This window comes from Odocoileus virginianus, chromosome 22 (genome assembly GCF_023699985.2).
Source record: "Odocoileus virginianus isolate 20LAN1187 ecotype Illinois chromosome 22, Ovbor_1.2, whole genome shotgun sequence".
In the NCBI taxonomy this organism is placed as follows: Eukaryota; Metazoa; Chordata; class Mammalia; order Artiodactyla; family Cervidae; genus Odocoileus; species Odocoileus virginianus.
This window is the reverse complement of record NC_069695.1, coordinates 52,019,711-52,162,708: the sequence shown is the minus strand read 5'-3', so window position 1 is coordinate 52,162,708 and position 142,998 is coordinate 52,019,711. Positions and strand designations below refer to the sequence as shown.

General features: G+C 44.9%; 4 protein-coding genes across 9 annotated transcripts in view; 3 read left to right on the top strand and 1 right to left on the bottom strand.

The window, feature by feature from the left end:
• The window catches only part of DIPK1C (divergent protein kinase domain 1C), a 17,891-nt gene extending 10,738 nt beyond the window's left edge, over nt 1-7,153 (top strand). The window contains exons 3-4 of the mRNA XM_020877033.2: nt 2,586-2,750; nt 6,513-7,153. Coding sequence (XP_020732692.2) covers nt 2,586-2,750; nt 6,513-6,815 — 468 coding nt within the window. The 3' untranslated portion in view covers nt 6,816-7,153. The remainder of the gene's footprint in view (nt 1-2,585; nt 2,751-6,512) is intronic.
• A 16,478-nt stretch (nt 7,154-23,631) lies between these two features.
• Nucleotides 23,632-35,364, top strand: LOC139030425 (basic salivary proline-rich protein 1-like). Its single transcript, XM_070453036.1, has 3 exons — nt 23,632-24,223; nt 24,455-24,576; nt 35,107-35,364. The coding sequence occupies exons 1-3, from the start codon at nt 23,632-23,634 to the stop codon at nt 35,362-35,364; spliced, it is 972 nt and encodes a 323-aa protein (XP_070309137.1).
• A 10,713-nt stretch (nt 35,365-46,077) lies between these two features.
• On the bottom strand, nt 46,078-85,817 carry C22H18orf63 (chromosome 22 C18orf63 homolog). Of its 5 annotated transcripts, XM_020877039.2 has the most exons (15): nt 76,277-76,630; nt 75,046-75,138; nt 73,350-73,518; nt 71,046-71,124; nt 66,760-66,816; nt 64,705-64,816; nt 63,949-63,990; nt 62,237-62,313; nt 59,499-59,608; nt 58,495-58,591; nt 58,296-58,381; nt 57,211-57,394; nt 50,389-51,402; nt 50,112-50,198; nt 46,078-48,845 (listed from the first exon to the last, which is right to left on the bottom strand). In XM_020877039.2, the coding sequence occupies exons 3-14, from the start codon at nt 73,481-73,483 to the stop codon at nt 50,145-50,147; spliced, it is 2,046 nt and encodes a 681-aa protein (XP_020732698.2). In that variant the 5' UTR covers nt 73,484-73,518; nt 75,046-75,138; nt 76,277-76,630; the 3' UTR covers nt 46,078-48,845; nt 50,112-50,144. The 5 variants fall into 5 exon arrangements, with proteins under 5 accessions (XP_020732698.2, XP_070309072.1, XP_020732704.2 ...); XM_070452971.1 differs by lacking the exon at nt 76,277-76,630 and adding an exon at nt 82,622-85,817 and having other exon boundaries at nt 73,350-75,138; XM_020877045.2 differs by lacking the exons at nt 75,046-75,138; nt 76,277-76,630 and adding an exon at nt 82,622-85,817.
• Nucleotides 85,818-86,017: 200 nt separating this feature from the next.
• On the top strand, nt 86,018-125,201 carry CYB5A (cytochrome b5 type A). 2 transcript variants are annotated; one of them, XM_020877028.2, is made up of 5 exons: nt 86,018-86,263; nt 115,935-116,063; nt 118,134-118,163; nt 121,671-121,705; nt 123,535-123,792. In XM_020877028.2, the coding sequence occupies exons 1-5, from the start codon at nt 86,135-86,137 to the stop codon at nt 123,614-123,616; spliced, it is 405 nt and encodes a 134-aa protein (XP_020732687.1). In that variant the 5' UTR covers nt 86,018-86,134; the 3' UTR covers nt 123,617-123,792. The 2 variants fall into 2 exon arrangements, with proteins under 2 accessions (XP_020732687.1, XP_070309070.1); XM_070452969.1 differs by lacking the exon at nt 121,671-121,705 and having other exon boundaries at nt 123,535-125,201.
• The last annotated feature ends 17,797 nt before the right edge of the window (nt 125,202-142,998 follow it).

The window sequence follows — 142,998 nt, the reverse complement described above, 5'->3', positions numbered from 1 at the left end:
GACACCGGTTTCCAGCCGCCCACACTGTATGACCACAGGCCACGTCTCTAGTTCTTTCTTCTGGAGAGGTTCTAGTCCGTTCCCTTCCCTGGGTAAGACTTTTTCTAGAGGAACAGATGAATCTTTGCTGCTTTACACAAGAGAACATTTGTCCACTGATGGACACGTCAGCCTCCATGTTGCGCTTCGACTGGCAGGTGAATTTTATGTCCCACTCCAGGCTGTGCAAAGTTTAGTCACCAAGTCCTGTCCGACTGTGGACTGTAGCCCACCAGGCTCCTCTGTGCATGGGATTTCCCAGGCAAGAATAGTGGAGTAGGTTGCCATGCTGTCCGCCAGGGCATCTTCCCAAGCCAGGAATCGAACCCGAGTCTCCTGCATTGGCAGGCAGATTCTTTACTGCTGAGCCGCCAGGGACGCCCTGACTCCAGGCAGTGCAGATGTGCAAAGAATTAACCAAGGTGCAGAAGCAGCAGGAGGACTCAGACCCCAGTGGTGGGATGTGGCCATCTGAGTTTGGAAGCCAAGCCCTCAAGGCAATCACGGATACACTCAGTGTGAGAACTAATGAGCTTGGGGACCAGCAGATGGGCCCCCCTTTGGGCCATGTTGCAGTGTTGCCCAGGTGGATGGGGGCATGTCTCCCAGGTAACCTGTGAGAGTTGATGACCCGCAGTCATTCACTTTTTTCAGGTCTTCCCTTGCAGGTCTTGAGAATTTGTCCAGTGGTTTCAAATGAACTAGGAATCCCTCTTTACTTCTTGTTCCCAAACTGCCGCCAGAAAGCACGCTTTTCAAACAGATTTCCTACTCTAGAGGCACAGTCTTAAGTAGAGAAGGAAATAATTCTCACCAGTTCTTTCCAGTCTGATGCTAGGATGGAGTATGATGATGATGCAAGTTAGGTAATTTTGTGCAGGAAGAACTTTACAATTCATTCTGATGTGATCTAAGAAGCCTCGTGCAGGTTTTTCTGCTCATTTTGTTACTGTTCTTATTGTAGGTGCATAGAGTTATGCTTCCAGTAGCTATAATCCATTCTACGGACTATACTAAAAATTGAAAAATAAATCTGGCTCTTGTTGGGAGATGAGAAGGGAACAATCAGAGCTGGAAGGTCCTGGAGGAAGCTGGAGAGATGACCAGGGATTATCAAAAGAGAGAAGGGTCTCGCAGCTCCAAAAATAAATTATGAAAGACAGTAGACTCATTATTGGTAAAGAATCTGCCTGCAATGCAGGACACCTGGGTTCGGTCCCTGGGTCAGGCAGATCTCCTGGAGAAGGAAGTGACATCCCACTCTAGTACTCTTGCCTGGAGACTTCCATGGACAGAGGAGCCTAGAGGGATGCAGTCCATGAGGTTGCAGACTTGGACACGACTTAGTGACTAAACCACCACTGATGTATTTTTAGTGTGTTAACCAGGATAAATAATGAAATAAGCTATTCTTTTGGCTAAATAGAGATAGAGAAAATCAATTTAAATGGTAATTTCTGTTTGCAGTCCCTGAATTAGTAATTAGGCAAAGCTCTCAAATAGGGAAAAGTTCCCTGTTCATTTCTTCCCTTATTCTCCACATATCTTGAAATAAATTATTTTCCCTCCTGTGTTTTACTGAATAATCCCCACAAAACTTTACTGCCTTCTGGCATCAATCTTGAAGAAAGAAGAGAAACAACAAGCTGGGAATGTACCTCCTGACTTTGCATAGATTTGAGGAGAAAATGAACCCTTTTTTGAGATGCTACCAAAGGGAGAAAGCTGGTGTGTTGAGGCTGACCTGTGAAGGCTTGTGAAATGCCACAGACTCCGTCAACTCATCCAGCCTTCTAATAGCTCTTTAATACCTTGAAGCTATACATTACCTGATTTGGGCAGAGTCCAGGTTTTCTCAGGTTTGAGCTCATCTTTTTTTTTTCCCCCTAATTCAGGTGGTGGAGGAAAATCTGCATAATTTAGACGCTCTTCTTTTTTTCTGGTTTTGAAGCCTCTTTGGGTTGAAGCCAGGAAGTTAAATCTGAAATTCCAGGGGGTCATCACATTTTCATGCTGATAGTGGGACTTAGTTTTTGATGCTGTTGCATCTGGGTCCATAAGTATTGATCCTAATTCGACAACTTTGGCCCTGCCACTTGCCCCTGTCAGTTGGAAACCAGTCAGCTCAAGGAACAGGCCATAAATAGACGAGGTACACGTTGTCCACCTCATTCTCCCCATCACACCCTCGCCCTGCCCCTTGAATGTAGTTTTCTTTTGTTGCTTATATTCATAGGAATAAATGACCTGTGTCTCATAGCTTTTATATTCCTGAGCCTTGAATGTCAGAAGCCAAGTGGTAAAGCAGTGGAGGGGGCGTCAGTTCATTTGTAAGAAGTTTCAGAGATTCACCGTTAAAATCTGAGAAAACATTCAGCGGTGAAGAGCGATCCTGGTTGCACGTTCCCGACCCCCAGTGACCAGAGCGGTCCTCTTGCCGTTAAAGCCGTGCATCCCGGTCTGTGTCCCTGGCCTGGCCCAGCCCTCCTCGCCGCGGCCGGGGTCCTGTGCCCCGTCCTGAGAGCCGCGTGCTGTTTCTATTGCAGGTGGTGGCTATTGATGTGGACATGGCTTTTTTTGAACCTAAAATGAGGGAAATTCTCGAGCAAAACTGCACGAGGGATGAAGACTGCAATTTCTTTGATTGTTTTTCGAAGTGTGATCTGAGAGTGCACAGGTGCGGGGCCCAGAGAGCCAACAGTAACCTGCAGGTGAGCGGGCCGTCCTCTCCGGGGGCCTGTCCTCTCTGGGGGATCCTGTCCTCTCTGGGGGGACCCTGTCCTCTCTGGGGGCCTGTCCTCTCTGGGGGTCCCTGTCCTCTCTGGGGGGCCCTGTCCTCTCTGGAGGATCCTGTCCTCTCTGGGGGGGCCCTGTCTTCTCTAGGGGATCCTGTCCTCTCGAGGGGGGCCCTGTTCTCTCTGGGGGATCCTGTCCTTTCTGGGGGATCCTGTCCTATCTGGGGGGCCCTGCCCTTTTGGGGGGGGGCCTGTCCTCTCTGGGGGAATTCTGTCCTCTCTGGAGGGGACCCTGTCCTCTCTGGGGGGGGAGGCACCGTGTTCTCTTGGGGGGACCTGTCCTCTCTGGGGGGCCCTGTCCTCTCTGGGGAATCCTGTCCTCTCTGGGGGAACTCTGTCCTCTCTGGAGGGGACCCTGTCCTCTGTGGGGGGGACCCTGTCCTCTCTGGGGGAGGGGATGGTGTTCTCTCCGGGGGGCCCTGTCCTTTCTGGGGTGAATCCTGTCCTCTCTGGGGGAACTCTGTCCTCTCTGGAGGGGACCCTGTCCTCTCAAGGGGACCCTGTCCTCTGTGGGGGGAACCCTGTCCTCTCTGGGGGAGGAGACCCTGTCCTCTCTGGGGGAGGAACCCTGTGTCTCTGGGGGAGGGAACCCTGTCCTCTCTGGGGGGCCCTGTCCTCTCTGGGGAATCCTGTCCTCTCTGAGGGAACTCTGTCCTCTCTGGAGGGGACCCTGTCACCTCAGGGGGAGGAGACTCTGTCCTCTCCGGAGGGGGCACCATGTTCTCTTGGGGGGACCCTGTCCTCTCTGGGGCAGGGGACCGTGTTCTCTTGGGGGGACCCTGTCCTCTCTGGGGGGCCCTGTCCTCTCTGGGGAGCCCTGTCCTCTCTGGGGGAGGGAACCCTGCCCTCTCTGGGGGAGGGACCCCGTCCTCTCTGGGGGAGGGAACCCTGCCCTCTCTGGGGGAGGGACCCTGTCCTCTCCGGAGAGCCCTGTCCTCTCCGAGGGAGGGCCCTTGTCTGAGGGGCCCTGCCCCCTTACCATGGCTCCTGCTGACGCACCTGGAGGCGGTCGCCGTCTCCCCACCACCAGGGCTCTGTGCGCCCAGTGAGGGCAGGGATGGGGGTGGGGATCGTTCATTCTTTGTCTACCTGGGAGAGGGGCTGTGGGCCAAGTGACCCCAGGGCGCTAATGGATGGTGCCCCCATCACGGCCATTACTGGGTCCCCCACAAACATGGGGGTGTCTGTTCTCTCTGGGCCCAATTTCTATATCTACACACACACACGCACACACACAATGAGCACTTTTTTATATCAAACTAAATTCCAGATGGCTCAAATACTTGCACCTAGAAAATGAGATCCTAAATATTCCAGAAAAAACTAGGAGAATTGAAGATACCCTAAAGTTTGGAAGACCTATCTAAGCACAGAACAAAGCTCAGAGGCTATAAGAGGAAAAACTGACACATTTAACCATTTAAAAAATCCCTTTTGCAAAAGCAAAACAAAATTACAAAAAATTTGAGTATATTTAAAAGTTAAATGAGAAAACTGGCAAACTATCTGCAACTGCTCTCACAGATGAGGCTAGAGGACAGAGGTGGCCTTTACCCCCAGCTGCTGAGATTCAGTGTCCCCCAGGATCATCCTTGGCCCACCAGACATTCTCCACTGTGGTTACCCCACATCCCAGGATCAGTCTAGTGACTGGTCAGAGGGGGCAGGGGGAGATGCAAAACCCAGCCCCCTTAACCTGTATAAGGAACAGCTCTATAGTGCATCCCACCACCAGAAGTTCACCTTATCCCTCAGTTCCATGGAAAGATGGTTCCTGAGAACCCTCAATAAATCCCTGCATGTGAACCTCCGTCTTACAGTCTGCTCTGGAGGAAACCAACCTAAGCAAGGGGCCAGTGTCCTTAATATATAAGGAGCATTTACAAATCAATATGAAAAGGCCAACAACCTAACAGAAATGTGGGCAAAGTCTATCAATTTGACCGGTCACTGGAAAGGAAGAACAAATACTTTCAACCTGACTGATCAGAAGAGTGATACAAATCAGATCATTTTTCAATTGACAAAAATGAAAGACAACACACATTGTTGAGGGTGTTCTTCGTGTACATTGCTGTGAGAGTGTAACTTGGTACAACTTTTATGGCATCAATCTGGTAATATCTACCAGAACAAAAATGTGTATACCCTTTGGCCCAGAAATTTCATTTCCAGAAGTTTAGTCATGTTCAAAATGAAAATGACATATCTGCAAGATATGCATTTTTCATAATAGCAAAAGTTAGTGAGCAACCTAAATTTCCATCAGTAGAGAACAAGCTAAATAAATTATGATATGCATTTGAGGTACAGTCATTAAAACAAATGGAATAGCTTTATAGTGATTTGCAAGGTCTCTCTGATATTTGGTTAAATGAAAGTTATAGAACAGTGTGTGTAATATACTCCTATCCATGTAAAGTAAAAGAAAAAGGAAATGCATGAAAAAATAACCCTCCAGAAGGACATTCAAGGGAGTGGGTGCCTCTCTGAGCTAAGAGCTGAGTGTCTGGTTTTTAGGAGTTGGATGGAGCTTAAGATTAAAGCCTATTTGGGGGAACATTTTCAATGTTTGCACGTGAAAATGCATTATCAATTCAAAAGAGAAATAAGATCATTTGTTTTTAAATAGAACCCTCATCCTTGCAGAGATTAGGAAATGAAAGTCAAAATTATTTGTCTCCCATAAAACAACAGATCTATAAAATTGAGGCATTTGTTAAATGAGTCCAATATAAAGTGTGATGTAGAAAAATAGAGCAGAATATTAATTATGTATGAATTGTGCTCCATCCAACAGCGAGAAAATCAGGAAGGCTGTAAAACAGCAGAACAGAATGCTTAAATTGAGAATTTAAAGAGGTCTTCAGCCCCGTAAATTTCATACCTAAGGAGAATTAAAGACTGTGAGAGAGAGGCTTCATTTTTACTTCTCCTAAAATAAAGCATCTTAAAGGCTCCTTGGGCTTCCTGGGTCGGGACGATCCCCTGGAGAAGGGACAGGCTACCCACTCCAGTATTCCTGGGCTTCCCCGGTGGCTCAGATGGTAAAGAATCTGCTTACAGTGTGGGAAACCTGGGTTTGATCCCTGGGCTGGGAAGATCCCCTGGAAGAGGGCATGGCAACCTACTCCAGTATTCTTGCCTGGAGAATCCCACGGACTGAGGAGCCTGACAGGCTCCAGCCCAAGGGATGGAAAAGAGTCCAGACATGACCGAGTGACTAAGCACAGCACAGCACACAAAGGCTCCTTAGAAGAAGGAGCCTCTCCCTTCCAATATGCCTTTTTCTCAGGGAGCCGAAAGTGCTATCACATTCACATGCCCCTTGTCATGTGTGTCCCGTGGCCTTGGGGACCACCTGCCAGGTGGTGATGACTGTCACTGACCAACCTCGAATGAAAAAGCGAGGCCTGTGATTGCAGGGCTGGCAGCCTAGGGCCGCCTGGGGCCTACTCCTTACACGGCGGTTCCCGGCTGTGACTTCCTGCTGCAAGCTCCTCCATGGTCTCTGAGCGTCACCTGGAGCTTCCCCCTCGACATCTCTGCCCCTGCGGGGCATGCTTCTGGTCTCCAGTGGTGCTGAGCGGGTGGGGTTCTGGGAGAGGTTCCTGGGGAAGGACAGGTGCTGGAGGCAACCCCCCCATGCCCTGAGCTGACCGTCCCCCTCTCCCCCAGGTGGTCTGCGACAAGATCTTCCGCCACTGGTTCTCCTCGCCCCGTGGTAGCTCCGCGATGTCGGGCCCGCTGCGGGGGCAGCTGCAGGCAGCGGTGCAGGAGTGCGCGGCCCCCAGCGCCCAGGGCACGCCCCGCATGCTCGGGAGGCTGCGAAGCCTGCTCCAGGCCGCGCTGCGGGAGCTGCAGGACGGCGAGGAGCTGCACCCCTGGACGAGGAGCCGTCCTCGCGGGGACACTCACCTTGGGACCCCGGGTGCTGCCCAGAAGGCCCCAGCCGGCCTCGGCCATCACCCGCTCGAGTGACACGAGGGACGGGTCTGGCGCCAGGGTCTGCCCTGTGCGGGAGCAGGAGTGTCCACGGGGCCCTGCAGACTCCCAGTGCCACAGCGTGCACAGGAGTGTGTGCATGCATGTGCACAGGGTGTGCAAGTGTGCACGAGCACGTGGCCGTGAGAGCTGTGCAGGTGTGTGGACGTGTGTGAGCAGGTGAGTGTGAGCGAGTGTGAGCAGATGAGTGCCTGGGGTGTGTGCTCCTCCAGGCGGGGAAGGCGCTGTCTCTGGCAGGTCCTGGAGCCTTGGGCCTCCTGAGCAGAGTCACCTTTGTTTTGGAATTGAAAACATTAAAAAACACAAGTCTGGGAGCTGTAGTCTGTACTCTGAGCGTGTGGAAGCACAGGTTATTGTACTTTTCATTGTGAGAAATGCATGGCTTTCCTGGATGAAAATCGGGAGCACCTCTCACCTCAGTCCGTCCTCCCTCAGAGCAGGGCCTGCAGGCTCGGTGTGCTCGGGGGCAGGAGGCCAGGTGGTGGGTGCCCGCCGTCTCTGCCGCCCCAGTGGGGACCAGGCCGCAGACCGAACATCGGCATCTGTGGGCAGAATTGCTTCTGGTGGCTCCCGACCACCGTGCTCTGCTGCAGGAGACCAAATGGGAGGAACCGCATGCCAGCCTCTCCCTGGTCGGGCAGCTGAAGCCAGGCCAGACGTCTGTCCATCCTGGGGAGACATAGACATCCTAGCCCACGTATGGGGACCGTGAGAGCTCAGCAGACAACCACAGGCCACCCTGAAGATTGATCCAGAAAGACGCCAAGAGAGGATAAGGGATTCTGTTGAAGATTTACAAATAGAAGACTAATTAATTTGAAGTTTTAAAAGGTCATTGTTGTTTAGTTGCTAAGTCGTGTCGACTCTTTTGTGACCCTGTGGACTGTAACCAGCCAGGCTTCTCTGTCCATGGGATTTTCCAGGTGAGAATACTGGAGTAGGTAGCCAGGGGATCTTCCCGACCCAGGGATCGAACCCGTGTCTTCTGCATTGGCAGGTGGATTCTTTAGCACTGACCCACCAGGGAAGCCCCATACTCCCATAAAAGTGTTTTTGAAAAAGAAACTAAGTTGGAATATTTGGGCTGACTTGACTTCTTTGTGGGCTTCCCAGTGGCACTAGATGTAAAGAACCTGCCTGCTAATGCAGGAGACATAAGAGATGCAGATTGTATCCCTGGGTCGGGGAGATCCCCTGGAGGAGGGCATGACAGTCCACTCCAGTATTCTTGCCTGGAGAATCCCATGGACAGAGGGATTATGGGCTGCTGTCCATGGGGTCACAACAGAGGCAGAAACTGAGTGAATTGGCACGCACAGCTGCTTTGCCCTTTGTTTTCTCCAACAGAGACTGGAGAGGAGAAGAATGGTATGCACCATCCTTATCAAGCAAGAGTCATTACAAATGGTCAATCCCAATTTTCACAATGTATTAACGCAAAAAGCACACAAGTAAAGCATTTACTGAATCATTTATGAAAAGTGAAAGTGGCTCAGTCGTGTCCGACTCTTTGTGACCCCATGGACTTCTCCAGGCCAGAATACTGGAGTGGGTAGCCTTTCCCTTCTCCAGGGGATCTTCCCAACCCAGGGATTGAATCCAGGTCTCCTGCATTGCAGGTGGATTCTTTACCAGCTGAGCCACAAGGGAAACCCAAGAATACTGGAGTGGGTAGCCTATCCCTTCTCCAGGGGACCGTCCCGACCCAGGAATCGAACCAGGGTCTCCTGCATTGCAGGCGGATTCTTTACCAGCTGAGCCATTAAGGAAGCCCCCATTTACGGAAAGGGATATACTTCCTGGAAATCACAGCTGCCTTGGCAACTGCCAGGTGGTTGGTCAGCACATTTCTGGAGAACAAGGAAACACAGCACATTTTGGAGAACTTTCTGGAGAAAAGCACCTTGAGAAACACTCCACTCTTTATTTTTATGTTGTTCCAAAGCAGCTTGTCATCTGGATAGGTTTTCACAAGAAGGGTGAATTTTCTCTTAACCACTTAAATTATTTTCTGTCTTTGGTCCCAGTTTTATTTTACTGCTGTATGTCAGAACATACAGATTGACCTGGCGTTTGAATGATAGTAAGTATGCGCTTATTGGAAGGCTCCTGAACTTGGAGCCAGAAGCCTGGGGCTAAGGTTCTGGTTCTCATGCTAGCTAATTGTGTAACTTTAGATGAGGCAATTGCCTCTGCTTCAGTTTTCTCACCTGCAAAATGTGATGTAAATGTTCCTTGGGAATCGAACGAGCTGAGTAGTCCAGAGAATTAATGTGCAGATGCAAATGTTCCCCTCTAAAATACGTGTGTTTTAATCCACTTAGCCATTTAAGTCAATCCCCTTCTGGCTCATGTTACTGAAGGGGGCTCCTCAAAGAGCAAGGACACAGCAGAAGGGGGAGGGGGCTGGTGGGGTCTCTGGAATGGCCCTGGGTGGGGCTGGCTGGAGCAGAGCTGGGAAAGGCTCATGAATATTCCATGATCGGCGCAGAAAACTTTTCTACTTATCACTAATTTTTGAACTCCCCAAAGTCAGGTTTTCCCTCATCTTTTCATTTTAGAACTGTAGAACCCTTTCTCTTGTGTCAAGAGTAAGGCTTGGCTCATAGAAGATATGCTGAAAAGTGCAGTGGTTCCAAGTATGATTCAATCTTTATTAAAACTTCTACAAAAGGCACTTGTACTGTAGCTAACAGGGCTTCCCAGGTGGCTCAGAGGTAAAGAATCCACCTGCAAAGCAGGAGACACAGGTTCAGTCCTTGGGTCGGGGAGATCCCGTGGAGGAGGGCGCGGCAACCCACTCCAGTATTATTGCCTGGAGAATCCCCATGGACAGAGGAGCCTGGTGGGCTACCGTCCATGGGATCCCAGAGAGTTGGAGACAACTAAGCGACTAAGCAACAACAAAAAGCTGTAGCTGATGTGGAGAACTGACCCTGACAATCCTGGAGGGAAGAATGCTACTTGCACCCAGTCAGGCACAAAGCGGGGGTCTCAGTCACAAACGGAGCTGGCAGAGACGTCGGAAGCGTTGCCATCATGGCAGCTCCCTCTGAATAAGACTGGTTGACAGAAAACGGTGGAGCAGGGGTCCTCCGTGGGGCGTCCCAGAAGCATCTGGAAGCACCTTTGAAGTGGGAAGGTCCCAGGTGTGGAGCCAGAGTCTCTGGGGCTGAGACCACTCCAAGAGCTGGAGGACAGCGTCTGCATCTGCACTAGGGAAGGCCTCTTACCGCCTGGCTCCCGGGGCCTTGGCTGGGTGTGAGGCCTCCAGCTGGTGTTTGCTCAAGCAAGCTCCTCTGAGCTGCAGGGCATTGAGTCGGTTTGTCCGTAAAGGATCACCTTTGCGTAAGAATGGCTGCCCGAGCGCTTCTGCATAGTAGACACGGAAGGACTTCTGTCCTCCCAACTCCTATTCCTGACGTCAGAGTCAGCCGTCATCAGCCCGTTTATCAGACTTCCGACCGGTGCTCCAGGGGTGTGTCTGCCCTGACCCTTCAGCCCCCAGTCTTAGCAGGGAAAGTGCCGCTCTGCCCCCATTTCGCTGGGAACTGCTCCCTCCTGCGGCTCCTTGCTGCTCCATCTCACAGCCCTAGGAGAACACCCTTGGCAGGAATGCCCAGGGCAAGAACAGAAGACATGCAGGCACCCACTGGGTGTGTGATTGCTAAGTGAGAACGGTGCCCCCGACCCCATTGGGACTGTTCTGACTCATTCACTCCTCTCGCTCCGCCTTTGCTGCCAAAGCTTGAAAGAAATCTCTGGTCTGGGGCAGAGTCCAGAGTCCACTTACCAGGTGTCACATTGAAAACACGTCTTAAGAAACTGCAGGACCATTTTCAGCGGCTCTGGAGGCCTTCCCTGGAGGCTCTTGCCCCTCTTCTCAGCAGGAGTGCTCTCTCTTCCTCGCATTTCTGAAGACTACAGGCCTCTGGACCTGGTTTCCCAGAGGCGATGATGAGATGGACCCCCATCCCCTCTCACCTGTTTCTCTTCTGAGCAGGGCACCCCTGTGGGTGTTCTGGAACTATCTGCCTAGCTGGAGGGGACCTGACTGGCTCGATCCTCACCTTCCTTCCAACCATGTCTTCTAGGCACCGCACGCCATTTCGGAGCCTGGAAAGAGCAGGCGAGGCTCCGTTATTTTGTTCCACTTCTTATCAGTCATCACACTGCTTCCCCGAGCCGGAGGCAGAGTATCATCCCCAAGCCTCTTTTCTCCAGACTCTCAGCACTTCAAACCCACTACTTTCCTTCTCCCTAATCACTTTTCCTTTCATCCTATCCAGCGTCTGACCAGCCTTTGAAGGCAGGGAGATGAAACTGGAGAGGTCTAACCAGGAGTCGTGTCCCTCTGAGAAAGCTACAAAATGAATGAGTGCTTTTGTTTTATTTTATTTTTTTTTGAATGAGTGCTTTTAATCCGCGCTTTGACTTACTGTTAAAAGCTTCCTGTTTAACCTCTTCTCCTGCCACATCTTTAATTTTCCTCTTTCCTCTGAAAGTATTTGGCTGAACCCTCTGCAAACTGGGGGATTCCCAGGTGGCTCAGTGGTAAAGGGTCCACCTGCCAATGCTGGAGATGCAGGGGACGTGGGTTCAATCCCTGGGTTGGGAAGGTCTCTTGGAGGAGGAAATGGCCACCCACCCCGGTATTCTTGCCTGAAAGACAAGTAGCCTGGTGGGCTACTGTCCATGGAGTGGGTAACAAAGAGTTGGACACGGCTGAGCGACTGAGCACGCACCTCTGCAAGCTGGGGCCCCAGGCCCCGTGGCTTCTCTGCTGTGCAGAAGCCAGGGTTGACCTGGGGGCTGCCCAGTGAGGAGCGGCCGGGTCCCCTGGGGGGCAGCACCCCCACCCCCAAGCACAGCTTCACAGAATCAGGGCATCCGTAGCAGCGGAGGCGCTGAGGGGCCTCTGATCCCTTTTTCTTGCCAGGCGTCCTGCTCCAAGGGTGTTAACATTGAGGGCTTTGAGTTCTAAGAAGGCAAACTATGATGCTTTTATAAGTGGTTCTGATTTATCGCATTTCTTTCATGCACGTTTTGTGGAGTTCTGAGCACCTGGGGCCTCACCTCGTAGTCACACGGTTTCCTGCAAAGGGGTGGATTTCTCCAGCAACACTCGGGACAGAAAGAGGCGCGGAGCAGGCAGGGACCTGTAGCTTGCACGTGACGGGTCACGTCAGGGCACCCCGTGGCGTTTTTCACTTGTGGTAAATACAATAGATATGAATAATTGACCATTTTCTGGAGTATAGTTCGGGGGCTTTATGCATCCTGACGGGGCTGTATGACCATCTCGTGATCCGTTTCTGGTCTGCATGTCTGCACACCTAGACCAGAGCCTGCTCTGGGGCCGCCAGGCCGCTGGGCCCCTGGCTGGGGTGGGGGTGCCGGCCACACGGCGGTGCTCTGGTACCCTCCCGATCAGCCACCCCAGAGCAGGCTCCCGCGCGGTGCCAGGGCTCTGTGAACCCGGGTCTGTTTAATTCTCACCACAACGCTGAGGCTGGAACGAACTCATGTTAGAGATGAGAAAGCAACATGTGAGGTCAGATCTGATTTCTGCCCAAGGCAGAACACCCTGGTCTCTTGACCTTCAGCTCCACTGGACCAAGATTAAAAACGCTCCATCAGAATCCACCTACACGTCCTGTGTGGGGCCGACGGTGGCCACGATTCTAGGACTTCAGAGAACTGCAGGCGCCCCTGAGCTGGACCGTGAGTCAATGCTTCTCCCAGGGGCCTCTCTGGCAGGGGGCCCTCTCTCTGCAGCTCCGGGATCTTTGGGGTGCACAGGATGCTAGGGGGACTGCTGATGAACCCAAACTCCAAGGAGGTCTAGGATGCACGTTGGGTGACCATGAGGCTGTGCTGGGAGGGCGGGGCTGGCCAAGAGTGAAGACCCTGAAGCAGGCCGTACGTGGCTGGGGTCTGTGTCTGCAGGAGGCAGGACTGTGTCCGACCCCGCTGAATCACGCCCGTTTCATCCCGATTGCTCTGCCAAGTTCTCTGCATCTCAGTCCCAGCAGCACAGGTTCTTAGGAAGGATCTGTCACAGGAGGACAGTGCTGCCACTGTTTCAGCGCTAACTGCAAGTCTGTTCAGTGAACACCTCACGGGGCCTACGCCATTTAATCCTCTCGATTCTAACAGGGAGGGATGACTAATGCGCACATAACGCAGAGCTGCAGCCCAGGGCGGAGAAAGGCCAAGAGCTTGTCTGGACTCACGCGGTTCATATACGCTGAGGTTGGTGCCTGGGCCCAGTGTTGTTCAGCTCCAAAGCTCTCGGACTGAGCAGCAGTCGTTCACCACGGGGTTCGGCCTTCTCATCGGAAAATGGAGGGATCACAGGCCTGAGTGTGACAGGCAGGGGTGAGGCCTGGGGACTCCCCCGGAGGGCTGCCTGCTCTCCCAGAGTTAGGGGCCCGGAGGGAACCCAGGGGAGGGGTCGCTGCAGTGACGGAGCCCGAGTCCTCTCCCGCGGAGGCTGGGTTCTCGGGCCTCCCCGTGCTGTTTGCAGGCTGAGGTTCCCGTGTGGCTGCCGCCACAGCCCCTCTCACCAGCGGCTCCAGTGGCCTCCGGCCCTGCCACCTGGTCAGGAGTGGGATCACGAAGGACAGGACTCAGTTAGGTGCCCGGATCTGGGTGCAAGGTCAGGAAGACGGAACTGCGGCCTGGGAGCTCAGAGTGCAGGATGGAGCACTCAGCCCGGGACAGAGCACACGGCCCAACGCAGAGCACATGGCCCCAGACAGAGCACATGGTCCCGGGACAGAACACACAGAACCGGACAGAGCACACGGCCCAACGCAGAGCACACGGCCCCAGACAGAGCACACGGTCCCGGGACAGAACACACGGCCCCGGACAGAGCACACGGCCCAACGCAGAGCACACGGCCCCAGACAGAGCACACGGTCCCAGACAGAGCACACAGAACCGGACAGAGCACATGGCCCAACGCAGAGCACACGGCCCCAGACAGAGCACACGGTCCCAGACAGAGCACACGGAACCGGACAGAGCACACGGCCCAACGCAGAGCACACGGCCCCAGACAGAGCACACGGTCCCAGACAGAGCACACGGTCCCGGGACAGAACACACGGAACCGGACAGAGCACACGGCCCAACGCAGAGCACACGGCCCCGGACAGAGCACACGGTCCCGGACAGAGCACACGGCCCAACGCAGAGCACATGGCCCCAGACAGAGCACACGGTCCCGGACAGAGCACATGGCCCCAGACAGAGCACACGGTCCCGGGACAGAACACACGGAACCGGACAGAGCACACGGCCCAATGCAGAGCACACGGCCCCGGACAGAGCACATGGCCCCAGACAGAGCACACGGTCCCGGGACAGAACACACGGAACCGGACAGAGCACACGGCCCAACGCAGAGCACACGGCCCCAGACAGAACACATGGCCCCACGCAGAGCACACGGCTGCATGCAGAGCTCACGGCCCCACGCGGAACACATGGCCCCACATGGAGCACATGGCCCCACACGGAGCACAAGGCCCCACGCGGAACACACGGCCCCACATGGAGCACACGGCCCCGGACAGAACACATGGCCCCGTATAGAACACATAGCCCCATATGAATCACCTTCCTGCCAACCGCCATCCGGGAGAGACACTTTGACAGATCCTTACATGACAACGACAAGCGGCAGAACGGTCTGTATATTACACCCCAGTTGCTTTTCACTTAAGAAAAATTGAAATGTAATTGGCACAAAACAGTGGGCACGTTAAGGTACACCACGTGTTGATTCGATGCTTGTGTGTACTGCGTTATGGTCGCCACCATAGTGCTAGCTAACACTTCCATCATGTTACATAGTTACCATTTCTTTTTTCATGGTGGGAACAGTTAATATCTAGTCTCTTACCAAGCAAATTCTGCTAAAGAAAAAAAAGCACCTCTACGTACATGTGGGTATACATGTATATTTGAATATATGTGTGTGTGTGTGTGTGTGTGTGTGTGTACAAATGTATCTATCTAAAACTCTGAAAATATACACACAAAACTACGGCTTGTGATGATCTCCAACAGAGGGCAGGAAGGATAGATATTCCCTTCTTCGGGCTTCTCCGGTGGTCCAGCGGCTGAGACCCCCGAACTCCCAATATCTATACATGTGTATACATGCCCACTTCTTGGGCTTCCCTGACGGCTCAGTGGTAAAGAATCCACCCGCCAATGCAGAAGACATAGGAGATGCGGGTTCTGTCCCTGAGTCAGGAAGATCCTCTGGAGAAGGAAATGGCTACCCACTCCAATATTCTTGCCTGGGAAATCCCATGGACAGAGGAGCCTGACAGGGCTCACAAAGGGGTCCATGGGGTCACAAAGACTCAGACACAACTTAATATGCATGCATTCACTTATTAAATTATACCCTTCTGCATTATTTCTGACTTCGGGATAATAATCATTTTTGATAGTTAAAAATTAATAACATATATGTCAAGGTTTTCAACATTTTCCAAGAGTCAGTTTTCAAAGTTTCCCAGGGCAGCTTATTTTGAACTGTTACATTTAATAAGATTATGGGCCAAGGCCTTGGAAAAAAATACAAGTCTATAAAAATCAAGGTTATTTTTGCTCCTATCCCTAGTACAGAATAGTTCTGTGAGTTAGGATGCAAAGCAGTTCTGTTCTCACACTCAAAATATGAGCTCCCTGTCTTTGAATAACATGGTGGGGGGGGGGTGTGGATATGTGTTTTCACACAAGGGGTTTGATTTCATGCTTTCTGAAACTTAGCATTTATATTTATGAATACGATCCCACATAAACACAGCATCTATGCTGGGCTAGGTTTGTAGTTTGAGAGAAAACTGCATCATTTGAAAGGCTCATTCTTCAAATGCTTTAAAATTCAAGGCATTGTATATACTCAAATATTTTGACTGGATGAAATTTGACTTTACTTCTGATATTGCCTTTTTAAAAAAAATTGTTCTGTGATTTTCTGAAGTAATTAACCTGTTTTATTTTGTGGGGACAAGTAGACTACACACCTAAATAGGTTGTTATTTGTTATTTAGTTGCTCAGTCAAGTCTGACTCCACGTCCCCATGGACAGTAGCTCACCAGCCTCTTCTGTTCATGGGATTCTTCAGGCAAGAATACTGGAGTGGGTGGCCATTTCCTTCTCTATGTGATCTTCCTGACCCAGGGATCGAACCCACGTCTCCAGCACTGGCAGGCAGATTCTTTACCACTGAGCCACCAGGGAAGTCTCATAACTAAATACAAGTAGAGGTAAATGATACGCCTTTAAAACCCCTCTCTCTCTACAAAGATGGGACGAGTTTTCGATTGCTGCTACAACATAATCGATCAAGGACACTGGTGTCATGAAGCCTTTCCTTAAAATTTTCAAGACACAGGGAGAAAAAAAATCAGGGCAGACAAAGAAATCAGGCTTGTAAAACTTTGAAGGTAATTCACCGAAAGAATCTTTGGGGCCTTTGATATATTATTTTGCTTTGGCTCCGTGATGATTTTCCTGCTTAAAGATTCTCAAGAAACTATAATTTACTTCCGAACACAGAGGCTGTACCACGGTGATCTCTGGAAGGCTCTTTGGACCGAGGAAGTGATGACTCAGCGCATCTGCGGGGGTCCAGGGTTAGCTGGTGAGCAGGATCTGCTGGAAACAGCACCAGACATCTGTGTCTTGGCCACGCCTTTTTCTTGGATCCGTCTCTGTGACTCTGTTTTCCAAAGCTTCCTAGAACTGGAAACTTCCCACAGGGTGACCCTTCGGGGAGGGGCTCACGGAGGACAGGAAGGTCCCATGGTGACTTGGAAAGCTCATGGTGTGGTAGGTGAAGAGGCCAGCGGTGCAACGAGTTTCTGATTGCTGCTTCAATATACTTGATCAAGGACACCGGGGTTGTGAAGCCTTTCCTTAAAATTTTCAAGACACAGACCGGCCAGCAAGGGCCTCAGAAGACAGCTGTTCCTGCTGCTACTTCTCAGGGTCCGCGTGGGCTTGAAGCAAATTCTGACGCACATTTTCCTGGGGACGCGGAGGCCTGAGCCCCCTGATGAAGCCGTCAGTGCAGCCGTCTCCTCCCCAGCTTGACGAAGGCTCCTCTTCAGCTGAGTCTGAAGATTCACATGGGAGGCCCCTTTTCAACTAACAAGCCGCCAGAAGGCTGAGGCACCTGCTCCAAGGAAATAGCTGGAATGTGTTAGGTTTGGAGAGAGAAAGTATTATCTTAACCATTCGTTGGTCCATAGGACCATGTCCAACCACCCATCATCTCTATCTGTCTATCATCTGTCTATTTATCTATCATACTTACAATAGTATTTCCTTAAAAATATTAATAGCTTGTGCAGAAGTTGAAAGTGTTAGGTGAATGGTGCTATTGCAGCGAAAGAAAATTCACAGAGGCGCTGAGAGTGTAAGTGACAGATCAGCAGGGAACGGACCCTCTCCCGGCCAGGTGCCAAGTGCTTGCACACGCGCCGGCGGAGCCTTTGAGCCAGTGTGCTCACGGAGCACTTGGTGTTCCTGAGAGGAGGGGCCGGGAAGGTCAGGGGGCGGGAATGAGGTCCTCCCTGACCCCCTCCCCAGCTTGGAAGTTTTCTTTTAAAATGCAGACCCTGCTCCTTGCAGAAGTGCAGGAACGAATCACACTTCCTTTCAGTTTCCCACCTCACTCCCCTCCTGCCCAGCTGAAGAGCATGGCCCAGCCCCTGCGTCCTTGTAAGAAATGGGCTCATTTCTCCAGCCCAAGGAAGCATCATCTGAAAGGTGTGGGGCGGGAGTGGCGGTGAGTGAAGCACATTAGAACAAGATGCAATTACAGCCTCCCAATGGCATCACGACCTTGCAAACTGTGGGGTTCTTGGGAAAACGCTTGTGTTCCTATACTTGGTTTTGACTCTGGCTCTTCACTGAGGCTGCACTTGGGTGCGTGCGTGTGTGCGTGTGTGTGTGTGTGTGCATGTGCGTGTGTCCGTGTGTGTGTATGTTGTCCCAGCTGGCACCAGCTTGCTGTCTGGGAGGGAAGGATGAGGAGACTAGAGGGGTCCCTATGGGGGCCATGGCATCCTGCCTGATCTAACGCCCTCAGGCACATTCTGAAGGCAAACTCAGCAGGGGGCCAGGTACCCCTGGGCTGGGGACTGGCTCTGCGAGCCAGGGGAGAAGCGGTGTGACGGTCCTCACCTGCCTGGTTTCTCTTCCCTCTGGACCTGTGGAGGGGATGCCACCTTGTGCTGTTAAAAACCTCCTACTCTGACCGTGTCATTCCCTTGAGCTGTTCTAAATACTTCAGGATAATCTTCCTCAATTTCGCAGGTGGTGGTATGGAGAAGGGGCGCTGGGCAGAGAGGCAGGTGAGCGGGCAAGCTTTGTCCTCTGCTTTGCCTGGGAGGGAAGTGTGGGTGCCCCCAAATCCAGGAGGGGAGTTCTGGGGAGACAGGCAGGGGCACTGCAGAAGGAATAACTGCGGGCACCCCCAGAGAAATAGCTGAACTTCATACCAGTGGAAACACTCGAGTCCTTTCTGGTTCACTAACAAAGGACCCTAGGGCCTCCCTGGTAGCTCAGATGGTAAAGAATCAGCCTGCAATGCAGGAGACCTGGGTTCCATCCCTGAGTTGGGAAGATCCCCTGGAGGAGGGCATGGCAACCCACTCCAGTGTTCTTGCCTGGAAAATGCCATGGACAGAGGAGCCAGGTGGGCTACAGTCCATGGTGTCATAAAGAGTTGGATACGACCGAGTGACTAACAATTTCACTTTTCAAGAAGAGACCCCAGTAAGTCAATTAGCGACTGTAAATAACTTATAATTGCTGAGCAAATCGCTCACATGGCTGGCAAAGTAGTCTACTTGAAATTATGGGGAGGGAAAGAAATGTCCACGCACAGTTGGCAGAACAATCATGAAGGGACTGCTGCCAAACGGAGCTAGTTTCTGGACATGGTGACAAGCTTAGTGGACCAAGAAAGGGCAGCGAAGTAGAGTATCTTTCTTCTTTGAGCTTTTAGAGCCTCTCCATAAAACCAGTGCGTTTTATACCCATGGATTACAATTCTATTGGCTTCTGGTTTTTTTTTTTCCCCCCAGTGAAATCGTACACCAAACAGTTGTTAATATCTCCAGGTCAAGTCAGGAGGAAGTATTGATCCAGAGGAAGCACTTTTCTCAATTGCTCCAAGGTTTGGAAATTGAAATTGACATTAAGGTTTCTGAGTCCTTGGAGGAAATAAAGGGGAATCAATAAGAGAAGACTGGGTGAGGCCTAAAAAAAGAAAAGTGTTTTAGAAAAACTAAAACAGTAAATGAAAAACGGTGATGACAGACATCTGAGCAGGCAAAGAGGAGAGTGCCTTAGAGGAAGACCATGAAAACCAAAGCCCTTCCTGGGTGCCTGCTGTAGCCTGACCCATTCTTAAGGAGGGTAGCCAAGTCTCTGCCAGGCACACACGGGTGCTTTGCACGCATGTTGGCTCTACCCGGAAGGCTTCCTGACCGAGATCCCTAAGTCACAGGTAGAACCCAGCACTGCCAAAGTGCTTCCTCCACCCTCAAACAGAGGATGCCTGAACCTGTTACAGCAAAATTCCGGGGTGAGAGGAGGTAGATCGGGATTCTCCCTGGGCCTTGAGGGAATTCTGCTGTTCATGCAGGTTTCTAGAGTGGATGGCCTGCGAGCCGTGAGGTGGAAGAGACCCTCCCCACACGATTCCGATGGGCCCCCTGACTCCTTGCTGGCTCAACTAATTCCCATTCAGCCATCTTCCGAAATCTCGCTAACGATCTCATCATTTTTCTGCTTTAAAATATGCATTGCCTCTAGAAAAAGTTCAAGTGCTGGCTGGGGTAACATGGGTTACCGTGGGCTGCTGGAGCTGGTCTGCACTGAACTGAATCACGCAAGCTCTGCACTAAGTCATGCTATCAAAAAAAAAAAAAAACTTTATTTCTTGGAGCAGTTTTAGGTTCACAGCAAAACTGAGCAGAAAGGACAGAGCGTTCCCACAAAAGCACAGTCTCTGCCACTATCAACATCCCCCCACCATCCTCATAACCAAAGTCCACAGTTCACACTGGCGTCTACTTTATGGGCTTTGACGAATGCACAAAGACACACATCCACTATTACAGCATCACACGGGGGAGTTTCACTGCCCCAGAAATCCTCTGTGGAGAGCAGAAGAACAAATCTCTACTTGTTCACTAAGGAAGAAGGGGAACTTGTGGGGGGGACACGGGCAAAAGCCGTAAGTTTGATGGGTGGATTGGGGTCAGGGCTGGGCTGGAAGATGGTCAAAGAATAAAAAGATGGCTTGGGGTTCCTCATCCTTGAAAGGAGAAATCAGACACCACGGGGGACTTTCAGTATGGTGAGTGACTGGATGGGATGATCGGATGTGGACTAAGGGGCGGGGATTTGTGTGTGTTTCCTTCACTTTTATATTACTGGTTCCTGGCACTTAAGTGAAAGTGCTAGTTGCTCAGTCATGTCTGTCTTTTCATGACTCCATGGGTTGTAGCCCACCAGGCTCCACTGTTCATGGGATTTCCTAGGCAAGAATACTGGAGTGGGTAGACATGCCCTCCTCTGGGAGATCTTTCCCAACCAGGGATTGAACCCGGGTCTCCTGCATTGCATTATGCACCACGGAAGCCCTCTGGCACATAACAGGTGCTCAATAAACGTCTTGGCTGAATGAGCTAGACAAATTACAGAAGAGAGAGCTTCGCTGAGCGTGAAGGGTTTCCCTGCCTGGCCATCACCAGTTCTGGCTCTCATCGTGGGACCCTGCCTCTGGAGGTGGTCATATTTGAAGGAGGGTGTGATTCAACACCCATCTCCTGAGTGCTGGAAGGGCAAGGTGTCCTGCAGTGACTAAACGGTTTCTTAAATATTACCTGACCCGGGGAAGCTGCAGGCACACACTTAGCTATAAACAGAGTGAGGCAATGCTCTCAGAAGAAGGAATATTGGCAAGCTCACAGCAGTGCTTTTCCAAGCTGGCCGAGCCCAAGACTCTCCAAGACAGCAAATGTTCAGGCTTCATCCCAAACCTCTAAGTCAGACACTCTAAGGGCGACACGGGAACCCTCCCCTGACTTTTTAAAAAAGCTTCCCTGTGTGATTCTGATGATCAGCTAGGTTGCTGTGCCAAATGTTGGTGCAGAAAAACCACCCAGTGTCATGCCTTTACAAACTGACTGGTCTTTCAGAGTGGTCTCACTGCAGTCCTTTGAGGAGGCTGAGGGCCAGCCTCATGCCAGTGAGCTGAGGCAGGGTCAGTTCAGTCAGGACACCCCTGACAAAACTGCCCTTCATTCTGCAGAATGCTCCGCAATCAGCAGGGGAGTCCCCACTCCAAGGACGCGCCTCTACAGAAACAAAAGCTGCATTTCTGGGAGAGGAGACTGTCAAGGCCTTGCTGTCACACTGAGTTTACTGGGTGTTGCTTTCATAACCGAGGAAATAAGGTAACAGGGTACAGAGTGTCACAGGTTCAGGTCTGTGAAAGCCTTCCTTCACAAGAGGGTTGAGTAAGCATCCAGCATTTGTTCCTCGCATGGCATGTCATGTGACATTGAAACAGACAACACTTTGTACCAAAAGACCCTGGGTAGCTTACTGCCATCGTGGGCCCGGAGACTACAGAGAATAGGAGGTGTGTGCAGAGCTTTGAACAAGGAGTCTCCAGGAGGCACCAAAATAAGTGCCTATTAGGGACTTGCTTTGTGGGTCAGCCGGTAAATAATCCACCTGCAATGCAGGAGACCTGGGTTCAATCCCCGGGTTGGGAATATCCCCTGGAGAAGGGAAATGCAACCCACTCCAGTATTCTGGCCTGGAGAATTCCATGGACTGTATAGTTCATGGGGTTGCAAAGAGTCAGACACACGACTGAGCGACTTTCACATCGCTTGAACTATCACAGTGTGTGCTAAGTCACTTCAGTCATTTTGTCCGACTCTCTGTGACCCCATGGACTGGAGCCCACCAGGCTCTTCTATCCATGAAATTCTCCAGGCCAGAATACTGGAGTGAGTAGCCTTTCCCTTCTCTAGGGGATCTTCCCAACCCAGGGATCAAACCCAGGTCTCCTGAATTGTGGCGGATTCTTAAGCGTCTGAGCCAGCAGGGAAGCCCAAGAATACTGGAGTGGGTAAGCCTATCCTTTCTCCAGGAGATCTTCCTGTCTCAGGGATTGAACCCGCCTCTCATGAGTCTCCTGCATTGGCAGGCAGGTTCTTTGCCACTAGCTCCACCTGGGACACTATCATATAACACACCTATGCTTGTATCTTGCGTCTGCTGTGACACATCTCCACAAATCCAGTGGCTTATAGCAACCAAAGCTGATTCCCTTACAGTTCTGGAGGCCAGAAGTGCAGAACCGGTTTCCCAGGGCTGTATGCACAGTGTGAACAGGCCCGGCTCTCCTGAGCCCCTGGGGCAGCCATATCCTCACTTCGTCCAGCTCTGCCCCGAGCTCCAGGCCACGTCCCCCCTCCCACACCCTGCGATCATCACCTCCTTCTCTTCCGGAGTCTGATAGCCTTCTGCGTTCCTCTTAGGGAGGCACTTAGTATTATTTAGGGCCACCAGGTAAGCCAAGATAAGCTCTCCATCGAAAGGTCCTTAATGTGGTCACATCCGCGAAGTGCCTTTTGTCACCTAAGGAGGTATTCGCAGGTTTCAGGAAAGAGGATGTGGATGTCTCGGGGAGGTCACTGGTCAGCGCTGTGCAACACCGGCCTGAGCGAAGACCCAAAGGCAGGCACGGAGCAGATTCACTGCCTCCCTAAATGTAGCCACAGTCAGCCGCACAGCGAGAGGCACACCTTGCTGGATGAGAAGGAGAATTACGGAGCTGAGGGAGGCCTGGCTGGGGCATGCAGAAACAGGGGCTGCCGGGCTCTGTGGGAGTTGAGTGGGGTCCAGACCCGGGTCTGAGAAGGCCCAGCCCAGGGGAGGCAGCGGGGAGGAGAAGGGCAGAGCAAAGGCCTCGCTTATACAGGGATGTGTCCAAGGGGCCTGCTCTGCTCGGGACGGCCGTGAACCTTTTGGGTCACATGGTTATCAGTGGGTTTCCCTGAGGCTCAGTGAGTAAAGAATCCGCCTGCAATGCAGGAGATGTGGCTTCGACCCCTGAGTCAGGAAGATCCCTTGGAAGAGGAAATGGCAACCCACTCCAGTATTCCTGCCTGGAAAATCCCACAGACAGAGGATCCTGTGGGGGCTACAGTCCATGGCGTCGAAAAGAGTCTAACATGACTGAGCGACTAAGCGCGCACTCACACACACACTCACCATCACTGCTTCAACCTGCTCTGAAGATCGTTTGTGGCCTGAGCTATCAGGTTCCCGAAAGGAAGTACTCGATTTTCACTTGGTTTATTTTGTCCTTTTAACCTAAAGCCACACTGCTCTGAGAAAATTTCTCCGTATGTGAAGCAAGAGTTCAGTAAGGCAAACACCAGGAGAGGGGGTGGTTTCTGAGCCTTGCAGCTGTGACTGTTGAAATAGAGACCGACAGCTTACACATCACTGGGAGCCTGTCCACAAGTCTTCCTGGGGAGGTCGCAGCGAGGGGAGCATTTTTAAAAAGTGCCTCAACACTGTGCATAGCAGGTCACGGAACTCAAACAACTGTATTTTAAAAAGAGACATTCTTTTCCTTAAAGCCATACGTGAAAAATACTGTTTTTGTCTTGGACACCAAATAAAGTCTTTTAGGATGAAGACTCCTTCGAGCTGCTAATGCTTGGAACCGACTTGGACGTGGGTGTCCGTGCCCCCGGCCCCGAGTGTGTGGGAACGGGCTCTTCTCCGCAGAGGCTCCCAAAAGGCCCGTGGGCTGTGGGGCCGGCCTGGGGTGCAGAGGAGAAGCCGGGAGGGTATCGCCAGGTCGGCCCCGGGGAGCAGGGCGCGGCCTCGGGGCGCCCTCTGAGTCTGCGCCCTCAGGGAGGAGGCTGGGGCGGGCCGCGGGGCGGAGGTTCCCGGCTCCTGCCCTCCCGCCTCGCAGGCAGCGCGCCCGCGTGCGGCTGGCGCCCCGAAGCCCCGCACCCAGGCCGCTGTCGGCCAGAGAGCCGCCCTGGGGCTGGACACCAACAGCCACAGGGGAGCGAGGCCTGGGGCCCGGCCCTCGTCCAAGCCAAACGCCCGACACGGGGGAAAGCGGACCCGGGGCCGCGGGGTCGGGAGGAGCGGAGCCACGAGGCTGCTCGGGGCCGCCGAGAGGCTGCCGGGGCTCGGGCTCCATCCGCCTCGAAAGGACCTCGGTCAGTGCCAGCCCCTCCGCTGCTGCCCGGAGCGCCGGTTGTATTGCCGAGGAATCTAACCCGAAAGGCTTGTGAGTGGTTCACAAGACCACATCTGCTTGGAAGAAGCAAAAGGAACAGACATTTTGCCAGGAACACACCCCGCAAGCCCCCAGGGCCTGAGCTCTGTAGCATTTCAAATGTTGTTGGTGGGCCCTGGTTCCCAGGCCTGCCGCGTCCATGGGCTTAACCTCCGACGACTTCAGCATCGACCTGACCTCCTCCTGAGAGATGAACCAGCCCCCATCCCCGAGGCCTCGCAGTTTCCGAGGCCTCGCAGTTTCCGAGGCCTCAGGGGCTCTGTGGGCGCCGCAGCCAGGAGCCCCGCCAGCCCGAGGGCAGCAAAGGCCACAAGGACCCTCACCTTGACCGTGGGGGCCTGCCGGTGACCTTGGGCCACCTCTCCCCTTTTTACGGGAAAACTGTGCCTGGAAGCGACTTCCGTCAAGATTTCTATACCGCCCTGCCCCCCGCCCCCCGCGCAACCAGCCAGGGATTGCCTGGTAGCTCAGCTGGTAAAGAATCCACCTGCAATGCAGGAGACCTGGGTTTGATCCCTGGGTGGGGAAGATATCCTGGAGGAGGGAACAGCTACCCACTCCAGTATTCTGGCCTGGAGAATTCCACAGACAGAGGAGCCTGGCAGGCTACAGTCCATGGGGTTGAAAAGAGTCAGAGACGACTGAGCGACTCATACTTACTCCCTCGTTCCCAGAGCAGCTACACCCCTGTGACTGTAAGACAGAGGGCTGACGGGCTCTCAATCTCTGGAAACTGGGGTGTCTACTTCCTTCCAGGGCTCTTCCTTCCCGTCTGTCCCAGCGCTCGGATCAGGGTGACAGGGAAGGCTGATTCTAGTGCAGAGATCTTTGGCTCAATGAGCGGAAGAAAATGTTCGATGTTTCAGTGGTTGTGGACAGGTTTCTAGAGTAAGCCCCAGGCCTGCCCATGAGCAATGCTCAGGATAGATCGGTCAGCACGTTACGTGTCTTCATCCATTCCGGCTAATGTAGCAGATTTCTATTGACTGGCAGGGTGCGTGTGAAGGGTTATAAACAGCAGACATTTATTTCTCATGGTTCTGGAAGTTCACAGTCCCAGCATATCTGGGGTCTGCTGAGCACCCTCCTGCTGGTTCTTGGGTGGTGTCCTCTGACTGTCCGCGTGAGGTGGAGGGGGATGGGAGCTCTCTGGAGTCTCTGATGAGGAGCTAATCTCACCTGCGAGGGCTCCAGCCTCATGACCTGTGTGTGTGTGCGTGTGTGTATGTGTGTGTATGTGTGTGCGTGCTCAGTCACGGCCAACTCTTTTCGACCCCATGGACTGTAGCCCACCAGGCTCCTCTGTCCACGGGATTCTCCAGGCAAGAACACTGGAGTGGGTTTGCCATTTCCTTCTCCAGGGGATCTTCCAACCCAGGGATCAAACCCACATCTCTTGCGTTGGCCGGCATGGATTCTTTACAACGACTGCCACCTGGGAAGCCCTCATGCCCTCTCACCTTCCAAAGGCCCTACCTCCTCACCCCACCACCTTGAAGGTGAGGTGTCAACGTGTGAATTTTCAGGGGACCTCAGACCTCAGTATCCTCTTTCAAACAGCCATCCTGGAAGCCTCTGTCCACGTGCATCTTGCAGGAAGGGGAGGCTTCCTAAGACAAGAGCCACGACAGCGTCTACCACCTTCCTCTCGCATTGCCAAGGTCAAGGACCCTGGAGGGGAGAGGAGGGCTGGAGGCCAGGGCGCCGGAGGCCGATGGTGAAGGTGCTTCGTGGAGCCGCACGAGGCTCAGCTGGCATGGGAGGACGTGGGGGAGGACCCCACCTGCTCCCACAAAGGCGATCCCTGATCCAAGCTCAGACCCATTGCGCTGAGCTCTGCGTGTGGCCGAGAGAAAGTGCTGTCCCTGGACCCAGTGGCCCTGGGCATCCAAAGCCCGCAGGACAGTAATGCTTGGGGCTCCTCCGCCTGAACGACAGGCACCTCCTGCTTTGCGGACCCTGGAGCCGGGAGCTGACCTGTCTCATTGGACTGGCGCTAATTGGGCATCAGTGTTGTCACCCGAGCCCCCAAGTCAGCACATACAATGAGCTTCTCTCTTCGGGGGTGAGGGTGGCAGGTAATCAGAATCAGTTGCTGGAAAACATTAAAAAAGGCTCCCAGCCCATCCCTATCCCGCTTTCTCTTCTCTTTCTTCTCCTCCTCATTCTATTCCTCGCGGCTCCCTGGTGAGGTCGTGGGGGCAGGCTGGGGCCCTACCAGCCCCAGGGCTCCTTCATCCTGACCTTGGGGGGCACCAGGCTGTACCCACGATGCGGTCTGCCGCTCCCTGAACTGGATACCCTGCACACAGGCCAGGCCACCCGCTAAGAGCTGCTCAGAGCGATTTGGGTCATCAGTTAGATCAAAGAGGCATTATAGTCCAGTGAATGGCCGGCTCTGAATAGATGTGAAAACAGCTTTTGCTAGAGTCCCAGAGTCCCAGAATCCAGGGGTGGCAAAGGACCTAAAACAAAACCTTCCAGTACTGTAGGACCCCTCAGCCCAGCCAACTGCTGGAATTCCATCTGGCAGCATCCCAGCAGGTGTTCAGTCAATATCCCAGCTCTTTTAATGCCCGGGAGCTCATTACCATCCTAAAAGGCTCATTTGGTCATTTTAATTGGTATAAAAATTTCTCATATGAGTCAAAGTCAGTCTCCATTTAGCTTCTGCCCATTAACCTCATTTGACCACGGAGACTGCAGAATACATTTTTTTCCTCCTCTACACTCATTTGTTTGGCAAACATTTGAGAAGTTTCCAGAGAGCAGTAGGGGAAAAAAGGGGCTCGGACAAACCTCAGATAGAATTCTCAGATGAAATTTGCTGATTTCTGGCTGAGTGGCCTTGGGCAAGTGATTTAATCTCACTGGGTCCCAGTCTCTGCCTTGTTAAGTGGGGGTTAAAAACACACTGAGCAGTGAAGAATTGATGCTTTTGAATTGTGCTGGAGAAGACTCTTGAGAGTCCATTGGACAACAAGGAGATCAAACCAATCAATTCTAAAGGAAATCAACCCTGAATATTCATTGAAAGGACTGATGCTAAAGCTCCAATACTTTGGCCACCTGATGTAAAGAGCCAGCTAGTTGGAAAAGACTCTGATGCTGGGAAAGAATGAGGAAGAAGGAGAAGCGGGCAACAGAGGATGAGATGGTTGGATGGCATCACCGACTCGATGGAAACTTATGTGGCTCACCAGGCTCCTCTGTCCACGGAAGTTTGCAGACAAGAATACTGGAGTGGGTTGCCATTTCCTTCTCCAGGGTATCTTCCCAACCCAGGGATCAAATCCACATCTCCTGCATTGGCAGGCAGATTCTTTACCACTGAACCACCTGGGAAGCCCTTGCAAATCACACAAATTCATAAAAATCCTCTTTAAAATATTCTTTCTCCAAGATCCTTTTTCCTGTAGCAGCTGTTTCACTCCTGCTCTTCCTCTCCTTATCTCCTTATCCCTTATCCCTTATCTCCTCTTTTCTCCCTCTTATCTCCTCTTAAGCTTGGCCAACCATTCTTTTCTCCCACTCTGCCTCAAAGTTTTGTCAACCTGCATGCTCTGGCTCGGCCAGAGCAAGACAAGACCATCCAGTCCATCACTGTAGGGCCCCACGTCATTTTTCCACATTTCAGATCTTAGTTTTTGGCTTACATCTCCAGTTGCACCACTTCCCACCCCTCCCCACTGGCAGGATTCTAGAGGGCACAGAGCCCCACCTGCCCCTGTGGTCCCCGTTGCCCAGGCATCGGGCGGCTCGTGGCATGAATGCTTGAGGAGTTCAGCTCAGTAACACCTGGTCCTCTTCCCTGTGGCCGCACTTCTATGGCAGCCGCTGATCTCTTTGCCACGTAAAGAAACTGGCTGAACCAAGGTTATGTTCCGAGCCACCGGGAGTTCCTCATTCCTCTTGACCTGCACTTGGGGGGTCGTATATTCCCTCCTTTTGGTCTCCTTTTAGTAGGAAGCAGGACAGGGAGGACCAACTGCAAATGGTTGGTAAGCTACCAATTTTGAAGCAAATGTATGTCAGGGCTTCGTGTGTTTCTGTGGGCTTTGCTCCCTGCTTTCGCTGGCTTTATCCCAAGCCTCTTGGGCAGTGGTTTTTGGCTCATTCAGTGAATGGCTTTAAATAAACTTCTTCTGTCCCGAGCGCTTAATTTAGTGCTTGTCTGCATGTTGTATTCAGAGTACTCCTGGAAAGTGTCCCTTGTTAATGAATCTTTCTGTCCCTCAGCCGGCACCCTCCTTGTGGGTGCTGTGCAGCCTGTTCACCTAGGCTGATGGAGAATCCTAAGTGGTTCTCCCCTGGGGGAACTGTTTCTCAGAGTCCATTTCCTGGGGTGTTGGGGGATGATCTGAAAAATACAGTACTAGGATATCCACAATATTTAATCCCTCCTGATTAGCATAATTTTCTAATTAGAAAATTAGAGATATCAAGGAAACATTTCATGCAAAGATGGGCTCAATAAAGGACAGAAATGGTATGGACCTAACAGAAGCAGAAGATATTAAGAAGAGGTGGCAAGAATACACAGAAGAACACTACAAAAAAGATTTTCATGACCCAGATAATCATGATGGTGTGATCACTCACCTAGAGCCAGACATCCTGGATTATGAAGTCAAATGGGCCTTAGAAAGCATCACTATGAACAAAGCTAGTGGAGGTGATGGTATTCCAGTTAAGCTATTTCAAATCCTGAAAGATTATGCTGTGAAAGTGCTGCATTCAATATGCCAGCAAATTTGGAAAACTCAGCAGTTGCCACAGGACTGGGAAAGGTCAGTTTTCATTCCAATCCCAAAGAAAGGCAATGCCAAAGAATGCTCAAACTACCACACAGTTGCACTCATCTCACACGCTAGTAAAGTAATGCTCAAAAGTCTCCAAGCCAGGCTTCAGCAATACATGAACCATGAACTTCCAGATGTTCAAGCTGGTTTTAGAAAAGGCAGAGGAACCAGAGATCAAATTGCCAATATCTGCTGGATCATCAAAAAAGCAAGAGAGTTCCAAAAAAACATCTATTTCTGCTTTATTGACTATGCCAAAGCCTTTGACTGTGTGGATCCCAATAAACTGTAGAAAATTCTGAAAGAGATGGGAATACCAGACCACCTGACCTGCCTCTTGAGAAACCTGTATGCAGGTCAGGAAACAACAATTAGAACTGGACATGGAACAACAGTCTGGTTCCCAATAGGAAAAGGAGTACGTCAATGCTGTATATTGTCACCCTGCTTATTTAACTTATATGCAGAGTACATCATGAGAAATGCTGGGCTGGAGGAAGCACAAGCTGGAATCAAGATTGCTGGGAGAAATATCAATAACCTCAGATATGCAGATGACACCACCCTTATGGCACAAAGTGAAGAAGAACTAAAGAGTCTCTTGATGAAAGTAAAAGAGGAGAGTGAAAAAGTTGGCTTAAAGCTCAACCTTCAGAAATCTAAGATCATGGCATCTGGTCCCATCACTTCATGGCAAATAGATGGAGAAACAGTGGCAGACTTTATTTTTCTGGGCTCCAAAATCACTGCAGATGGTGACTGCAGCCATGAAACTAAAAGACACTTGCTCCTTGGAAGGAAAGTTATGACCAACCTAGACAGCATATTAAAAAGCTGAGACATTAGTTTGCCAACAAAGGTCCGTCTAGTCAAGGCTATGGTTTTTTCCAGTAGTCATGTATGGATGCGAAAGTTGGACTATAAAGAAAGCTGAGTGCTGAAGAATTGATGCTTTTGAACTGTGGTGTTGGAGAAGACTCTTGAGAGTCCTTTGGACTGCAAGGAGATCCAACCAGTCCATCCTAAAGGAGATCAGTCATGAGTGTTCATTGGAAGGACTGATGTTGAAGCTGAAACTCCAATACTTTGGCCACCTGATGGGAAGAGCTGACTCATTGGAAAAAACCCTGATGCTGGGAAAGACTGAAGGCAGGAAGAGAAGGGGATGACAGAGAATGAGATGGTTGGATGGCATCACCTACTCGATGGACATGAGTTTGAGTAAACTCTGGGTCTTGGAGATGGACAGGGAGGCCTGGCATGCTGCGGTTCATGGGGTCGCAGAGAGTAGGACACGACTGAGCGACTGAACTGAACTGAACTGAACTGATTAGCATAAGGCCTTTTAAGTTTCTAAAATTTTTTGGTCAACAATGGAGGCAAAGGAGCCACCTACATGTTTTGGGGGTGAAGAACCCCTTGGGCAGGGCTGCTTGCCCCACAGTTGGAAACCCAGGGTGGTGCCCCCTAGCCTGCGTGGGAACAGACTCCTCTGTCCAGGCCCTGACCAGGGCTAGGTGTGGAGTACCCGGCTGCTTGGGGTTTCCTAGTTCCCTTTCCCTCTGATCAGTTTCTTGTTGCCTCTGTAGCAAATCGCTACCCACTTATTCTGTGAAGCAACACGTATTAGCCATCTGACAGCTCTGGAGAAGTCTGAAATGGGTCCTGTGGGCTACATCAAGGTGTCGGCAGGATCAGGTTCCTTTTAGAGGCTCTGGGAGCCCTGCTCTTTCCAGCCCTGTATTACTTGGCTCCTTCTTCATCTTCAAAGCCAGAAACATAACCATCCTGACGCCTCCTTCTCTGACTCCCCTGTCTCCCTCTTGCCCTTAGAACAACCCTTGTGATTACACTGGATCCACCCGAATATTCCGAGATGATACCCCACTCTTAAGATCCTTAACTTAATCATGCCTGCAAAGCACTTTATGGCGCATAAGGTGACATAAGTCCCTGGTGGCTCAGATGGTAAAGAATCCACCTGCAATGCGGGAGACCTGGGTTCAGCCCCCAGGGCGGGAAGATCCCCTGGAGAAAGGCATGGCAAACCATTCCCGTATTCTTGCCTGGAGAATCCCATGGACAGAGGAACCTGACGGGCTACAGTCCTTGGGGTCACACAGAGTCGGACACGACTGAGCAGCTTACACACACACAAGGTGACATGCAGGTGGCTCAGCGATTAAGACTCCACTTGCTGATAGAGGAGACACAGGAGACCCGGGTTTGACCCCTGGGTCAGGTAGATCCCCTGGAGAAGGAAATGGCAACCCATTCCAGTACTCTTGCCTGGAGAATCCCATGCACAGAGGATTCTGGCGGGCTATAGTCTATGTAGTTGCAGAATCGGACATAATTGAGCACACATACACACACACGCATGCACGTGTACAATGTGCCACACTCAGAGTCTCTGTGAACTGGGTCGGTGCATCTTGCCAGGCCTCCCTTCCAGCCCCGCCCTGTGCAGTTTGGGACCCTGAGGTAAGGCCTGTGCTGGTCCTTCTCATTCCCACCTTTCTCGCCCTCGAGTCCGGCACAGGCGGCACCGCCTCCACCGGCTGGATGCTCGCTGAGTGTTAACTGATGGTCTGATACAAGGCTTCTCTTGGACATTGACTTTGCTCCACAGGAGGATGACAGCCCTGTCTTCAGAGGGCCCATCCCTCTCCCTCCACCTCCTTTGGTTTTTCTCTTATTAACAACTTCTTTATTCTTTATTATCAACTTCTACCTCATTTTCATATTTTTTGAATGCATGAAAAGCCTCCAGGAATTAGCGGAGGAAAGAGAGGAGAAAGACCACTAATGCCGAGGCAATGTTTCTTTTATTCTCTAAACACAGCTGTGAGTAGAGTCAGGAGGGAATTTTGGAACAAGTCGGGCAGCCTGGAACTGAGTTTTTGTAAGCACAGAAACGTGCTAGAACTTCACATCGTTTCTGCATCATTTTCCTCTGTTAGATGTGGCGTTTTAATATCCTTCTGCTCTTTCCTTAAAACAATAACAGCCCTTACATAATCTGGTGGCTGGACAGACAAGATAAGCTCAGCAGTTGTTTCGGAAGTGTGAATTTTATGATTAGGAAGCAGAAAAGGAACACGTTGCTCTGGAAACTCGAGACTCTCAACAGGAATAGATGGGCACGCTTCCATTTTCAAGGTGACCATGCCAAAGCCTAGGAATTTTCTTTAAAACCAGAACCCAAAGTAATTCATAGTGTCTCTCTCTCTCTCTCTCTCTCTCTGTTTAACCTTAAAAGCTTTTTCTTCCCCTTTCCCTTGAATTGTTTGACTTCTATCAGTTTCAATACACTAAACAGAAAAGATGGGGGTGGGGTGGGGGTGCGGATGGCCTTTGGGTCCCCAGACCCAATTCCAGGATGCATTTGCAGGCTTCCTCATACCAGTACACCATTCTCAGATGCCAGCTGATGAATTCAACTCAACTCTGAGGCCCTCTACCCCGAGACAGACTCCAATTGCACAGGCTAAGGCCTCAGCCCCAGAAGGCAGCCTCCACATCAGATACCAAACTCAAGTCCAGGTTGTTACCTGCACTTCTGACCCACCAGCTATAAATCAGAGGTTCCCACCGCCCCCAGTGCAGGTTCCATTCATGTGCTAGAATGGCTCCCAGAACTTGGGACACCTGTTTCTCACTAGACCATCGATTTACTTGTTGTTTAGTTGCTACACAACAATGCACAGGCATGAAATTAAAAGACGCTTGCTCCTTGAAAGAAATCTATGACCTACTTAGACAGCATATTAAAAAGCAGAGGCATTACTTTACTGACAAAGGTCCATCTAGTCAAAGCCATGGTTTTTCCAAGAGTCATGTATGGATGTGAGAGTTGGACTGTAAAGAAAGCTGAGCAGTAAAGAATTGATGCTTTCGAACTGTGGTGTTGGAGAAGATTCTTAAGAGTCCCTTGGACTGCAAGGAGGTCCAATCAGTCCATTCTAAAGGAAATCAGTCCTGAATATTCATTGGAAGGACTGATGCTGAAGCTGAAGCTCCAGTACTTTGGGCACCTAATGTGAAGAACTGACTCATTCGAAAAGATACTGATGCTAGGAAAGATTGAAGGCTGGAGAAGGGGACAATGGAGGATGAGATGGTTGGATGGCATCAATGGACATGAGTTTGAGCAAGTTCTGGGAGTTGGAGATGGACAGGGAGGCCTGGCGTGCTGCAGCCCATGGGGTTGCAAAGAGTTGGACATGACTGAGTGACTGAACTGAACCCTACACAGGCATGATGGCTTACATCACTGGCCACTGGTGGTTGATTCAACAACCAGCACCCTCCCTTCCCGGAAATCAGGGGGTGGGATTGAGGGTTCCATTCTCTAATCACATGGTTCTCATGGGAACCAGCCCCTACCCCTGCGTGGGATTCCCTGATGTGTTTTCAGGAACTGAAGACAAGAGACCATGTATTATCTCATTGCCCTCATTGCTTAGGGAACTGCAAGGGCTTGGGAAGCTGTGAGTCAGGAACTGTGGCCGAGTGACCAAGTATACATGTCTCATGCTATTTCTCATCTGAATGGCCAAATATGCTTTTCCAGGGATCAAACCTGCGTTTCTTGTGTCTCCTGCATTGCAGGTCTTTACCACCACCTGGGAAGCCCAAATTTTTGCTATAAAGCACAATATTGCCAGCAGGCACTGTAGCACGCACTATGATTCAAATACAGTGCTTGTCAACTTGTCAACAGAAGCGTGAGTGAAGAGTAAAGGCAGGTGTAGATGCTTTTACAAGCACATGAGGTGACCTGAGGAAGGTGTGCCAGCCCCGTGGTTCTCAGAGGAGCATCACCTGGGAGCTTGTGGGAGATGCAGGTTCCCAGCCCAGAGTAGTACATTCGAGAATCGTCCTCCTCTGGGACAGTCAGGAGTCTAGTCTGCAGGAACCGTTGTTGTCTCTAGGTCCAGCTTCCACTGTCTGAGTTGAGACGTTCACCGGCAGGATCCCTCTCCCAGCCTCCATAACCCCTGCAGGTACATGCAGTTCCACAATTAGCGATGCAGTCCTTTTGTTATTCAGTCGCCCAGTCGCGTCCGACTCTTTGCGACCCCATGGACTGCAGCACTTTAAGGCTAGGCATTACTGCCCCCATTTTAAAAGAGGACACTGAGAAACACTTTTACCTATACTGGGTTCTTTCTGTGGCTGCCAGGGCCTCCTCAGACCCAGGGCTATTTTGACTGTACAACCGAAGAGAGTCACAGCTCCTGCAAGGACATCTTGTGTCATTTCAAAGACTCAGGCCCTCTGAATTATTTTAATGTCATAGAATGAGATGAAAAAGTATGAGGAGGTTGGGATTGACCACGTCAGAAAACTAACACAAGTACTCTGCATTTTCTGCATGCAAACATCTCCCTGGGTGAGGGGTTTCCTTCCTCTACTGCTCACAGAGCAGAGAGTGGCCTCTGGATTCCAGGTTTATACCCAGCTTTGGGCTAAGGAAGTGTCCCCTACATTTTACACAAAGAGGCGAACCTGGACTGAAAACCTGGAGAGTTCTAATCTCCGTCATCTGTAAAAGTTACCCAGGTTAACTTTTCTGGAGTGGAGCTACCTTCTCAGGGGAGAGGTGCTGAGAAATACATATTTGAAAAGTATTTAAAAGTGCTTTTTGCAATTGCAAGGCGCTTTAAGTCTTGAATGGTTGCTAATCACTGTTTTTCCCAGGCTCCTAATTTCTCCAGGTGCCAGAGACCTGTGAGATTAAATGAAAGCTTAGTAAATACCTTGAGTGCTGCATTTGTAATGTGGATAATTAACTGTGGTATTTCAAGTTGGGAAATCTGAGGCCGTAAAACATAAACTGGAATCCTCCGTGCTGCCCCCTGCTCTCCCTTTGGAGCTCTTATTTATAAGAGACGGAAGTAGCAGCGTTTCTTGAGAATATGCCCGGAGGTCTGGAGCTGGGCAAACGCTTGCAAGCCTGAGAAATAAGACGATGTCGCGGGTTACGGTCTTGAAGCATGTCTCATCCCTTCGTGTCTCGCGGTGTTGCGCTCTGCCCCTTGTGCTTTCTGGCATGCCCCTGGCGAGCCCCAGCTGGTCCAGGAGCAAGGGCATGATGCTCGTGTGAGCTGTGTGCTCGAGCAGCCCCCAGTGCAAGCTGAACGGCAGTACGAAGAAGCCAAGTGCCAGGAGCCTCAGGGAGGGGCGAGAAGCCCCCATCCGGCGGCTGAGAGCCCCGGGGCGGACAGCAAGCCGGAGGCGATGCCTCCGAGTTCCCCCTGCCCCGCCGTCCACCCGCAAAAACCCCAGTGCTGTCTGCCGTCTCCGGGTCTCATTAATGCATGAGCATCTTTTCACGTGTTTGTTAGCCGTCTGTTTGTCTTCCTTGGAGAAATGTCTGTTTAGGTCTTTTCCCTGCTTTTTGATTGGGTTGTTTGTCTTCCTGGTATTGAGTTGTATGAGCTGCTTGTATATTTTGGAAATTAATCCTTTGTCAGTTGTTTCATTTGGTATTATTTTCTCCCATTCCGGGGGTTGTCTTTTCACCTTGCTTATAGTTTCCTTTGCTGCACAAAAGCCTTTAAGTTTAATCAGGTCCCACTTGTTTACTTTTGTTTTTATTTCCTTCAATAAAAAATAAATTAAAAAAATAATGCATGAGGAATAATGCTTGAAAACACACAATGGTAAAGTTTCAAGGTGAATAAAACTGAGTAAAAACTAAGCCCTATAAAAAAGTCCATAAAATATGGGCATTTCATCAATATGAAAAGTGAAAGTGAGAGCCGCTTAGTCGTGTCCGACTCTTTGCAATCCCATGGACTGTGGCCCGCCAGGCTCCTCTGTCCCTGGGATTCTCCAGGTAAGAACACTGGAGTGGGTGGCCTTTCCCTTCTCCCGGGCATCCTCCCAACCCAGGTGACTGAACCTGGCTCTCCTGCACTGCAGGCAGATTCTTTACCCTCTGGCCCACCAGGGAAGCCCTTCATCAATAGGCCAGTCCTCGTTTCCCCTCTTCTTTTAGCTTGGCGTCTTTGGGATGGCCGTGTCCAAGTTCAAGGTGGACACGAAACAGAACAGAACAGCTGTTCTCTGTGGGCGGTGAGCGGCGCTGATGACCGGAGGGCGCTGACATCCACCGGCCCTGCCAGTCCCCGCCCCCTTCTCCACGTGCTCGGGAGGCCCAGCTGACAGTGCTCCACATCCAGGACAGTGTGTGTGAGTTCCTGAAGTTATGAGAACCAGCAGCCTCTGATCTTAAGCTCCACGTGACGAGGAAAGTGCAATGTTCTCAGCTTGGATTAGGAACGTCCTCGCTTGGGGCCTGGCAGGGAGAGCCCAGTGGGGGCCAGGCCTGGGGAGGAGTAAGTGTCGTCGGGGGCAGAGGCAGCCACTGTGAGGCCAAGAGGGCTGTGGGTGTCGCACTGCCTGGGGTCACTCCCTGCGTCCCACCTCCCCTCCCTGTAGGTCCGGGTGCTCCGCGCACCCGAGAGGTTAGAAAGGTTCACACAGTCAATCCGTTCGCAATTCCTATTACAGGATAGGGTGGAGATAAATAAATGCAAAATGTTCATGGAAGAACTCATAACTCTTTTGAAGAAGGGTGTTGTATTAGTCAACACTCTCCAGTGAAATAAAACCCATCGGGTATATGTACTTCTCCTGTTAAACACACACGCACACACACACATATGGAGATTTATTATGAGGAACTGCATCATGAAATTTTGTAGCCTGTGATCTGACTCCTGGGCTGTAGCCCGCCAGGCTCCCCTGTCCACGGGATTCTCCAGGCAGGAACACTAGAGTGGGTGGCCATTTCCTTCTCCAGGTGATCTTCCCCAACCATGGATCAAACATGGGTCTCCTACATTGCAGGCAGATTCCTTACCGCCTGAGCCCCCCAGGAAGCCATGAGCAGCTGGCAACCGCGGGGCCAGCAGCTTACGGACCGTGACAGACAGTCATCTGGAGAGACGCTGAGTTGTGGCCCTGGCTCCCCAGCCTGTAGGAAGTGGAGGTTTCCACTAGAGAGACTAGAGGAATGCATGACATCTCCTTTCGTTAGGCTGTGGTTAAGTCAGGACTTTGGAACTCAAACTAGAGCCTGGAGGAGGAATAAAAGTCAAATGTGAGGGTGATGGCGAGAGTGGGGCTTGGTGCGCCAACAGAGGCACAGTATGACCTCAGAGGTGGGGTGGAGGCGCGGACCATTTCCAGTTAAGCTGTGCGGAGAGATACACTTTTATGTACCCCAAGAAGAAATAACCATCAAAAGAGAATTGAAAGAGCCCTCAAGTTGTTCTATTTAAAGTTGATGCAGGCCGCCACATGACTCCGTAACTCACTTCATAGCTCCTTCTGTAGCCCACTTCCTCTTTCAAAGCACAAAATTCTGAATGATGGAAAAAAAAAAAATGTCCCTTGTTTGCTTCCCTTTAAATATCACTGGATTCCTCAGAATTTGTGACTTTAAGGACTTAAAATAATTCAAACTACCTCTGCCACAGTGTCTTCACCCACTTTCATCAGCTGCTCCTTTGTTAATTTACAAGGCAGAGACCTGGACAAGAATATCTATGATCCAACTCAAGGGACTTCATCTTCTGCAACAAGAGAACTGACCAGTGTCTTAAAACTTAACTAGAATTCCAATGTTGTGAGAACTAAGTTGAATAAATTCTTAGCTGAACTTCCCAGACACTGTTACAATTATGAAAGGGAGAAGGTAGTGGGGTTAGGACTTGGCATTAGATATCAGTAGGCACCCACATGAGTTTGGAGGCTATTTTTATGTTCTAACCACTTATGGAAAACAAGGCAGAATCTGTAATTCCCAATTCATGATACTCTTCCTCACTGAACAAGAGCAATAAAACACAATGACTGTGCGTGAGACTAGATTTGTAAAGAGAGATGAATGGAGAGAGAACAGAAAAATGCAACGATTTCCTCCCTCATAAGAGATGAGAGTTTGAATTTGTCCTTGAGGCTGAACATCTTTTTCTTCTGGGAAGCCACCGCAATGCAGAAAGACCCTCTTCTGGGAAAGGAGATATTTGAAGCCATGTGGCTCTGGCTCCAACCCCTCTGCATAGTAATATGAAGGCTGTAATTATTGTGGCCAGTCACATTTCTGCAGATGGTGATCCTTTAGAGTCATTTTCTTTCCCAAATATGGATTTACACTGCAACGTGTTGTTCAGCTGCTAAGTCATGTCATACTCTGTGTGAGCCCATGAACTACAGCACGCCAGGCTTCCCTGTCCTTCAGTTTCCCAGAGTTTGCTCAATCTCATGTCCATTGTGTCAATAATGCCATCCAACCGTCTCATCCTGTCATCCCCTTCTCCTCCTGCCTTCAGTCTTTCCCAGCATCAGGGTCTTTCCCAGTGAGTCAGTTCTTCGCATCAGGTGGCCAAAGTATTGGAGCTTCAGTTCAACGACAGTCCTTCCGATGAATATTCAGGGTTGATTTCCTTTAGGATTGACTGGTTGGATCTCCTTGCTGTCCAAGGGACTCTCAAGAGTCTTCTCTAGCTCAAGAGTCTTTGAACTTTCACCACAGTTCAAAAGCATCAATTCTTCCCTGCTCAAATTTCTTTATGGTTCAACTCTCACATCCATGCCAATATTTTATTATTTGTTTTCGTGAAGTTGCTATATTGTTCCTCAAAGGCAGTGTTGAGAAAAGTCCCCAGATTGTAGGAAATCTAAGCAGGTCTGACCTTCACTTCTCTGCTTGGAGGAGAGGCCAATGGGAAAGAAAGAGAAAGAAGAAGTCTGGACGGCAAGGCCGGATAAGAAGGGGAAAGAATCAACTGGACTTGGGGTGGCCCATATATACGCCATACACGGGCTGTAACAAGTCTTGTATCAGACAAGTCTCAGTAAGTTTAAAATAAATGACCACAGTAGACTTCCTAGAAAGCAAAAACAGAAAAAAAAAACATCTGGAAAAGTCATAAATATTTGGAAAGTAATCAAGCTTCTAAGGAGAAATTTAGAAAAACTCAATTTATACTGAATTGAGATGAAAGCACACATTAAAATTATGAGATGTGCTTAAAGCATTGCCTAGAGGGACATTTATAAATGCTAAAAATGCTTGTGTTGGAAAAGAGAAAGCTCTAACACCAGTGTTCTAAGTCAGTTCAGTCTCTGCATCATGCGACCACAGCCTCTTCACAGAAGCCTCGTATCCAGCCTGTGTTCCTCTAACCCTAAATCCCCCATCCCTTCTGTCCAGCAGCATCTCTCACTGCTCCTTCCTCCTTGCCTCCTTCTAGCCTCACAGACCTTCTCTAGTTAGACTTACCATGCCTTTCTCTGGTCTTCTCACACACAGGTTTTCCTCTGTCTAGACCGCTCGTTCTGGGCTTCCCGGGTGGAGCTAGCAGTAAAAAACCCATCTGCCAGTGCAGGAAGTGTAAGAGACGAGGGTTCAGTCCCTGGGTTGGGAAGATCCCCTGGAGGAGGGCATGGCAACCGACTCCAGTATTCTTGCCTGGAGAATCCCATGGACAGAGGAGCCTGGTGGGCTATGGTCCATGGGGTCACAAAGAGTCAGACATGAGTGAAACAATTTAGCAGCCATGCAGACCACTCTTTTACCTCCAGGGCACACTACGAATTCTCACCCACAGAAATATCCTTAAAAGTCTCTTCTTTCTGGAAGACTTGCTGCTGCTCTAGATAGCTTCCATAATAGCTCATTGTATAGGGTCAGCCAAAAATTCGTTCAGTTTTTTCTGTATACTGTTGCAGAAAGAACTCTTAGGCTAACCCAACACCTCTTTTCTGGCAGCATTTAACATCTCTTCGCGGCCTGATTGCCTCTCTTCCCTGCTGGATATGGGGAGGATTGACTGGGTCTTTTAAATCTGATATATATCTGGCGCATAGCACAGTTCCTGGCAGATGTGTGTTGTGTTTTTAGCTGCTAAGTTGTGTCTAACTCTTGCGAGCCCATGGACTGTAGCCTGTCAGGCTCCTCTGTCCATGGGATTCTCCAGGCAGCAATACTGGAGTGGGTTGCCATTTCCTTCTCCAGGGTCCTGGCACATAGTAGGTACTTTCTAAATATTTGACAAATGAATGAATGAAAGCCTATTTTTAGTGGGAATATGACCACTAAGTTTTTGGTTACAGTCAACGAGGTCAGGGTTTTGGGGTTACAGCTTGCAGGCAACATTGGTTATTTCCCAGCACCCACTTGCTGCTGCAGCTTGACAAGGGCCCTGAATTCTGTTTGGGGATTCACATGGTTCCCAGGAAGCGTATACTTACCGTGGCTCCAGTAGTTACTTAAATATTCACCTTTGAGAAAGCTCATCAGCTCTTGTGGTTTTAACTGCTTGAAACTGCAGTTTCTCAATTCTGTTAGTGGGGCTCCCTCTGAGGCTCCAGGGCCCTCCCATTTCCTTGTCTTCCCTCAGTGAGAGCTGGTGTGTGATGTTGTCCAGCAGTACCCCTCTCATGCTTCCCTGGGAGGAGGGTTTGGGAGGGTCTGGAGAGTCGCCCCGTGCCCTCGGAAGAGCAAAAGCAGACACTCGGCACACATCCGAGGGAAGCATGCCTGATGTCGTGAAGAAGATGAAACAGATAAGAATAAAAGAGGAAAACCAAGGGGAATTAACCTAAACAGTGTCACTCCCGTGATAATTTTGTATATGTAACGCAAAAGAAAATGGCTGTTTGGCCAAGAGAAAAAAAAGGTGTCTTGCTCCGTCTAATTGTTTAAAGAAATCATTATCAGGGTGTAGCTGATGCACAACGTTGCGTTAGTTTCAGGTTACAGTAAAGTGAGATCAGCTATGGAAGTGAAAGTTGCTCAGTCGTGTCCAGCTCTTTGCAACTATGCAGTCCATAGGATTCTCCAGGCCAGAATACTGGCATGGGGAGCCTTTCCCTTCTCCAGGGGATCTTCCCAACCCAGGGGTCGAATCCAGGTCTCCCGCATTGCAGGCGGATTCTTTACCATCTGAGCCACCAGGGAAGCCACACGTATCCCCTCCTTTTCGGATTTCCCGTCCACACGGGCTGTTACAGACAACCGAGGAGAGTTCCCCGTGCCGCTTCTCTGGGGGCAGGAAAGGTGTGAGGTCAGGCAGAGACACTGAAGACGTTCTGAGAGGGACTTCCCCAGTGGTCTGGTGTCTGAGACACCGTACCCCCAATGTAGGGGGCCTGGGCTCAATTCCTGGTTGGAGAACTAGACCCCACATGACGCAACTAAGAGTTTGCATGCCACAAGTAAAGCTCCTCCGTGCTAGAGCTAAAAACTAGGACCTGAGTGCTGCAACAAAGATGGAAGATTCCACATGTTGCAACTAAGAGCCAGTGCAGCCAAAGAAATAAGTAAATGAATATTAAAGAGGAGAAGCCACATGCACACCCACGGCTGATTCATGTCAATGTATGGCAAAAACCACTACAATATTGTAAAGTAATTAGCCTCTAATTAAAATTAATTAATTTTTTAAAAAGAGATGCTTCTGAGGTACTGAACCTCCCATGTATGCTTTATAAACTCTTTTGAATCCATGATATCTTTCACAATGAGGAGATTTTTTAAAGAGCAAGATGGGACTAGAAAGCAACAATTATCTCATCCTCGTCATTATAATGGTAACGTGAACAACGTTTACTCTGTACCTCAGTCCTCACTGTTCTGTGAAGGACTCGGACTCCTGGGCCATGATCTCTTTCTGGTCTAGTGTTCTGTCATTCAGCAAAGAGCAGGCAGGTTTGAAGGAAACTTGAAGGGACATTTGGTCTATTTCTATACGTCCCAGAAGATTTGCCAGTTAATTAAAGCCAGTCCAGGCAAAAGTGACCCAGTTTGACTTGGAAATTCCACTCTCCCCTTCTCCAGGAAGAGATTACACAGCCTTGTTATGTAATCAACTTTAAATGTCTGAAAATGCTTCCTTCTGAGTTACCCAGATGTTCTATGCTTTGTGGTCTCTCAAAACAGTGAGATGATGCATTCGAAGTTGGAAAGCTTCGGGAGGCTGAGTCTAAGGGGAGCTGCCTGTTGGAAACGTCACGGTCCCCAACATCCAGAGGAAGCCGCCTACCCATTCCTCCAGCACCGCAAGGTGGAGATGCGACCTGGGAGACGCACGTGCAGAGAGGGAGCAGCAAGGACTGCTGGGCTGATGCTCTTCTTGGCCAAACAAAATCTTTGTCACGTTGGCAGTACAATTACAACTCGGTGATCTCTTAAAGGAAAACCCGCCTGTTGTGTGTTAACGTTCCTATATGCGACGGAAACTCAAAACCATATGTTTCAATATAAATATTTTCTGATCAGGTAGAGCAAGCATTCTGGTGCTCATAGCCCCCAGATTTGAACCGCACTTGAAATCAGGTTAACTAGAGCTAAATTTAATCATTGTGCAACTGGATTGGGTGTATACAACCTGGGGTATTGAATGTCCTACTTTATGTTGTTTTTATTCTCAATTTCGTTTAGTTATTTCCTCAGGGACTGCAGAGCAATAGTAGGCAGCAAAGTAATGAAATGTGGTAAATCTGGTTAAAGAGAAATATGACTAAAAATACTTTCCTTTGTTTCATCTCAGCAGCCCCATATATAGCGTGGCTTTCTTTAGTTTATGAAGTATTAAAACTTTCTTTCTTAGGAGAGAAAAGGCAGGCTTGGATTTATTGCTCTGGGAAACATAGCTTGCTTAATGTTATAATATCTAAGAGTTCTTTGTTTCATAGCTATGCCGTAAAAGTCTAGGTCATAATCATTAACTGCCTTTTATGTGTGTGTGGGGGGGCGTGTGTGCACATGCGCATGTGTGTGCGTGCATGCACGTGTGTGCGCGCTCATGTGCTCAGTCCCGTCTGACTGTAGCCCGCCAGGCCCCTCTGTCCATGGGAATTTCCAGGCAAGAATTCTGGAGCGGGCTGCTGTTTCCTTCTCCATAACAGTGTGTAGGGACCCATTAGAAGGACATGATACTGCTCTGAAGAGTGTCTGAAGTGTTAGTGTCTGCAGAGCTAATAATGTTAGCAAGCGTGTATACACATAGTTGGTTTCTTATCCAGTAACTTTGTCAGGATGAACCTCTAGACACTGAATTGCTGGGTGGAGAAGCATGAAGCAGGGCATCACCCTGGGCAGGACGAGCTGAGCCTCACAGGGCTGCCTGTGAACCCCACACCTCAGGTGGTATTGCCACTGCCCTTTGCCCTTGCTGCTCGCCCCCAAAGGCACCTCACTCTGCTTTCAAGCTGCTGTTATATTCTGGGAGCCCTGGGCACCCACCATCCTTCAGAGAACTGTCAGAATGCAACCATTATTAACTACAGCCCCATTTTACCATCTTACAGCCCCAAAAGTAAGACCTTTCTAGCTTCTACGCTGTGTGAGGGTTTTCTGGTTTTTGGTATTATTTTTCTCAAAATAACACACACACATACCCCATGAAATATAACCTACACATCAAAAAGTGCATAAACATATAGATAGAGTTTAATAGACAATTATAAAGTCAATGCTTGCATAAAATAATATCACCCAGGGCAAGAAATGAAATGGAAATAACCACTGTTCCAAAAGGACTTCCCTACCATCTACCTGCCCAGGTTACATTCCCTCTTCTCCCTTGGGAGGCACCACTGTACTGGATTTTTAAACAATTTCTTTGTTTTCCTTTATAATTTCTATAATTTTATTTTCCTTTTTAATTTTCATCCCCGAGGGCTTCCCTGGTGGCTCAGTGGTAAGAATCTGCCTGCCATGCAGGGGATGCAGGATACTTGGGTTCGCTCCCTGAGTCAGGAATATCCCCTGGAGGAGGGCAAGGTAACCCACTCCAGTGTCCTTGCCTGGAGAATCCAATGCACAGAGAAGGCTGGCAGGCTACAGTCCATGGGGTTGCAGAGTCAGACACGACTAACTTAGCACACATGCACGAATTCATCCTTAAACAACACAGTTGAATTTGTCCTCTCTTTGGACTACCCGTAAATGGAAGCTCTTTTGTTATCTTGCTTCTATATGTTTGTAAAATTCCTAACAGTCATTTAGATTGTGTTTGAGCTATTATGAACAGGGATAGTATGAAATCTTACATGTATCGGTGCCTTTCTGGACTCTGTTCCAGTGGTTTGTTAATCTGCATACCAATACCATATTGTTTTAATTATTACAGCTTTGTATAAATCTTGCTATCTGGAGAGCAAGTTCTCCCTTATCTTTTTTCCTCTAAGAGTCTTTGTTTATTCTTGACTTTTACATTCCTATATCAATTTTATAAGAAGCTTATCAAGTTCTAAAACAAATATGTTGAAATTTGGATCGAAACCTCTTTCGATTTTTCCATCATTGAATTCTAATCTATGAACGTGACATAGTTCTCCATTTACTTGGATAGTATTCTTTAATATAATTCAATAAAGTTCCATTTCTTCCTAAAGGTTTTGGTATTTCCGATAGTTTTATGTGTCTGATACTATCTTAAGCTAAGTTTTGGCTTGAGGTTTCTTGGATCACCTTGGTGATACATGTTGGGGCAGAAATCCACCGGGGGGCCCTCCCTGGGGGAAGAGCTCGTGGAGCTGGTTACTGAGGGCTTCCCTTGACTGTGGGCACAGCCTTCAGGGGCCCAGCAAAGCAAAGCGCACGTGCCGCAGGGCGTGCGCTCCTCCTAGAGGAGCTCTGTCTCTGCGGGCTCTGGACTTCTGCATTTGTCTCCCCTCACTCTTCAATGTTATGAAAACACAGCTCCATTTCAAGTGTGGATTATCACATATCTTGGGAGCAAAAGTGATTTTGAATTCTCTGTTTACCTTTCTGGCTTTTTTCTTAGTTTTTTTTTTTTTTTTTTTTTTACTGTAATTCCTTATGTCATTTTGGTTCTTGGATGTTTCTATGAAATTTAAGAAAATTCGTCCAGCATTTTTAGTTGCTTTCCATGAGAGTGTTAGCTTGAACAACCTAGCATGCCATTATCAAAAACAGGAACTCCAAAAAGGTAGCTAGTTTTCAAATTCTGATCCAGACCAGAACAAGCATTTACCAAGCTGAGAACCAAAGGGAAATGAGGGCAGTGAGGCTGTATTTTCTTCATAAAAGTCCCATATTTCTTTCTTTTTGGTAGTAATGGTAAGGGGCAGAGCTAGAACTGGATTTGGAAAAGGCAATTTATATAAAATCCTTACTCTTAGAAATAAAACCTTATAATGATTTAAATAGCATGTTTTAAAAATTCCATTATGTTATTCATCTTAGCTAAACGATTATACTGACATATGTTCCCTCTATGTGCAGACCCAGGATTTTATTTTAAAAGCCGCTTAACTCATGTTCTTCAGAGATTTAAATATTTTATTCCAAACTATTTTAATGGTGAGATAAGTAGATATTTAATGAACCACAAAGCCAATTATTTTTTTCCCAAATTTCTCCTTGAATATGATGGCAGGTTTCTATTTTATAAAGGAATATATATATATTTTTCCTACATTTGTCACCTTCTAAAACATGATATAAATTGTTATCTTTACCGTTTGTCTTTCTGCCAGTGTTCACTGGTATATCCCAAGCATCTGCGATAGCTCTTGGAACACAGCAAAGACTAAATAAATGTCTGTTGAATGAAAGAATGTGAGACTTTGGGCTTCCTAGTGGCTCAGGGGTAAAGAATCCACTTGACAACGCAGAAGAAATGAGTTTGATCCCTGATCTGGGAAGAACCCACATACCACGGAGCAACTAAGCCCGTGGGCCACAACTGCTGAGCCTGTGCTCGTGAGCCCCGGAGCTGCCAGGCTGAGCCCACACGCCCCGGGGCGGGTGCTCCACACCGAGGAGCCCCGCAACGAGAAGCCCACATTTTGCAGTAGAGAGGAGTTCCCCACTCTGCAGCGAGAGAAAAGCCACATGCCAGCCAAGACCCAGCACAGCTGGATAAATAAATAAATGAAATTATATTAGAAAAAGGCATGTGCAACTTTGAGAACAAGGCTTTTGTTAAGGGGTGAGAACCTAAAATTGTTTACATGGAGCCAGCAGTAAATGCATGTGAAGAAATGGAATCACAGAGGTAAGAGAATTTATTATTTATCCAAGCCTTTCCAGTCCTACTTACAGTCACTCTGACATAGGGAAATACATCTATTTGAAAAACATTTCTTTCATTAAAAATAAACCACTATGACACCATGTAGGATACAACATAAGTATTTTAACCATCAACAAATAAAGACCATGACATCTTTAAGCACTTATCAATACTGACCATTCTTAAGTATCAGCAAATACTCAATATATTGTCAGTTTCAGCATAGCAGCAGATGATGTGAAATTTGAAAAACAGCAAACTGTTTAGTAAACTGGCTAGTCAGATAAAAGTTAATCATTGACTAACTCATATTTCTTACTTACTTGCTATGTAAGCAATAAATAAAATATAAATAAAATGAGATATAAAAATTATAGTAATATATAATAAAATACAAATAAAATAGTGACATAGTAAGCAAAATTGTGAAATTTAAAATATAAAGTGTGGAAAAAAATTTTAAATGTCTGTGAAGGTGAGTTTTAACATTAATTTCAGCATACTTCGTTTTTAAATGCAATGGCTGATCTTTTCAGATTCTGCATTTAGGCAAACAAAATCATTTATTTATGGTTTTAAAGTTGTAATGGTACTAAAGAAAAATGATTTGGGGGCAGAGTTAGGGGTATCCCACAATGCATATAGATAACCAAAAATTTAAACAAGAAAATAAGTAAGTTTCCCTTAATTAGACTTGGAATTATTCTGGCTTTCAAAATTATAATCTTTAAAATGAAACAAAAACTTCATTGATTTCTCCACTGAATTTGAACACAATGTGGCCTGAATATGGACTAGTAAATTATCAATCAATTTATCTTTATAGTAAATCATATATACATACACATATATGTATATGCATTTATATGTTATATATGTATATATATATTTGGTAAATTTTCATTTAGATATTATAAATATTACAAGATGAAAAATAAACCTATTCTATACCAGAAAACAGACTGATCCTAACATAAGCAGGCTTTTGCCATGTAGGCTAATATTTATCTAAAGAAATACTTTCCTATAAATTCTAAGTTTTAGACACTAACGGAATGAAGGAAGGGCTATCAAGATTTTGTATATAATGAACAGGAGGATACAATACACTACTTGATCAAGTGGATTTATCTTTTTAAATTATTTTGCTAAGTCTAATAGTAAACTAAGTTTTAACTCCTGAGGCATGATAACAGAACAGTAACAGGAAGGCAGTCTAGAGATACATGGAACAGGAGGAACACTGGTTTCAGGAATGAGTATGTGTTGTGGATGACTGATCAAGTCATCAAATATTTATCCTTATTAACAGTACTTTCATAAATATTTTCACCATAGCTCACAAAGTGACATACTGTTTTTTACTGCAGTCTACTAGTTGTCCATCATACTAGTTTTAGAATGAGAAAGACATATTCAAAACAGGGTTTAAAGCAGATGTACTTCCCTATGAAAATGGTAAAATAATTATAAAATAGAGATAACTCTGGAAAATAGAAATTTTTAGAGCAAAGGTATACAGTAAACTAACAAGGTACAATTTCAAGAGCAATAATTATATTTACAGTTTTGAAATAAAATTTGTGTTCATTTTTGCCCATAATAGCAATGGTTTAGTGAAGTAGTAAAAGCAGCAAGTCATACTAAAAAAATCTAAGTTCAACTTCTATTTGACTCTCTACTAGCTCTTTTTTAATGAAGGATTATTTCAGTGGGACATCAATAAGGATTTTTGGTTTCTTTAAATACCTTACCACAACAATTATATCACATTTTGTAAATTAAATATCTAAAATGTTTGAAAGCCAGAATAATACTTGTTAGAACAGAAGCTCCATTTCAGTTTCCCTCTTTTTAAATATTAGACCAAATGTCATTGTTGACATTTGCTTCGATATATTTATACTTCTACATCTTGGCCAGGAACCCAGAATGGAATGGGACTGCTGGACACTAAACTACCCATTCAATTGCAGTCTTATCACTGCAAGACTGAACGAATAAAATCTCCCTCCAGTATGCTGATTATATGATTGAAGGTTCTAGTTCTTCTGTGAAATCGATTTTATTTTTATGGAGGGCTTCCTGTTAGTTTGCTTATTAAACTAAAATGAAATTTAGTGATTCAACAAAGATATGGTAGACCTTCAAAATGTAATGTATATAAACACATTCTTTTCTTTTTCTTTAAAAATATTCTATGCTTTATCTGTAAGAGAAAACATATTTAGGGTAAAACAAATGATGGGCTGAATTCGCTTTAAATTAGTATAGTAAAAAAGTGTGTCAATGATAAACAGATGAAACAGAGTGGCAAAATATTAACAATTCTTGAAGCAGGGTGATAGGTACTCAGAGGTTTTTTATACTATTATCTATATGTTCTGTGGTTGAAAATTTTAATAGTAAAAATAAAGAATCCAAGCAAGTTTCAATAATAAAAATAGTAAAGGTAAAATAAAGACATTTCCAATGAACTACTGTATAAATGGACATTTTGCAAAGATCTGTACTAGACTAATTATGTAATGTGTGTTGTTATAGTGAAAAGTTGGGAACAACTTAAATGTCAATCATTAGGAACAGTCAAACACAGTAACAATGTATTTGATAGCAATGGAATAGTATCCAACGATGAAAAAGCCTGTCAGTGAAAAAAGAGTTTCCACAGCAGCATATAGAGCCTGATTCCTTGTTCACAGGAGTGTGTGCATGTCCATCCATTGTTCAGAGTGGTTATCTCTACAAAGAGGAATTGCAGGTGGTTCATTACTTTTAACCTTTTCCTGGGCCTGTTTTGTATTATTCAAAAATTTTACAGGCATATATATTAATTTTATATTTGGGGGATATTGTTTTCTATAACGATATCCTATGATTTTTCTCATCATGTTATTCTTCCGAGCTGATGGAATTATTTTTTTAATTGTTAAAAATTGTGTTAGGTCTTATGTGATTCAAAGAGGGCTTCCCAGGTGACTCTAGTGATAAAGAACCTGTCTGCCAATGCAGGAAACTCAAGAGATGTGAGTTTGATCCCTGGGTTGGGAAGATTCCCTTGAGAAAGAAATGGCAACCTACTCCAGTATTCCTGCCTGGGAAATTCCATGGACAGAGCATGGAGGGCTATATTCCATGGAGTCACAAAAGAGGTGGATAGAACTAAGAGACTAAATAACAAAAAATTCAAAGTGGCAAAGTGCTATACTTCTAAAACAATATGAAACTCAGAGTAGATTTCATTATCTTAAACAATGGAAATAAAAATAAATGAAAATAGACTTAATTATCTTTTGGTTAATTCAAATCAGGCCAAAATTCTATTAATTATGGAAAGAAATAGTATTTGGAAGAGAAAATAAGAAAATGCTTTCTAATTTGTTCATAATAAACTTGAACTGAAAATATTCCAACAATTCTATGCAGAAAAATATTCGTGTATATTTTAGTAACATGTCTGTTCTTAAACGGATGGCAGGACAAAATAAAATGCTTTTTCCAGATGCATGGTTTTGTGATTTCAGAGCTGTGGACTAGCATTTTCAGCTAAATCTCAGGTTTAACTCTAGTTAGCACTGTAAAATTCTTTGGAGTAAACTTGAACTTAATGATTAACTTTGGAAACATCATTTGAGGTTAGTTATCTCGGGTGAGAGTCCAAAAAGCAGGTGTTCTAATGGGTGTGAAATCTCACATCTTCAGGCAGTCTGTTGCTGCAGTACCCTCCTCTGAGTCTGCCGAGACCCCAGAACACAGTGGGTGGGAGCCAGCGATGGGACCCCTCTACCTCACCCCTTTTTAGGGACCTCTTACAACACACCACAGCTGCTGTGCACAGTCCTTCGTCAAGGGCTGTACTTTCCCCACCATTTACTATTTCCTAGATTTTAAGGCTTCAAGGATTAAAGGTAGCTCCTTGGGTACATGAGATTGGGGACCCCTAATCTTGGTGATTCCAAATGTGGGTGATGTCACAAAAAACGACTCAGAAGATATCAGTGAAGTTACCTGCTGGATATTTCCTTCTTTCACATCCATGTCCTAAGCTTTAGGAATGAGAGACTTCTTGGGTTTTGATTCGTCCAAGTGATATATCTGTAACCAGATTGAAGAATTACATTTTATTATAAATTAATTGTGTATACTTTCAGGTGTGTTAGATACTCTGATTCTCAGTGTGTTTCTAGAAGATCTTTGGCAAATCATTTTTATCTTTATTTAGGGGGTTTAAAAGTGTATCACGTGATGAGTGGTCCCAGATTAAAATTGCGTTTTGGTTTTTTACCTGCTTCCTAGAAGCACGGGATTGTCCACAAAGGACAGTATTGGAGCGAGGCTTCTTTGATGTTTTTGGAGAGTCCTGACATAACTTCTTTTTAGACCTGGGGGCTGTTCTGCTGACTGTTAATCGGTGGTCAGTTACATCCGATTCTTTAGTTTGGCCAACTGACTGCGGCTCTGGCGGTTGGGAATCTTCCGGATCTGTGTCTGATTCAAAAATACGTGGCTGGCTTTTCACTTTTAGTGACTCATGGCTTTTCCCTAAAATCTGTGTTATATATTTGCTTGTCAAATTCTCTTTTCCATTCACTTGGGAGCCAACAGCACTTTTTATTACACCTAAATTGCCAGCTGGCATCTGAAATACTGAACTATTAGACAGTTGTTTACTTTCACTTGAACTCATGATCAATGATCTTCCACTAGAAAGTGGATTTTTTGTCATATTTCCATAGGACTCAGTGTTTTTTTCTTGCCGAGATCTACAAGTCTTGAGATTTAGATTTTTAGCCTTCATTTGAATGCTATGATTACGTTGTTTAGTAGTTGGATCTAAATTCGGTTTATCATCCTGGATCTCACTAGATTTAAGGGAAAACAACTTAGATTCTGTATCAACACGTTTTCTTCTCAGGTTCTCAGGTGGTAAGATACTTCTGTTCATCTGTAATGGTCGACTTTTGAAAACTGGTATGAATTTAGGGGCAATATTACGTTGGGGGCTAAAGCTTGTGTCTTGAACTCGAGCACTTCCTCTGTTGGGCACGGGGGCTCCCAGTACTAGTGCGGCCTGGTCCGACAGCAGTTTCTTGCTGCTCTGCACAGACTCCGGTTGGAGGCGCAGAGCGCAGGACCCCGCGGGCTTCGGCCGGCTGGCCGAGGGCGCCCCCTTGTGGCCCGCAGCTGCTGAGCACGGCGGGAAGCTCGGAGCCCGGGAGGGTCCTGGGGAAGAGGCTGGAGCTGGAGCGGACCTGAACCTCTGTTCAGCCGTTAGATTGGGAAGCTTGACTTTGTTTTCCTGAAAGGATAAACATTAGAAAATGTGAAACTGTCCTTAAAGGAAAAGAAATAATTTATAAAATATCAAGATAAGAATAAAAAGTAACACTACAGTGTATAGAACAGCTAAAGGAAAACAAAAAACAAATGGGCCTTATTGAGGACACGTGTGTTTATGACTTTTATCCTACTTTCAATACTATCCATACAAGTTAATGTTTTCAGATGACATTATGTTCTAAACTGTAGTAAATGAGCTGTAAAACCCATACACTTAGCTACTACCGTTGTATTTCAAACGTGCTCATGCGTCTTTCTCTCTTCTCTCCGTGTTTTTCCCTTTGAGCTTCCCAAAGATCATTTATCAGTATTTGTCACCAAAAACAAAAAAAGAGGACAATGTAGTGCTCTTATCTTTTAGTGTGCATGTTCACTCTCCTTAAGTAAATACTAGACTCTTTGAGGGTAGGAAAACCATGAGTTACTTACTCTTACATCCTTCACATTCTTAAATCCTCCACACAGCTACTAACAAAACACTCAAAGAAATTAAAGTAATGGAAGAGGCATTTACACTGGGCCTTTCAGAGTAAGGGCAATATTGACTATAGGGCACCGACTGTCTTAATCCTTTTGTCTTCTCATTGCCTACTAGAGTGCTGGTACCCGGAAGCGTTTTGGAAACATTTGTCAAACTGACTTGTCAGATGTATCAAGGAGAAACAAGTGTTCATAGTCTTCTTAAACAAATTGTGGTAAAAAAATATAAAACGTCAAATAATACCATTTTAACCATTTTTAAGCATACAATTCAGTGGCATTAAGTATATTCCCCACTGTACTTCTGCTGTGTAAGCATCACTACTATCTATTTATAAAACTTTATGCCAAACAGGAACTTTGGAGGCTTTAAGCAATAATTCCGTTTCCTTCTCTTAGCACGCCTTCTAGAGCCTAGAAATCTAAAATGAACATTTTCTCCTTTGCAGCTAGGATTCAGGATGTGATTTAAGATCAACCAATCAGATGCACTCATAGAATATTTGGAAGAAAGAAGTGAGGTAAAGTCATGCCTCTGTAGTTTCTGCTGAAAGGTCTACTTATGGATGACTTTGGAATTTTGGTGGCAGAGTTAGCAGAAGTCCAAGTGTCCACTCACCAGCTTTGTAGATGTCTGGAAACAGAGCTTAGGACAGTCACTTTCCTGGTGTAGATCACATTAGGTAAACATACCACATGCGCTTTACCACACACCACACACCTCACCCTAGGAGGCTTTCCTCTGTACACAGGTGCTACCGCGGGGAGAATGATTTCTAAATTTGCATAAATTCTATCTCAAAAAGATGCTTTGTCAGAAGTGACTAAATCATCTTAAAGTGCCTAGACTGAATATTTTCTATTTGACGAAAATATGGTTCAAGAATTAAGTTGAAAGCAATTACAGAAAATCCAAGAACATTTTTAGACTCTTGGTTTTTATAAACTGTAATAACTGTTAAACAGCATCCATACTACTTGAGATACAAAAAGAAAAACTCAATCTAGGCAGATTTATATAAGAATAGGTTACTTGTATTCTGATATAAAACTCATCTAGAATATGTATCTGAAACGTTTACATTCATGTCCAGTTTTGTCTTCAGGAATATACCTAAATATACCTGAATATTTTCCAGGAATATACCTCTGATGGAAATAATTTCCAGGGGCTTTTTTTTGCCCCCAAGCCTGTCAATATATTATTTATGCATTCTTTCAATTTCTAAAATATAGTAAATAGCCCAAAGGGGGAACCTCTAGGTTTATATTAAAAAAATCTTTAAAGGCTACAAAAAGGGCTTATGTAAACAGCAGATGAAATCATAAATAATTCACAGAACTTAAAATACATAAATTGTCGACAAACCGAAGCTCTGTGAAATAACCTGAGAGAAAGCATGTGCTTTACCACATCATGACCTCTGTTCTGCCAGGCGTCCCTGTGGCTTAGGTGGCTTTTAATTTCTAGAACCGCACACAATTCATGTAACTTTGTACATTAATGTAAAATTACAGAGGGAAACCAAAAGCTTTAACTTATATTTAAATAGATATCAAATAGAGGCCCAGAATTAAGAAAATATTTAAATAAAGCTTGAAGACTAACCAAAATGATGGATCATATGTGCTTTAGCTATTAAAATTTGGTTCTGTGCCTTGCACCACCCGAATGTTTCTTTAATTAAAGTTGAACCAGGATTCAGTTAAGCTCAGATTTAGCTAGAGGTTTGTGGGAAATATGGGTCTTGAAAGAAAGTGTTAAGTTTCAAAGTGTTAAGTGACAACAGGGGAACCATCAATCAAATGCAAAATATGGAACATTTTCCAGGGTAAATGATCCATTTTTCCCAGCAAATAACTGGCACAAATAAAAGGGAAAGGAGTTTGGATGTTACATAATAAAAGAGATCTAAAAGATATAACAACCAAACTAAGTGAACCTTGCTTGGATTCTGATTTAAACAAAACCTTTAAAATAAATCTTTGAGATAGATAGGGAATTAGAGTATGAACTAGGCTCAGATGGTAATAAATCTGCCTGCAATGCAGGAGACCCGGTTTCAATCCCTGAGTGGGGAAGATCCCATGGAGAAAGGAACAGCTACCCACTCCAGTATTCTTGCCTGGAGAATCCCACGACAGAGGAGTCCATGGGGTTGCAAAGAGTTGGACATGACTGAGCAACTAAACACACACACAGAGTAATTACTGTTAAATAATTTTTTAAAAAGCTCTTATCAGAAAAAGACACATATTAGTACTAAAGTCTTTACAGATTAAATAATAGTACATCCTGGATTTGTTTTAAAATATCACAGTTTACCCTGCATTCCAAAAATATGTCAAGAAGTAACCGGATGGTAGGCATACAAGAGTTCATTATACTATAGTAACTTCTTTTATGTATCTTGGAGAACTCTCATAATTTTTTTTAAAAACTAATTGGGCTAGGCACTTCTGCTAATTTATGAAACCCTTTTTTAAGTCAGTTGAGTTTTTTCAAGCAGTTTGATCCATTTAGTTTTCATTTTTTTACTTTATTCTTTTTTAGTACTGCATGACTCTCAGAGCTAACAAGGTGGTAGCAATAACAGAAACTAACATTTACTGAAGGTTTAAATACAAGCATCTGTTCCAAGGAGGATTATCTAATCTAAAAATAAAACCCACAAAACCCTGTGTAGTCTGGTTCTGGGAAGGAAACAGTGATATGCTGCACAGAGCTCCTTCCAGAAAGGGGGATCCCTGCTGCTGGGTGCTATCAGCAAACCTCCTTTGGCAGTCAGCCCCTGCAGAGATGGCCTCGGTTATGGATGGCCATCTCACCCAAGAATTTGCCTGTCTCGAGGTGGCCCAAATCTAACAACAGATTGGAAGGAGGCACAAAGCCCTGCTATTTTGGCCAATGCAGAACCACCGTGATTGGCCATTTTAGTACCTGCTTTGGTTTTGACTTCTCCCTTCACCCAATCTTCCTTCCCTGCCCCTCACGGGTGTTGATTCCAAGGGTAGTTCTCAACAATCATCACACACACTGGACTCTGTTTCAGAGCAGGCCTCCTGAAGAGCCCAATTTGTGATGAGCACTAGCATTACCACTACTGCGGTGCCCCATTTCACAGCTGGGGGAACGGAGGCACAGAGAGGTCAAATAACTTGTCCAAGATTATACACAGGCTTCCCTTGTGGTTCAGCTGGTAAAGAATCCACCTACAATGTGGGAGACCTAGATTCGACCCCTGGGTTGGGAAGATCCTTTGGAGAAGGGAAAGGTTACCCACTTAAGTATTCTGGCCTAGAGAATTCCATGGACTGTATAGGTCATGGGGTCACAAAGAGTTAGATATGACCGAGCAACTTTCACTTTCAAGATTAAATAAGTAATAAGGAGTTCAAACCCAGGCAGCCTGTCTCCAGAGCCTGAGATCTTAACCACAAATGTAAACTTTCCAATTTTAGAACTAAAAATCTGATTCTTCAGGTTTCAGTTTTAATTTTACAATGTATTGAACTGTGTGGCTTTGGTTGAATTACTTGAATGCTGTGAGCTTCAGTTTCCCTTTCTGCAAAATTGAGGAAACAATTTTTTACCCCAAGAGTCTATTTTGGTAATTAAATAAGAAGGCATACAGAAGGTGCTCAATAAAACTGGGTAGAAGAAATTCTTATCGTCAGTGTTCCAATTGTCAGAGGCAATATAAAGACCAGAAATCCCATATAAGTGTTATTTTACATTTGAGAAGCAAATTTTCACAAATACATTGTCTGCATTCACCATTTCCAAAACAGACATGGGCTAGAAATATTAGGTAGTCAATAAATATATAAACATATTTGATAAAAGTGCATGATGTAATGACACGTCTTCTAAATTCTTCAGATTTAGACTTGGCCAACAACTAAACTTTAAAATGTTATGTCTGGTCAAAATTTTAAGATTCATAAAGTTCAAAAAGACATCAGCTGGTATTCATCCACCCACATGCCCTTCCAGCAAAATGGCCTTACCCATAGTACCTGATTATCTTGGCTGTCATGTTTTTATAGCATTTATATGAGGTGTTGACCCTTAACCCAAGGACACTAGACCCCCATGCTGGCTAGTGACAGATGATGTGATCTGGCTTGAAAACATAAAGCAAAAAATGTCATGAGGCATAGTGTTGGAGCCATAGCAAGTCAACATACATGAAAGCCTAAGTCATTTGCGCAGTGGAGGCTACAATAAAACAAGGCGCTAGTACGTCAAGAAAGGAGACTCAGCAATATTCCAGTAATCCATATTATATCTCAAACTGCTCAAGTTATTCAAACCTTTGTCTTTCCTTCTGATGAAAACATATTATATCTGTCATTTAAAAGAAAGATTCTGTTGAAAAATTTAAATTAAATTTCCCTTTGTTCTTCCAAAGCTTCCCTTTTGATTTTGTTGCCTTTTGACAAAGAAATTGTATCCTATTGCGTGTGAAGATAGGTCATCTTACTTTCTTCATTAGTACTGCCTAAACTGCTACTTATTATTTTTTTATAAATAAGATTTCACTTAGCATTATCATCTTACAATAAAAATGTTCTCAAGTTAATTCAATTTCTATCAATTATTCAAAGCCTTTCTCAAAAGAACTTCAAAGAAAACTTGGATTTTAATGAGGCTGCTGCTGCTGCTAAGTCACTTCAGTCATGTCCAACTCTGTGCGACCCCATAGACGGCAGCCCACCAGGTTCCCCCGTCCCTGGGATTCTCCAGGCAAGAACATTGGAGTGGGTTGCCATTTCCTTCTCCAGTGCATGAAAGTGAAAAGTAAAAGTGAAGTCGCTCAGATGTGTCCGACTCTTAGTGACCTCATGGACTGCAGCCTACCAGGCTCCTCTGTCCATGGGATTTTCCAGGCAAGAATACTGGAGTAGGGTGCCACTGCCTTCTCCTTGTATGAGGCAGGTGTTGCCAAATTATCTTATAAGATCATTTATTCTTTGATTCTTTGAAAAAACACATAATGAACATATATTAAGTACCAGGAACTTAGGATATGTTCTCTGCCTTCTAAGAAGTCACATTACATTAGTTAGAAGAAATAGACCAACAACTACCATAATACCAAGGTAAATACAATAATAATAGGAACGACAGTACAGAAAAACAAAGAATATCAGGGAAACACTGAACAGAGGGAAGAGACCCAGCACAGTGGGTTAGGCTGTCCATCGCTGACGGCAACGATCCGAGCAACACACGTGCAGAGCGTGTCTCAGAGAACTCGGTAGGACATGGAAAACTACTCACCTGCAAATGCAGTGGGGTTAGTTCTTGTGTGTAGTAGCACGGTTTAGTTGTCATCTTTATGGGAAATCCACATATATGGGGCAGTTTAGATTTTAAATCTGAAAGAAAGCTTTTCAACACACCTTCCGTATCTACCCTTGGAAAGAACTGTATGGGTTGACTTCTGATGCAACTGAGAGGGTACCTGAACATTGTTAAAGAACAATGGAGTATTTTTTTGCAGATAGGAGACAGCATTTTTTTTTAACTGATGTAAAAAGGTCTTAAAATTGTAACTGCCAAAAAGACACAAATAACTAAATCCTAACTACTTTAAATTTTAACTTTCACAATAAAAACAACTCACAGTAGTACCCTTATTACTATATGGCTCTTGCCACAGACTGGCAAACTAAGCTATCCAAAAAATGATTTATAGAAAAGACATTATGATCTTCATAGATTATAAATGTAAATATTCACAGTAGACAATAAACAGGTTGCATTTCCAAGAACAGTAAAAATTCAGCACAGAGAAACACCACATATGAATTGCATTCAAACTCTGAATGTGGTTCTTTGAGCAAAGCAGTTAACTTTTTCAGATATAAAACATTCTGAAGACTTGGAATAATGTCTTGGCATTTATGAAGGGGAATAATTGATAGCTGTTAACTTCAACTTTATATTAAGATTTGGGTTAGGAAATATAGAATACAGAAAGAGAACACTAGGCTCCTCCCTCTTCCTTTTAGAGACCAGCTGGTCAGAATACAAAGAAACAAATATGATGAAACCAGTGTTAATTAACATGGGAGAGTTTCACCTGAGTACTTGTGCTCTGTGTGTAGATTTTTTAAAATAACATCAAGAAAAATATTATCTCAAATCAATGAGGTGCATTAAGTGCTATTTAAATCCTCTAAACTTTGCCTGTGAAATTATTCTCCAAAAAAGAAATTTTCATTGACATTCTTTCAATTCCACCCTTTCAATATGCCACCGGAGGGAGCCCTTGGCTAAGGAGAATCCTATACAATTATTTTGTTCCTTTCTACTAGGAGTCATGGATCCTAGGGTGGACAGAGAGCATCTGTAAAGGATACGTGAAGATCCTTTCTCCTATCATTTTGAAGTAGACGCTACAGTATATTTTAATAGTTCCAAGGTCTTCTGGAAGCTTATAGCCGTACTAAAAATTAAGAACAAAGTTGAAATTCTTTTGAGTGAAAGCTTAACTAAAGGTTAAATTACAAGAAGCAAAATTAAATAGCTACTAATGTAATATATATTTCTATTCCTTACCAGGCCATCCCAGTGCATCTGGAAATCTTCATATGAGTGGAAGGGACAGTCAGGGGGTATGGAGTGAAGAATACTTATCACTCGTCCCATTTTCATACTATGAAAAATACAGTTGGTAAAATATTATGAGCCAGTGCTTAGACAGGGAGCTTCCCAGGTGGCACTATAGTGTAAAGAAACCGCCTGCCAATCCAAGAGATATAAGGGAACTGGTTTCAATCCCTGGGTTGGTCAACTATGTGATTTGGAAAGCATTCAAAAACTTCAGCAACTATCAACATATAAGTAATAAGCTACTCATTTGCTCCCAGTTCTAAATTAACATTGTATTAAATTCTTAATTAAGAACTATTAGGAAAAACAAAGTTGAACTGATGCAAACAATATGCCAGTTACAAACACAAAACTATGACTAATACAGTGTTGCCACACAGAGGTAGGCCTGGTAATTTTAGACTTCAGGGAAAAGTTTGTTAAGAGTTGAATGAATCGGAAGCAAATCTATGTTCCCTATCTACCTCTTCTCTGCTTCAATGACCAAGTTATAATGCAGATTCCACTACTTAAAAGTTCTTCCTAATCTGGTTAAAATTTCATGCTAATAGTCATATTTATGTTAGTAACAAGTCATATTTTTCCCTTGAAGATAGTGCAAACTTATAACTGAGCTCAAATCAAATGACAATGAATCATTAATTATATGTACACATTTATAAGGTTTTATTGATATTATATATAGTTGTAATTTCATAATGAGATATCTAGAAATTTTACTGTTTTAAAATGAGGTCTAATAAAGATACAAATGTATAATAAAATTATTTTAGTAATTTGATGGCTTCTGCAAGTATGACAATATTGTTTCAATATCTTTTTAAAGTTATAATTCAGTTTCCAAAATTCACAATAATGGTTTATACTTTGCACATAATAATGTTGAAGCAAAATAGGAGAAAACTACTATATCCCAAACCCACCTCAGATAATACAAACTGAAATCTCACCTTGGCAGAACGTAGCACCAGTTGCTTAAAATGGACTGTTCCTCAATAACAGCACGCTGGTTAGTTTCAAAATTCTTTATAATACTCGGAGAAATATCAAATTCTCTTAGCTTTTGATAGAAATAAGAATTTAATGCATAAGTCCCCCAAAGAATTTGGCAAACAAAAGGAAACATTTAAAAACACAGATTTCATTAAAATAAAAAAAAGAAAGATTTATCGCACATACACCATCAGTTAAGAAACAGTTTCAAAGCCTGTCACGTTGAATCATGTATAACCACTTTACACAAGGTAATCAGTGTTTCAGCTCACCCCTTCTCCTCCTCTACACAGTTTATCAAATATTTCATACTTTCCCACTTATTGTCCAAAGCCAAACTCCTATTTTGTACTCATTTGAACTGGCTTTCAGTTTCTTTAATTATGTTAAGTGGGAGTTGAATCTCGGCCCAAAGGAAGATATTTACATTCTGTCAGAATAGCTTCTTAATTAAATTTTAAACAAATTTTTTAAAGTAGAGGACGAGGATGTGTTAGGAAGTTATACCTTCCTCTGGTCTTCTAAAAGCAAGAGGACAGAACCAACAACTGTACTCTCTTTTTGTATCCCTTCTCCAAGATCTGGAATGCTTTTTTCTTTGGTGCTCAGGTGCCCTGTCTATGGCAACTACTTGCCACTTACAGTTTCCTCACTCTGCCACTTACAGTTTCCACACTTACAGTGGGCCATTTTCTTACAGTGAGGCAGAGGTTGGAGAGATCTCAAGTGAGGTGCAAAATAAAATATTAAAGGGTGAAGGACACTGTGTTTAGAGAGAACGTTTCACATCCCTCGCTCTTATTCATTCATCTTCGGGGAAACAACATTCTAACTCTACTGCCTGCTGCTTCTCAATGAACTCCAGCTGACCCAGCCAATTTTCCAATTCCTGGACAAGCCATCAGCATTATAACAAGGCCCTCGCTTAAAGCACTGCCCCCACACTGATTTATCTGCATTCTGCCAATACAAACCTTACAGGCCTAGATCTAGACCCCTTTCCTCCACATTCAATGACTAATCCTGCTCTGAATTTCCATTGTGTTTCTGAGATTAATGGAGATACTATAAATATATGTGGTGAGGCATAGTGTGGAGGTTTTAGTGGGTGAAAGATCACAGCAGGTTTGGAGCCTTAGGGAGGTTCCTTGTCAGTACAAGATATTCACATTATGCCACTGGCTCTGTGACAGAGAAGAACCAACCTGAAATATATGTGATAGCCCATTCTCAAGCCCTGTCTCCCAGGCCTGACCTTGAAAGGTGTAACACTTTTCATTCATATAGAGACAAAAAGCTGTGGAAACTCTGTCTTGCTGGAGGTTTATAGGAAGAGCATGACTTGACCGACATGGACAGCTGCAAGAACAAAGGATTCAGGCACCAAGAAGTTTGTAACAACCAGCCACACCCGCTACCTCTTTAGTATAAAAGCAGCCTGAACTGGAACTTGGTAAGATGGCTCTTTGGAACACTAGTCCACCATCCTCTCCGTCTGCTGACAGGTCTTTGCCCAAACACCTCGTGTTTCAATCTACTGGCCTGCCATGCAGCGAGCAATAAGAGCGTGGACTCAGTAGCAACTCCAATTACTTACACTCAGGTCAGCTTTCCTACTGGCTTACATAACTGTTGAGGGCCAGAACATAGATCCCATTCATTTTTGACTTGTCTACTGCCTTAACATAACAAGTAATCAAACAATGAATGAATGGAGAAATGAGTGGAGCGGCATTTGAGCTGGTCCCTGAAGAACAAGCAGAGTGCATGGCACATCAAGGGGCACATCAAGGGGCACGCTAAGCAAAGAAGAGTCTTCAGTCCTGTGCCTGGGCTTCCTCAGTGCGGCCACTGTGGGTCATCTGGGCCGGAAGACTCTTGGTGGGGATGGAGTGGAGGTGCTCTGGTGTGCTCTAGAAGACTCAGCAGCATCCTGGCCTCTACCCACTTAACACCGTAGCAACACACCCTCCCATCGAGTGATAGCCCAGTTTCCTCCAGAAGTCACAGATGTCTCACGGGGAAGAAACCACTCATTTCACCCTCCACCCCTCTCTGTTGAGAACCACTGTCACAGAAGAAGGAAAATAACAGTCACTGAGTTATCATTAATGTGAAAGTTTCTATACTGGGTGCTATGAGAATAAGCAAAATAGAAGATAGATCCTTTTACTAAGAAGGCAAAAAGTGTTAAGCGTTAAAAAAAAAGATGAAAAAAACTATAATAATGCCAATGTGGGTTTATTATTAATATATTCAGTATGAGCTGAAATAGCACTTTTAATATTTGGAGGTGAAAGAAAAGGCAAAGAGCAGGTGCTGAGGCAACGCAGCACTGTGGAGTCTTGAATGCTACCTAAAGAGATTTTTGAGCAAAGGAATAACATAATCAGATCTGTGTTAAATGGACAGAATGATGTTTTCTTTGGTAAACAGATTTAAGACAATATCAATATGTCAAGTATTTAATGATATGGATTTTGATAATAAATTTCTCATCACTCTTATTAAAAATTAAAACCTCCTAGCATATCAGTAATTATAATTTATTATATTAATTAATTTATATTAATTTATATTATATTTATATTAATATATTATTGATTATATTAATATATTATATTAATATATTATATTAATTATATAGTAATAAAAATACATTAATTATATATTAAGAAATAAAAATATGTGGTACCTGAGGTGGTGGCAGTCTGATTGTATGAGCTTCTATGCTTAGACAAACTTGAGTTGCTGTTACATTGATATCTAACTCTGAAAATAAAATTATTAACCATGAACTTTCTGGAATTATTACTCCAGCTTAACAAATTAAGTATTTGAGTAACATAAGAAGTTAACTCAATTTATTCAAGTTAGAAATTCAGTTAAGAATTGATTTTTTTCACACATGGTAAAATTCAAATAGTCACCTTATATGGTGAATATATTTATATTTTTTGATGGTCTACAGATGAGACATCTAAAAGAAGACAAACCCTCAGAACAGTACATATGTGGGTATAATGTGTAGGACACAGTTACAATGAGAAAAATGAGACATCCCACAATTGACAGGAAAACTTAGCAGACATCTCCTAGAAGCCTGACATTTATTATATGTGAAAAATGAAGACTCTTCTTAAATCAGAATTGGTACCATCCCATGTTTTTGACTTACTAACAAATGTCCTCAAATATACTGGCAGATATATTTCAAATCTTTCAGAGCCCAAGGCATCTATCTTGCTTTCTCATAATCAAAATATTGAAGGCAAAAGGAGAATAGGGCTGCAGAGCATGAGATGGTTAGATAGCATCATCGACTAATGGACATGAACCAGCAAACTCCGGGAGATAGCGAAGGACAGGGAAGGCTGGTGTGCTGCAGTCCACAGGGTCTCAAAGAGTCGGACCTGACTTAGTGACTCCACAACAACTTCTAAGTCAGATAGTGCTACCTGAAATAAAGCATGTGGGGGTTTCTGGTGTACTGGTAATGTCCATTTCTTGATCTGAGAACTGGTTCTAAGCATATTTTAGTTTGTGAAAATCCAACGAGCTATATATCTACAGCTTGTAAGTTTTGCTGCAGAATATTACATTCAGTAAAACTAAAAGAAAAAATTCTAACACATGAGTGAGGAGTGTTGCTGTCCTAAACTGTTCTCTTTACCCTCCAACAGCTTGGTCTCCTGATGTGTTTGGGGACAGGCAAAGAAGTCATTCATCCAGAGCAGGAGCACAGTGACTGCTGCTGCCCACCTTACACACAAACCCAGAGCAAGAGGGGCACGGGCCTCAGCCGGAAGCCAGCTCAGATAGAACAGTCCATGGATGACATGTAGATTTAAGCCTACGGTCAAATGCTGGTAAAACCACCATGACTGACAATGTCTACTTGGCTTAGGATTTCCATCTATCTGCCATCTCTGGACTACTGATAGGAATGTGTCTATCTGCAACAGAACCATGCACATCAACAAAAGAGTTAGATTAGACCAATCTGTGTCTCTTTAGGCAATCTTTTTTTAAAAACAAGAATCATGTACTCATAAAAAAACCCAAAGCTTTTACTTACAACAGTACTAAAGAATTCTTATAATATGGTTCTAGAGACTATACATTATAAATACCTGCAAAATTAAACGGTTTTAGTTATAATTTTAACTAGAGAAATTAAAAATGTAGCTTTTATATCAATTAAAAGTGAATTTTTTTCTCATGAAGTAGAATATATATTTTTGAATCAGAAGTGGTTTCCTGAGTGAAACTGTGATTATAACAGTATCTTGATTAACTTTTGATACAACCTAATCATCAAGATTTTAACAACCCAACAATCTATAACACTTTTTAAGCAACTATTTTATTAATGTTTTATCTATTAACTTTTATATTTTTACTTACCAACAGCACTTTGCTTTCCCATCTGAGAAAGAAATTCTCTTCCTTAAAAAATTCATAGAATACACCATATTATTAAAAATCATAAATCATGCTTAATATAACTTCCTTATGCAAAGTTATCAAAGCTGCAGAAAATGCTTTACAATGCAGTTTTATACAAATGAATATCTGATGATAGTTCAGAGAAAAAAATACAACACTCAAAAATATCTCTTATATTAAAAAGACAGAAATACTCAATTCTTCCTGCACACATTTTTTTCTGGTATAAAATAGTTAGAAAACAGATCACAACACAAAAATTCAGAATAGACTTTTGGTTCCAACAACACTAATAATTTGTGTTCATTTTATTATAGTGCTCCATAACTTATATTTATTCCTTTTTAAACATCAAGTATTCTATAATAAAACCACTTTCTTCCATAGAAACACTAGGAAATCTCCTCTGGATATAATCACAAAGGAAGGAGAGGACACTTTTGTTGATGGGGGCTTGCTTAAGAATGTTTGGTTGGGGCTACGCTTTAAAAACCATTCCCTGTGGATACATGTATAATATATGTATGGCTGAATATTTTTGCTGTTCACCTTGACCTATCACAACATTGTTAATCAGCTATGCCCTAATACAAAATAAAAAGATTTTTTTGAAAAAAATTCCCCAAAACAATATATCTTGAAATTAAAAACAGACGTACATAATAGAAGTAATCTGGTTCAGAAAGCCCTAAGGATTGAAAGAGATAAAGTCACCTTGTACCAAGAGATGGCCAGCTTTATTCCAGGCTGGAGCAAGTCTAGCTGTGAGTGAATATGAAAGGCAGTTTTGAAGAATTATAGGAACTACTTGTTGTGGAGCCTCCACCTAAAAATATTAAAGCACAAAATATGGGCAAGTTCACAGTAATTGTTATGCTATACTATAAACTCAGAGAAAATGTCTGTGTGCTTAGATCACCTCCCAACAAAACTGGGCTATTCTGGAGAGAAGTTACAGCCATCACTCTAGCTAATCCTATCTGGTTCTGAAGTTAAAGAAGTGTTAAAATATATTCACTTTGATACTATGACTGTAATGGCCAAATTCTACCAGTTTATCCTGCCCCAATAAGCCTAAATCTTTGGAGCTCATGGGCTAGAATCTTACACTTTACTTTGTACTCTGCTCTGCACAGAGGAAGCCTCCCCAAACTACACTGTGACATGTTTCATTACTGTTCACTCTAGTCCAATATCAGAAAAGTTAAATGTTTACAAGGGGGGCACACATGGAACCAGCAGTATGCATGTGTTTGCACTAGATACAATGCAACAAGTATCTCCACTTGCACACAATTTTCAAAGGTCAGAATATTCACTTAGGACCAATGGGATCCAGACACATTGTCCCACCTGAAATAACTAAAACACTGGGTAAGTTAAATGAAACAATGTTTCACAAGACACAGGCCACCAAGGAACAAAAAAAGACAAACCCCTAGGAGTTGGGAAACTCATGAGACCGCAGCATATTAATTAAAGAGGCTTTCCAGGCTGCAGTGCAGGGAAGGGGAATCCTGGAAGAGGCAGCCAGCTCCCTGGGTTGAAGGGACAGAACTGAGAGTCCAGGGAAGCCACGGGAGTTACAGTTTGGAGGGCAAAGTATTGAGAGAAGAGAGCTTCACAGAGAGAAAACTCTGAGATGAGCAGAGTCCCTCCTTGAGTATTCAGTTGCATATGGAATAGCATACTCATATGAGGAAACACTCAGGGCTGTTTGCTATACAAACATTCTTGCAAATGCAGCCCAGAGAAAACACTGCCAGGGCCTTAGTTAGCAAGACAAAAGTGAGACAGCCAAGAACTGTCACCCAATAAATAAAGAGGAGGAAAATATTTTTCTATGTTAAGATTCCCAAGGGCAAGAAGTTTATCAGGTTCCCAGCTTTATCTCCAGAAACAAGCAAAGTGCTCAGTATTATCATAGATGTTCAATGACTATCTGCTGTGATTATTACTCATGTACAAAGTATCCAGATAAAGACAAATTGAGCATAATCGTGAAGGCTCAACACAGGTGAGAAGAACACTGCTTTCCCACAGATGGTAAATGATGGCTAAAATCAGCTTTCAGGTTATTCAAATATTTCTCAGGGAACTGCAAAGCATCTCTGGGTATTATTGAGACTTCATCATTCTCCTATAACTTAAAGCATTTCATCTTGAAGATGACCGAAAACCTCATCATTCCACACTCCACTAGATCTAGGAACAGAGGCCAACAATGATGCCTGGATAGGCTGCTAGAATAACCAAGGATACGGTGCCTCAGACACCCATGCAGAGACATGATGGGAGCTCTAGTAAAGTCTCAACAGCCTGAGTACTGAGACATGATAGGTGCTCTACTTCAAGTATTCATTTCTTTTTTCTTTGCTAAGATCCAGACACTCATCACCATTGAGAATAAATTCTGTATTTTTTTTTGTTCCCTTACTTATGAGCTATATGATTGTGGACAATTTTTTCACCTCTCTGGGTTTCAGTTTATCTGTAAACATGGGATATTCACTTCTTGGAAAACAGAGATGACAAATGAAATTATGTCACATAAAATGCCTGCAAGAAAGTACCCAATAAAATTAAGCCTCTTCCCCCCTTCTCTATTAAATGTGCACAAAAAAATTGTCCTGAGAGAAAATATTAGTTTTTTCACATGCATAGAAACAACTTACGAGAAAGGTATTCTAATTTTTGTTTACTGACAAAATAAGCTGAATATACAAAATCAATACAACAACATCTGGAATTATCCTTTTAAAAACTTACCTTAGCTCTGTATTTTTCCACATAGGCATGAAGTTTTCCAGCTTTATAAAATGTCATCTATTTAAAAAATCCATATTTATAAAAATGACTTAAATATATTATTAAACAATGCACTACATAAAGAATTTAAACATTTATACAGCAGAACACAGCAGAGGACCATCATCCTAACAGTTTCCATGCTCTGGAGAAAGAAGCAAGTGATAATCATTCTCTTCCTGAAATACTGGGTTGACCAAAAACCTCCTTTGGCTTTTAAGCAAAAATAAAAGACCCATTTTTCATTTTCACCAAGAACTTTATTGAACAATGTATTCATCATTTTGTTCTGCTACCTTCTGCCATTTTCCAGTTAACTTCATAATTCCATCCTCCAAAAACTTTTTATCTTTTTGAGCAAAGAACTATTCCAGGTACCTTTTACAGTCTTCCAGGAAATTGACATTTTTTTCCATTAAGAGAATTTTGTAAACAAAAGGAAATCTTAAAGTCCAGTTTCTGGTGAGTATGGCAGACGAGTCAGAATTTCCCAGACAAGCTGTAGCAGCTTTTGCCTGGACATCAAAGGAACATGCGATCTTGTATTATCCTGATGAAGAATATGCCTTTCCTGTTGACTAATTTCAGACACTTTTTGTCAAGTGCTGCTTTTAGTTAGTCTAACTGGGAGCAGCTTATTGGAATGAATCGTTTGGTTTTCTGGAAGGGGCTCATAATGGAGAACTCCCTTCCAATCCCCCCCATATACACATCACCTTCTTTGAATAAAGACCAGGCTTAGTTGTGGTTGGTGGTGGTTCATTTCATTTGTTCCACAGTCTTTTCAATCCCACCTTATTTTAGAGTATCCATTTTTCATCACTCATAACAATTTGTTTTAAAAATGGAAGCTTTTTTTATGTTTAAGTAGAGAATTGCATGTAGAAATATGGTCAAGGTTTTTCTTGCTTAACTTATGTGGAACATAAACACCAAAGTGATTAACATAACCAAGCCGGTGCAACTGATTTTCAATGCTTGATTTGGAAATTTTGAGTATGTCAGCTATCTCCTATGTGATATAATGTTGATTGTTCTCAATTAATGTCTTGATTCGATCACTATCAACTTCAAACTGGTAACACTGAAGAAGCTGAAGTTGAACAGTTCTATGAAGACCTACAAGACCTTCTAGAACCTAATACCCAAAAAGGATGCCCTTTTCACTATAGGGGGCTGGAATGCAAAAGTAGGAAGTCAAGAAACACCTGGTGTAACAGGCAAATTTGGCCTTAGAGTACAGAATGAAGCAAGGCAAAGGCTAATTGAGTTCTGCCAAGAGAACACACTGGTCATAGCAAACACTCTCTTTCAACAACACAAGAGAAGACTCTATACATGGACATCACCAGATGGTCAACACCAAAATCAGATTGATTATATTCTTTGCAGCCAAAGATGGAGAAGCTCTATACAGCAAAAACAAGACTGGGAGCTGACTGGCTCGGATCATGAACTCCCTATTGCCAAATTCAGACTGAAATTCAAGAAAGTGGAGAAAACCACTAGACCATTAAAGTATGATCTAAATCAAATCCCTTATGACTATACAGTGGAAGTGAGAAATAGATTTAAGGGACTAGATCTGATAGACAGAGTGCCTGATAAACTATGGATGGAGGTTCACGACATTGTACAGGAGACAAGAATCAAGACCATCCCCAAGAAAAAGAAATGAAAAAAGCAAAATGGCTGTCTGAGGAGGCCTTACAAATAGCTGTGAAAAGAAGAGAAGTGAAAAGCAAAGAAGAAAAGGAAAGATATTCCCATTTGAATGCAGAGTTCCAAAGAAAAGCAAGGAGAGATAAGAAAGCCTTCCTCAGCAATCAATGCAAAGAAATAGAGGAAGACAACAGAATGGGAAAGACTAGAGATCTCTTCAAGAAAATTAGAGATACCAAGGAAACATTTCATGCAAAAATGGGCTCAATAAAGGACAGAAATGGTAGGGACCTAACGGAAGCAGAAGATATTAAGAAGAGGTGGCAAGAATACACAGAAGAACTGTACAAAAAAGATCTTCATGACCCAGGTAGTCACGGTATAATTACTCACCTAGAGCCAGACATCCTGGAATGTGAAGTCAAGTGGGCCTTAGGAAGCATCACTACAAACAAAGCTAGTGGATGCGATGGAATTCCAGTTGAGCTATTTCAAATCCTGAAAGATTATGCTGTGAAAGTGCTGCATTCAATATGCCAACCAATTTGGAAAACTCAGCAGTGGCCACAGGACTGGGAAAGGTCAGTTTTCATTCCAATCCCAAAGAAAGGCAATGCCAAAGAATGCTCAAACTACCACACAATTGCACTCATCTCACACGCTAGTAAAGTAATGCTTAACATTCTCCAAGCCAGTCTTCAGCAATACATGAACCGTGAACTTCCAGATGTTCAAGCTGGTTTTAGAAAAGGCAACCAGTCCATCCTAAAGGAGATCGGTCCTGGGTGTTCAATACTTTGAACACCAATACTTTGGCCACCTGATGTGAAGAGCTGACTCATTTGAAAAGACCCTGATGCTGGGAAAGCTTAAGGGCAGGAGGAGAAGGGGACAACAGAGGATGAGATGGTTGGATGGCATCACCAACTCGATGGACATGGGTTTGGGTGGACTCCGGGAGTTGGTGATGGACAGGGAGGTCTGGCGTGCTGCAGTTCATGGGGTCGCAAAGAGTCGGACAGGACTCAGTGACTGAACTGAACTGAACTGAACTTCAACTGATCTATCTGGCCATGGAGCACTGGCCAGCAAGAAATCCCAGCAAGAAACTTTGTAAACCACTTTCGGTATGTTCAATCAATCACAGCACCTTCTCCATACACTGCATAGATCTTTTTGCTGTTTCAGCTGCTTTTTACCTTTCTGGTATAGTGTTAGTCGCTCAGTCACGTCTGACTCTTTATGACCCTGTGAACTGTGGCCGGCCAGGCTCCTCTTTCCATGGGATTCTCCAGGCAAGAATTCTGGAGTGGGTTGTCTTCCTTCTCCAGGGGATCTTCCCGACCCAGGGATTGAACCTGTGTCTCCTGCATTGCAGGAAGATTCTTTACCATCTCAGCCACCAGGGAAACCCACCTTTCTCGTATAATAAAGTATAATTTACTGAAAGTGTTGCTTTTTTCTTCCATCTTCAATATTAAAATGGCTACACAAAAATGTATCAAGTTTGATTAAAAAAAATGCATGCTGATATGACAGCTGTCACAATACAGTCTAACAACTGTTTCAAATGAAGTGAAAGGCAATGAAGCTCTACAAGTGTCGTCTTACAGAAAAAACCAAATGAACTTTCTGGGAAACCCAATAGAATCTATGGGTACATTCCTAAGTGAAGAAAGCCTTTCTGGAAATGAACTGAATCCAGAAACCATATAAAGGAAAAGGCCAGTAAATTTCATATAATAAATATTTAATACCTTTCTTATTAAGCAATAATTTCTTAGACATGAATAAGGAAAATGGACACAAGTGGAAGATCAAGAGAAAGTTCAAAACATATTTTTATATGGTGACTTTCTTCTTCTTCTTGCTAAGATTAGGATACTCATTCCCTAAGTTTTTCAGGTAGAAAAGAATATAAAGACATTACTGTCTATTTGTTCACTAACATCTTGTCTTTCTTAAAAACAATATTAAGAATGAGAAGATAAGAAATGGATATAAACCTAAAACCTAAAGAAAAATAAATAAACTAAAGATTTCGAACTATCTATCAGCATTATTAATAAATATTAATTTCTGGGAAATTAAAATTTCAGAATAAGAGCTATATACAGCACCAGAAAATATATTTCTTGTTCTAATTTTACTAAGTAAGAAAAACATTTTAATGAAATTTCCAAAATAAAAAAACATGTTGGCCCAAGTTCTTTAAACACAACTGGAGATCTGTTGGAACAAGGAACTTCTTTTATATTAAATGTAATTCTAAAGAATAAAATTTAAAAAAGGATTAAGTCTGTGCTATCTTAAAAACTATGCCGTTAACATATTTTATTCATTGATAATCTTTAACATCAATGACAGAGAAAACTAAACACGAATTCAGAGCCACAAAAATGGATCTTAAACATGAGATATATCAAAGTTAAAGTCTGTTAATGTTTTGATCAACCTACAACACAATGTAATTAGTCTTCATAAACTATCTTCAATTTGAGCTATAATTAATACCCAAATTAATGCTTATCAATATTGCTCTAAATAATTATGAATGATACTTTATAAAATGTTACAATACTAACCGCCATCACCACCCAAATTTGGGTAAATATTCCAAGTACAGGTGATGTAAGGATATCTTGGTGCAAAAACAGCAACTGCCTGTGGAGATGAAATGCATTCATTTTAAACTGGACTGCCCACGCTCCGTTTTCATTTTATCAGAATATTTAAAAATTGCTAGTTCCAATGAAAAGTTTAAGCTTCTTCTAGGCAGGGACTGTATTATGGATCTCCATATGATTCTCCACACTTAGCATGGTACCTTGAATATTGCAAGCTATCAGCCAAGATTTGGATTGAGAGAACTATAAAGTTTTAGATATGATATTAATATAACAACTTGTCTGCACATCTGTTTCTTAACCCTTTCATCTGTAAACTAAAATGTCTCTTTTAAAACTCCATTTCTATTTTAAGTATAGACTTGAAAAAGTCTAAGCATTATGAAGACTTCAGCTCTTCTAACTCCTATTTCTTCCATTTTCCTTTCTTTTTCTTTCTTTTTTTTTTATTAGTTGGAGGCTAATTACTTTACATTATTGTAGTGGTTTCTGTCATACTTTGACATGAATCAGCCATAGATATACATGTATTCCCCATCCCGATCCCCCCTCCCACCTCCCTCTCCACCCGATCCCTCTGGGTCTTCCCAGTGCACCAGGCCCGAGCACTTGTCTCATGCATCCAACCTGGGCTGGTGATCTGTTTCACCCTAGATAATATACATGTTTTGATGCTGTTCTCTTGAAACATCCCACCCAGAAGCACTGGAGAAAAGAGTTTAAGGAACAGTGTAGTTATCAACTACTTCAGTGTCAGAACTATTGACTAGATTCTTTTCCTTCAAAAAGGAAATTTTTTGAAGGAAAATGAAGTGGGTAGTGGTTTTAGTTAAGTATTCAAAAGACAAGTGAACTTACAGTAACAATCATTACACTTCAAATTACCATCAATAATTTTATTAGAAAAGATGGAAAAAACACAAAATGGAATAGAGGTAGGAATACAAAAAAAATTATTAATCATCAAGGAAACAAATTTTAAAGGCTAGGAGTGCACGTGTGTAGGGGGTTAGGTCAAAATGTGAGATGGGTCAACATGTTTCTGCTAGGCTCATCTTTGTTGCAACTGTGGTGCAGCAGGCTTATGATTTTTTTTTTAATGTTTATGTATTTGACCGTGCTGGGTCTTAATTGAGGCACACAAGATCTTTTAGTTGCAGTGTGTGAACTTAGTTGTAGCATGCAAGAGCTAGTTCCCCAATGGGGGATCGAACCGGGCCCCCTGCCCACGGAGCATGGAGTCTTAGCCACTGGATCACCAGGGATGTCCCCAGTACGTGCTTGTACAAGATGTGCCTTTGTCTGACACAACCACGTCTTTGTCTTTCTGTTCTAGCCTCTTTGTCAGTTATTGGGACGATGAGTCAAAGCACCCCTCTCTATGGGCAAGACCACCTTCAATATGAAAGTGAATGGCAGAAAATCTCTCTTAAGGTTTTCTACTTATTTGCTTCCCTAAGGGGTCACAAGTAAATGCTCAGTGGGTATCAAATTATACCTTAGCAGGAAGGGTACAGATTCCTGGATGTACTTGAGTGTGAAAATACACAGTGGTCAGAAGACAAGTTTTATAAATAAGAGCAAAATGGAGGACACCCAAGAGTATTTTACTTCTGACTCCTAGCCACCTTATAAGTGTTTGATCCTCTCTAAGAAATTCAATTAGAGATATAATCTTGTTATGTATTCTAAGAGTTCTTCCGTGAGTGTCTCAAACAATTTAAGGGACTAATACATGGTGGGTCTTCAGTGTTATACTTTAGGTGTCAACTTCTGGAAGTGTTTTCCAAAGACTATCTTAGGTTAGATATTTCAAGATAATTCTTGGAGAAATACTCTTACATCAATCTGAAAATCTAAAAATTAATCTAAAATGTTTATGGTATCTCCTGAAGTACTTCATAAACAGTAGGTACTTCATAAACAGTTATTAAAGACTATCTCCCAAAACTTAAGACTAAGTTTTGACTTAATCCACTGATTTAATTCATCAATGTCTATAAAATTTTTTAATTAAAATAACACACAAGAAGCCACAAATACAAAGACTCAACAGTGAGATATTCTATATGAAGTACTTTAAGTCCTCCCTTAAATGTAATTCAATATACTTGGTCAGAACAATACTGAATTCCTTTATTCTAAAATTGTATAAACAGATTTAGCAAATAAGTATCTTGCTTTAAAGGTGATACTATTAAAACAGTTCTTACAGATGTAAAAAGTTTAGAAAGTATTAGTTACAAGATTGTGTTTTTTTACCTGCATATCTTCATTTGTCTACTCCTAATCTCAGTGTCTGCCACTCCGTTATTCAATATTATCTTGACAGCACAGAGTTTGTGTAAATCTGGAAGTGTGATGAAGAACAGTGACTGCTGCTTAGAAGCATTCATATTTTCCTGTTGACTGAATGCCTCAGTAATCAGGCCTTTAAAAACAAACAACAATAAAAACATAGTAAACTTTTATTTATTTTACCAATAGGGTAAAGCATTTCAATCCATCACAGAATATTTGATATTGCATTGGTATACAATGGCAAAAACAAGTTTAGCAAATATTAGAGGTTAAATACCACTTACACTTTACCTTTGAGGTTTTCTAATGATAACCTAGAACTTGGGGGGCACAAGTTTTATTAGGATATAATTCATATCACATACAATTCGCCTATTTAACATGTATAATTAAATGGCTTTTACTACATTCACAGAGTTGCAACCATCACAATACACTTTAGAACACTCTGCCACTCCAAAAATAAAATCTATAATTTTAAACCTGCAGTTCTATACAACAAATAGAATAATTTGAGTACAAATATCACAAGAACCACCAGCAATGTGTATTAAATGCCTACTCTGTTCTGGGTACTAGATATGTTTCTGCTACATTGTTTTTAACAAATTCTTTCTAAAATTTTTGGTTATTAAGTTTCTCTTTGTTTTCAGGAAAACAAAATCTTTCCTATGACAACAATACTTCTTAAAAAAATCAAAAAGTATAGCAAAGCCTTCTGCTATTTTAAGTTATCTCTATAAAGCATTTCAAAGCTGAAGAATATATTTTTCACCATTTTACACTAAAGAAAATTGTTCATGGAGATCTTTAAATTGTTATCTAGTTTCCTTTTCCACAAATTCTCTGGCTTTCCAACTTCTCTGTGGGACACATTTTACAGTTGATAATTCACAGGGCATACCTTTCGGGTCTGTCTTATATATAACAGAAAAGAAAACTGGAATGTGAAATGATTTAAGCTCAGTTTCTCTAGGATACACAAACATATCCAGGGAAGGTAACTGGTATTCTGGTACTTCAAACTTTTAAGCATCCACATATTTTCTCTCTTTAAGAAAAGAAGCACTAACACAGTCCTGGAATCTGGAGTGTGACCAGCCTTAGGTCTGATCTCAGTAACCAAATACCCTTGTGGTGCCATTTGACCAATGGTGGCATTGCCCTTCTGGCTCCCACACGTCTTTCTTACTCAAGTACCAGGGTGCTTGAAATTTTCTTCATTAAAGATCATGGAATTCTTTTAAAACTGCGAGTACTCTTATAAAGATTAAAACAAAGTCACACAAGGTGTTAATTAATTTGGTGTACCTAATTAAGAAGATTTCTGATAGTAAAAATAGAAATATTCCTTCCTTCTCTCTGTTTTTCTACTCTCTCTCTCTATGCTAAATGCTTACTGTTGTGGAAAGAAATTTTTTTTAATGAAGTACAAAGTTCCAAGGCCAACACAATCTACTTCAACAAGGTAAAGAGCATCAATAACGAATGAAGTAAAATAAAAAACAAAGAACTGATTACGGCTTGGGCCCAGAAGTACAAAAGTGCACGTTAGTGAAAATAGACAGTTAAAATGCAGAGATTTGTTGCTTTCATTTCTGAAACACATTTCCCACTAAAATTATTTTCTGCCTCAGTTTTCCTTTAAATATCTTACAGCAAAGTCACCAAAAAATTCCTGTGAGTGGTCCTCTCTTTCTCTTGTCAACTTCAAAGACTGATCAGAAAATTGCGTGTAAACAACTCTGACCTGTTCGGGAATAGGCAGGAATTTATTTAATTTTATTATTTAGCATTACACGAAAACAATTTTTTTTTTTCAATTCATAACTGGCAGAACTTACAGATTAAAACGTACAAATTTCTTGCCCTAGATTGTGTAAGGGCTGCGTTGGAAGGCTCAAAATTCGGATGATCTGTTAACAGATTGTTTAGAGAGTAGCACCTTTTAACCCACTCCAGTATTCTTGTCTGGAGAATTCCATGGACCAAGGAACCTGGTGGGCTACAGTCCATGGAGTCGCAAAGAGTCGGACACGACTGAGCGACTTCACTAACTTCACTTACCTTTCACATCCAAGCTGATTAACGGAAAACGTGCCGGCTACAAAATAACATTTTGACTACATTTCTGCCCTGGTGATAAGTATTACAGTAAGGAAAAGGTACCTACAAAATTGTCCATTTGATGACTCAAAACCCCAAGAGAACCAAGGTCATCGTGAGCGCCCAGTCTGTGAAGTCAGTGACCTGCTGGTTAGGCAGCGTCCAGCCCTGCCGGAGCTTCACTGGTCCTCCCTCTGTGGGGCCTTGGTGGGAACAGGCCTGACTGGGGGTCGGATTCCCACCGGCCCTACCCACCGCTTCCAAGATCAACAGGCAAGTTTCCTCCCCTGGGGCCTCATTTTCTTACGCACCGCATGGAAATGGTGGAAATATCTCCAAGGTCTTTACCTACCGTAAGTGCCTTATTTAAAAGGCGATTCTATAAATTACTGATTAAATTAGATGCCCTAATATTGGAACCCGCGGGCCTTCGTGAAAGAACGAATTTTGGTTCCTTTCCCTTTCAAAAGCTACAACTATCTCTTCAGCAGGCGCCTCCTGTCAAAGCAAGGCCATCAAAACCTCTCAGGAGGCGACGCTCGAGCCAGCCTCGCGGTGAGGCAGCGGCAGGCTAGGAGGCCGGCCTGGAGCAACCTCCGCAGCTCCCTGCCTCCCTCTAGGCTCGTCAAGCAGTTGTCTTCCGGGTCACGCCCAGCCCACCTCAGTCTCCTGGCCTGCGTGTCCTCGTTCCTCAGCGCCCTCCCCGTGACTCAGGGGTACTGTGTCCAGCATGCCTGGCCATCCCAGACCTCCCCTCACCACCCCTAGCGCCCCCAACTTACCCCAACTTATCCCAGCGTACCCCAGCTCTCTCAGCATAGCCGGAGGGCTCCCAGCATACCCTGCGTGCTCCCAGCATGCTCTGAGCGTTCCCAGCATGCCGCTGTGTACCCGTTTTTTCCCGCCATAGCTTTTGCTGGCACGAGCCGTTCATCCTGCACCCACGGTTCTCTGAGAGAGAGCTGGCTTTGGCGTTGGTGTGGCCCGGCGAGAGGCCGCTGCCATCTCCCAAACAGGGGTAGGATGCATCCTCAGGGTATGGCCTCTGGGGAGGGCCAGTGGCTGAGCCCTGCGCTTCCCACTTTTGTTGTGTTTGTTTGAACTTGTCCATAATAAAAAGCTTTGAAAAATTATGTTTTTCAATAGGTCAGGTCACAAATTGGGAGAAGATATTTTCATGAAAGTAATCCACGAGTGGTTAGTTTACAGACTATATAAAGAACTCTCACAGATCAGTTAGGGTAAGACTGTGTCATAGAAAAAAGCAGTAAAGTCATGAAAAGGTATTTTGCAGAAAGAAGAAGGATGGATTATAAGCCTGTGGAAAGGTACTCAACATTGTTAATTATCAAATCTAAATAAGACCACAATGAGATACCATAGAATTGACAAAATAGTAAGGATTCAGGATTAGATCTCCCATACACTGTTGGAATGCAGGAATGAAAATTTGAAAATAATGTGATGTTATCTTCTGAAGTTGAATACTGTAACATATCCTTAGACTTAGAAATTCCTTCTATACATTTCCCCTAAAGAGATTCTTGCATATGTGCACCAAGAAATATATTTGTAGCAGCATTGTTTGTTGAATAAAGTAAGTAGCTACAAGCAAACAAAATCCCAAATGTTCAGGGACAAGGGAATTGATAGATAAACTGAATTATATTTACATAATTATATATTATATGGCAAACAAAAAATAATGAACTACAGTTATGTGCAACAACATGGGTAAACCTTTCAAAATTAAAATGTGAACGTATCATAAGTATACACTTGGATGGTTTTTCAAAGATGACCATCCTTATATACCTACCACCCAGATCTAACAGTAGAACATTATCTGTATCTAGGAAGTGCCCCTGGTGCCCTCTCCTAGTCACTTACCCACTTCGTTCAAGGTAACTAGTGTCCCAGCTGCTAACACCATACATTCATTTTGCTTGTTTTGAAGCCTTATATTAATGGAATCATACAACACAAACTCTCCTGTGTCTAACTTCTTTTGTAAATATGTTCATAAGATTCATCCATATTGTTGAGGGTAGCAGTATTTTATTCATTTTCATTGCTGGATAGGATTCCATTGTGTGTATATATTTATCCTTTCTCAGGTTGAAGGACAATTAGATTGCTTCTAGTTTAGAATTATTATGAAGAATGCTGCTAAGACCATTCTTGTTCACTTGTTATGTTCACCTTCTGTTCAATATGGATGAATTTTTAAAAACATGATTTTGAATGGGGAGGAAAGTTCCAGAAGACTACATACAGTATAATCCCATTTTTATAAAGTTCAATCATTCTCCAAGAAAGCTGAATAAATTGTTTGTTGATATATCCATATGTGAAAAACTGTTTGTTTTTTACTAAACAAGGATATGATGAACAGAATTCAGGATAACAATGATTTTGGGGAGGCAGAAGAATGGGATATGGGAAGAGCCCACAGTCCCCAAGTCAAGTGAAGTGTTCATTGGTATTTATTTATAGTACTTGACAGAACTCTTGTTAGCCTTTGCCCTGCTTCATTATGTACTCCAAGGCCAAACTTGCCTGTTACTCCAGGAATATCTTGACTTCCTACTTTTGCATTGCAGTCCCTTATGAATAAAAGGACATCTTTTTTTCATGTTAGTTCCAGAAGGTCTTGTAGGTCTTCATAGAACTGTTCAACTTCATCTTCTTCAGCATTAGTGGTTGGAGCATAGACTTTGATTATTGTGATATTGAATGGTTTGCCTTGGAAATGAACTGAGATCATTCTGTCGTTTTTGAGATGGCTTCAAAATATATATGCACATCCACTTACATCCATAAGTAATGATATAATGTTTTATACATAATGATGTAATGTTTCATACATAATAGTGGCCACCTGGACTCCCAGGTGGTAAAGGATCCCCCTGACAGTGCGGGAGACATGAGACACAGGTTTGATGCCTGGGTTGGGAATATCCCCTGGAGGAAAGCATGGTAACCCACTCCAATATTCTTACCTGGAGAATCCCATGAACAGAGGAACCTGGTGGGCTACAGTCCATAGGGTTGCAAAGAGTCAGACACAACTGAAGTGATTTAGCATGGCAAGAATTTTCATTCAGGGAAAAGCTTTCCTCACAGGATACGTTTTGATGACAAGCTTGTTGGCAAGCCTATTCAGTTTTCCAGATGTGAGTTACTTAAGTTTTCCTTTATCTCACTCACAGGCCTTCAAGATGGGATGGAATCCTAAGAATTCTGCCTGATAGTTTGACTGTATATATCTCTTTTATGAAGATTAAGATCATTGTATTGGTTTAGATCATGTTTAAATTGTAAGGACATGTAAAGATAAGACCATATTTTGTGAGTAGCCAAGTACCACATGAAGATGAAGGTCACTTCTAAAAAAACTACCTGGGGAAGAGTCAGCTGTTTAGACAGGAAACGAACTAAGATGACAAAACTTTGATGTTTTTAGGGCTGGGTTCAGCATGTCTGGAATTTGAAGAATTCGGATGTCTAAGATTGTGTTTATGGGCAGAATAGAATCCGCTGCCCTCAAACACACAGAGGGAGAGGTGGACTTGATAGGGTGGGTCCCTAAAAAGGGTCCTCACTGGGTGTGAACCTCACAATCACTTGAGGTTTGACAATCAGACAGACTTTTTGAATTGGCATCACTGCTTCATTTATTAAAGGTGAATGAACTATGTCAGGTTCTCATAGTGGAAAATTCTTTTATGCTATCCTTTAGTAAAGTTCATTTGAATATTCTGGCCCTGCTGTAAAAAGTAAAGAAAGGGTTCTGTCCACACGGATGCCGTGAGTCAACGTAGTATTCACAGGAGGTGCTGGGGAGTGGTATTAGCAATCAGAGAGAGAATCGGGGACAGAAGGATATGGAGGGATGCAGTTGTGTACCTGGAAACAAACGTTTACTTCCTTCTAGCATCAGCCTCAGAGGTCCGGTGTGTGCATGAGTGCTAAGTGGCTTCAGTCATGTCTCACTCTTTGCGACCCTATGAACTGGGCCCTCCAGGCTCCTCTATCCGAGGAATTCTCCAGGTAAGAATACTGACGTGGGTTGCCATGCCCTCCTCCAGGGGATCTTCCCAACCGGGGATCAAACTCATGTCTCATTACGTCTCCTGCATTGGCAGGTGGGTTCTTCACCACCAGTGCCACCTGGGAAGCCCTAGAAGTCCTAGATGGCAATTTTATTCTGGTAGGAAACTGAGTTTCTGACATTGGGCTCCCAGCTTTTGAGAACTCTACTGCCCTCTCCATCATCCATGTTACTTGTCCGCTTAGGTGGCTGCATTGAGCACCTTGGACTAGTGTTAGATCCACTCATGCATTTTAAATTATTTACATTCTGCTGTTTGCTTTTACCTTCTTTCCCCTAATTTCCTAGACCTAGAAAGAAATAAAACAGTTTTACTTTTAATAGTGTTACCAAACCAGGTTTGTCTGACATGCAGCAAGCCAAGTGAGGTTTGGCAGAGAAAGGGTTTATTCTCAAGGCCACCAAGTGAGGAGATGGGAGAACAAATCTCATATCCACTTCCCCAAAGACAAGGCACTTGGGATAGTTATGGGATAAATCTGAGGTGGCAGGAACATGGGGAAATTGGAGGCAAGAAAGATGAGGTAATCATCATTGTGCAGCTAAGCCCCAGACTTCTTCATGGGACACATGCTCAGAAAATAGTGGCATTAGTATGTTTTTAGGGTGGAGGTTTTGGCCTTCTGATATTAAAGGTCACCAAGTGGACACTTTTACCATCTTAACCAGTCTTAACTGGCTGGAGATTGAACTGGACACAGCTGACTCCAAGTTCCTAATAAACAACTTGGGCAAACATCTCTTATTATTTAGGCCATATGACACTTAGAGACACACAAGATTTTGTAAAAACAAAGCGAACTTGATCAGTGATAACAGGTTACAGGTGTAATAGAACTAACTGATGATTACCCCCAGTTTCAGTAGGTGTCCATGGAAACATTAAAAACTTGGCTGATGTGCTTGCTAGTGACAGATAAATTAATCCATATTTCTCAGTATGATCATTGTATAATTATGGTTTTTCCAAGTACTCACGTGCCCTCTTCTGTATCACATTTATACCCTTATTCATTCAAAAATATTTGTTGAGCATGTGCTGAGTGCCAGGCACTGTGCTAGGCTCTGAAGATACAGATGTGACTAACCATTCCTGTCCTTGAGGAACTTTTGGTCCAGTGAGAAAGACAGACGCATAGACCGGTGATGTAGTGAGTGCATGATAGTCATGACTGGAGAATAAAGGAGCAGAAAGAGCATTACTTGGAGGGGAAGGGTGTGGTCAGCACATGCCTCAACCACAATTGACTCCTAAGCTGAGTCAAAAAGGGCCCTGAGTCTTTGGCCAGGATAAAGGGGGTAAGGAGAATAAGGGGTAAGAGGTAAACTTATGGTAAGTGGCAGAGGACAGGGCTTGAGCAAGGATACAAAGTGAGGAAAGAATGCTACATGTGGGAGATCTAAAAATAGCTCACTGTTGCTAGGCTATGAGGCTTGAGGGGGAAATGACAAAGGATGAAGCTAGAGAGAGGAAGCAGATATTGAATGATCTTGGATGATCTTCAAATTCTCGGTAAGGAATTTGAACTTTAGTTGTTGAGAGACATTGGAAGGTATTAGACAAGTAGTCTCAGATGGTAAAGAATCTGCCTGCAATGCAGGAGACCTGGGTTCCATCCCTAGGTTGGAAAGATCCCCCTGGAGATGGGAATGGCAACCCAATCCAGTACTCTTGCCTGAAAAATCCCATGGGCAGAGAAGCCTGGCAAGCAACAGTCCTTGGGGTTGCAAAAAGTCAGAAACAACTGAACAACTGATACTAACACAGACAAGTAATGATGTGATCAGATTTTAGTTTGGGGTTCACTACTGATGGAAGATGGGTCTCAGAAGTTCAAGACTAGAGGCTGGAAGAAACTGTAAGGGAGTTATTGTAAACAGATAGGCAGCTAATCATGAAAGGCAAATCTGGGGCAGTGGTAGTAGGGATAAAGAGGAGATTGACCTGTATGATTCCCAGTCTTCTGACTTGGCGGGCCTGATGATGATAACACCATCAGCTGTATTTCATAGAACTGTCTAGAACCCTGAACTCTACAAAGTTAAATAGTGTATCTGGAATTTTCCTTATCTATACAATTTTACTGTTTTCTATTTACTTGTGCTGGAGACAAAAAGATTTTTTAAAGTAAATTTAATATTGCAATCATGTACAATCAAACATTTAATCTTTTTATTTATCTGCTCCTACTTAAAGATGGACATATCAAATACAAGGAAATATGTAGGAATACATACAAGGAAATATGCCTAAGAATGTATTTACAATAAGATTTCCTATATATAATTAGCTTGCCTTGTCTGAAGTTACTGAGGAAAGTTGCCCTACCTCAGCAGTGAACTTACGACAATTGTATTCTTTGTGATCAGATGATATCTGTTACTCTCTGCTCCTCATTTCTGCCTCTGATAGTCAATTTGTGTTATAAATATACATGGGTAAAAACAACTTCAAGTCTATTTTAAAGTGAATGAAACTTTAAAAAATTTAGTAAGCTTTGGAAATTATTGCTAATAGATGGGGAATTGTTTGGAAATCAACTACATAGGGTATATATACTAGAGAAATAGATGTTTTTTAGAAGGGAACAGTTAACCTATGCTAACGTGTTTAAAAGACACGGGTTTAATGCAAATTATCCATGTAGATAATTTGAATAGGAGTCCATCTTTGTAGAGTGCCCATTTGTCAAGGGAGTCTGCTTTCTATGGTTATAGCAAATATAATGATTTGTCAATGGGAAGTAAGGAGCTGCTGAAGTGTGTCTTGTGCATGAGTGGCAGGATTAGAAAAGGAATAAAAACTGTAATGATGTTTCCTTATTTTTGCTTTTTAGTAGAAGAGTGAGTGCTTTCTACAGTGTATTTCACCTGAGAAACTTCAGGAGTAGAGTTGGTTTTCTAAATGTTTATTAAAATTTCTTTGCTGGAGGGAACGTCAGGAAGTTTGTAAATATCTGTATTCCTTTTAATTTCTTAGATTTGTTTCTAAGTTTGCCTAAATTTACTTCACCTTGGTGGAGATGGAAATGGCATCCCACTCCAATATTCTTGCCTGCAGAATCCCGTGAACAGAGGAGCCAGGGGGCTTGCGGTCCATGGGGTCACCCAGAGTTGGACACGACTGAAGCGACACACTTCACCTTGGAGCACTTGCCATGTAGGATGTTTCCTTATACCTGCGTTTTAAAGTAAGGAAGTCTTGTTTGATAATAGCATTTGCTAAAATCTGTTGATTTCTTTCTTTGTGCCAGACCCTGGCTAAACATTTTATAAGCAATGGCTTAGAGAGTTAACTGATTAGGTCATAGTCATGCATCTGATAGTTACTAAACCAGGAATGGGATCCAGGTCACTGGCACCAAAGTTTTGTTTTAAGCACTTCTGGAGTTATTCAGAACTGGCACTGAAATCTGAAAGTCTTGACATTGAATTATAGAGGCAGTTGTCACTGACACACAGCTCTGCCAGAGTCCTGGGGAGATTCAGCAGACCTGGGAACTGTTAGGGAAATGGTATACATAACCTGATTTACTGTTTTTAAAGCATTTAGGACAGTTCTAACACTAAATACATGTATTTGAAAAGAAGAAAAATCCCAATTCAATAATCTAAACTCTCACCTCAAGAAACTAAGAAAAAAAAGGAACCCAAAGCAAGCAGAAGACTCAATAAAGAGCAGAAATCAGCGACCAAAAAAAGAAAAAACAGTGGAGAAAATCAGAGGCCAGAATCGAGCTCTTTGAAACAAATCAGTAAACCAACAACCTTGTAAATTAACTATACTTTTAAAATTTATTATTTTAAATTATTTATTTTAATTGGAGGCTAATTACTTTACAATATATGGTGGTGTTTTACATACATCGACATGAACCAACCATGGGTGTACGTGTCCCACCATCCTGAACCCCCTCCACACCCCTCCCACCCCACCCATCTGGGTTGTCCCAGAGCACTGGGTTTGGGTGCCCTGCACCATGCATCGAATTTGTACTGGTCATCTATTTTACATATGGTAATATACATGTTTCAATACCATTCTCTCTTATCCTCCCACTTTTGCCTTCTCCCACATAGTCCAAAAGTCTGTTATTTACATCTGTGTCTCTCTTGCTGTCTCGCATATAGGGTCATTGTTACTGTCTTTCTAAATTCCATATGTATGCATTAATATACTGTATTGCTGTTTCTCTTTCTGACTTACTCTTTATAATAAGGCTCCAGTTTCATTCACTTCATTAGAACTGACTCAAATGCATTTTTATAGATGAGTAATATTCCATTATGTATATGTACCACAACTTCCTTATCCATTTGTCTGCCAATGGACATCTAGGTTGTGTCTGTGTCCTAGCTATTGTGAAAGTGCTGCAGTGAACATTGGGGTACATGTGTCTCTTTCAATTCTGGTTTCCTCAGTGTGTATGCCCAGCAGTGACATTGCTGGGTCATATGGCAGTTCTATTTTTTTTTTTTAAAGGAATCTCCACACTGTTCTCCATAGTGGCTGTACTAGTTTGCATTCCCACCAACAATGTAAGAGCGGTCCCTTTTCTCCACACCCTCTCCAGCATTTATTGTTTGTAGACTCTTTGATGGCAGTCATTCTGACAGACGTGAGATGGTACCTCATTGTGGTTTTGATTTGCATTTCTCTGATAATGAGTGATGTTGAGCATCTTTTCATGTGTTTGTTAGCCATCTGTATGTCTTCTTTGGAGAAATGTCTGTTTAGTTCTTTGGCCCATTTTTTGATTGGGTCGTTTATTTTTCCAGAATTGAGCTGCATGAGTTGCTTGTATATTTTGGAGATTCTTTGTCAGTTGCTTTGTTTGCTATTTTCTCCCATTCTGAAGGCTGCCTTTTCACCTTGCTTGTAGTTTCCTTTGTTGTGCAAAAGCTTTTAAGTTTAATTAGGTTCCATTTATTTATTTTTATTTTTATTTCCATTATTCTGGGAGGTAGATCATAAAGGCTCTTGCTGTGATCTATGTTAGAGAGTGTTCTGCCTATGTTTTCCTCTAACAATTTCATAGTTTCTGGTCTTACATTTAGATCTTTAATCTATTTTGAGTTTATTGTTGTGTATGGTGTTAGGAAGTATTCTAGTTTCAGTCTTTTACAGGTGGTTGACCAGTTTTCCCAGCACCACTTGTTATAAACAGATTGTCTTTTCTCCATTGTATATTTTTGCCTCCTTTGTAATTTTTTTAAAAGCACATTGAGAAAAAGAAAAGAATTCCGTATCATAAGCAGGTAGGGCTTATTTCAGAGATGCAAGGCTGGTGCAGTATTTGAAAACCTGACCCACTCCATCATGGGAAATGGATAAAGAGTATTTGGAATGTTTGGGAACTTGTCTTCTTGGCCTTGCATTCCTACGGAGGCGGCAAGCAAGGGGGTAGGGAACCAGCAGCAGCAGCAGCAGCGAGGGGAAAGAGCTGTGCCGGTTCTTGTTTCCTGGGGGATGACCTACACGTGTAATCCACCGTGTCCTTCTTTTGGAAGTAAATACGGTTGCTGAAAAAGCCCTTAACAAAAATCAGACTACTTTTTTTTTTTTTTTTTACCGTGAGGGAATTCTCTCCCCCGCCTTTTTAAAATGCAACATTTGTAAATCTTCCTATGGATGCTCAGGGGAGGTACTGCTCCAGGCTCTATTCCAAGAGCTATCAATCATTTAGAATTTACCTTAAACAATATACCAGTGAGAAAAGACAGAAGACACTAATAGAAGTACTCGCCTACTCAGGGGTCAAGAGAGAATCACTTCAGAGCGACCGACGTCCTCAGAACCTTCACTTGAGGCCGCTTTTGCTTTTACGGAACAGTTCCCGGGTTGTTCTTTTTCTTTTTCTCTCCTGAGAGAATGGGGCAGTTCTGGGGCGGAGGGGATGGGTCAAGCAGTCACAGAGCCCTGCTCCGGGCGGCACACTCGTCCGGCCGAGGCGAAGCGGGAAACTGCGTGTCCACGTCCACCAGGTTGCTCTGCATCTCTCAGCCTCGCAGTCCACGCCTACACTCGCAGCGGAAGGACTCTTACAAATTAACGAACGCCCAGGTCTGACCGGATTGGGAAACCGCGGCGATTTTGATGTGGGGTCGCTGCCCTGCACAAGGTGGACTCTGCGCGGGTCACCCTGCCCGGTCCACGCGATCCCGGACGCTGACCCCGGCGCCACCGCCTTCGGCGCAGACGCGGGGAAACCCCGCCCCCCCCCCGCGCTTTCCTAAGCTGTGATTGTGAAGGGCACCTTCTTCAGCCAATCAACACCCTCTCACTGGGCGGGGCCCGCCGGGTTGGTGGAGAGTGTCGGTCGGGGGCGGGGCCCTTGAGCGACAGGAATTCTGACCAATCATCGGAGGCCATGCTTCGGCCCCTCCCCTCCTCCGTGTGGGCAGCCCTGCCTGGGAGCCGATCCCGACAGCGGGGAACGTCCCAGGGCGAGTTCGCAGAGACTGCCGCTCTTCTCCGTCCCGCTCTCCTGCTGCCTTTAGGGCCTTAGGCTCGCTGCCTTAAGAAATGGCCGAGGAGTCCAGCAAAGCCGTTAAGTACTACACGCTGGAAGAAATCCAGAAGCACAACCACAGCAAGAGCACCTGGCTGATCATACACTACAAAGTGTACGATTTGACCAAATTTTTGGAGGAGGTGAGTTGATGGAGGCAGGATGCCGACCCGGGCTTGGGGGGCTCCCTGCCGAGACTTGCCTCGGAGGGGCGGGGTTGATCTGCGCACGACTCCGCGTGCACACCTGAGTGTGGTCACCCGCGCGGGAGCAGCGGGCTCTGCACACCTGGGAGTTCTCCCCTCATCCACACGCCTGTGTCTCTGCCTCCCTCTGTGTGCGCGCTCCCTGAGTGCACAGCTAGGAGCGGACTCCGAATTTGTACCCCTGAGTCTGCGCGCCCGCATGTGCGTCCCCGGAGGCTGCACCTCCGGGTGTGAACACCTGGGGGCGACCGGAGGTGCATAGGTGCCGCGGCCAGGTAAGCCAGTTTCGCAGCCCGCGGCGCGCCCTCGTAGGGCGGGAGCCGCCTCCCAGGACCGTGCGCGGGCAGGTGGGAGATCCCCGCTTCGCACTTAGTGGGGAGCAAAGTCGCACGTGGAGTTGAGGGCGCAACCACGGGAGGATTTTTGAAGGTCCTGTTTATCTTGAGTTTGCATAGGCCAGGTCTTCATCTAGGACCAAGGTCTTGCCACTTATTCCTGGAGTGCATTCCTAAATGGAGCCAGTGCCACTCCGCCATCCACGCCCAGTAACCCACTGTTCACCTAGAAGGCCCCCAGTGACACTCAAGGTATCCAGTGCTGACTTCAGTAAGGCGCAGTACTGGACTCCAGCGAGCGGCTGGGGTGGGGGTTGGGGTTAGGGGGGCGAGGGGCTGAGGAAGGAGGGAGGGACAGATAAGTGAAAAGAACCAGTGCGACTTCACCCTTAAACAGCTTTGAGAATTGTAAAATAGCTGGGTAACTTAGAGGAAAGCAATCCTTTGCCTTTATTCTTTGCATTGATTATAGTTTTTTGCAATAAATTCTAAGAGGTTTTTGTTTGCTACCTCTGGCTGTTTTGTCACTGTGTGTGTGTGTGGGAGGGGGGTTCAGTCATAAATTTTTTTTTAAACAATTTTTTATTGGAGTATAATTGCTTTACAATGTTGTGTTAGTCTCTGCTCTACAACCAAGTGAATCAGCTGTATGTATACATACATCCCCTCCCCAAATATATTTTTTAACTGAAGGATAATTGCGTTACAGAATTTTGTTGTTTTCTGTCAACATGTAACACTCTCCTTCATTCCCCCAGACAATAAACAGGAATGTTTAGTGATGGGAATTCTTTACATAGCTTGTGAGAAAAATGAAGATAGAGGCCTGGTCTGAGCTGGATCACAATTTGTATCAGAATCATTTGTTTTGCAGAGAATGTTTAATTTTTTTAAAGTTTGAAGTTGTTTATTAGTAACATATTTTACTGTTAAATTGTCACTAGGTGATGTACCAGAAGATAAAATAGTGTCTTGATGTGGTTAAGAGTGGTTTATAGCAGAGGGTCAGATCTGTCCTATCCCTTCTGCTGAGTGACGGAGCTCATTTGCTATTAGACTTTCTTGAACAATCTTGCATCATAACAGCAGGCCTAATTGATACTAGATGTCTACTTACAACTGTTCCTTCCCCATTCCCAGGGTGTGTATAATTGTGGGATTTTAAAATCCAGTGTGTATATACTTTATTGGTGTCTATAAAAAAGAATAGTATGAAAAAGTAAAAGTGAAGTCGCTCAGTCATCTCCGACTCTTTGTGACCTCATGGACTGTAGCTGGCCAGGCTCCTCCGTCCAGGCAAGAGTACTGGAGTGGGTTTCCATTTCCTTCTCCAGGGAATCTTCCCGACACAGGGATCGAACCCAGGTCTCCCGAAGTGTAGGCAGATGCTTTACCATCTGAGCCCCCAGGATGTTTTATTTAATGAAGCACTTGCCACTTTTTCTCTTTTGTAGGGTCTGTCGTGTTCCTTGCTGCCTCGCTCACCAGCCGTCAGTATCATTCCCACCCCCTCACTCCCACCCCAAGACAACCAAACATGTCTCCAACTCTTTTCAAATGTCCCCTTGGGGAGAACAAAGTCACTCCTATTCGAGAATCACTGCCCTAAGGTATATCTTGCATGACTTTTTTAATGGATACATTTCTCAGAAGATAAGAAATTATTAAACTGTACTATAAACCATTTACTTTTATATTTAATTCTTATGAGGCAGAAAAAGAATTGCACAAAGTTTCTAAACAAAACCAGAAGAGATGCAAACCAGCTGTTCAGTGGGTCAATTAGCTGCCAGCAAATTCTGTTTATTTCTCACTCAGTTTTCAAGACTCTGTTTAAAAGGAGCTTGGGGAGAACGTCTCTCAAGAAAAAATGTGATGAATTGCATTTATCACTAATATTTGATAACTAATACTTGTAGCTAGGTAACTCAAAACTACTGTTTGTAGTAAGATAAATAAAAATAAATTTATAGTGGTTCCTGTATACCAAACTTTTCTTTGGGCTTCCCTTGTAGCTCAGTCGGCAAAGAATCTGCCTGCAGTGCAGGAGACCCGGGTTCGATCCCTGGGTTGGGAAGATCCCCTGGAGAAGGAAGTGGCAACCCACTCCAGTATCCTTGCCTAGAAAATCTCATGGACAGAGGAGCCTAGTGGGCTGCAGTCCATGGGGTCACAAAGAGTCAGGCACAACTGAGCGACTAACAAAGTGCTCCTTCAGAGCATATTATCTACCTGTAACGCATTTGAGTTAGTTCTAGTGAGGTGGATGAACTTAGGGGCAAAGTAAGTCAGAAAAACAAACATTGTATATTAATGCATATATATATATATATATATATATATATATATATGGAATCTTGAAAAGTGGTATTGATGAACCTATTTTCATGGAAGGAATGGAGACACAGACAGACAGCAGACTTGTGGACACTCAGGAATGGGAGAGAGTGGGACAGGTTGGGAGAGCTGCTTTGAAACATGCACATCACCATATGTAAAACAGATAGCCAGTGGGAGTTTTTCTTTGACACAGGGAGCTCCAATCCTGTGCTCTGTGATAACCTAGAGGATGAGGTGGGAGGTGGTGGGGAGGTTCAGGAGGGAGGGGACACATGTGTACCTACGACTGATTCTCGTTACTGTGTGCCAGAAACCAACACAACATCAAAAAGCAGTTACCCGCCAACTGAAAAAAAAAAAAAGTCTACCTTGACTTGAGTTTGGAACACCACTACCCTCTGGTACTAACACCGTTCCTTTTGATCAGTGGTCCAGAATCTGCTGAGTTCTTATCATGGAGACTGTGGAACTTGAGAGGAAAGAGATACCATTTCTATTCTCAAAAGCTTCCATTTGAGGAAGCAGGAATAGCACAGTAAACAATGCAGTGGGCAGGGATTTGAGCACAGAAAGCTCTGCTCTACCAACCAGAGTCTAGTTCAGTGACGGGGCGTGGACCCAGAGCAGCTGTGTGAGGCGTCAGGCTTGGGCTCTGGTGAGTAGGACCTAATGTCAGCGGTAACAGATGGGCTTCCAGAGCTGGTCTGGGTTAGGGTAAGCGCCAGGACAGTGGCTGTGCAGTGGGGCCTCTCAGAGGGGTGAAGGCATGCAGCGAGGAGAGAGGCTCACCAGCCAGGTCTCTAGCTGGTCATCGGCAGTGCTGGCTTCCCAGAACATCTGATTTTACTTCGGAGGGGCCAGCTGTTCTATTTGCTGTTATCACTGGTTTCCCTTTCTGGGACCATCTCTGATTAATGCCACGTCATAGTCTCTGGCTTCTTGCCCCCTAGCCCAGCCATCCTGATTCCCTGTGACTTCCTGCATCTTAAACACACATTTCATTCAGAGACCTGCAGGGGGCTCTGCCAGTATTTCACTTCTTCCTAGACTCCTCCTATTCCATCACTTTATTATTCCAGTGCTGTTTAATTCCATCCCTTCTTCTGAAACAAAGAGCCCGGAAGATCTGTTTCTCCCTGCTTGCACTGCTTCCTTTCTTTCATCATTTAAACTCCAGAAATTCATTAAAGTTTCACATGCTAACTAGAGAATATTCTGTGTGTGTGTGTTCAGTTGCTAAGTCTCTTAGTCCAACTTTTTTTTTTTAAGTTTTTTTTTTTTTCCATTTACTTTTATTAGTTGGAGGCTAATTTCTTTACAATATTGTAGTGGTTTTTGTCATACATTGACATGAATTAGCCATGGATTTACATGTGTTCCCCATCCCGATCCCCCCCTCCCACCTCCCTCTCCACCCGATCCCTCTGGGTCTTCCCAGTGCACCAGGTCCAAGCACTTGTCTCATGCATCCAACCTGGGCTGGTGATCTGTTTCACCCTAGATAACATACATGTTTCGATGCTGTTCTCTTGAAACATCCCACCCTCGCCTTCTCCCACAGAGTCCAGAAGTCTGTTCTATACATCTGTGTCTCTTTTTCTGTTTTGCATATAGGGTTATCGTTACCATCTTCCTAATTCCATATATATGTGTTAGTATACTGTAATGGTCTTTATCTTTCTGGCTTACTTCACTCTGTATAATGGGCTCCAGTTTCATCCATCTCATTAGAACTGATTCAAATGAATTCTTTTTAATGGCTGAGTAATATTCCATGGTGTATACGTACCACAGCTTCCTCATCCATTCGTCTGCTGATGGGCATCTAGGTTGCTTCCATGTCCTGGCTATTATAAACAGTGCTGCGATGAACATTGGGGTGCACGTGTCTCTTTCAGATCTGGTTTCCTTGGTGTGTATGCCCAGAAGGGGGATTGCTGGATCATATGGCAGTTCTATTTCCAGTTTTTTAAGAAATCTCCACACTGTTTTCCATAGCAGCTGTAATAGTTTGCATTCCCACCAACAGTGTAAGAGGGTTCCCTTTTCTCCACACCCTCTCCAGCATTTATTGCTTGTAGACTTTTGGATAGCAACCATCCTGACTGGCGTGTAATGGTACCTCATTGTGGTTTTGATTTGCATTTCTCTGATAATGAGTGATGTTGAGCATCTTTTCATGTGTTTGTTAGCCATCTGTATGTCTTCTTTGGAGAAATGTCTGTTTAGTTCTTTGGCCCATTTTTTGATTGGGTCATTTATTTTTCTGGAGTTGAGCTACAGGAGTTGCTTGTATATTTTTGAGATTAATCCTTTGTTGCTTCGTTTGCTATTATTTTCTCCCAATCTGAGGGATGTCTTTTCACCTTGCTTATAGTTTCCTTTGTTGTGCAAAAGCTTTTAAGTTTCATTAGGTCCCATTTGTTTATTTTTGCTTTTGTTTCTAATATTCTGGGATGTGGGTCATAGAGGATCCTGCTGTGATTTACGTCGGAGAGTGTTTTGCCTATGTTCTCCTCTAGGAGTTTTATAGTTTCTGGTCTTACGTTTAGATCTTTAATCCATTTTGAGTTTATTTTTGTGTATGGTGTTAGAAAGTGTTCTAGTTTCATTCTTTTACAAGTGGTTGACCAGTTTTCCCAGCACCACTTGTTAAAGAGGTTGTCTTTTTTCCATTGTATATCCTTGCCTCTTTTGTCGAAGATAAGGTGACCATAGGTTCATGGATTTATCTCTGGGCTTTCTATTCTGTTCCATTGATCTATATTTCTGTCTTTGTGCCAGTACCATACTGTCTTGATGACTGTGGCTTTGTAGTATAGTCTGAAGTCAGGCAGGTTGATTCCTCCAGTTCCATTCTTCTTTCTCAAGATTACTTTGGCTATTCGAGGTTTTTTGTATTTCCATACAAATTGTGAAATTATTTGTTCTAGTTCTGTGAAAAATACCGTTGGTAGCTTGATAGGGATTGCATTGAATCTATAGATTGCTTTGGGTAGTATAGCCATTTTGACAATATTGATTCTTCCAATCCATGAACACGGTATATTTCTCCATCTGTTTGTGTCCTCTTTGATTTCTTTCATCAGTGATTTATAGTTTTCTATGTATAAGTCTTTTGTTTCTTTAGGTAGATATACTCCTAAGTATTTTATTCTTTTTGTTGCAATGGTGAATGGTATTGTTTCCTTAATTTCTCTTTCTGTTTTCTCATTGTTAGTGTATAGGAATGCAAGAGATTTCTGTGTGTTAATTTTATATCCTGCAACTTTGCTATATTTGTTGATTAGCTCTAGTAATTTTCTGGTAGAGTCTTTAGGGTTTTCTATGTAGAGGATCATGTCATCTTCAAACAGAGAGAGTTTCACTTCTTTTCCTATCTGGATTCCTTTTACTTCTTTTTCTGCCCTGATTGCTGTGGCCAACACTTCCAAAACTATGTTGAATAGTAGTGGTGAGAGTGGGCACCCTTGTCTTGTTCCTGATTTTAGGGGAAATGCTTTCAGTTTTTCAGCATTGAGGGTGATGCTTGCTGTGGGTTTGTCATATATAGCTTTTATTATGTTGAGGTATGTTCCTTCTGTTCCTGCTTTCTGGAGAGTTTTAATCATAAATGGATGTTGAATTTTGTCAAAGGCTTTTTCTGCATCTATTGAGATAATCATACGGTTTTTATCTTTCAATTTGTTAATGTGGTGTATTACACTGGTTGATTTGCAGATATTAAAGAATCCTTGCATTCCTGGGATAAAGCCCACTTGGTCATGGTGTATGGTTTTTTTAATATGTTGTTGGATTCTGTTTGCTAGAATTTTGTTAAGGATTTTTGCATCTATGTTCATCAGTGATATTGGCCTGTAGTTTTCTTTTTTTGTGGCATCTTTGTCTGGTTTTGGAATTAGGGTGATGGTGCCCACATAGAATGAGTTTGGAAGTTTACCTTCTTCTGCAATTTTCTGGAAGAGTTTGAGTAAGATAGGTGTTAGCTCTTCTCTAAATTTTTGGTAGAATTCTGCTGTGAAGCCATCTGGTCCTGGGCTTTTGTTTGCTGGAAGATTTCTGATTACAGTTTCGATTTCCTTGCTTGTGATGGGTTTGTTAAGATCTTCTATTTCTTCCTGGTTCAGTTTTGGAAAGTTATACTTCTCTAAGAACTTGTCCATTTCTTCCAAGTTGTCCATTTTATTGGCATAGAGCTGCTGGTAGTAGTCTCTTATGATCCTTTGTTGTCTGTTGTGATCTCTCCATTTTCATTTCTAATTTTGTTAATTTGGTTCTTCTCCCTTTGTTTCTTAACGAGTCTTGCTAATGGTTTGTCAATTTTGTTTATTTTTTCAAAAACCCAGCTTTTAGCTTTGTTGATTTTTGCTATGGTCTCTTTAGTTTTGTTTTGCATTTATTTCTGCCCTAATTTTTAAGATTTCTTTCCTTCTACTAACCCTGGGGTGCTTCATTTCTTCCTTCTCTAGTTGCTTTAGGTGTAGAGTTAGGTTATTTATTTGACTTTTTTCTTGTTTCTTGAGGTAGGCCTGTAATGCTATGAATCTTCCCCTTAGCACTGCTTTTACAGTGTCCCATAGGTTTTGGGTTGTTGTGTTTTCATTTTCATTCATTTCTATGCATATTTTGATTTCTTTTTTGATTTCTTCTATGATTTGCTGGTTATTCAGAAGCGTGTTGTTTAGCCTCCATATGTTTGAATTTTTAATAATTTTTTTCCTGTAATTGAGATCTAATCTTACTGCACTGTGGTCAGAAAAGATGACTGGAATGATTTCAGTCTTTTTGAATTTACCAAGACTAGATTTATGGCCCAGGATGTGATCTATTCTGGAGAAGATTCCGTGTGCACTTGAGAAAAAGGTGAAGTTGATTGTTTTGGGGTGAAATGTCCTATAGATGTCAATTAGGTCTAGCTGGTCCATTGTGTCCTTTAAAGTTTGTGTTTCCTTGTTCATTTTCTGTTTAGTTGATCCATCCATAGTTGTGAGTGGGGTATTAAAGTCTCCCACTATTATTGTGTTACTATTAATTTCCTCTTTCATACTTGTTAGCATTTGCCTTACATATTGCGGTGCTCTTATGTTGGGTGCATATATATTTATAATTGTTATATCTTCTTCTTGGATTAATCCTTTGATCATTATGTAGTGTCCTTCTTTGTCTCTTTTCACAGCCTTTATTTGAAAGTCTATTTTATCTGATATGAGTATTGCGACTCCTGCTTTCTTTTGGTCTCCGTTTGCGTGGAATATTTTTTTCCGGCCCTTCACTTTTAGTCTATATGTGTCCCTTGTTTTGAGGTGGGTCTCTTGTAGACAGCATATATAGGGGTCTTGCTTTTGTATCCATTCAGCCAGCCTTTGTCTTTTGGTTGGGGCATTCAACCCATTTACATTTAAGGTAAATATTGATAGGTATGGTCCCGTTGCCATTTACTTTGTTATTTGGGGTTCACGTTTATATAACCTTTCTGTGTTTCCTGTCTAGAGAAGATCCTTTAGTATTTTTTGAAGAGCTGGTTTGGTGGTGCTGAATTCTCTCAGCTTTTGCTTGTCTGTAAAGCTTTTGAGTTCTCCTTCATATCTGAATGAGATCCTTGCTGGGTAGAGTAATCTAGGTTGTAGGTTATTCTCTTTCATTACTTTAAGTATGTCCTGCCATTCCCTTCTGGCCTGCCATTCTCTTCTTCTATTGATAGATCAGCTGTTATCCTTATGTGAATCCCTTTGTGTGTTATTTGTTGTTTCTCCCTTGCTGCTTTTAATATTTGTTCTTTGTGTTTGATCTTTGTTAATTTGATTAATATGTGTCTTGGGGTGTTTCGCCTTGGGTTTATCCTGTTTGGGACTCTCTGGGTTTCTTGGACTTGGGTGGCTACTTCCTTCCCCATTTTAGGGAAGTTTTCAGCTATTATCTCCTCAAGTAACTTCTCATGGCCTTTCTTTTTGTCTTCTTCTTCTGGGACTCCCATGATTCAAATGTTGGGGCATTTCACATTGTCCCAGAGATCCCTGAGGTTGTCCTCATTTCTTTTGATTCTTTTTTCCTCTCTGCTTCATTTATTTCCACCATTTTATCTTCTACCTCACTTATCCTATCTTCTGTCTCCGTTATTCTACTCATGGTTCCCTCCAGAGTGTTTTTGATCTCATTTATTGCATTATTCATTTTTAATTGACTCTTTTATTTCTTCTAGGTCCTTGTTAAACCTTTCTTGCATCTTCTCAATCTTTGTCTCCAGGCTATTTATTTGTAACTCCATTTTGTTTTCAAGATTTTGGATCATTTTTATTATCATTATTCTAAATTCTTTTTCAGGTAGATTCCCTATCTCCTCCTCTTTTGTTTGACTTGGTGGGCATTTTTCATGTTCCTTTACCTGTTGGGTATTTCTCTGTCTTTTCATCTTGTTTAGATTGCTGTGTCTGGAGTGGGCTTTCTGTATTCTGGTGATCTGTGGTTCCTTTTTATTGTGGAGGTTTCACCCAGTGGGTGGGATTGGACGATTGGTTTGTCAAGGTTTCCTGGTTAGGGAAGCTTGTGTCAGCGTTCTGGTGCGTGGAATTGGATTTCTTCTCTCGAGTGCAATGGAGTGTCCAGTAATGAGTTTTGCATTGGGTCTGTGTGTTAGGTGTGACTTTGGGCAGCCTGTATGTTGACACTCAGGTCTATGTTCCTGCGTCGCTAAAGAATTTGCATGGTATGTCTTGTTCTGGAGCTTATTGGCTCTTGGGTGGTGGTTGGTTTTGGTGTAGGTATGGAGGCTTTTAGATGGTCTCTTATTCCTTAATGTTCTGTGTAGTCAGTAGTTTTCTGGTTTTCTCAGGTTTTGGGCTTAAGTCTCCTGCCTCTGGGTTTCAGTTTTATTCTTCCAATAGTCTCAAGACTTCTCCAACTATACAGCACTGATAATAAAACTTCTAGGTTAATGGTGAAAAGATTCTCCACCGTGAGAGACAACCAGAGAGGTTCACAGAGTTACATGAAGAATAGGAGAGGGAGGAAGGAGATAGAGGTGAGCAGGAGGAGGAAAAGGGGGACTCAAGAGGAGAGAGACAGATCTATGCAGTTATCTGTTCCCAAAGTGTTCTCTGTAGTCCAGACACCCACAAAGATTCACAGAGTTGGATTGGGAAGAGAAGGGGAAAGGAGGAAATAGAGGTGTTCTGAGGTAGAAAACAGAGAGTCAAAAGTGGGAGAGAGTAATCAACACACTCCTGAATAGAAATGGGAACTGAATATTGGATTCTTAAAATGTCCAAAATTTATATCACATACTGAAAAACAAAGATTAAAAATCTAGCATAGAGGTTAGACTCTTTGAAATACAATATTTACAAACAAAAACACACAAAAAAATTTAAAAATATATATGAAGTTCGGTTTAAAAATAGGGCTTCTCTCTTTTTTTTTTTTGCAAGGTTATGGTGAAATGAAAATGAAAATTAAGGAATAATAGAGGAGTATTAGAGGACTTTAAAAGGAAATACGAGAGAAAAGAAAAAGAAAAAAAAAAGAAAAAAATTTTTGGTTTTCCCTAATTAAAAAAATCATAAAAATATATGAAAATGACAGTTGAGGAGTAATGAGGGAGTAATAGGGAATTTTAAAAGAAAATAAAAGAGAAAAACTTTTTAAAAAAGGAAAGAAAAAAAAATTTTTTTTTAAATTAAAATATATATATACATATATATCTAGGAATTTCTCTGGAGCTGTTGCGGTCAGTGTAGGTTCAGTTCAATTTCAGATAGCTCCTCTTTCCAGCTTACACTTCTCGATATCTATAGGCCCCTTCCGGTGTAGTCGGTGTTACCTTCAGGGATTTTAATCTGTTGCACCAGCCCTTTCTGAAGCGGTTCCCTTTGTTTATTTGGCTTCTGTTTGCCATCTTTTCGGTGTCTAATTTCCGCCCTGACACAGGCGGGCGGAGGTGATCTCTTGTTTAGGTTCCCTAGTTCAGTTCAGTCCTGCTACGGGGAGGGCGGGGCGCTGCAGACAGATACCGCTCTGTGTGGATAGCGCTCACCATGTTCCGGCCACACTGGGTTTGCCCCGCTCACGGGTGTCAGTGCTTTCGCCGTCTACACTGCTCAGGCTCCCGGCTGCTCTATGTGGAGCGGGCCCTGCGTTGAGTGCGGTTCCAGTTTTCGGGTACTCCACAAAAGCGCAGATTCGGTTGTGCCTGCGTTTTGTGCCTTCCCCGCCTGAGCGGCTCTGGCAGCCAGGGGCTTGGGCGAACTCTCCCCAGGTGCGGCGCGCCTTTTCCCTCTGCGGCCCCAGCACACACTGGTCGGGTGCCTGCGGCTTCTCCGGAGCTGGCCTCTAGCCACGACCCTCCCGGCGGCAGGTGTCGACCATCCAGAATCTCAGGGAGTCTTTAGATAGACACTGGAGGCCTGTTTGCCGTGTGGGAGGGGGTGGCTTCTCTGGGGCTGAGTTTGCCCCTTTCCCCTCCCCGCTGCCTCCTACCTCCAGCGGGGATGGACCGGCTCTTCTCTGGAGTTTCTCAGTCCCTTTGTTTTGCGAACGGCCGGCAGTGTGTTCCGGCCGGTTAATTTTCTCCCTTGCTATCCCACAGTTTAAAAGAGCTCCCTCCGATTGCTCTCAGGGCCTTCAGGCCCGGTCCTTACCCTAAGCAATGCCACCTGCTCCTCTCCGTTCCGCCGCCGCCTGCTCCTCTCCGTTCCGCCTCCGTCTGTTGGTCGCGGGTGCGGTCGTCTGGGGTACTTTTCTGCTGGGAGTTGCTTTTAGGCATGTAATCTGTGGGCCTTATTTAATTTTTCCTCCCAGTTAGGTTGCCCTCCGAGATTCGAAAACTTCCCCCAGACCCGCCAGTGCGAGGGTTTCCTGGTGATTGGAAACTTCCTCTATTAAGACTCCCTTCCCGGGACGGGACTCCTTCCCGGGACGGGACTCCTTCCCGGGACGGGACTCCTTCCCGGGACGGGACTCCTTCCCGGGACGGGACTCCTTCCCGGGACGGGACTCCTTCCCTAGCTCTTTTGTCTCTCTCTGTATCTTTTATATTTTGTCCTACCTCCCTTCGAAGACAATGGGCTGCTTTTCTGGGCGCCTGATGTCCTCTGCTAGTGATCAGAAGTTGTTTTGTGAAATTTGCTCAGCGTTCAATTGTTCTTTCGATGAGTTTGTAGGGGAGAAAGTAGTCTCCCTGTCCTATTCCTCCGCCATCTTTCATTTACGTCTCAGTCCAACTCTTTTGTAACCCCATGGACTGTAGCCCGCCAGGCTCCTCTGTCCATGGAATTGTCCAGGCAAGAATACTGGAGTGGGTTGCCATTTCCTCCTCCAGGGGATCTTCCTGATCCAGGGATTAAAACTGCATTTCTTGTGTCTCCTGCAAGAAGGTGGTATTCACCTTTTTAAAGCAGGTTGGTGGTGGCGGTGGTCATGGTATTCACCTTTTTAAAGGATAGAAAAAGGTGGCTTGGAACGTTCAGTAACCTGCTCAAGACATTCCATTAGTGACAATAAGCCAGGGTTTAAATCTGGGACTGGGACTCCAGTGATTTTGCTAATTCTGTGATTAGGGTGTGAGAACTAAGGGAACTAGTACAGCTTTAAAAGAAAACAGTCATCAGGTTGGTCCACAGTCGCTGTTACTAGATTTGGGATTTCCTCCCCAGCAACTGCCATCCTGGGGTTCTCCGTAGGAACCAGGGAAAAAGCGAAGGAAAGTGGTGAAAGAATGAGAAGAAAACCTTTGTAAGGCAAAAGGCAAAAATGTGCTTTTCTCTCCACCCCTCGCTGTCGCCTCCTAGAAGGTGGCCTTCTAGAAGGTGGCGAAACCAGCCATTACCCGTTTCCTCAGGGGAGTTTTCGAGGAGATTCTGGGGGAGTCTTCAAGGATGACTTTGTGTTAGGATTGATCTTCAGGATGATCTTAAGAATCCCTATTATTTCAGTCAGGAAGGAGGTTGTTGGGCACGGGTGCAGAGGCTTATTGTTGCTCTCTGGAGGCCCTCTTAAATAACTGGCCTGGAAGGGCTTGTCCTGCATGGAAATCGGATGCGGCTTCTGCTCTGATAAAGCCCTTCCAGGGGTTCAGTTGACCCCTGCCCGCCCCTCCCCACCCCCTTGCTGATTTCAGTCCTGTCCTCTGCGCTGTGGGTGGAGCCGTGTTTCCTTGACTGCCAGCATCCACCCCCAACCCCCAGCAGCTCACATGTGGCTCCTGGGGGCCTCGGGCAGGGCTCTCCCTCCTTCCTTCACGCCGTTTCCCATCTTCATCCTCCTTTCTTGTGACTCTCGTTCTTAGACTGTCTTCCCTTCAGAGCACATGTCCTGCCAGCCTGGTGACTCAGAAGGTGAAGAATCCACCTGCAGTGCGGGAGACCCAGGTTCAATCCCTGGGTCAGGAAGATCCCCTGGAGAAGGGAATGGCCGCCCATTCCAGTACTCTTGCCTGGAGAATCCCATGGACAGAGGAGCCTGGCGGGCTACAGTCCATGGGGTCGCAAAGATTCAGACACGACTGAGTAACTAACACTTTCGCACTTTCACTTTCATCACATTGGCTGTTGCTTTATCAGTTTTCAGTTCAGGTCGTTATTAAGATGTTATTATACAAAAGGATGTAATTTCTGGAATGACATAAAGAGCTGTATTTTCTGGAAACAGACTGTCATTTCTGTTCCCTGTGCGTCTAGAATAAAGTGCCGCCCTGTCCTGGTGCCGGAACCTCAGCTGTTGCTTCACCACCACCTCGCCCCATGCCTTTCTATGTCCCTCACACGTGGGGTTTGTTTCTGCCCAAAGGCTTGGTGCGGCTTCCCTCTGCCTGGGTGCCCTTCTTTCATCACGTACTTCAGCTCGCCGCCCAGGGTCTCTTCCCGGCACGGGGATTTCCTGCCTCTCCTGCAGTGTCGGAGAGTCCTGGGCTCTGTTTCCCACTTTGCCTCGTCTGACTCAGCCAGGGTCACGACTTCAGCTGTGCTGACAGCTCCTGGATTTCTACCTCCAGCTTACAGAGACCTCCCTCCATCCTACACTCTGGATTCTTGCGTCTGAAACCCACTTCACGTCTCCATGCAGATCTCTGGCACGCTTCTCAGACCCAGCGTGTTGGACTGAGCTGACCCTCCCTCTCATGGTATGCTCCGCAGGCACCTTCCCTGTCTCAGCGAGGACAGGCCCATCTGTTTGCTCAGGGCAGAAACCCTGGCGTCCTGTCTGACCTTCTCTCTCTCTCACACCCACACTGTGTCCCCCAGAACATTCTGTGGGCTCAGCTTTTATAATGAAGCCAGAATCTGACTGGTCTGTCTTCTCCACGCGGCCTCCCTGCTCTGAGCACCATCACCTCCTGCTTGGTGGCCTTCGCCTCTGACTTTTACTGTCTTATAGTCGAGTGCTATTTAAAGATGTCAGATCATGTCACTTCCCTGTTTAAACATCTTCAGGGGCTAATGACACCACTCAGTTTAAGATTTTGGATATAGCTGCAATAATCAAGAAAGTGTGGTGCTGGCCAGAGAGACATGTACATAGATCTGTGGAGCAGAGTAGAGAAACCAGAAATCAGTTCCATTCAGCTCAGTCGTTCAGTTGTGTCCAACTCTGCGACCCCATGAACCACAGCACACCAGGCCTCCCTGTCAATCACCAACTCCCAGAGTTTACTCAAGCTCATGTCCATTGAGTCAGTGATGCCATCCAACCATCTCATCCTCTATCATCCCCTTCTCCTCCTGCCCCCAATCCCTCCCAGCATCAGGGTCTTTTCAAATGAGTAAGCTCTTTACATCAGGTGGCCAAAGTATTGGAGTTTCAGCTTCAACATCGGTCCTTCCAGTGAACACCGAGGACTGATCTCCTTTAGGATGGACTGGTTGGATCTCCTTGCAGTCCAAGGGACTCTCAAGAGTCTTCTTCAACACCGCAGTACAAAAGCATCAATTTTTCGGCACTCAACTTTCTTCACAGTCCAAGTCTCACGTCCATACATGACCACTGGAAAAACCATAGCCTTGACTAGACGGACCTTTGTTGGCAAACTAATGTCTCAGCTTTTTAATATGCTGTCTAGGTTGGTCATAACTTTTCTTCCAAGGAGTAAGCGTCTTTTAATTTCATGGCTGCAATCACCATCTGCAGTGATTTTGGAGCCCAGAAAAATAAAGTCTGCCACTGTTTCCCCATCTATTTGCCATGAAGTGATGGGACCAGATGCCATGATCTTTGTTTGCTGAATGTTGAGCTTTAAGCCAACTTTTTCACTCTGCTCTTTCACTTTCATCAAGAGACTCTTAAGTTCTTCTTCACTTTCTGCCATAAGGGTTGTGTCATCTGCATATCTGAGGTTATTGATATTTCTCTTGGCAGTATTGATTCCAGCTTGTGCTTCCTCCAGCGAAGCATTTCTCATGATGTACTCTGCATATAAGTTAAATACCAGAAATAGATGCACACAAATGCTTCTGACTTTTGACAGAAATGCAAAAGCAATCTGATGCAGGAAGGACAGCCTTTTTAACAAATGGTGCTGGAACAATTGGACATCAGTAGTCAAGAATATAAATCTTGACCCAAATATCACACTTTGTACAAAAATTAATCCCAAGTAGGTCATAGATGTAAATATAAAATTTTTAAAACTTTCAAGAGACTTAAGATTAGGCAAAGAGTTCTTAGACATAACAGGGAAAGCATGATCCATAAAAGAAAAAGTGGATAAATTGGACTTCATAAAAATGAAAAAAATTTCTGGTCTTTAAAAGACACTGTTAAGAGAATGACATGACAGAGCCATGAATCAGGAGAAATCTTTTTCTAATCTCATATCTGATAGAAGACATATTCAGAATATATAAAGAATTTTCTAACCTCAACGATAAGGAAGCAAATAATGCAAATAGAAGAATGGGGGAAAAGACTTGAACAGACTTTTCCTCCAAGAAGATATATGAATAGCAAATGTGAATGTGAAAAGATGTCCAACATCACTGGCTGTTAGGGAAATGTAAATTAAAACCACAGCTACTACAACTGTTAGATTGCCTACAGTAAAAAAAAAAACTCCAGGTAACCCAGATGCTGGTGAGGACATGGAAATCCTGAACTGGTCGTGCATTGCTGGTGAGATACAGTGGTACAGGCACACTGAAATCAGTGTACAAATTTTAAAATCTATGCTAAACGTAGGCTTACTATGAGACCCAGCAGTAGCCCTCCTTGACATTAGTCCTAGAGAAAGGAAAACTTATGTCCATGTAAAAGCCTATATGCAGATCTCAGCAACTAGAACAATGCTGGCACAGAAAGAGGACTTGACACTGATTAATTGAACGAATAATTAAAAGTCGATAAATATAAACAATGTCAGACAATAGATGTCTGACAATGTCATACAACAGAATGGCTGTTGGGCTGGCAGCTTTACTTGTAAAGCCCCAAACTGGAAACAGCTCACATGTTCCTCACTGGGTTCCTGATTAGACTGGTAGATTGTGGAGGGAATATCCCAAACTTGAAACAGCTCACATGTTCCTCGGTGGGTTCCTGGTTAGACTGGTTGACGCATGGAGGGAATACCACTCAGCAATAAAAAGGGAACAAAGCAGCCAGTGGCTCAGTGCTATAGAATATACCTGCTGCTGCAGGAGATGTAAGAGATGCGGGTTCGATCCCTGGGTTGGAATGATCCCCTGGAGAAGGAAATGGCAACCCACTCCAGGATTCTTGCCTGGGAAATCCCATGCACAGAGGAGCCTGGCCAGCTATACTCCATGGAGTTGCGAAGAGTCAGACACGACTGAGTGAATACACCACCGCCACTAAGGCATCTCCAAGGCCTTGCATCACTTGCCACCCAGTTGCACCTGGTTCTGTCTCTGGTATCTCATCCTCTCTGGCTGCTGGCACATCCTGCATCACACACGCTGATGCCCTTGCTCTTCTGCGAACTTGTCAGGACTCCTCCTCCTGTATGGAAGGTTATCCCCCAGATCCCAGCAGGCTTCCTCCTTAACCTGTTCCACGAGGCCTCTCCTGACCCCTGTTTCCCACCGGCCATCTCCCTAGGCCCCTGCATTCCTGACCCCTCCACCCTGCTCTGATTCCTCTTTTTCCCCATCACCTTCTAACGTACTGTATAATTTATCTATCATGTTTGTGGTTTATCTTCCTCTCTCCACTGGAATGTATACTCCGTGAGTGCAGGAGTTTCTTTCTGCTTTATTCCCTGGTTATATCCTAGCAACTGGAATAAAGCTGGCACATAGAAAAGGCTCAATAAATATTTATTGAATGAATAAGTACAAGTTTATAAGTGCAAAATACTAGAAAATCAATGCAGAATGGCTGTTGTTCCTGACAGCTTGTTTCATTTCTCTCTTACCTCTAGTAGCCTGTTGTAGCCATTTTTTTTTTTTTTTTTTTTTTTTTTATGCTAGCCGTAAAAGGAAAGACAGGCCTGACAATTTGGTGTTGAGGACACGGTTCCGCCCTCAGGCGCCCTCTCTGTCCCCCTTGGGTCTCAGCTGTCACCTGTCCCGTGCTCTCATCTTCTGGCCGTTCCAAGTCCAGGTGGATCCCAGGGGAGACAGAGGACCAGCCCCTTCTAGAGCATGACCCATCCTCCTCTGGGCTCTCAGCCTCGGCGGCTTTGCTTGTTCTTACGAGGATCGTCGAATTGATTCAGGTCACGCAGTGTGTGGTGTGTGTTCCAGCTCCTCTCCAGGCCTCAGTGTCCCCTGCTCTTGTCCCTCAGAGGCAGACATGGCCCTGCCCCGTCCTCTACTCCAAGGTCATGAGCTCTCCATCAGGGACTTAACGTTCCCTTCAGGGGCCAAAGGAGTTGCTGTGTCTCCAGTGAACTTGCTTGTTTTACCTACTGAGACATGTTTAGTGATGGTAGAATTAAAAATATCGATCCAGGCACACTGACTAAATGCCAAGTTATCTCTGATGCATGGCAAATTTGGAGCCACACGTTTACTGTCTCATCACTAAAAGTAATGATTTTGCTTTTTGTTTTTTCAAGGAGAGAAACTAATAGCATTATATTAGCAGCTCACAGCTGCGTTGCTTATCTCTTTTCATCCTGCTGACTTTTAAGAATTATTTCATGCAGAAAGTGTTCTTTGTCCTTATGATATGTTGTTTCTGTGAACTCTTGTCATTGATTCTGTGGCTCAGTAGGATCAAGTCAGTTAATTATTCTGCAGAAATCTCTTGACGATGAAGGGCAGGATGGAAAGAAGGGGTCTTTTGGGGGTTTGTTGCTGGACTTGAGTTTGCAGGGTCCAGGTGCTGTGTGAGATCTGTGCAAAGCTCTTTCTGGCAATATTGAATGGCGTGGTGAAGAAAGGGAACTAAGCTGATATTACTGGCACACCTGTTGCATACCAGGCATTCTGCTAGTTATGTCATTTAATCTCTGAAGTTTAAGTGGGAGAGGTATTTCATAATGGAGGCAAGGCAGCTCAGGAAGAACTGGTCCTTTCCTGAGTTGCTCTGCATGTGGCTTCCTCTGCGTCCAGCCCAGGCGTCCTTCCATAGCATGTACCGCCTGTCTGGGCTTGGGCAGCTGAAGACCAAGCCACGGCCACAGTGCCGGGGCTTGTGGACAGACAGGAGGGTCTGACTTAACGTTTTGATGAGTGACTTGGGCAAGTGTTACTGATAAAGTGATTGGGAGGTGATGTGCCTGAGTTCCTTTCTCATTGCCTCCACCCCGCATCCAATAACAAAAACAAATGAGAAGGTGGTCACACAGGTGTCTTTATTCAGGCAGGATCCAGTTATTTATAGTACCTGCAGTTCCTCCAAGTGCCGTTGCGTCTCTGGGCCTTTGTGTTCTCCGTTTTCTTTGCATGAACCATCCCCATTTCCCCTTTCGAACCACCTGAGAACCTTCCACTCCACAGTCCAGGTGGCCCCCAGGGGTCTGCTTCTTGCCTCAGCTCCAGGAGCGCACCACCCTCCCGCCCTGTGTCCTGGCTCGGCACCGGCGCTGACGGTGTTGGCCCACCCTGGGCCGCACATCACTGCGGTGTGACTCCCTGAGGGCAGGGGCCGTGGCCGAGCATGGCATGGCGCTTGGCAGATGTTTGAGTGAGCAGGCGCGTCTCATAAGCCAGCCAGGTGAATGGAAAGATGGGTTTGTATTACATTTCATCTCTCATCTTCAGAGTGAAATGAGGAGACTTACTCCTTGGAAGAAAAGCTATGACCAACCTAGATAGCATATTAAAAAGCAGAGACATTACTTTGCTAACAAAGTCTGTCTAGTCAAGGCTATGGTTTTTCCAGTAGTCATATATGGATGTGAGAATTGGACCATAAAGAAAGCTGAGCGCCGAAGAACTGATGCTTTTGAACTGTGGTGTTGGAGAAGACTCTTGAAAATCCTTTGGACTGCAAGGAGATCCAACCAGTCCATTCTAAAGGAGATCAGTCCTGGGTATTCATTGGAAGGACTTATGTTGAAGCTGAAACTCCAATACTTTGGCCACCTGATGCGAAGAGCTGACTCATTGGAAAAGCCCCTGATGCTGGGAAAGATTGAAGGCAGGAGGAGAAGGGGATGACAGAGGATGAGATGGTTGGATGGCATCACTGATTCAATGGACATGAGTTTGAGTAAACTCTGGGAGTTGGTGACTCACAGGGAGGCCTGGCATGCTGCAGTCCATGGGTACGCAGAGAGTCGGACACAACTGAGCGACTTAACGGAACTGAATTCAGATGATGCCTATGAGCCTCTGGCCCGGGGCTTTGAGGGCCCAGTGAGAAGCTACACGGAGGCCCGGGCTGGTGTGGACCCAAGGGCCCGCTCCCTCCGAAGTCCGCGGGGAGCCGAGCCGCACAGAGGCCTGAGGGTCCCACCAGCTTCACGGCCAGCACCCTCTGCCTTCTCAGAAAAACAACGTCTAGAAATGATAGGGACCATTCAGCTATCTTGTTGTTGTTTTTCCTAAATCTTATATAAATGGATTGCACTCCAAAGGATTGTTTTCATTTTTGGCTTATCTATTGAAGATAATCTCTTTAAGTAGCTTTTTTTTTGCCTAGTCATTGTTTATAAATGATCTGTTTGTGCCGCCTTTTCTGGCAGTGTTGAGTGTTTGGATTGAAAGGTCCTGTTTAAAACTCCGGAACTGGTGGACTTTGGATCCACAGTAACATTACATTTACATGGAAAGGATTTTGCTGCTGTTGTGTGTGTTTGTGCTCATTTATGCACGTCCTCAAAGGGAATACCTTTGACCCGACAGGTACTGCAGTGCAGGTCTATATACCCTGTGGCGGTTTTTTAGTGGGAAAACCTCACAGCCAGATGGAGCCCTGAGATAGAAGCAGGTCTGTCTTTGTAATCTTCCTTACTTGATGAGGCCGAGGAAGGTGGGTTCCCTGATGGCTCAGTGGGTAAAGAACCCCCCTGCCAATGCAGGAGACACAGGAGATGTGGGTTTGATGCCTGGGTAAGGAAGGAAGGAAAAGGTTACCCACTGAAGTATTCTTGCCTGGGAAATCCCATGGAGAGGAGCCTGATGGGCTACAGTGGGCCACAGCCTGTGGGCAAAGCACACACGACTGATCACACACTCGGGATGAGCCGTGGATTTCCGCAGCTTTAAACGGGCCACATGTCTTCTTGGTGAGATTCTTGGAACTTTGGTTGTGGATAAAGCTGGTCATGTAGTTTCTGTCAGTGTGGAGTTAACCCTGATAGCCTTGCTATCTCTCCTAAAAGAAGCAGTCCCATGAACACTTGAACTCCAGCTGCACTGAACACTTTTTTCAGATCAGAACAAGTTCTTACCAGTGAAAGTATTTGGAAAGAGGTAGGGTGCATGGGATCATGGCTAGTCTGGCTTTGTAAGTGAAGGGTGACATGCTGGTTATCAGGTTTAAGTGTGGATTTTTCACAGCAGGTAGCTCAGTGGTGTTTACCTGAAAACACTGGTGTGGCACTGTTAATCAAAGGTGAAGTGAGACTCTAAAGTAGCACAACATTGTAAATCAACTATATTTCAAGTTTTTAAAAAATAAAGTGAGAATCTGATCTTGTTTCTCTTAGCATTGTGCAAAGGACTATGAGTTAAGGCTTAACTCATCATGGATATTTAGAGCCCAGTGAAGAAAAGTACCAAATTCCTAGTATTTTCTTCCTTTTTGAGTTCATTCTTTAGAAATCAAGGCATGCCCCTTTTAGATCGTTGAGTACCATACAGACTCTGCCAGGGTCATTAATTCACATGACCAGGTAGTGGGGAAAGGTGGCCTCTCCTTTCCGTTGGTCGTCTGTCATATTAGCATGTTGAGGGTTCCTTGTCACCTGTCCTCTATCTGGAATGAGCTGTCCTTTCCTTGGTATTCATTTAACACTTTTTATTTTCTGCCTTATTTGCATTCCTCTCATTTTTGTACATTTGGCAAACCATTGACTTTGATACATCCTCAAATTCAAAAGTACAGTTACAACTATGTTATTAGATAAAGTGTAACTGCAAAGCCTAAGAGACCACTTCCGACCTTTAGTGATTGTAATTGGAAGGCTAAAGTTGTAAAAGATTTATGTTTAATTAATACAAACCAAAGTTCTGTGTGAGATGCCAGTTTTTATTGCACTATCCTCATACAGACAAGAACTTCCTACTCTCGCCTTGTAATGCCCAAGGTTGGTAAAATGGTCAAACAGGTCATACTTGATCCTGAAACCTGCCACAGAGAAGAAGAGTGGTTTGGTCCGTGGTCATCTTCAGCTTTTGTGGTGGCCTCTCCTTGAACAAGTCTGTTGACAAAAGCCTTTTCTTCCAAGACAGTTTGGTTTGTGTTGAGCTCCTCTATCCAGTGACCCATAGCTATGGGGCCCCCCACCTTGAAACCAGGTGCTGCCATGACTGTGGGCTCCCCTCATGCCATCTCTTCTTTTATCATCACCATGCAGAGGAGCATGCTTCTTGATGTTCGGAGCTCATCTTTACTGTCTCTCTCTCATATGCACGCGCGCGCGCTCACACACACACACACACACACACACACACACGATGAATAAGTGCTCATGTCTTTCACTGCAAATGAAATCCTTTTCAGTTTTCACCTAGTTTGTCCCTGTCTCTTGAAAAATATTTGCATTGTCCGCAGCTACACTTTCTGATATGGTAGCTAGTAGACAAAAAGTGGCTATTTAAGTTTGCATTTAGTCGCTCAGTTGGCTCAGTCATGTCCGACTCTTTATGACCCCATGGACTGTAGCCCACCAGGCACCTCTGTCCATGGGGTTCTCCAGGCAAGAGTACTGGAGTGGGTTGCCATGTCCCCCTCCAGGGGATCTTCCTAACCTGGGGATCAAACCCTGGTCTCCCGCATTGCAGGCAGATTGTTTACTTTCTGAGGCACCAGAGAAGCCCTGGTTGGTTTAGTCGCTAAGTTGTGTCTGAGTCTTGTGACCCCATGGGCTGTAGCCTGCCAGGCTCCTCTGTCCATGGGATTTTCCAGGCAAGAATACTGGAGGGGCTTGCCATTTCCTTCTCTAGGAGATCTTCCTGACCCAGGAATCAAACCCGGGTCTCCCACATTGTGGGCAGATTTTTTACCAACTGAGCTATGAAGGAAGTCTCAAGAGAAGCTCTACTTAAGTTTAAATGAATTAAATACAATTTATGTTGTTTTTCAGCTCTATTTCAAGTGTTCAGTAGCCACTTGTGAGTAGTGGCTACCATATGGACAGTTTAGACATAGAATATTCCATCACTGCAGAAAGTTCTTGGACAGCACACACTGGAGCACTCACTGAAGCAGCTTTTGTGAAGAGTTGCATTTTTGTTGGCTTGTTTCCATACAGCTATTACATTGGGTGGGATTGTTTACCTCATAATTCCAAGCCGCTTTTGAATTCACATCTTACTGGAAACCAAATTTCTAATGTCTGGCAACAAAATCATGCTTTATTATGTTGTTTAGTTGCTCAGTCATGTCTGATTCTTTGCCACCCCATGGACTGAAGCTTGCCAGGCTCCTCTGTCCATGGGATTCTCCAGGCAAGAATACTGGAGCGGGTAACAGTTCCCTTCTCCAGGCGATCTTCCCGACCCAGGGATCGAACCCGGGTCTCCCGTACTGCAGGCAGTTTCTTTACCACTAAGCCACCAGGGAAGCCCTGCTCTACTGTACTTCTTGATTTTTTCTTCACCAAATGTGACTTTAAAAAGCCATCTGTCACACACACAAAAACGAAGCTTTTATCACAGTTGTAACAGAAGACGCTGCCTCAGAGGTCAATTGAGCGTTGGCTCGCTGCTCTGTGGCGTGAATGAGGAGCAGCTGGGGATGCACTGGCCGCAGCGAAGGCCCATGCACGGCTGCTTCTCAGGGATAGGGGCTAGACTCCTGCTCCAGCAGTGATGCTTGTTACTGCGTGCTGAGGCCCAGTCGGGGCGCTTGGGTCACTCAGGAATAGTCAAAACTCTGAGGCTTTATCAGTGAAGGCCAATATCAGTGAAGGCCAAGGTCTTTCCTGTGTTTTTTCCTTCAGCCTCAAATTCATTGTATGCTTTTTCAGAATCCAATCATGTCGATTTTTCATGTACTTTTGGGTGTCCCACACAATGCTTTGCACATAGTAGTAGGAAATATTTTGATTAAATGGATGAATCTATTGGCAGGACAAGAACAGAGGCACAAATAAGAGAAGAGACACAGCGGGGGAGGGAGAGGGTGGGCCACATTGAGAGGGTAGCGTGGAGACACACATTGCCACGTGAACTAGACAGCTAGCGGGAAGCTGCCGTGTAACACAGGAGCTCAGCCCACTGCTCTGTGGTCATCTGGAGGAGTGGGATGGGATGGGGTGTGGAATGGAGGTTCGAGAGGGAGGGGACGACGTTGTATGGCAGAGACCAGCACAGCATTGGAAAGCAAGTATCCTGCAAGTAAAATTTTTAAAGTGAATTAAACAGCAACTGAATATGAAATTATATGTTTTCTGAATGGTATGAACTGTTGTATAGTTCAGGGAAAGGAAAGGGGTGTGAACGAGAATAGCTGCAATGGGAAAGTTGTGGTCACTTAACCAGTTGTATATACTAGTTCTAAGACCAGTATGTAATCAGCTGTGCATGTTGCCTTCCTTCAAAATTACTGACAGATATTTCTGTGTATCTGCCAGGTGTCAGGGACTGAACTAGGTATGGGCAACGGTGATGAGTGAGGCAGACAAAAGCCTCCATCCTCCTGCATTCTGCAAGTGACTGATAAAATAGGACTTAAAATGCAGGGAGGGGCTGGGGGCCACAGTGTGGGGGGGGCAGGGAGGGGCTGGGGGCCACAGTGTGGGGACAGGGAGGGGTGGGGGGTCACGGTGTGGGGGCAGGGAGGGATGGGGGTCACGGTGTGAGGGCAGGGAGGGGTGGGGGTCACAGGGGGGGGGGGCAGGGAGGGGCTGGGGGCCACAGTGGGGGGACAGGGGGGGGTGGGGGTCACGGGGGGGGGGCAGGGAGGGGCTGGTGGCCACGGTGTGGGGGGGGCAGGGAGGGGCTGGGGGTCACAGTGTGGGGACAGGGAGGGGTGGGGGTCACGGTGTGGGGGGGCAGGGAGGGGCTGGGGGCCACGGTGTGGGGGGGCAGGGAGGGGCTGGGGGTCACAGTGTGGGGGGGCAGGGAGGGGCTGGGGGTCACGGTGTGGGGACAGGGAGGGCCTGGGGGTCACGGTGTGGGGGGGCAGGGAGGGGCTGGTGGCCACAGTGTGGGGACAGGGAGGGGCTGGGGGCCACGGTGTGGGGGGACAGGGAGGGCCTGGGGGTCACGGTGTGGGGGGCGGGGAGGGGTGGGGGCCACAGTGTTGGGGCAGGGAGGGGTGGGGGTCACGGTGTGAGGGCAGGGAGGAGTGGGGGGTCACGGTGTGGGGGGGGCAGGGAGGGGCTGGGGTCCACGGTGTGGGGGGCGGGGAGGCGCTGGGGGCCACAGTGTGGGGACAGGGAGGGGTGGGGGTCACGGTGTGGGGGGGCATGGAGGGGGGGGCAGGGAGGGGCTGGGGGTCACGGTGTGGGGGGGCAGGGAGGGGCTGGGGGTCACGGTGTGGGGACAGGGAGGGCCTGGGGGTCACGGTGTGGGGGGGCAGGGAGGGGCTGGGGGCCACGGTGTGGGGACAGGGAGGGCCTGGGGGTCACGGTGTGGGGGCAGGGAGGGGTTGGGGGTCACGGTGTGGGGGGCAGGGAGGGGCTGGGGGTCACGGTGTGGGGGGGACAGGGAGGGCCTGGTAGCCCTCTGCTGGGGGGACAGGGCAGACTGTCTGGATGGGCAGCTCGGTGAAGGTCTGTGGAAGGCTGACGTGAGCAGAGATAAAGGAATCTCATCAAGGTCTGGGAGATTAGCATTCCACAGGAGGCGGCTTTGAGTTTTTGAGACGGAGAGCCGTCTTAGCAAGTCTGTGAGCCGGCCCTCAGGCCGTGTGGCTGGGACTCAGGTGCGGCCCTTGGAGGGTGAGGGAAGACGTGGCTCTGCGCAGTGGCGGGCGGCATCCTCAGTTCATCACTAAGGTGTCTGCCTGCCTCTTCTACTTTACCTGTTGCTCTCTTGCTTCCACTCTGGCCAGCTCCCCTGGACTTAGCTGACATCTGAGCATCCTCATGGCGTGAGGGTGTCAGGAGAGTGACCTGAGACGATCGAGACGCAGCAGCGGGCCAGGCAGGGCACAGTTGTGGTCGTCTGTTCAGGGGCTGCTGGTGCTCTGATCTGTGGTGGTAGCGGTGGAAGTGGGGAGGGGAGTTTAGATTTTCAATATGTTTTGAAGGTAGCCAAGCAAATTTGCTGATGATGGGGATGAAAAGGAAAGAGGAATGAAGTTTGATTTCTAGTTCTTGGCCGCCGTCACCAAATACAAGGGCTTCCCAAGTGGCTCAATGATAAACAACTCTCCTGCCAATGCAGGAGACCTGGGTTTGATCCCTGAGTCAGGAAGATCCCCTGGAGGAGGAAATGGTAACCCACTCCAGTGTTCTTGCCTGAGAAATCCCATGGACAGAGGAGCTTGGCGAGCTGCCATCCATGGGGTCACAGAGAGTCAGACGTGTCTGAGCAACTGATGCAGGGTGGCAGCCATCGCTGAGAATAAAGACTGTTTACTGGGGGCAAAGGACAGCATTAAGCTTGGGTTATGTTATGTTCAGGATGCTCCCTAAATGTTGCGTGTGTGGGCAAGTAGGCTGTTGCAGGTGGGAGGAGTCTGGGCTCAGGATCAGCCTGATGAACTGCATGTAACTAGAGAACAGGTGATATTCTGTGTGGGAGACCAGGTATGATCCCCAGGGGAGCAGGTCCAGGTAGGATGGGAGAGCGCCAAGGACTGAGTGCTGGGGCTGAGACTCCGAGAAGGTCAGGAGTGGCCCGCGGGGTTGGAGGGAAACTGGGAGAGCCTCTTGTACTGGAAGCCATGTTAAGAAAGCATTTCAAGGAGCAGAGATCCACTGCCAGCGTCTCCAGAAGCATTGATGCTGCGAGTGGTAGGAGGCCAGTTGTGATTTCAGTGCCTGGTAGCCACCATTCTGTTTACCCCACAAGAATTCACCTTGTCTCTGTGAAAGTGTCCTTAGGAACGGGTAAGGGTTGTGATGATTGAAAGTGAAAGTAAAGTCTCTCAGTCATGTCTGACTCTTTGCGACCCTGTGGACTATAGCCCACCAGGCTCCTCTGTCCATGGAATTCTCCAGGCCAGAATACTGGAGTGGGTTGCCATTTCCTTCTCCAGGGGATCTTCCTGACCCAGGGATCGAACCCAGGTCTCTTGCATTGCAGGCAGACACTTTAACCTCTGAGCCACCAGAGAAGCCCAATGTGATGATTGACATTTTCTGAATTATGGACTATGCCGGTCTTTCATCTTTTAAAGTCTATTTTGTATTTATTTCCCGGAAAATAGTTCTTAAAGACAAAAAGGGTGCCAAAAACGAAAGCTGTTCTGGTTATTTTATTGGTATTGCCTGGTTTGTATCTGGAGATTCCCTATGTTATCGGTACACAGTGGTACCTGGTGACCTGATAATAAGTAGTGATTTCACAGAAGGAGATACGGAATTCCTGGCTTCCAGATGTGTGGACACAGTGAGTGTGGGGGTGGGGGGAGGTGCCTCCCCCTAAACCTGGTCTCCTTTGCTCACTGTGGTGTCTGGCACACCTTGGTGTCTGGCACACCTTGGTGTCTGGCACGTGGAGACACTCAGTATGTGTGTGGAGTCAGTTAACTTGGTGTCATGTGCTCAGTCATGTCCAACTCCTTGTGACCCCATGGGCTGTAGCCTGCCAGGCTGCTCTGTCCGTGGGATTTCCAAGGCAAGAGAACTGAAGTGGGCCATGCCATTTCCTTCTCCAGGGGATTGTCCCAACCCAGGGATTAAACCCATGTCACTTGCATTAGCAGGCAGATTCTTTACTACTGCACCACCTGAATTAATTTTTGTTTGTTCAGTCATTAAGTCGTGTCCAGCTCTTTGCAACCCCATGGACTGCAGCATGTCAGGCTTCCCTGTCCTTCACTATCTCCCAGGGCTTGCTCAAACTCATGTCCATCGAGTTGGTGATGCCATCCAACCATCCCGTCCTCTCTTGTCCCCTTCTCCTGCCTTCAATCTTTCCCAGCATCAGGATCTTTTCCAGTGAGTCAGCTCTTTGTATCATATGACCAAAGGATTGGAGTTTCAGCTTCAACATCGGTCCTTCCAGTGAATATTCAAGGTTTATTTCCTTTAGGATCGAATGGTTTGATTTTCTTGCTGTCCAAGGGACTCTCAAGAATCTTCTCCAGCACCACAGTTTGAAAGCATCAGTTCTTCCCATATCCTTAACAGGACCCAAAAGTTAAGGAACTCATGAGTGAAGCCACCTACACAGAGGAAACAGCAGTCTGTGAATTTGCATAATTTCTAAAGTCATTTTGTGTTTCCCACAGTGTTGCTTCTGTACCTCTAAGGCTGTGCCCAAGAACAAACAGACTGATGATTAACAAACCGCATTTGTTGCTGTCACAACCTTGGAGTTGCGTGAGGGAGCTTCAGGTTGGCTTTCAGACTGAGCTAGCCTGTCCCTCCAGGGCAGCTTCCCACATTTGAGTGGATTCTAGTATCCTGTGTCCCAGTGGAAGACTTATATAAGTGTGGAAATGCATACAAGATGTAATGTTATTAGTCATTTAAAAAATCATATTAAGGAAAGATAGTCAATGACATTGCAAAGTATTTAATAAAAATGCTAAATAATATTTATTGGTTATATTAACACATACATTAACATGCTTATTTTTCAAAAATTATATGAGATAAGTACACTATTTTCCCAAGTTCACATAGTAATGCTAGGCAGTACTATCTCTGTAAATATTATAGTCTCCTTTTTTTATCTAATGAATCTGTATGCCTTAGGTAATGATCATGATTTTCTTTTAAAAATTATTCATACATATACGTATATGTCTGGAGGAGGGCATGGCAACCCACTCCAGTATTCTTGCCTGGAGAATCCCATGGTCAGAGGAGCCTGGTGGGCTACAGTCCATGGCGTTGCACAGAGTTGGACACGACTGAATGGACTTAGCACGCATGCATGCACATGTATATGTATATCCAGTCTTCTCTGGATGGTGAGATTATGGGTGATTTAGGCAATTTTTATTTTCTTTCTTGTGCTTTCCAGTATTTCTATACTGTAGATGGATAGCTTTTACAAGTAGTAGAGAAAAAATTAAGTAAATTTCTTTAGCACTAGATATGTCTAACCAGTAGGAGGAGACATAGGTTTCACAACACAGCGACTGCCCACCCTTGTCCAGTGTTTCTGCCTCTGTGCCCACCCTTAGTGGGAGAGATGAAGAACAGCCTGTAGTCAGTCAGGTAGGGGAGAACACTCCGTTCTCTAACTGGGCACTTGTGAGTGACTGGCTCAGGGCAGGGTGCATTTGATCTCAGAAGCTTTTTCCCCCTGCAGAAGTGTTTAGGATGACGTAAGCAAGCACTTCCTTGTCTTTGTCTGAGCGCCCTCTTCCCCAGCCCGAGAGTCTCTGGATGTCTTCAGCTGTGTCGGTGCCCGGCTGCCCTGCCAGTCCCCGGTCCTTGCGTGGTGGCCATCCTGGGCTGCACTAGGGAAAGCAGCCAGGCTGCTGAGATGCCACAGGAGGCTCTTTCCGCCCTGCCCCCTGTGGAACTGGGCTCTTTCTTCTTTGCCCCTGTTGTTCCCTCTCAGTCATGTCCCCCTGGCACCATCTGGAGCAGGTCTCTCCTACACGTGTTTGCACTGCCTTTTCTTCCTTCTGGAAAGTGAGTTTGTCCAGAGGCAGGGACTCTTCTGCTTGACTGGATGTTGCTATACTTGCCAGGCATACAGAGCACTTTTCAGAGGTGAATTGTCTTGGATGTAGTAAGTCCACGATTAGACAAAAGAAGTCAAAGGTGAAGGTATATGAATAAGTTAAAAATAGATTGGGTAAATATTGAGAGTCTGCCTGCAGTATAGGAGACCTGGGTTCGATCCCTGGGTTGGGAAGATACCTAGGAGTAGGAAGTGGCAACCCATGCCAGTATTCTTGCCTGGAGAAAGCCATGGACAGAGGAACCCGGCGGGCTACAGTTCACGGGGTCGCAAAGAGTCAGACACAACTGAGCAACTAACACTTTTGAAGATTGAGAAGAGTTTTATGGCAAAGCAAAGGGGACCTTCTCAAAGGATAAAAATGTGTGCATAATGCTTTGATTTCTATATGAATGACTGGGAAATGAACATCTTACTGTTCGAGAAAGTTTTTCTGTACTTTCAAGTAGGAAATTGAATACAAAGGAATTGTTTCATTTAGGAACAAGTTACACTGTCACACTATCACCTATGACTGCCAGAATAACCTTTTTGGTTAAGTAAACCAGCCACTTCCTTTTAGCTCATTTGCCTGGAGAAAAATATTCATTTTTCTCTCTCTCCTTCAAACAGCATCCTGGTGGGGAGGAAGTCTTAAGGGAACAAGCTGGAGGTGATGCTACTGAAAACTTTGAGGATGTTGGACACTCTACAGATGCGCGAGAATTGTCCAAAACGTTTATCATTGGAGAGCTGCACCCAGTAAGTTCCTTCTGGGGGGCCTTGTTTCTCTTTAAGGCTATGGCTTGACCTTCGGCTTGACCTTACTCAAACCTGTAGACTTGCATGTTACAAAATGTAAAAAGGAATAAAGCAAAAAAGCAATTCCTCCTGACTGTAGAACACCATTTCATCAAAAAATAAACTGACCAGCACTCCCTGGTTACATTTTTCATGAGCACTCAGAATCCTATCATCCAGGGTCAGGTCCTGGGGACGGTGAGTCCCAGGCTCTGAAGTCCCCTGAGCAGCAGATTTTAGAAGGTGGGGTGTTGACCCAGAGTAGTGTTATTTTTAATTTTTTTTCTTTTTTTACCAAAATATCTTTCTTAAGAAGCTTGTTTCTTTTTTCTTTCTTTCTTTATATTTATTTTTAAACATTTTTTAATAAATAAAAGTTTTTAAAATAATGAAAAATTAAAATTAAATTTTGAAAAATGAATAAATATATAAAAAGAAACTCCTTTCTACTTTTGTTAGTTTGAGGATATTTTAATTCTAAAATGTGATTTAGAAATTTTTAAAAGATCAGCTGTTAAATGGATAAGCCCTGCCTTCTGTAAAACCCACACACAGTCCTCATCCTTCTGACTCTACCTGAGACCTTTGAGAACATCTCCCTTGGTGCTAGTCCATGGACTGACTTTGGGAAAACAGAGGCTTGTTTCAGCTTTTCTGTAAACCCAGGGGCGTAATAGGAGTTGAGGCCCTTGTGCAGCATTTTGAAATGTGCACGTGTGACTGCACTCATCCATCAACCAGCATTGCCAGGAACTTTAGAGATGTGCAGACCTGGAGTGTGGAACAGGCAGGCGGGGACCCCGCACCTCCGAGAGGGCGTGGATCTCCCCTCCGAGCCAGCGTCTGCCTGTCCCCTCGCCCGTCTCTGGACATGTTACCAGTGGCCCACCCGAAGGGCTGGAGGTGCTGCTGGAAGTGGGCCCCAACGAGGAAATAACAAAGCAAAGAGCCTCGACCCCAGTGAGCACGCCGAGAAACCCTCTAAAAAACACCCTGTGAGAATGTGTGTTGTGTCTGGTTGTTGCTTCTTGTAATGGCCGTGGGTGAGGAAGGGTTGAAGCAGGCTCTCTGGGGAAGGCCTGGAGCTGTTTTAGAGCAGTTTCCATTGAGTGAGGAGGTGGGGTTTTGGGTGGTAGGAGATGGTACTTTGAGAAAGGCAGCTTCATTTCCCGGGAAAGTTTATTCACCCACATATTTTCATCTTTATCTTCATATTTTCCCGAAGTGATGTCGTTTGATGGTAATCAGAGAGGACTGCCCTTTAAATGTTCCCTCCTGTCCTTATTCTTTCCCTTCTTGTGGGGTTGGAGCAGGTGAGTTTTCAGGCTGTGGCTGTAGCATGTTTGCCTCACCTGTGATCAGCCTTTGTTGTTGAGTCGCTAAGTGATGTCCAGCCTTTTGTGACCCTGTGGACTCGCAGCCCACCAGGTTCTTCTGTCCATGGGATTTCCAGGCAGGAATACTGGAACAGGCTGCAATTTCCTTCCCAAGGTGTCTTCCCGACCCAGGGATCAAACCTTCATCTCCTGCATTGGCAGGCGGGTTCTTTACCACTGAGCCAATCACCCTTTTAATGCACTTTGTTTTAGATGGAGGTTTGAGTAGATTATGACCCTACAATTGAGAGACTGCAGGAATTCACTGAGTATACCACACATATTGCACACTCACACACGTGTATATGCACACATCTGAAAGGGAGTTTCAGAGGACAGAAAGGAAAAATCTAATTAGATCTCAGCTGCTCCCTGAATTACAGATCAGAATCTAATAAATATATATACAGATCAGCATATAAATATGACTATCACAAACGCTATTTTACATTTTGGAACTCTAGATTACAATATGTCTCAGCACTTTAAATTGTTGCCCTTGGATGGATCAAACTGGGTATTTAATAACGGGTAGAACCTAAAATGCTAATTATTGAATAGCAATTTTTTAAATGTCAGTAAAAGCGAACACTTCAGAAATGGTAGTTTTGTAGATGTTTTTCCTTTCATAATAGGCTTTATTTTTTTATTGCAGGATGACAGAGCAAAGATAACCAAGCCTGCGGTACGTGTGACCATCTGTGGTGTCTCAGTGGCTACATTACCTTCGCTGTATTTCATACCTGTCAAACTGGAGGGCAAAGGTCATTTACTTACCTGAGACCAGCACAGGTCTTTCTAGGTTAGATGAATATGTACCCTGTTGCCTCAGCAAAATTTTTTATCTGTTTAGATCCATCAGTATATTTTATTAGGATAGCTTTATATTCTCCTTGTAAGATTGTCAATACTTAAAATAACATTTCCATCATCATTACCAGCAGATACCTTTTGAAGGGCTACTTCTGCTTTTTATTTACATAAGTAGCCTTGTGCTTCTGAACTGAAACATTTGACATAAGTCTTTTTTTCGGAGAACTTAAAATCTCAGTAGAGTCTTCATACTTAAGGTTTAACTTTAAGGTGTCTGTCGATGTCGTCTTCATCTCCACATCTCTGGGACATAGTAGGTGTTCAATAAATATTTACTGGTTGAATTTAATGCTAATTAAATAACATTTTGATGCATTTTTCCTTAGGAAAAGAAAATAATTCCAGTAATGTTCATTTTATGCCCAGATTCACCTGCCCTTCTCTCTGAACTGATCAGCTCATTTGTATGACCTAGTACCTTCTTTAAGGCTCCCTTTTGGATTGCTGAAATTCTGTGGGGCTTGAAGTCTTTTGCTTTTTCTTCAAGGGAATAAGTGTAGTTTCTCCTGTTAGGTGTTCAGTATGTTATCTTGGCACATATTGTTCAGCTATAGTAAAATGAGGATTTGATAAGGCTCATCACCTGAACTTAGAACTGACATAGATCCAACTGTATCCTGAACCATGATTCCTGCCAGCAGAAAGCACCAGTCAGAGCTAAGGTCTCCTACATAATCGCTCTACTCCCGAGAGACACACTCTTTCCTCCTGTAGAACATACATGGATGGCTTTGCTTACTGCAGAGCAGAACTGGGGGAATGCGGGGCTGGAACTTGCTGGTTTTCAAGGCCAGAAGCAAACACATGGACACTTTTCTGGATTTATCTTTCTTGTGTTTCTAGCTTGCCAGAAGAAGAGAGTTCTTTGTTGTGTCTGTATAACTATCCATCTGTTTCCAGGCTGATAAACATACATTGTGGTCTGAATTTTTGAAATGTTGCCTGCTTAAACTGTTTGAATTGTGAAACAAGATGCACCAGAGTATTAGCTTGAACCTGCCAAAGGGAAACAGATTGAGTTGCCACGTTAAGGTATTTGTATTAATAAATACAGAGACAGTGCAGTTTTAAGTGAGCAAATCCAGATCTATCAATTTGACATGGAGGATATCAGTAATGGCAGTACCTACTGATAGGTTTCTGTGGTTGCTATCTTAGAAGCTTTGCTACATAAGTGAGCTGATTTGATTCTCAAGGTATCATAGGGAGCTCTGGACCTACCAGAGAAAGTGTAAAGAATGAAAGTCAACCTTGTTCCAAGCTTTGACTTTGTCAAGGTCACACACAGCAGAACCACTGCTGTGGTTTAACCACCCATTTAAGGTGTAGTGCTTGCGAGTCTCTCAGGCCTCTGTAAGCTCTGACCTCTGCATAAAAGCATCGCTCCATCAGCAGTATTTTTAGGGAAGCCTTCTGGTGAAGGAATGGGCTTAGTCAGATGAACTTATAAATGATTTGCATGGGCTTTGCATGAGAGCTTATCACGTGTTGATTTCATTGCTCACCTTTTCCTACCTGAAGCTGAACCCCTCAAGTTCACTGTGTGAACAGGAGGCACAGCCTGTAATAAAGACCGAAGTCTTTCCCCGTCTTCCTTGATAGATTTGTCAGTTGCATACCAAAACCCAACTGGGGCCCAGTGCTGAGTGGTAATTCAAACTTGTCTTAACGCTGAAGCATCCCTGGGTTATTATCTAACAGATAATAAGCAATCAAAAAATGTGTATTGTCTTTTACAGTGCAGCTCTTTAGAGGATCTTTGTTGCTGGTGGTGATCACACCCTAGTGGTGCATTCCACTCATGGTACCAACGAAGGTGGAGGAAGGCAGGCCAGCGAGTTTCCATGCAGAGTTGTTAGCACGTTTGGTGCAATGCATGTGCTGGGTGTGACAAAATAACCTCTGTTCACTGTTTCAGGCTTAGCTTTCTAGTGTGCTGATAACACTTCACCTTAAATAGACTGTTGCATTTGTTTCAGAACTGATTATGTCTTTAAATGTCTCTAATAGCTAAATAATATTTTCACACTGTCCAGTTACCTCTTGTAATCCTTGTTCATTTTATTTGCCTATACAGAATGTGAAAACTAATCTTGCAGTAGTTATGAAAACTTTTGTAGTCTCTGAGATTTAATGTTGCTTCAAAAGATAATGACTGTGAAGTTTTCTTTTTGAATGACTGTGTTTTTCCCTCCTCCTGTGTCAGGAATCTTAAAGGCCATGTCTCCAGGTTGGTGGGTGTCATAACTGCTTTGCCTGATTTTCCCGTGGAAGCTTTCAGCCTTTTTACGGGAATGTCTTTAACGCGCTTTGCTGTGTGTAGCATTGCCTTGCTGCAGATCATTGAGCATTTGCTAATGCTTTTTTATTTTGTGCTTTGGGAAACTTCAGCTGCATTATTTCCGTCTACCTTCCTGTGAGGCACTAATGCTCTTGCTGGTGTGGAGCTTCGAGAGTGCTTCTTAACAACTTTTCAATCCCGAAAAAGCTTACATCCTACTTGGCCTTGGTTACCCCATTGTTTGGGGCAGACTGTCTTCCCAGAGCCATCTGTAGTTCATTTTCATGGTACTGATAAGAAGGACCTTTCTCAGACGGTGTTGGAAGGTAAACCAGGAGATAGCCGTGAAAGCCCCTGGCATTTGAGGATTTCTTGGTGGGTGATGGTGTGATGTCAGCCTGTGAGGCTGCCAGTTTTTGTTTAAAATAAAAACCCTGCCAGAGGTAAGGAAGACCAGGAAAGGTGGTCCAGACTGTTACAGTTTAAATGCCGCTTCTTTTTTTTGGTTGACTCATTTTTTAAATATAATCTGGGTACACTTTTACTTCTATGAGATTTGATGAAATACTGATGTTTTGTTGAACATTTCATTCCTTTTGAAGAATGAAACTGGTCTCCTTAAAGATGATGATACATTTTTTGTATTTATAAATGATACCTGTGTTCAGTTTCTACATTAAGCATTTATGTCTGTCATAAATTTATTATTTATGCATTAAGCATAAATGTCTGTCATGTACAGAATTAGGTATCCTATTAATTTTTAAGATTTTCTTGCAAATTTTCAGGTTATGTTCGTAAGTAATTTAAATAGAGATCCTTCTTAAAATTTTTTTCTTCTGAGAAAATGGTGAGTTTGGGTATATAAGTGAAGCTTATGATGTCATTTTTCCTTCAGACTTTTTTTTTTGTTTGAAGAATGCATTGAATAAGAAGAATGAATTGAATAAACTGTTGTGGTTTTGTTTTAAAGCAGGTTATAGTCAATTGAATGAACGTTCAGATGTTCCCTTTAACTTACTTTTTCTTGTGTTTCAGGAAAGTATTATTACTACCATTGATTCTAATCCCAGGTATGTGGTAGTTTTCTTTAAAAGTATGACTGATCACAAGGCTCCTAGAATCAGAGTTGGACTGGGGGGTCTTTCCCCATATCCAAGGCATCTCTGTTGCTCGGGCTCCCACCATGCTCCTCTCTGTGGACAGGTCGGGGTCCTCTCCACTTAGCACCCAGACTACCCAGGGCCTGCCTGCCTTCCTAAACTGTCAAATGGCTCAGGCATTTCAGACAACCCCCCATCTCAGGCTGCTGCCGCACCTACCTGGAGGAACAGAGCAAATGGAGGCTCCTCCTCCCCACTGTGGGCTAAACAACTTTTTATCTTGAGGCGAATATTCCATCTCCTTCCTCATTTGATATGTGGCCAGTTTCTTAAATTGTCATGATTATATCTCCTTAAGCATGGTTTGGTTTTTCCTTGTCCCTTTTCTAGTCTGTCCTGAAATTGAACCCAGTGATCCAAGTATATCTTGAGTCACTTGTTCTAGGCACTTGATTTCTTCATAGTTTAAGATCATATTGATAGCTCCCAAGTGGCCCAGTGGCAAAGAATCTGCCTCCCAAAGCAGGAGATTCAAGTTCAATCCCTGGGTCAGTAAGATCCCCTGGAGGAGGAAATCGTAACCCACTGCAGTCCACTGGGTCACTGAGTCAGGTGCGACCTAGCATGCACAAGATCATCCTGACATTTTTGGCAGTTCTACCATCCTTAGACTGCCATCAAATACAATTTTTTGGACCCAAGCTTGAAGCCACACACTCCTGCCTGTTACATTCCACCCTGTCGAAGTTTGCTGTCCCCAGTCTATCATATTCTGGTACATTCCCCGCAGTACTTCCTCCTGCTTTACCCTGAATGTCCGTCTCCTCCTAAATGGAAACTGAAAACCTGCCAAATTACACTCATAATCCTTTTGCAATTTGAATCTTGATTTCGAACTTGGTCTTCGTGAGGAGTATTAAAGGACAGGAAGTTTGTGACAAAAACCATGGCGTGTGTGTCAGCTGTTACCTGCTCTTTCTCCAGATTCTAAAACCCATACATTATTTCTGTTTTCTAAGAAATTATAAGTTCACATCTGTATTCATGATCTTTCCAGCCCTGCCCCTGATTAATCTGTCATTTATAGTAGATCAGTATATCGGGACTGAACAGTATATGAATTAGGGGTTTTTGTGAATTCACAGCTATGGACCGCAGATTCAATCATTTGGGCATGCTTTTTCTTAACACGTTAAACCTACTGCACACAAGTAGCGATTAGATTTTCTAACTAGAATCACAGCATGTTGCGCTGTGGTGCTGGTGGCAGCCTCAGTAACCGTGTGCTTCACATCCCTCAGCTTTGCAGCTCGGGGCACGCGATTTGCCCTTGGCTATGGAGCCTGCTGATGGCTTTCACTAAATGAGAAACCTGGTCTTCTGCTTTGCAGTTCAGTGCCATTGTTAACCTATGGACATACCTAGATCAATACCTGTTTACTTTTCTGAACTTGTGATATGAAACCCAGAATTGATGTCCTTTCGATAAGTCACTAGTGCTTGGCATCTGTTGAGGGAGTGATACACAGCTGTTTGTATGAATTCATAGAAATAGATCTAAGTGGGACTGGGAGGGCATTCATTTTCTTATAAGGCTGGAAGGGTGGAGCAGTGGCCGTTATACCAGGACATGTGTTGTACTCATGTCCCTTTTAGCAATTTAGAGTGAGCTTTTCATCCAGAAAGGTTGGAGGGGTAACAGAACATTTCCATGGTGACTGTCATGGTAAGGAGACAGAGCAGAGTTTTGAGTCTGCTGCGTGGAACATCATGCAAGCGTCATTGCTCTTTCTTTCCAGCTGGTGGACCAACTGGCTGATCCCAGCTATCTCGGCACTGGTTGTAGCCCTGATGTATCACCTCTATACTTCAGAAAACTAAACGCATTCTCAGAAGCCAGTGGAAGAAAAGACTGCTTTGGTCCGGGAAGAAAGAAGCCACCACTCTTAACTTTGACTGACAGAACCCTTCACCTGAAAATAATCTGAATACACCTGTTTTCCTTTCCTCCTACATTAGACACAAACCAAAACTGTTTCATTCTTTCAACTACTGAACTTCTAGAGTGTGCCTTCTTATTCGTCACCTTTGTTTTGATGTTCCATCACTACATCATTTGCTTATTGTGGACAAGATCTTTTAAAACATACCACCATGCTGAGCTGTCTGTTGGTATATAATTGTCTTTCATGTTTAGAATCTGATTACTTGGCAGTCATTTAATGTGCTTGTCTTTCAGACCCAAGTTGTCTGAGGTAAGGAGGGGTGTCCTTGGGTCATTTCTTCTGCTGCTTCATCTAATTGAATGATCAGATTTTTCATGTTTTTAGTGTAGTTTTTTTTTTTTAAGGAAACTAAGGAAGGCCCAGAAATAATAGCTTAAAGATTTCTAATAATTTTTCTACAAAAAACAACCGAATAGAAAATAAAAAGAGAAAGTGGCCTGCGAGACCTAGAAAAGATGCTCTATCTCATCTTGGATTAAAAACACCAGCAGTGTCAACAAGAAGCCTGAGAACCATGAGACAACATTGCCGCTGTCCCATCTCTGAGCTTAAACAGTTTGCACAAAGCTTCTGGTTGCACAGAGATCCTCAGCTGACAGTTTCTCAGGTTCTACAGACTCTCCTTCAGAAGTGAAAACTGCTTTTGTGCCCCCATAAGGAAATCTTGATTCCCTAATCTGGCTTTTTTTGGGGGAGGGATCTAACCAGCATTTATAGAATATTTTCTTCTACTACATCAAAATGAACACTTTTAAGCTCAGACGAAACTTTGATTGAGGTAGACAACATTGTGGGTCACAATTCAAATTTAAGAGAATCATACAAAGCATTTTCTCAGACTGTGAATCAATGAAGCTAGGCGGTAATTTAAAAAAAAAAAAAGCCGAAAATATAAAAATACTTGCAGGTGGAACAACACACTGCAAAATAACATGTGGGTCAAAGAGGTTCCAGATAATTTTAAAATGTCTTGAACTAGTGATTCACTAATTTGTACAAACACACACTTGAGATCATGGGACATTCGGGGTCTTGATTTTTTAAGAAATTTAGCTCTGGTGACAGGCCATGGGGAACTCTGGTGTGACTCTGATTCAACCATCCTATTCTTGTTTATTCTCTAACCTGTGCTTTTTTTTTCCCTCTCAAGAAACTTGAGAGATGAATTTATAGACTTGAAGTACATCATAGTTAGCGATGATTGTCCATTGGCGTACTAGCCGACTGACGAGCCATGGCATTCATTAGAAATATCTAAAGCACATTAAAGAAGTTGTTTAAATTTCAGAGCATACATAGATTTTTATAATCAATGACATGTACCACCCTCTGCCTCTTCTGTGACTGGAGGTTGGAGTGAATGTTGGAGAGTGGTGGGGGAGGTGCCTGTATCACATGGGAAAATGCCTGGCAGAGGACTGCTTTGTCCAGATTTTAATAAACATATTCCTGGAACAAAACTCATGCCTCTCGTGATGGACTTGAAGCGCCCGCCCTCCCTCTGCATGTTGGTACATCCACAGACAAGTCAACAGGCTCTGCTGTAACATGCTGTCATGACTGTTAGTCATGAATAGGTCAGCTAAATAAAAACCGTGGACCTTCACCCTGCTTTTTGAGGCTACCTGTCAAGGGTTTCCATGTCGAGTTCCCCAGTTCTTCCTCTGGGATAGCGGAGCAGTTGGTTCACAGCTCCGGATGTGGTTTTCAGCATCATCATGAACGGTGTGTCTGGAAATAAACAGTATAACCAAAGCAATTGAGGCAGGCCCCTCACCCCCACCCCTGGCCCCATAGCTGGTTCCTGTGAAGCTTGAAATGACCACCAAATTCACACTCCAGTGAATTATTTTTATGTCTCTCATCTGGATCTCTTAGAAGCTTGCTTTAAATTAGAATGAGGATGAGATACTTGGCATGGGAAATTTGGGCAAAGTGACTGTGATTGCAATATTTAGAGTTAAAAGCCGTGTCCTGCCCATGTGCAGAATCTGTGAAGCTGGGTTGCCCCAGCCCCCAGGCGCCTCTTTCTGCTTTGCCCTGACTGCATGTCTTCACTGTCACCTTATCTGGAAGCCCAGTTTGGTTTGGCTTCGTATCAGGATGGGGAGCTCTGGGACTGGGGGTGGTCCACAGTCGCCCTTAGAGATCAGGGTCCACTCCTGTGCCACCAGCATTAACAAAGACAAGCTTGCATATCACCCCTGTCCTCTGTGAGCCTGATCACGGCCCTGGGAGGAGTGGGCGTGGAAGAGAAGACGTGATGGCGGGCATCGGGCTGGACTGACCTCTGCTGTGCCCAGCTGCCCGAAGGGTGGGCAGGCTCAGGGGAGGGCAACCGGAGAGGAAGCTGTTGGATGCAGGAAGCCTGGCCTCGATCTCTAGAAACTGTAGAAAGCCATACAAGGGATTCCCATGGTGACTGGAGGAGGGGCGGGGTGTTCACCTAGAGGCGTGTTTTGTAATCAGTTGTTTGAGAACCTGAAAGATCTCACAGTCATTCTATAAATTCTAAAACATAAATCACAGTCCTAATTTGTTTTTTTGAATGTCGAACATCAAACATCAAGATAGAAAACAAATCCCAAGTTGTTGGTGGGAATGATGCATCTCTCAAGGAAAGTCCTAAAAAATGGAAAAATAGGTAACCTTGCATTCTGCTTCTGTCGGCTGTTGTCCCATACCTCAGTATCTTCCTAGTTATTCCACTTTCCTAGTGAGGTTGATGATGCAAAGAACCCCTAATTTATAAAAATCAGCCCTCTGAACTTTGGAAGCAGAATTTCTTAAATAAAGGCTAGCTGTTAGGGAGGGTGAATAGGCAGCAGGTCTTTCTGATCCCATGGTTAGTTAGTCTCTGCACCTCAGTGGTATTTGGCTTTTCCAACTGAAGTTGACTCAAGGTTTCAGGTTGGCCTTGAAATAGTTACACTTCTGGGGTGGGGCTGTGGGTGGACTCCACTCTACCACTCCCTTCAAGAAAGAAACAAGTGAGACAAAATTTTAAAACACTTATTTATATTTATTTATTTGGCTGCAACAAATCTTAGTTGAAGTTTGTGGGATATATTTCCCTGACCAGGGATTGAACCCAGGCCCCCTATATTGGGAGCTCAGAGTCCTAGCCCCTGGGCCACCAGAGAAGTCCCTAAGTGAAACAAACTTGCTTATATCTGCAGCTAACATCCTCCAAAAAGAAATGATAGAAAAGGAACAACTGCAAAAATTGTTTACCTTCAATCCAAATAATTTAAGAAACCATTAAAATGACATTTTAGATAAGAAAATTCTATTTGTTTTGATATTCTTGGAGCCATGGAGAAATTCTGGTAATAACTGAACAATTAGAAGTTCTGGTGGAAAGAATTAAAAATTCACATGATACGTCTAAGTAAAATTGATCCTGTGGCGAACATTCAATCACTTTGGAAACTCTTGTTTCATTGCCCTAATATTTTATTCCTAATTGAATTTATTTCACCTTTATGATTATGCTTATCATGTGATAGCTCTTCAGGAAGAAGTCATCTGAGAATTGTCAGATGGACATATTTAATACAAGTCACAGCATTGCTCTCACATTCACTTTCTCAGTTAAGCAGTTCAAGAACACAGTACAAGATTCATAATTATCTTGGAAGAAAACATAGGCATATATCATCTCTTGATGATTTTGTAGTAGGTGATCATTTCTTAGATACTGATACCAAAAGCACAAACCACAAAAGAAGAAATAAACTGAATTTCTTCAGAATTAACAACCCTGTGTTTTAAAGGACCCCATCAAGCAAGTGAAAAGACTACACACAGAATGGAGGAGAATATTTGTGTATCATATGTTTAATAAGGGACTTCTAAAGAACTCTTACAATGCAATAAAAGATAATAATTGAAAAACAAGCAAAGGATCTGACTGTACATTTCTCCAAAGAAGATGTACAAAGCCAATGAGCACATAAATGAGTTGATTTCAACCAGCATTAGTCATTAGGAAATGGAAGTCAAAGCCACAATGAGATACCACTTCACACCCGCTAGGAAGGCCATCATTAAAAAATCTGATGGTGGCAAGTGTTGACAAAGATATGGAGAGATTGGAACCCTGTGCCTTGCTGGTGGGAACGTAAAATGGTACAGCCACTGATGAAAACATGACGGCAGTTGCTTAAAAAGTTAACACATTCCTATGATAAGTCATTGGAAAAGCATATTTAAAAGGAAGTGTATATATAACTAAGTCCCTTTGCTATATGACAGAAATTAACACATTGTAAATCAGTTACGTGTGTGCCTGCTCAGTCATGCCTGACTCTTTGGGACTCCATGGACGGTATCCTGTCAGGCTCCTCTCACCATGGAATTTTTCAGGCAAGAATACTGGGGTGGGTTGCCATTTCCTACTCTAGAGGATCTTCCTGACCCAGGGACAGAACATGTATCTCCTGCATCTCCTACACTGGCAGGCAGACTCTTTACCACCGTACCACGCTATACTTCAGTTGAAAAGAAATTAAACATAGAATTACTGTAACCCCAAAATTCAATATGTTCAATAAAATTGAAAACATACTCATACAAAAGGACTTCCCAAGTGGCACAGTGGTAAGGAATCCACCTACTAAACAGGAGACATGAGTTTGATTCCTGGGTCGTGAAGATCCCCTGGAGAAGGAAATGGCAACCCACTCCAATATTCTTACCTGGGAAATCCCATGGACAGAAGAGCCTGGTGGGCTACAGTCCATGGGGTTGCAAGAGAGCTGAAAACAACTTAGCGATGGAAACAACAGAAAACTCATTCAAAAACCTGTATATAAATGTTCATAGCAGCATTATTCATAATAGCCAAAAAGTCCAAACAACCCAAGTATTTGTTCATCAACAGATGAATGGATAAAAGATGTTTTATATCCATGCAATGGAGGATTATGGGATGATAAAAAGTACTATGTGTGTTCCAACAGGGCTGAGTCCTGAAACAGTACTCTGAGTGAAAGTGGTCACAAAAGGCCATGCTGTGTATGACTCCATTTATATGAAGTGCTCAGAACAGGCATATCTATAGAGACAGAAAGGGGTTGCCTACGACTGTGGAGAAGTGGGGAGTGACTGCTGGTTCATATAGGGTTTCTTTTGGGGGTGATGAAAATGTTTTAAAATTGATTAAGGTGATAGCTACACATATCTGTAAGTGTATCAGTACTAAAAAACATTGAATTATGCAGTTTAAAATGGATGAGTTGTATGGTGTGGGATTATAATATAGTTCAATAAAGCTGTTATAAAAAATTCAGCACAGGGCTTCCCTGTTGGCTCTGTGGGAAGGAATCCCATGGACATGGGTAATGCAGGAGACATGGATTTGACCCCTGATTTGGGAAGATCCCACATGCCGTGGAGCAACTCAGGCCGTGAGCCACAACTTCTGGGCCCTTGCTGCCCAAGAAAAGCGACTGCAGGGAGAAGTCCATGTGCCACAGCTGGAGAGTAGACCCCGCTCTCCGCAGCTAGAGAAGGCCCTCACAGCAACGAGGACCCAGTACAGCCAAAAAAAAATACAATCATAAAAAAAAGTCAGCACACATACACAAAAAAAAGTCAGCACAAACAGCCCCTGTTGTTGTTCAGTCACTAGGTCCTGTCCTACTCTTTACTACTTCATGGACTGTAGCCCTCCAGGCTCCTCTGTCCATGGGATTCTCCAGGCAAGAATACTGAAGTGGGTTGCCATTTCCTCCTCCAGAGAATCTTCCCCACCCAGGGATTGAACTCACGTCTACCTGCATCTCCTGTACTGGCAGGCAGATTCATTACTACTGGGCCACCAGGAAAGCTCAAACATCTTCTACCTCCAAGACATTGGTCCTTTCCCATGTCCGTCATCTTGGAAGCATCCAGCCGGTCATGCCAGCTTTGGGAGTCACTCGCATCCCACTCATGCACTGCATCACTTCCTGAAATCAGCACTCTGGTAGAAGTGGCCTCTTTCAGGATGTGGGGTGTGAAGACAGAGAAAGGACTCTTTCTTTTTACTTAATATTTTGTTCTCTGATGTGTTTTTTGAATGAAAATGTATACCTTGTGCAGTTAAGAATAAGAAACACCTCTATTGGTCTGTCTGTTCTCTGCTCAAAGCCACCTCCCTTCTCTACCTCCAGGGTCCCCGCCTTAGTGCAGGCCTTCAGCTCTTCTCTTGTGAATGTCTGTGCAAATGCTCGCTTTCTTTTCCTGCTACTAGTTCTGTTCTATGGCGTATCCTTTAAGCCTTATCCAGTTCATGGGACAGAGGAGGTGTCTGTTTGTTGACTGATTAACTAAACTAATAAATACTGAAGTCCCTTAGCTGGTCTCCCACCTCACATCCCTGTTTCTAGTCTTTTGTGTGTTTTATTGTATTGTTCTAAAATACCACTTTGATATCACCCTTGCACGAAAGCTTTAGTGATGGCATAAGTCTAAGGCAGTGCTGAAGGCTCTTGGTAGGGCTGCTCCTCAGCCTGTAAGGCTATTAACTTTAAGAACTGCAGCCAGAAGGCTGGCTCCCAGTTTTGCATACTGGAGCCCAGGTACGTTTGTGCTCAGGTGTGCAGTCATGTCTGACTCTTTGTGACTCCAGGGACTTGTAGCCCGCCAGGCTCCTCTGTCCAAGGGATTTCCCAGGCAAGAATACTGGCGTGGGTTGCCATTTCCTCCTCCAGGGCATCTTCCTGACCCAGGGATCGAACCTGCATCTCCTGCGTCGGTAGGCAGATTCTTTACCACTGAGCCACCAGGGGAGCCCAGGTATGTTTAGGCTCTAGCAGTTTCTCAGCGATGACAAGAGACGGAGAAAGGCGTTATCTGACGAAGCACTGATATTCTTAGCGTGTCAGAACCAGTTGGCCAGTGAGGCTAGGTTAGTACCTAGACCTTGGAGCCTGTCCAAACGATGGAGGGCGAGAGAGGCTGGAGAGTTATCAGTTGCAAACAGGAGGGCAAGGCTGCTTACACACCCAGAGGTCAGGGAAGTTCTGTGCTCTTGGAGCTGAGTTTGATTAACTTCTGCTAGTTACTCTTTATCTATGTTGAGCTTCAGTATCTTGTGACTTCAGCAAAGCCACCCCAGACCTGAGCCTATAGACTCTTCCAAGCTGGTAAAGTTTACTTGGCAGTAAGCCCTACCTGAAAGCTTTCATTTTAACAAAAACCTGTAGGTCTTAAGGGCACTGAGGGACACTCTCCTTCTGGGAAAATCGTGATTATTTCAGTATTCAAGACTACCACTGAGGCCAACGATAACTAGAGGAAGCATATTTCTCTTTCCTCTTGGTGTGAGATTGGTCACTGATTTACCCCTAGACACTGAAACACTGGATATCTCATAGGAGAATTCCCAACAGATACAACTGGGGACAGCTCAATGTTTTTGGCTAAAGTCCCTGAAGACAGTAAAGAATCTGCCTGCAATGCAGGAGACCCAGGTTTGATCCCTGGGTCAGGAAGACCCTCTGGAGAAGGGGAGAAGGGAATGGCTACCTACTCCAGTATTTTTGCCTGGAGAATCCCATAGACAGAGGAGAGTGGTGGGTTACAGTCCATTAGGTCACAAAGAGTTGAACGCAACTAACACTTACACTTTTTATAAATTAGAACAAAATGCTTTAAGGGAAATTGTTGCCTTTATCTCCAATGCTGTGACTGCTTATTATTTTTCAGAATCATCTCTTCTGCTCATTATGCCCATTCTTGATTGGTTCTTTACTTTTCAAGTTCAAACTGGATTCCATAACACTTTCATTTCTCTTCTCATGAACCTGTTCCCACCAGAGTCAATGTGTGGCCCACTTCACTTATGTCCCTCTTCTGTTTAAAGCTGAGTTGTGTCCAACTCTTTGTGACCCCATGGACTGTGGCACCATCTTCCAGAGTTTGCTTAGACTCACGTCCATTGAGTCGGTGATGCTATCCAACCATCTTATCCTCTGCCATCCCTTTCTCCTCCTTCCCTCAGTCTTTCCCAGCATCAGGATCTTTTCCAGTGAGTTGGTTCTTCACATCAGGTGGCCAAAGTACTGGACTTTCATCTTCAGCATCAGTGCTTCCAATGAAAATTCAGGACTGATTTCCTTTAGGGTTAGGTGGTTTGATCTCCTTGCTGTCCAAGGGACTCTCAAGAGTCTTCTCCAGCAACACAGTTAGAAAGCATAATTTCTTGGGCATTCCACCTTCTTAATGGCCCAACTCTCATATTTGTACATGACAGCTGGAAAAACTATAGCTTTGACTATTCAGACCTTTGTCGCAGTGACATCTCTGCTTTTTAATACACTGCCTAGCTTTGTCATAGCTTTTTTTCTAAGAAGCAAATGTCTTTTAATATGCTTTTAACTATAACCCTGGGAAACACAATTCAAGAGCTTCCAGTAACAAAACCTAGATCTGTCTCTTAGGAGACCAGCCTCATCCTTCTCCATGATATGATATGGGTAGGCTTGACCCAACTCCTAAATCCAGGATGATTAATTTTCTTGAGCTAAAAAGAAAAAAAAAGAAAATCCCGTCTCTTGGCCATAGTGGGAAAATATTTTGCACTATCAGAACCAAGGGGGCAGAAGAGCTGTTTGCCAGTGATAATGGGAAAGCGAAACTCCTTCCCTCCTCTGTGTGTGCTGTCAGAAGAGACCACTTCTCTTCTCCTGAATGATAGATGTAAAAGTATACGTCATGGGCCACCGTAGCCATTTTGGCATCATGAGGTATCTTGGGTCCTACTGGGGTGGAGACTCATGAGGTCTGGAATTGAGCCTGTCCCCATGGAAGAGAGACTGAAAGGACTGAGAAAATCTCCATTCTCGGAGACACTGGCTGAGTTGCTGGATCATGCCTCTCTTTCAGATCTATCATGGGGCTTTTCTTGAGGTCGGAAGCCTATGATACTGCTGATAAATTGACAGATGTTGACCTATAAGAATGGCAGTTTCTTTTGGTTAAGCCTGAGAGTTGACATTCGTAAATCCCTTTGAATGTCTAAGTCAGTCTGAGGTGAGCTGTAGCTAAGACAGGCTGGAACTCAGAACCTCACAGCGAGGAGAAGCCGGGCGCTGATCACTCCAGGACACCTCTGTGGGGCTGTTGCTGCCACCAGACCCCCTACTGCTGATGCCCAGGTGACACAGAGATGCACTGTAGCAGCGATGACCACGGGCTGCTTGGCTAATGCCCAAGGCAGGTAGATGAGGGGCAGGCTCGCACTAACCGACCCCAGGTTTCTGAGAGCCCCTGCCCGGGAGAATTTGATTCAGAGCAGATCTCAGCCCAGCTCAGCAAGTCAGAGTGAATTCACTGGCAGGGGTCCTCCTCCATTTGGGGAACATCCTCAGACTCAGAGGACGAGGGGGACGACAGCTATCTTCGAGAAGAGTTGTCTCTGCCGTGAATGTTGCCTCCTCTTAAACATCTATGTGGCTGAAAACGAGCATGTATGTGTGCTAAGTCACTTCAGTCATGTCCAACTCCATGACCCCATGAACTGTAGCCCACCAGGCTCCTCTGTCCATGAGATTCTCCAGGCAAGAATACTGGAGTGGGGAGCCATGACCTCCTCCAGGGGATCTTCCTGACCCAGGGATCGAACTTGTGTCTCCTGCATTGGCAGGCTGGTTCTTTACCACTAGCACCACCTGGGAAGCCCAGTTGAAAATAAGTGCCTTCTGGAAATGTATTAGGATGGATGGTGGGGCCTCCAGGTGCCCGCAGCTGCTTGGGTTTTTCAACTCTAAGTGAATATTTGGGAGAAGCCAGAAGGGATTTGGGTGCGGTGAGGTAAGTTGGACCAACGCCAAGCTTGCTGGCTGAAGGAAGGTTTTTGTGAGTTAGAACACGCATACTTCAGACAGTTGATCGTTCCTCCTCATATTGCTCAGTAACTTGAGACCATAGTTTATCAGTGTTATTAACCCATGGTGTTTCCTCAGGGAACAAGTATTTGCTTAACTGGGGGAAGAGGAATTGTTAAGTCAGAGTCTGCACACCTGCTGCTCCTCCGTCGTGTGTGTCTGTTTTACCCATTTCTCCCGGCGGCGCCTCCTCTGTTCCTGGCCGAGCTGACAGGGCCCCGGGCAGGTGGGATACCCTGAGGGGTGCTGCACCCAGGTCCTCTTCACTCCTGCCCCTCGCCAGAGTAGGAGCTGGTATTCAGGAGGGACGATGCCTGCTCCATAAGCCAAAAAAGGCAAGTCCTGGGCTTTTCTCAGCCTAGCCAAGGTCCGTGAAGGCTCTAGCACTTCTTGCTCTCCCAGTCATCAAAGGGTAACTTGAACCCAACCACAGGGTGAAACGCATTGTTGACAAAGCTGCCGAGCCCAAACATTTCAAATCAAGGGTTCTTTGGTTTCACGATTTCATGGTTCTTTCTCTCAAGGCAGGGAGATTGAATTAAACTCGTTTATTAGTCGAAGATGGTCCCCTTGCTCTCGATGACATCAGTTTGTCTGTTTCTACACTCTGTCTCCAAAAAAATTTGCCTGTGCTCCTTACTGAGCCAAAGCACACAGGAGACAACTCAGCTTGTCGGTGCACCTTCTGTTAGGCAATCTCTTGCATTGCCAGGGCCGACGACCAGGGGACTATTAAAGTCCTTAACCACCTTACTCCTGTGCATCGTACTAAGTTGCTCAGTCATGTCTGACTCTTTGCGACCCCACGGACTGTAGCCCACCAGGCTCCTTTGTCCATGGAATTCTCCAGGCAAGAGTACTTGAGTGGGTTGCCATTTCCTTCTCCAGGGGATCTCCCCGACCCAGGGATCGAACTGGCGTCTCCTATGTCTCCTGCTTTGGCAAGCGGGGTTTTTTTTTAACCAGTAGTGTCACCTGGGAAGCCTAGTTTATTCCTAAGGAGTGAAACAAAGAATTGCACAGAATTATACTATTAAAGTGAGAATCAGATTCCAAGCATCTCTCAGTGTTCCCCTTTCTAAAGTGGAGACAAGTTCCCAGAATTCAGCAGTGTTTGATACTCACATGAGGTGAGTCTTCTCATTGTAACCGTTTCTCCTTAAAGGCAGAACCAACTCCTTCCCTTGCACTGCTTAAGCTGCCTTTGATTCTTGTGTGGGCAGAAGAGAAGAAAATGATGTATTTAATACCCAGTGTGCCTGCTTTAACAGTTGGCCTTAAGTATAACCAAATGAGAAAATAATAAAGTGACCCTGCAAACTGTAGCCTGCCTGGCTCCTCTGTCCATGGAATTCTCCAGGCAAGGATAGTGGAGTGGGTTGCCATTTCCTTCTCCATGGGATCTTCCTGATCCAGGGGTCAAGCCAGGTCTCTTGCATTGCAGGCAGATTCTTTACCAACTAAGCCACCAGGAAATATCCCATATATATATATATATATATATATATATATATATAAATAAACGTATATTAATGTCACGTATACACGTGTGTGTGCGTCTTTGTCCCAGATTCCGGTGGCTCACCAGCTCTGATGGTCTTGGTCTGCAGAGTCATCCCCCGTCTCTGCCCTTATCTTCACACTTTTCCGTGCATGTGTCCTCCCAGGCCATTTGGTGAGGACGCCAGCCACACCGGATGAGGTGCCAGCCTGCTCCAGCTTGACCTTGCCTTGACTAATGGCTTCATTTCCAAACAAGTTCACACTGGGGGTTAAGACTTCAATATATGAAGTTGGGGAGAAATCACTGCACCCCGAGCCATTGGTGAAGTTAATATTAGGCCAGAATTTCAGGGGAAATGTGACCCAGGGCCCATGTTTTTAACTTTTTATAGCAGAAAAGTAATGCGCCAGAAATTGGTTTTACCTCTCATTGGGGGAAGAAAAGCAATGAAAATGAAATGGCTACTAGATCCAGATGGGCTCGTCTGTCCTGGGAAAGTGGCCCCGGGGCAGTGCCCAGAACCAGCCCGTGCAGGGGCACGGCCGGAGGCAGCCAGTCTGGACGTCGTCTGGGGAGGGGCGTGTATAAAGCTCTTTAATGTGGGCAGTTCGGAGGTCATCCCACTCCTTGGGCTCCATCTGCTCCTACATGTCCTCACGAAAGCCAGGGGAGCTGAGAGCAAGGCCAGGAGAAACACAGGACCCTGGTGTGAGCTGTGATGGGGAAACGGCTCCCAGGCCAGCAGGAGCACTGTGTGTTTTGCATGTGGTGAAGCGTGAGGACTTGGCAGTGATGACAAAGTGAAATTACGCCAGAGTTTTCACAGCTCAGGCTTGCAAAAATGGAGTCAGGCCGCCCCTGAGGATCTGGACTCAGACACATCTCTGCACCGCTGAGAACCTCAGCTGTTTTCTGTGAACTATACCAAGGACACCCCCAGTCACACTGCCAGCTGCAACCTGGCAGTCTCAAAGTCCCCTCTGGTAACTCCGCAACCATTGCAGCCCCCCAGCGACCCTGACTTAACAAGCACCCTCACTTCTTGCCAGATCCAATGATAATCCTTAATAAATGACTCTTATAACTGAAATCTTGTGGTTTTTGCCTTTATAGACGACCCTGCTTTTTTTAGTCTGGCAGAACGCAATCCAGGTGCTTCTTGAACTTGTGTATCCATGGCTGCAGGCCTAACAAACTCCAAAAGCAAACACCTTTTTATTTCAATAAGGTCTCAGTTTCTGAAATGTTGGTTACCAGCAGACAGGAGCCCAGAATGAAACCCTGCGCCCATCATGGATGGTGTGAGCCTCAGGTGGTTTCGTCAGGGTCTGCTCTTCCTTCTCAGTTGAAAACCTCCTCCCTGTTTGGCGGTGGCTTCCCTGCCTTCCCAGGGCACATGACTCAGCACATCCTGGGAAGAGAGCTCGGCCAAAGGTGCTGCGAGGCTTGTGGGCAGAGTCAGGCAGGCCTGTGGGCACGTCTGCTCTGTGCAAGCGCAGTGCACGTGGGTGTCAGCTCCAATCCCAAGGTCACGAGTCTAGTGAACCTAATTTTCAGTCTTTACCTGGGAAGAAGGGGTGTTTGCAATGGATGCGATGCGCTGTAAATAGAGCCTCAAGCTCTATGTTGAGTCTGTGTGAACAAAGACTTAGAAGTCATACCTCCTCACAGCTCGAGCTCACCATCGCTTCTCAGGCCAGCACTGCAGCGGGCTCAAACAAACAGGCCTCACCAAAACTCCCCTTCCTCTCCAGACTGACTGCGGGGCAGGAGCTGAGTCAGGGCAACTCAAAGAGAGGGCCGGGGAGTGAGTGTACGGGATGGGACCCGGGCTGAGAGCCTGGAGCAGGATCGGAGTCGTCTCTAGGGGACCGAGACTCCCTGTTTAATTCTGTCCTGTTGTCTCTTTGGGGCCATTATTTGCCCAGTGAGTTTGTCCACAGCCCTTGTCTTGACTTCTGGACGGTCTGCTTTGCATTCTCCAGTACAGAGGCTGGGAGGACCTGTGTGCCTCTTCTAACTGTCGGCTACTGTCTCTGCAGATCATGGATGAGCCCTCCCGGGTCGGGGGATCTCGGTCCAAATCATGGCCCTGGTTGCGGAGCACAGCCCTAGTGCTTCTTGGTGGTGATGCACTGCCGCTTCAGGGGTACTTTGGCTATGTGAGCGGGCCCTTTTTGTCTTCTGGCAAAACTGTCCTCAAGCATTTCATGTATTGAAATAAATATTACTGTTTAATTATGAACTGCTTCCATTTTATTTTCCCTTCATATTAGATGGAGGTTCTTATGATGATTCTTTCTGAGAGTCTGTAAGTGCTATCATCTAGGGATTACTTCAGACTAAGATAGCATCACAAAATTTAGTTTTAAAAGGGTGCATATGGGGTCTGATTGGAGAAGGAAATAGTGACCCACTCCAGTATCCTTGCCTGGGAAGTCCCACGGACAGAGGAGCCTGGCCGCTACAGTCTGTGGAGTTGCAGAGAGCCGGACATGATATAGCAACTAAAACAACAACCTGGGGTCTGATAACATTGAGAACCTGTAACTCCCGTGTCTCCTAACATATAAATGTAAATCATTTCATTCTAAAGAACAATTGCACCTTTCCTCATGTTTCAGGTGTTGACCCTAACTTTGAGATGCCTGTCAAGTTTTAGGGAGACTCTTCCACCAGAATCTACACGGAAGTAGTGACCCTGTGTTCATGTACAGTGGGTGCAGGTGAAAGGCGCAGGTGTGGGACGTGAGACAAGGTTCTTGCAGCCACTCTGCTGAGCTCAAGTGGGGAAGCGTGCACCCGGGGCATTAAAGATGAGCTGGGTGAGCCAAGAGCCTTTGGCAGAGACTGCATGCCCGTTTGATTTTATCTTATCTGCTGGGTGTTTATTTGCTCTGGATTTCTGCTCCGTCATGTAGACCTTGGATAGAATCCTTGGTTATGAATTATCATGACCTCTGGTTCATAGTGGGTGCAATTTGCTGGACTGGGGAAGAGCCGCGGAAGCATCTGGTGCAGAATTCAGTCCCTCTGCTACATGGCATTCTTACATTTGCATTCCCAGAGCCTTCTCGCTCATTTCTGCGTGTTTGGGGTAATGATTCTATGGAGCAACATGCGTCAGTCCCTGAGCTGAGCACCCCTCCCCTTTGTGACAACCCCCATCCACGCCCCCCAGCGGACACCCGCACCCCCGGTTCTCAGCCGCTCGAAGACAGTGCTTGCTTCCTCCCCTCCTTGCCCCAGAGACGAGACTCTTGGCGAGTAGGAATATCACTGCCGGTCATCTCACCTCCCTGGGAATGCCACAGGGTACCCTTGGGTCACGTTTGCTTTCTCCGCCTCTCTCCTCAGAGCAGAGTTTCTGTCAAAGTTTACCCCATGCACACTGAGGTCGAGGTGCTACTTATGTGAGCCACAAGCTTCCTTCCTGTTGGTCTGAGGGTCAAACCACCCATGATGATTCTCTAAGCCCCAAGCAACCCTGATGGGGCAGCCCTGCGGGGTGGCCCCTCTGCCCCCACCCCCAGAGCCTGCCTCTGAAGAGCACGAGTCACCCTGACAAGCCTGCAAGGAAGCGGGAGCCCAGACAGTGCCCAGGGAGTGCAAGTACTTGGAGTGGGTTCCAGCGTTTCCTCTGTGCCTTCTGTGCCTGGCAGAAGCAAGTGGCCATACCTACCGTTTCCCGCCTGCTGCCTGCTAAGCCTCACGCCTCCATCCTTTCACTCCAGCCTCACAGCAACCCTGCAAGCCCAGTTAGCTTCTCACAGAGAAGGAACTGGAGATTCAGCAAAGCTCAGTGACTTGCAGAAGGTCGCTCAGCTCAGAGGACCCAAGCGTGTGTGTCTAGTGTCATCGCTCTGGCTGCGTTCAGGCTTCTGGACCCGGCTCTGCCCTCGGCATCCTGCCCTTCCAGTTCCCAACATCTCTGTGCTCCTTCCACCCTGGCCTGGCTCATAGGAGCTCATACATTTATTCTTTACTGGTAAAGGAACTGTGATGAGCTGCTATCTAGAATAGTGGTATCATAAAGACCTCCAGAGCTACAGTCCAAGGGGTCATGAAAGAGTCGGACATGACTTAGCAACTAAACAACAACAACAGAAGATCTCCAGACACTGGTGGCCTGGAGAGTTTCATAGGTCGGTCTGGATAGGGCAGATGTGTGATTTTAAGTTGTGGGGAGCTTGTTAATCTGTACTTTGTTGTAGCTACAACTGTGTGCTTATTTATATTGAAATTATATGTGAGAGAAGAGTGTGATGGGTTAAAAACTATGTCCCCCGGAAAAGACAGGTTGGAGTCCAAAGCCCCAGCACATGAGGATGTGACTTTATTCAGAAATAGGGTGGTCACAGGTGCCATTGTTAAGATGTGGTCTACTGGAGCAGGGTGGGCCCTAATCCAGTACGATCAGTGTCCCTTTAAGATGCTCTCGTTGAGACGGACCGAGGGAGAACGCCTTGTGCTGATGAAGGGAGAGAGAAAGTGATGCAACCATAAGCCAAGGAAGACCATAAGCCATAAGCCAAGGCTGCGGCCGTCTCCCGGGCTGGGAGGGGGGCCCTGCCCTGCTGGGCTCACATGGAGCACAGCCCTGCCCACACCTCAGTTTTGGACTTTCAGCCCCAGTGCTCCAGGCAGTCCCTGTCTGTTGTTTTAAGCCCCTTTGGTGTGTGGCCTCTTGTGACGAGCATCTCCAGGAAACTAGATCAGGGAGAAACAGGGCGGTGTCCCATTTGAGACCGGGTTAAGAGAGGCTGACCCGCCCTGGTTCTCCAGCAGGGTAACCGGTCGTGCATGCTTGTGTGCCCACGGACCTTGGCCTCATAGCATACCCAGATATTTACACAGTAGGAAAGATTCGAGTAAGCCTGTTAATTAAATAAGAATGCACTTTGAAAGGTGATTTGAAAGAGCATTCAGGTTTGTTTGAAAGGTTATAAAATGAACTGAGGTGTGTTTTTGTTTGTTGACGATAAGAATGGTGGTAATGTGATGCTTTCTGTAATATGAAGCACCACAGAGAGGGCAAAGGATCAGAAATGCAGGCTGGCAGTCACATGGTAGACGTTCATAGAAAGGCCATCCCTGATAGCTTTGGAAAAGAGGACTGGGGTTTTCTTGTGATCAACGTGCACCAGTTCCTTGGTGCCCACCTGTCAACTACCTGTGGGGACCGCCTTCTTTCAGCTGAACCCACATCAAATTCCTTGAGTTAGGAATGCCTCTTTCTTCCTGCCCCTTGGTCTGGGCTTTCTCACCTGCTGAATGGCCCCCACATGCCCTTTGATCATACTTCTCACCACCATGTCACCCACTGGGTTAATCATGCATTGGGTTGCTGGGTAATCTCTCCTGGACTAAATGTTTTTTGTATATTAAGAGCTAATTTGGCAATCAGCCACATCCAAGACGTGGGAATTTCTATAAGAACCCAGTTTCTTCAACAAGTAAATGGGATTAAAAAGGAAGGAGAACTATCATGGGTTAAAACACTCTTAAGAGAGAGACTCATCATGTTAGCTTAGATCTTAATTTAGATCAACTATGAAAAGACACTTTTGAGATAACTGGAGAAGATTAAGCATAGACTGTGTGTGTGTTGTGTTATGTTGCTTCAGCCATGTCCGACCCCTATGGACTGTAGCCCGCCAGGCTCCTGTGTCCATTAAAGTGGGTTGCTATGCCCTCCTCCAAGGGAGCTTCCCATTGACTGGGTACTATTAGATAATCAAATTATTGCTTTTCGTTTTGTTGGAGATGATAATGGTGTTGGCCTTAATTTTGGAGATGCATATGAAAATATGTCTAAAGTTTGCTTGAAAATTTTCTTGCTAGAAAGTATAAAGGAGCAAGGCGTGTGGACAAACTAAGAACGGTGGGTAAGGCCACACAGGTGCTTGCGTGGTTGTGTGTGCTTGAAATTTTTCAAAAGACAGTGGTTTAAAAAGCACACATGAACCATGTGTTTTTTTTTATAAGGTCTTCAAAATAACATTTATTTCTTAGAAGTTAACATGTGCACAATAGGAAACCAAAAACACAAGACGCAAACAGCAAACCCACTCATAAGCACAGCAGTTTGCCCTCTGGTGTGTCCGTTTAGGTCTCACGTGTGTATTTTCACAACTAAGCATCCATTTTTATGTCATTAAGACCATACAGTTATGGATCATGCTGTTTCACGTATCATGAATATTTACCATCTCAAAGCCCCAAAGCTGTGAGTATCCTGATAACCAAGAGTACTCTTGGAGCTAGGTCCAGTCCTTACTCTCTGAAATGCTGGAGCGGGGGTAAGAAGAAGGTGAGGGGAAAGACTCTTGGCTGATATTCCCGTATCTAGAAGACAGTTTAAGCCTGCAACCACAGGTCTGTACATGCATTTTTGTAAAGTGCCTATGTTTATTGTGGACAAGGGCCACATGCTCTTTGGTGCCAGGCTGCCGCAGAGCGTGCGTGGGCATCCTTGAACTCATCTCCTCGATGACGGCAGAGCGCTCCCTGGGGTTTCCACGAATGTCCCAGTAGGTTCACTGCTCTGTGTTTTAGTTAAAAGCTGCTGGTGGCTTGCTGTCCAAGGTCACGGGGAAGATTCAAACCCTAGTGACTCGTACGGGGGTTCAGATATTGACAGCTCCATCCTGGAGGGACGTTTGATCCTGGCGATACCTGCACAGAGCCACGCTCTTTGCACCAGAAACCCAGTCCTTTATCACAGTGTCTGTATTGATTTTCTCCTCTTTGCCTGAACTCTAGGACTCTTTGTTCCTGGGAGGGAACCGTGCTTTATCATGCCGGTTCCGATAAAAGCTGACCCTTGGAAAGGACATCCCCAAGATAAAGATGCATGAATTTGTCCAGTTGTCCAAGACATTGTCGAGCACTATGTCCACCGAAAGACCTGGAAGCAAGTACGCCACGGAGCAATGAGCACACCTGCACCAGACCTTGGTGTTGAGTACTATTTCCCACCAAGAGGAACCAGCTGGACTCCTGGTAGAAACGGCTGATTTCAGAGCTGTGACAGTGTAGATTGCATGAGCGTGGGGTACCTTATGCCACAAAATAAGGAGTGATTAAAAATCAAGATGGGGCATGTCGGAAGGACTTGGGAACCTACTTGATGGGATTTCATTGGCCAAACCTAGTTCAGTTTCAGCAGCAAATTAAGCACAGTAGTGACTTATTAACTATTTTAAAAATAGCAACCTTCAGGCCATAATAATAATTAAAGGATAAATAAATGGGAGAGAAAGGAGGGTTGCAGGAATGCCCAGTGCTGGCTGGTGACGTGTGAGGAGAGTCAGCTATGGGCCATCATGTGCAGCCGTCACGGTAAAGACGGACTCAGGCAAGAATTCCTGCTGGATGCTGCGTCTAAGGGGAGGCTTGTGAGGATCAGCACACGTGCACCCATTGCACGGGAACCAGTGGGACCATGTGTGTGTGCTAAGCTAAGTCACTCAGCCGTGTCCGACTCTCTGTGATCCCATGGACCAAAGTCCCCAGGCTCCTCTGTCCGTGGGATTCTCCAGGCAAGAGTACTGGAGTGGGTTACCATTCTCTCCTTCAGGGGATCTTCCTGACCCAGGGATCAAACCTGGGTCTCCTGAGTCTCCTGCACTGGCAGGCAGGTTCTTCACCACTGAGCCACCTGGGAAGCCCGCAGGGGAACCCTGCTATGGGAAGCCGGGTGACGCCTAATGGGTGTTGTCAGAGAGGGGCCAGTGGCCACCGCACGTCTGCAGTGAATGCAGCACTGCTCATGTGGCTCACCGGCCAGAAAGGTGGCCAGCCTTAAATGAGAGCAATTCTATTCAAAAGGGTGGAGGAAATTATTCTTCAGAAACACAATACAGTAAAAGATTT

Bases quoted from the DNA above. Each gene is read 5' to 3' on its own strand.
- CYB5A (XM_070452969.1), top strand. From the start codon at position 86,135: ATGGCCGAGGAGTCCAGCAAAGCCGTTAAGTACTACACGCTGGAAGAA. The intron at 86,264-115,934 runs GTGAGTTGATGG...TCCTTCAAACAG, and splicing joins TGACCAAATTTTTGGAGGAG to CATCCTGGTGGGGAGGAAGT. The intron at 118,164-123,534 runs GTACGTGTGACC...CTTTCTTTCCAG, and splicing joins CAAAGATAACCAAGCCTGCG to CTGGTGGACCAACTGGCTGA.
- LOC139030425 (XM_070453036.1), top strand. From the start codon at position 23,632: ATGCTTGGAACCGACTTGGACGTGGGTGTCCGTGCCCCCGGCCCCGAG. The intron at 24,224-24,454 runs GTGAGTGGTTCA...GAGGCCTCGCAG, and splicing joins GAATCTAACCCGAAAGGCTT to TTTCCGAGGCCTCGCAGTTT. The intron at 24,577-35,106 runs GTGACCTTGGGC...GCCCCTGGCGAG, and splicing joins TTGACCGTGGGGGCCTGCCG to CCCCAGCTGGTCCAGGAGCA.
- C22H18orf63 (XM_020877044.2), bottom strand. From the start codon at position 76,373: ATGCTGGGAACGCTCAGAGCATGCTGGGAGCACGCAGGGTATGCTGGG. The intron at 62,314-63,948 runs GTAAGTAAAAAT...TTTTATTTTCAG, and splicing joins GGGAAAGCAAAGTGCTGTTG to AGTTAGATATCAATGTAACA. The intron at 57,395-58,295 runs GTATCCTTTACA...AACAATGTTCAG, and splicing joins ATAGGAGAAAGGATCTTCAC to GTACCCTCTCAGTTGCATCA.